The sequence below is a fragment of the Neofelis nebulosa genome, chromosome 12, assembly GCF_028018385.1.
Source record: "Neofelis nebulosa isolate mNeoNeb1 chromosome 12, mNeoNeb1.pri, whole genome shotgun sequence".
In the NCBI taxonomy this organism is placed as follows: domain Eukaryota; kingdom Metazoa; phylum Chordata; class Mammalia; order Carnivora; family Felidae; genus Neofelis; species Neofelis nebulosa.
In genome coordinates, this window is record NC_080793.1 from 93,499,539 (window position 1) to 93,643,717 (window position 144,179).

The 144,179-nt window shown below is 41.7% G+C and overlaps 4 protein-coding genes, 2 long non-coding RNA genes and 1 pseudogene across 17 annotated transcripts in view; 1 reads left to right on the forward strand and 6 right to left on the reverse strand.

Moving 5' to 3' along the window:
* The window catches only part of LOC131492198 (NUT family member 2G-like), a 7,794-nt gene extending 1,496 nt beyond the window's left edge, over nucleotides 1-6,298 (reverse strand). Inside the window, exons 1-5 of the mRNA XM_058695908.1 lie at nucleotides 5,695-6,298; nucleotides 3,035-3,752; nucleotides 2,421-2,549; nucleotides 1,939-2,078; nucleotides 1,194-1,480 (exon numbers count right to left, since the gene is read on the reverse strand). Coding sequence (XP_058551891.1) covers nucleotides 1,194-1,480; nucleotides 1,939-2,078; nucleotides 2,421-2,549; nucleotides 3,035-3,752; nucleotides 5,695-5,710 — 1,290 coding nt within the window. The 5' untranslated portion in view covers nucleotides 5,711-6,298. The remainder of the gene's footprint in view (nucleotides 1-1,193; nucleotides 1,481-1,938; nucleotides 2,079-2,420; nucleotides 2,550-3,034; nucleotides 3,753-5,694) is intronic.
* A 3,953-nt stretch (nucleotides 6,299-10,251) lies between these two features.
* Nucleotides 10,252-12,767, reverse strand: LOC131490788 (putative uncharacterized protein ENSP00000383309). Its single transcript, XM_058693241.1, has 2 exons — nucleotides 12,468-12,767; nucleotides 10,252-11,688 (listed from the first exon to the last, which is right to left on the reverse strand). The coding sequence occupies exons 1-2, from the start codon at nucleotides 12,765-12,767 to the stop codon at nucleotides 10,252-10,254; spliced, it is 1,737 nt and encodes a 578-aa protein (XP_058549224.1).
* A 2,605-nt stretch (nucleotides 12,768-15,372) lies between these two features.
* On the forward strand, nucleotides 15,373-94,678 carry LOC131492202 (uncharacterized). The gene is made up of 3 exons (XR_009251930.1): nucleotides 15,373-17,883; nucleotides 25,178-25,299; nucleotides 94,481-94,678. It is a non-coding gene; the product is annotated as an uncharacterized LOC131492202 (long non-coding RNA).
* On the reverse strand, nucleotides 21,893-22,451 carry LOC131492201 (large ribosomal subunit protein eL21-like). The gene has a single exon (XM_058695923.1). The coding sequence runs from the start codon at nucleotides 22,427-22,429 to the stop codon at nucleotides 21,944-21,946; it is 486 nt and encodes a 161-aa protein (XP_058551906.1). The 5' UTR covers nucleotides 22,430-22,451; the 3' UTR covers nucleotides 21,893-21,943.
* On the reverse strand, nucleotides 49,265-104,865 carry ZNF169 (zinc finger protein 169). 12 transcript variants are annotated; one of them, XM_058695913.1, is made up of 6 exons: nucleotides 96,823-96,859; nucleotides 90,636-90,672; nucleotides 88,524-88,611; nucleotides 64,638-64,764; nucleotides 64,071-64,166; nucleotides 49,265-50,969 (listed from the first exon to the last, which is right to left on the reverse strand). In XM_058695913.1, exons 3-6 carry the CDS (start codon nucleotides 88,554-88,556, stop codon nucleotides 49,453-49,455), a joined length of 1,773 nt encoding a protein of 590 aa, XP_058551896.1. In that variant the 5' UTR covers nucleotides 88,557-88,611; nucleotides 90,636-90,672; nucleotides 96,823-96,859; the 3' UTR covers nucleotides 49,265-49,452. The 12 variants fall into 12 exon arrangements, with proteins under 12 accessions (XP_058551896.1, XP_058551898.1, XP_058551899.1 ...); XM_058695915.1 differs by lacking the exon at nucleotides 90,636-90,672 and adding an exon at nucleotides 77,025-77,169 and having other exon boundaries at nucleotides 96,823-96,842; XM_058695916.1 differs by lacking the exons at nucleotides 90,636-90,672; nucleotides 96,823-96,859 and adding exons at nucleotides 77,025-77,169; nucleotides 86,909-86,995.
* On the reverse strand, nucleotides 65,556-68,569 carry LOC131492199 (heat shock cognate 71 kDa protein-like; annotated as a pseudogene).
* A 21,899-nt stretch (nucleotides 104,866-126,764) lies between the features above and the next one.
* Nucleotides 126,765-127,824, reverse strand: LOC131492203 (uncharacterized). The gene is made up of 2 exons (XR_009251931.1): nucleotides 127,335-127,824; nucleotides 126,765-127,128 (listed from the first exon to the last, which is right to left on the reverse strand). It is a non-coding gene; the product is annotated as an uncharacterized LOC131492203 (long non-coding RNA).
* Between the last annotated feature and the right edge of the window lie 16,355 nt (nucleotides 127,825-144,179).

Genomic DNA, 144,179 nt, shown 5'->3' on the forward strand with positions numbered 1-144,179 from the left:
TGGCTGCACACCCACGCAGACAGGCGCACACGCAGACAACACAATTTCACACATGCATACACAGAGAGAAAGCCTATACATACATACATACACACATACAAAAGCCACACAAACGCATATGCACACACCCCCCCAACACATATGTGCCCACACAGAGACACAGAAGCATTCAAATGGTAGACCCCAACATATCCTCACAAACATATGCATGCACACACAGACATGCACGTACACATACACAGGCCACACACAGACACCCACACAGGCTCACCCACACCTGTATACACATATGCATACACACAAGTACCCACAAGCACACTACACGCAGGCACACACATGCACATAAGCACATTCACACAAGTACACATACAAACAAACCCTTGCATGTACGTACATGCACACAAGTACACACACGCACACTACACGCAGGCACACACATGCGCACGTAAGCACATTCACACAAGTACACGCACATGCACACACATACATGTATGCACATGCACACAAGAGCACACACACATGCACCCTATACGCAGGCACACACACACGCACGTAAGCACGTTCACACAAGTACACACACAAACACTTGCACGTATGTACATGCATTCAAGTACACGACCATGCACACACATAAATGGACGCATATGCACACAAGTATACACACATGCATGCACACAAGTACCCACACGCACATGCACATAAGCACATTCACTCAAATACACACACATACAAACCCTTGCATGTACGTACATGCACGCAAGTACACACACGCACACTACATGCAGGCACACACACACGCACGTAAGCACGTTCACACAAGTACACACACAAACACTTGCACGTGTGTACAGGCACTCAAGTACATGCCCATGCACACACATAAATGGACGCATATGCACACAAGTATACACACATGCATGCACACAAGTACCCACACGCACATGCACATAAGCACATTCACTCAAATACACACACATACAAACCCTTGCATGTACGTACATGCACACAAGTACACACATGCTCGTAAGCACATGCACCCAAGTACACACACGTGCACACACACGTGCCTGCACACACACAGCTCAGGAACGAGGAACAGTGCTTGGTCCCAAAGGCCTAGGCACAGCCCCACTCCGGGTGTCGGAGTGGCAATGCCTGGGATCTTCCAGACGCCAGGCTGTGGGCCAGCCCACCTTGGTGATGAAGTCTTCCAGGGAACACAGCTTGTCAATGTAGCTGAGAAGACCCGGGTCCAGGTAGATGGAGTCCTCGTCCTGCTGTGGCTCCTCTCCGTCCTGTCCCCATTCACCCGCTAGCGCCCCCGGGGCTGAGCAGGCAGGCCCCAGCAGCCCCTCCATGATGTCCACGTACTCTCTCACAGCCTCAGGGGGGATCTCCTTGGGTGCCTTGGGCTGCGGGGGTCTGTGTGGCTGAGGGCAGGGTGGCTGGGCCCTGGAGCCGGCCTTCCTGGGAATGCAGGCTGAGGCAGAGCGGGAACGAGGGAGGAGGTGAGAGGGGCTCCAGCTTGCTTGTGGAGAGGGCAGGGTTTGGGGGACACTGATGTCGGTGGGGGCTGGGTCGGGGCCACCTGAAGCCACAGGCACCCTGGGACGGGGGAGCTGAGGGGAGGAGCATCTAATAGGGTCTCCTGTGAGCAACAGAGGACCCACCGATTCTCCAAGGGTCTCCCCCCGCAGCCCGCTTTCCAGGCAGAGATTCGTTGGGTCCCTTGACAGGGAGGTGGGAGAGTAGTCACCAACTTGGCCAGGTCAATATCTCACGGTGACAAAGGGCAGCTACGACCCCAGGCTCTCTGCGGCTGGTTTGGTTGAAAGACCAAGGCCCACGTGAAGCAGGAGACAGGACGTGGGGACGGCGACCTTCCCTAGGCCCCACTGCCTTTGGCCGCCAGCTCCCTTGGGAATGTGGGTGCTGTACCTGGCTGCCGGCCCCCCTCCAGGGCTGGGGACCCCTGGGTTCCAGGCTTGGGTGGGGCTGGAGCAGATGGGCCCTGGGCCACCTTCACCCACTGCAGCTTCTGAATCTGTATCTCCTCCTCTGCCTCAAACTCCATGAACCTGGGGGTAAGGAGACCCAGGCCACACTGAGGAGGGGCCCTGCCATGGAGCCCAGCAAAGGCGGAGGCCGTGGGGGGGACCGGAAGAGGCAGTGCCCGGCAGCGGCAGCCATGGTTCTGGCCCCCCAGGAGACAGCAGGCTGGCCGATCCAGCCCGGCCCAGCCACAGCGGGGGTCCCACCTCCCCGGGGTCGCAGGTTCAGCCCCCATCCTGAGACCTTCACATGGAGGCAGGGGTGGGTGTCGATCAGGTTGGGGTTGAAGCCTGGGCAGGTAGGTGAGGAGGACCCTGTGCTCAGCCCGGCCTCACGCCCACCGGCCTGGGGCTGGGACCCTGACTCACTTTCCTGCCATCTCGTAGTAGATGACCCGGTCAAAGTTGCTTCTGCACTGCCACTCCTGCACGGCCCGCCACACTCCCTCCTCCAGCGTCATGGTGGGCTTCAGGCGGGCCAGGGACCGAAGCACCGGGCTGCAAGCCCTCGGGGTCAGGCGGTGGCTGTGGCCTGGTGGCCCCCACCCTGCCCCACTCCCGCCCTGTGCAGCACGTTTCCCCCGCCCAGCGTGACTCAGTGCTGGCAGGTGACAGGCGGTGTCTGGCCGTGCAAACCAGCCCCCTCCAGGCGACCACTGTCACTGCCTCACACTGGGCAGCCCCGGGCCCTGGGCTCCAGGCTGACCACCCACCCGCACCTGGATCAGGGAGCTCTTTGACCCCGGACCCTGCGTTCCATACTGACGATACTGAGCGTGCCGTGCCAGGCAGTGATCCGGTCCCCCGGTCCCCTGCGGGAAGTGCCATCACCCCGTGTCCGGGGGGGGACCCCAGAGGACCCGCGCCGCACTGCCTTCCCAGAGCGGCACTGGCTCACACCCTCCTCTCCTCACCCTGAGGCCCCCGCCCTGGGCACACCCCAGGGTCCTGGCTGAGGGCAGCGGGGGGCAGAAGGCGCTCACATGAGAAAGCAGGAGAGGGCTTCGGCGTCGGGGCTCTGCGGGAGGTGCCTGCGGGCCAGGACCTTGAAGCACTGCCAGCGCCTGAAGTTCTCGTACACACTCTTGGGGCTACAGGAGTCCGCGGGCGAGGCCTTGGAGGGGCCGCTGGCCAGGCTGCCCTCCCTGGCAGCTGCGGGGGGCTGCGGCCCTGCGGTCACCGGGGGCACCATGGGGGCCAGCCGGACAGCCAGGGGGGGAGCCTGAGGTCGAAGGCCTGGGGTGGAGCCTCCCTTGCCGGCCCAGGTGCCCCCGACGGTTGGGGCGGACACGCTGCTCTCCGCTGCCGACGTTGCCAGGAACAGGGGTGTGGGACACGCAGCACCCCCACAGAGGGCCCCGGGAGGACTCCAGCGAACGGGGGCCTGGGTGAGGACGACGGTCTGAGTCTGGGGGGCATCTGCGGGCCCCCACTCTGACCTGACCTGCACGATGACGTTACAGGCCCGGGTCCCACCTGGGCCATGGACGGCATCTCCTGCCACCAGCGGTGTCCTGCAGAAAGTGGGCAGCACCACGGGGCTGCCAGGCGTGAACGGCGGGGTCACGTGGGGCGGCGAGCGCTGCCCCCGGGGTGACCAGTGCGAGGCGCCAGCAGCAGGTGGGGGAAACGGCTGTGCCGTCAAAGAAGACACGGACGCCTCCGGGTCCATGGCCACATGCGGTCCCAGCACTGGAGATGCTGTGGACAGAAGGGAAGGGCCGGATCGAGTCGGAGAATCGCAGCCAGGACGCAGGATCCTGGGCCTCTTTGCTCACTAGGGAGCAGAGTGGGGAATCGCGACACGGGAGGGACACTTACAGGAAAAGGTGCGGTTTGCAAGTGTCCTGGAGTGACTTCCATGCTCTGGCCTCCAGACGACAATTACTGTCCCCACCCTTCTCAACAAGACAGCCTGCCTGCCTGGAAGAGGCAGCCTTGGCCAGCACTGACTCTGGGAACCTCCCCAGGACCCCAGACACCACCCTCCATCCTCACGGGCTGTCCTCCTGGACGAGGGGCTGGGTGGACATCTGCCCTGTGGGAAATGCCCTCGGCCGGCTCCCAGGCAGCTTGGGTTCTGCTCCCAGGCACGTCCGAGTCACCTGAAGGGCCTTTGTGAACGGGCAGCGTCTAAACCATTTGGGCCCCTCTCCTGCTCAGACCCCCAAAACCTGACGCTCAGTGTAACTCCCTCCCTTTCTTCCTGTCCTAACATAAGAAAACAAACGCTTGTAATATCTTTCTCCCTATAAACGCGGCCTCCAAGCCCCCACGTAACCCCGTCTTAGGAACCCCCACAGCCCACACGCCGCACGGGCCAGGTTCTGCCACCGCTCAGCAGCTCGGATCCTGGGAGAGTGTGAGGCAGGCGTCATGTTCCCTGGTTCCTGTCACTCGCAGCCCACGGTGGCTACAGAAGATTAGCAAAGGGCAATGCAGAGGGGGCAGCGGGGCTGTTGGGGTGGGGGGACTCTGGAGCTGGGTCACGTGGGACTGGTTGTGGGAATGCAGGCTTCTGTGGTCTTCCCCTTCCAGCTCCAACAGTGAAAGTGAAGACACACGAGGAGCCCAGCATGAGCCCTGTGCCAGAAGGAAAAGGGGCTGGATCCTGTGCCTGTTCATGAAGAACCCATGCAGGTCCTCGTTCGGGAGGGCAAGGGACACACCTGCACATCTAACTGATCAACAGGTGTCCCACGACATGTGATACAACCAGAGAAGATGGTCCTCCCGTCCAGGCTCCCCTCCTACCCCCTGTAAGGAGGACTCAGCTTTCACAGATGCTGCTTGGGACACCCAACCACACTACACTCTGTTCCCCATCCACGGCACAGGGACGAGGAATACAAGCAGACCCTTCACCTCAAAGGTGGCTCCCAGGGCTGAGGGTTGGCCAGGAAACACTGGACAAGATGAAGCAGGTGGAAGGACCGCACGTCCTCAAGAGGAAGAGGGACCCAGAACAGCTGAGGAACCCAAGGCCTACCTTGGTTGAGGCCCCCGGATGCCCTGTCCCTGCTGAATCTACGAAAAGGGTCACCTGGGCTGGGGAGAAGTCAGCTCTGGGCTGGAAGGAGTGGAAGTCCTGGGCCGGAGGTGTTAGAGGAACTTCCAGCCCCGCTCCCGGGGAGGACACTGGCCATAAGACCGCCCCACTGAACCACGTCCTGGCTCAGACCATCTCCCCCCACATCCCTATCAGGCACTATGGAGACCCAGAATCTGCAGTCAAGTCCCTTGGAGGGTATGGTGGGGGAGGTCCAGGTGTCTGAGGAATACCACACCCGGCTGTCCTTTCCCTGGGACCCTGCCTGTGCCACCACCACGACACGGTGCCACCTCTCCTACAAACTGTCAAAGTGGTGTGTGACTCAGAGACACGCAGTGTGCCTGCCTCCATCTGTTGTCCACACCCAGGGCGTTTCCCCTACGAGGTCTCGACCCGGCCTCCTCCCCAGGGTCCTTGCAGGTTTCCACGGGCTCCCAGCCTCCCAGATGAGCTGTCCTTGGCCCCCACCCTCTTTCCCTACTCAACACCCACCCCCGCCCCCATGTGCCCCTGTCCAAGTGTCACATTTGAATCCCACGGATTTGAGGGATGGCAGGCACGCAGACACACCTGCCCAACCCACAGGCTTACCTCCTTCTGAAGCCATCCCCGCAGGCTTGGGGCAGGGACCACTGCTACCCTACAGCCACCACAATGAGAAATGTCGAGGCCAGGTCCCGGACAGCGACCTGCTCCAGCAGATGCTCGAGACCCAATTAAGGGGGGGAAAGTTTGAACGTAAACAGGGACAGAATGTAGGGCTCCTGACATTCTGCAGCGGGGGAGGGGCCGAGGGCCAGGGCCCTGGGTGGGGGTGGGGAGACATTCCCTGAGGGCTCTGGCAGGTAGGCAAGGACCACAAGTCCCTCTCAAATGGCACAGGGGCAACACAATTGCTGTGTGCCTTTTGAGGCAATTTATACAAGTTGCTCAGATTCTGAGCACCGAGGTGTTACTCGGTGGTCCTTTGCTTCCGTTTTCATCCATGGGCCGAGTTTGTGTCCCTCAACCCACTCTGCTTCCCACCTGGCTCTTGACTCACTTCAACCGAGGCCGGACTTTCTGAACAAGATTCAGAACATGTATTCTGATGAACACATGGGTCCTGAAGGCCGCATGGAACTGAGGTTCCAAATTAGCATGGTCTCAGCAGATCCTGCGTGCGTGCCTGCACATGGGTCCTTCTGTCCTCGCCGCCCTCCGGCGCTGGAAGCTGCTCAGACTCAGGCAGGACGGGCCTTACTAATGCTCTCCTCTGCTGGAAAGCCCCAGCCTATCAGACAAAGGTCGTGCAGCCTACACATGCAGGACCAGAAATCACTACTTTTTGTTTCCCAGCATCCTGTGCTGTCATTCAACATTGACTGTTAACATTTGTCCTTCTTTTAGTGGAATATCTCAAAGAATCAATAGCTTTGTGTGGTTCAATGTCAAACATACAAAGGAATATGCAGTGATGACTCTTCCTCCCACCTCTTACTCCTGGGCACCAAGCCCCTTTCTCGCAGGAAACCAGTGTTATCTGTGACGTTCAAATCTTCAGAGAGACGGATTATGCAACTAAAAGTACATGTCAGCTATTTTCATTTTCAAAAGATGCTTGTATTTTTTTCTCTGGCTAAAAGTTGACACATATTCCAAAACATGTGTGACTGTGCCCAGTGATTGACTTTATGCTGATACTCTGGCTCCTGTCCTTATTTCTGGAGACTGGATTCTGGGAACATGTAGTTCTACAGTCCTTTACATTTCAAGGACCCTGTAGAATAGGGTGGCTGGATTTAGCATATGAAATAATGGATGCTCAGTTGAGTTAGAATTTCAGGTAATAGGGATCAGCTTTTAGAATAATTGTGTCCCATGCAATATTTTGGATATAACTTTTAATGGAAATTTGTTCCCAGTTTATTTGAATTTTGCATTTAGCTGGGGTTCTGTACTTTATATGGCATCTCTACCCAAACAGTGTAATATATTCAGCTAATATTAGTCACCCTGTGAGAAAGAGAACTTGGATTAGGAGACTCAAGAGTGCTACTTTGAAAAAAAAAGAGTGCTATCTTGGCTCACCCACAAAATCATTTGCCTGCGCACGCACGTGCACACACACACACACACACACACACACAGTGTCTATAGGCTCTTTGGGTGATATGGAATTTGGAGGGGCCAAATATATAGAATTGAGTATCTGGAATTAATGGGACTAAGGACAGAAGTAAGGGTTAGGAAACCTTCCCCTCCCTAATATCCTACAGTCCTGGTTTTCCTAGGGGTTAAAATCAATCCCCATGAAATGGATGTGCACCTGTAATCTATCCCTGACGTCCAACCCCCATTCACACAACCAGCTTCCTCTAAGTTCTTTTTTTTTTTTTTTTTTTTTAATTTTTTTTTTTTCAACGTTTATTTTATTTTTTGGGACAGAGAAAGACAGAGCATGAACGGGGGAGGGACAGAGAGAGAGGGAGACACAGAATCGGAAACAGGCTCCAGGCTCTGAGCCATCAGCCCAGAGCCTGACGCGGGGCTCGAACTCACAGACCGTGAGATCGTGACCTGGCTGAAGTCGGACGCTTAACCGACTGCGCCACCCAGGCGCCCCAGCTTCCTCTAAGTTCTAATTGGCCAATGCTAGCCTGGAAGCCCTGCTCACGGGGTTGTGTATTTCCTGTCTGCATGAGAGACCCTTGTTCTTTGGAATCCATGCTCATCAGTGCATGTGGCCCCATCTGCATGAGAATCGTGGGAGCAGCTCTTGAAAGTCTTGTTTGATTCTTCTTTTCAAATTGCACATCAACATCAGTTTACTGGGAAGGTTCAAAATGATATGAAAGAGCATTGGACTTTTGTGTTGTCAGAAGAGAGGACTGTCAGGAAATTGGCCAAGGGTGACGAGGGTTAAGAATCTCAGTGGTTGTCACCAATGTCTTGGGAGACCTGCGTCACTCCTGCTATCACAGCAGTGCAGCTCCTAGGATGGCAGGGTGTTGGGGAAGGAAAGGGAGGTTTAGAAGGATGGCTCCACACTGAACACACACTGAAAAAGACTCCTGGTTAAGGCACTGAAACAATTCCTTGCCCCCTTGAGGAAAGTTGACTCCAAAGGCCACCACTGTGTGGAAACTGAACAGTGGACACCCTGATGCGGAAAGGCACTGGACTTTGAGTTCAGGACCTGGAGTTCCTCCCCTCCCCCTGCTCCGTACTAGAGTCATGTAGAGAGTCATTTCCCAATTCCTTTCCAATCTCCACACAGTTTTAAGTTTTCTCCCAACTCCCACCCTGACAGGGCCCAGGGATTATTTGTATTAGCACTTCTGGAGTGTAGGACCAGCCACCCAAAGCAGGTGAGCTCCACGGTGCGGCCCTTCAGGACATTCCCCGGCCTCTCCCACTCTGCAGTGTGGAAGGGACTCTCCACAGGTACCCATCTTTGTGTTCTCTCTGGCAGCTGCTCTGAGCACGCTTCCTGGACGTGAGCTGGGGAGATGAGCTGAGAGCCATTCAAGCAAATCATAGTGAACTTTATTGCAAACATCCCAGCTGGGCATTGAAAAAGTGAACAACTTGGAGGCATTTCTCAAGACTTGAGCTTTTATCAGGGGAAGGCTGAAATGGGTTTCAAGCAACAGCTTTGTTTTAGAGAGTTTTGAGGCAAAATGCACTCAGGCACTCGTGAAAGCAGGGTCCTTCTTGTTTGCTCCCTTTGTCCAGTCAGTCAACCAATTATTGCTAAGATTCTCACTCATGGCTCAGAGGTAGGACTTGAGTGACCCTTCTCAGGGCCACTGATAAAAGATTACACTGCAGAAAAATTCTCTGGTCCCAATTCTGCAATCATTTTCGAACACTCTGAAATCTAGAGTCCAGAAGCAGATGGCATCAAATTAGCCCAAATGTAACTTGGGAAGACTGGTCCTAGGAGGGGGTAAGAGCATTCCTTTAGACCCTGATCTCTGGCCGTTCCTGCATTAACTTCTGAGACAAACCCATCTCTGGACACGGATCACAGGCCTCAGAAGAGGGGTGGCCTTCCACACAAGCAAGGACGTTAGCAGAGTGGGGGGTATCATGCTTGTGTCTCTTGGAGTCTGCAGCCCGTGGACTTGGGGGTGTGCCGTGCGAGGTTTCATCAGTTCTGCTGTGGCTGAGAAATAGCACGGAGGTGGCAACTGGCCACGAAGAGGTTGTGGAGGTTGCAGCTTCTCCCAAGAATACTACAAAATCTGGTCAAGAAGTTGAGTCTTTTTCAAAAAATCAGTTGAAATTCTTCGCTGTTTTGAAAAGGAGGGAGGGGAGGGCAAATCGTTCCCAGCCCACCTGTGTGACTGCATCTGTCCAGCAGGATCAAAGGCAGAGCACAAGCCTCTAAGGAGACGTCCGTGCATCACACGTACTGAGCAGCCCGTGTATCAGCAGCTACACTAAGGAACCTAACCTGGCACAGGCAGTGCGTTCGGGAAACTCTGGGAAAGGAGGCGGGGAGGGAGGGGGCCCTTGGAGTGTTCCCCAGGTCTGCATTCTCCGCCTGATCTGTTCCTTCATGGAACCTTCGGGCTCGGGCGTCCAAGGGGCGCAGCACTTGTGGAAAGGCGGGGACGAGAAGAGGGACGGGCGGTCCCGGCCGAGGGCGGCCGTGGCCCCAGCGGAGGCCGTGGGGCTGCAGGTGCACCTGGTCCCTGACTCGGTGGGAAGGCCGCGTCAGAGGGCGCGGAGCGCACGTGTGCGGTGTTACAATCGCCAGTGCTGGCTTCACAGGCGCCGGCTCCAAGGCTGGACGCCCATAAAGAGTCCGTCCCGCCTGAGCTCGAGCCGCCCGAGTGGCTTCCCAGCGCGAGAGGGTCCCCTGGTGTCCCACCCCGCAGGGACCTCCAGGCGCGTCCCTGCGTGTCCTTTGCCCGTCCGCGCACGCCCAGGGGGGCGGGGCTGCAGCGCTCTGGACCCGCCCCCCCCCCCCCCCCCCGGTGCCCGCCGCGTCCGTTGAGGGGGCGTGCCGGGGAGCGCGCGCGCGTACGTGGGGGCGGGGCTCAACGGCCCTGCCGGCTGGAGGCGGTGCCCTGCCTGGCGGCCTCGTGCCACCGTGACGCCAAGTCGAGGCCAGGGTCGCGCGCTGTTAGTCGCTCAGGCGTAGCCGCGGTCGCCGTGTTAAGGCCTTAACTTGTGTGCGCGCGTGTCACGTAGCAACCGGCCGCGTGGACGCTCGGCGACCGCCGCCGCGACGGTGAGCTGGCGCGCGAGTGTTTCGGGCGGTGTGCGGGTGTGGACCGTGCGGGGCTGAGACCGGTTCTTGGGAGTCGGCGTCGGCAGCGGGGTCCCGGGCGGCGGCGGCGGGTCTGGGGTCTTCGCCTCGGCGTCTCGACCCAGTGGTTCTGCGGCGGGTTCTTGGGAGTCGGCGTCGGCAGCGGGGTCCCGGGCGGCTGTACGTCTGGGGTCTCCGCCTCGGCGTCTCGACTCGGTGGTTTTGAAGCGGGTTCTTGGGCGTGTCGGCGTCGGCAACTTGGTCCTGGGCGGCCGGTGGGTCTGGGGTCTGCGCCCCGGCGTCTTGACCCAGTGGTTCTGAAGCGGGTTCTTGGGCGTGTCGGCGTCGGCAGTGTGGTCCCGGGCGGCTGTACGTCTGGGGTCTTCCCCTGGCATCTTGACCCGGCCGTTCTGAAGCGGGTTCTTGGGCGTGTCGGCCTCGGCAAATTGGTCCCGGGCGGCGGGTCTGGGTTCTGCGCCCCGGCGTCTCGACCCAGTGGTTCTGAGGCGGGTTCGCGGGCGTGTCGGCGTCGGCAGCGGGGTCCCGGGCGGCTGTACGTCTGGGGTCTCCGCCTCAGCGTCTCGACCCAGTGGTTCTGAAGCGGGTTCTTGGGCGTGTCGGCGTCGGCAGCGGGGTCCCGGGCAGCAGCGGCGGGTCTGGGGTCTGCGCCCCGGCGTCTCGACCCGGCGGTTCTGAGGCGGGTTCGCGGGCGTGTCGGCGTCGGCAGCGGGGTCCCGGGCGGCGGCGTGTCTGGGGTCTGCGCCCCGGCGTCTCGACCCGGCGGTTCTGAGGCGGGTTTGCGGGCGTGTCGGCGTCGGCAGCGGGATCACGGGCGGCGGCGGGTCTGGGGTCTGCGCCCCGGCGTCTCGACCCCGCGGTTCTGAGGCGGGTTCTCGGGCGTGTCGGCGTCGGCAGCGGGGTCCCGGGCGGCCGCGCGTCTGGATGTGCGTCCCGGCGGTCGGGCTTCGGGGGCCTGGAGGGTGCGGTGGGCGGGTGGCGAGGGGCCGTCGTGGTTCCCCTCCGAGGGCGCGGGGCCGCCAGGCGAGCGGAGCACAGGTGGGGCCGCGGGAGCTTGTCCGCTGGGAGTGTGGCACGTGTGTTCGCACGCGTGGGGTAGTGCGGTCTCTGGGCGTTTGTGAGGGAGGGGCCAAGCGCGTGTGTGAGCGTGGGCGGAGAGTCGTGTGTGGACTCTGAGTGCCCAGCTCCTCGGGGAGCTGGCGGTTAGCTGTCGCTACTGTGGGGAATGTGCGACTGTTTCCCCCTCTGACTCGGGGTCCGGTGCGAGTCGCGGCGGATTTGGAAGGATTAGGCGCACGTGCGTAGGGGCAGGGTTTGGACGGCGCCTGCGTGTGTTAGTTTCGGTAGGTGGCGTGCTGTGTGTTACTCGGCCGGTGTCGCAGGACCACGTGGTTTAGGGTTCAGTTTCTTTTCCTGATTGTCGGCAGCTGTGTATCTATCCCTCACCAGCTACAGGAATTATCCAAGTTGTTCGCAAGGTGTGAAGGTTTTAGGAGCATTCCAAGGGTATTTCTTTGGATAGTGGAGCTGTGTGTGTGTGTTGGTGTGTAGAGGGCAAGTCCGTGACTCTTTCATGGCGTCGGGGGTGGGGGCGGGGGTTGATGTGCCCTCGTGATGTGGGCTTGTGTGAAGCGTTGGGGTGTGCTGGAAGTGACTTGTGCCGGCTCGGGATGGTGAGTGGTGCGCATCTGTTCCTAGTTCCGTGTTTAGTGTCAGCAGGCGGGTCGCTTGAAGGAGTCAAGCTGCGAATGCTAGGTAAAAGCCACAAAGGAAGCCTTTCCCTCCTTTCTCCGGGAGCATTTTCTTGAGCATTTACGAGCACACCACCGGTCTGTGTGGGTGGATGGATGGATGGATGGATGAGCGAAGCAAGCATGTTCAGGCATCGTTGGGTGTTGGGGGGGGGGGTGACTCTGTGAATTGTGAGTGGAGCTTCCGGAGCTGTGGGCCCTTGTATGTGTGCACCGAGCCTGGTCATTCTGAACCGTTGCGTCACTCCTAATCAGGTTGGCCCACTGGTTAGGGCCAAAGCATCCCTGTAAACATTGGTGATGTGCAGATAGGTTGGGGGTGTCTGTTAGGTGGGTGGAGACTCCTTCAGCACCTGCGGTCCTGGCATCTGGGTCCCAAGTGGGATGGCCTGGTGGGCATCGATGGCTGTCGGTGCAGAACCTTCACCAGTGTGTTGTCGGTGTGATGGGGATTCCTGGACGGGAGGTCGGAAGGTCTGCTCTCGCGGGCACCCCCCGCAAGTCACCCGGGAAGCTACGGGCACTGCTGTCTCCTCTGGGGTATGGCTGGTAGGCAAGGACACCCTCCACGTGGGTTCCAGGTGGTGACGGTCTGTAGAAACACGTATCTGCGAGAGCAGCTGCCCCAGGTGGTGGGGGATTTGGGCGATCATGCTGGTCAGCCATGTCACTAGTTCTCAACCAGCTCATCTCAGTGGAAGCCTGAGTCCTCGGTGCTCGGCAGGACCTCTGGGGGCGGGGTGGGGGGGGGGGTCAGTGAACTGACAAGCCTGGAGTTGGGAGGCTTTGTCCCTGCAGAAGGGCTGGGGGCTGAGACCCGGGGAGACTGGGATGTTCTGGTCTGGGTAGGTATGGCTGTGATGTTCCAGAACCCTGTAGGGTATGCTCTCTTTTCTTTTCGAAGGTTCAGGATGCTCCTAGTCCTGGGAAGCTTATCTCAGCTTCATGTTTCTCTGATGGGATGACCTGATGCTCTTTCTCTCCGTCCACATGGACCTGCAGACCCACCAGAGGGTTCAGTCAGTATGGCCACCAGCTGACCACATACACAGCTGCCTCCTGCCTCCCCCTCCCTTGGACCCACCCAAGCCTTTCTGGGCCTTCCTTATGGGGAGTCTCCCACTGGCCTCTTCTCCCTCATGGTGGATCTCCCTCCAGCAAAAGGTGCCGACGTCACCTTCTTGAATGCCCCAATACCACCTCTCTTAGCACTAGCGGATTCCTAGGGCTCTCACTGCCTCCTTTGTAACGTATCCCCAATAAAGGGACAGTACGGTACGTTAATTGCATTGTGTTTTGTCGGCAAAATGGACCTTTGCCTGTTTTTTGTATTTTAAAACATTGTATGTTCTCAAAAGAACATGATGTGACACATGCAAGGTAGACGTTCTTGGGTTCCTTTAATTTGTTTTGTTTTTGATATGGGAAGATGTAGACCCTGAGCTTTAGGGGAGAAGAACAGGAGTGTCTCGATATCCCAAACCAGCACTGAAAACGCCCCACTCACGTGGAATGGATGGAAATGTCTGGAATGGCTGAGGCCGATCACAGCTGGTTGTTCTGGGGCCACTGGTGTTTTGGAGTGTACGTTGCGGCACGTACCCTGTGTTCCCCCATCTCTCCCTGGGCAGAAGGGATCCTCTGTTCCGCACGGAGCGGCCCCTTTGGCCAGGCCATTAGGAGCTCCCACCCCTTGTACTTCGCAGCAGTTGGTGGGGATAAAGGAGCTGAACGCTCTCATCCACACTGGGCTTTGGGGGCTCAGGAGCCCTGCAGCAATGCAGGAGTGGGTCTGAGGACACCCAAAAGGTGGCTGCAGAAAGGAGGCTGCTCTGATGTCTGCTGTAGGAGCTGCGCGTCCAAGGGCTTAGAGCCTGCAGAGACTAAGCAGAACGGGGTCAGTGGGACTAGGAACAGAGCAGGGAGAGGATGGGAATCAGGACGGGGCTGGAGGCAGGCTTTGACTCCGCTGGGAGAGGAGGAGGAGGGAGCAAGTCAGGGGATGAAGTCCGCCACCCTCATCCCTCCGCCAGGCCCTGCTCCTGTGGCTGCTCCTGGTTAGGGACCCTGAGAGAACGTTAGCTTGGAGGTCAGCGGTCTAGCTCCTTCCCGAGGCTCACTCACGCTTTAAACAACAAACGTGTCCATGGTGCACCCTGGTTAGAAATGCAGCGTTTAAGGAAGCTCAAGGCCTCTTCCTTGGGAGCGCCCCAGAAACAAAATTAGAAACAGTAACCGGTTTTTAATAAGTTGCATATCGGTGCTTGTAGCCTCTCCTCCTTCCATGCGCAGAGATCAGAGTTTTTGGTCAAAGTGCTGACTGGACATTGGCTGATGCTGTGCATGTGTGTGTGTGTGTGTGTGTGTGTCCGTGATGCAGCTCTGTGTTTAGTATCTGTTTTCTCCACTGGAAAGTAAGAGCCAGAAGAGGAGTCTTTACCGTGCTTGGTAAATACTTGTTGTAGCTTGGATTCTTCCGAAAACAGACCTGAACACAGAGTTTAGGGAACAGGATGTTTACTAAACAGCACCTGTGAGGGAAGAAACAGAAAGCAGGATTGGACCCATCGATCTCTCCCCCAGACTCCAGCACAGCCTGTGCTTCCCCCACTGAACTCTCTTTCAGAGCTGTCTGTCCTCAGTTGGAGGAGACCGGCCAGGCCGCCATCAACCCGTGGGACATATGCCTTCCTGGAAAGGGGATGCCCCGTGGTGAGGCCACTGTGTGTAGCTCGGCAGTCCCTGAAGGAGCCGGGAGTCGACACTGCCTCCCGAAGGCACCCTTGTCAGCGGGGGACACAGGGCCTTCCCTGGAAAGAGGGGCAGGTGATACTTGCCATTGTCACCAACTCATCCCCATCGCAGTTTCTGTATATAGATTCTGAGTGTGTGGGTGTCTTCAGGTGGTGGAAATTGTGTAAGTGCGCATCGGTGTTGTGAATATTGTGAATGTTTGTACGAGCATGGAGTTTTTGTGTGTGAAGTTGGGGAGCGTGTAGGTTTGCGCTTGTGTCTGGGGGGGGGGCATTGGATGGCCCTTGTATGTTGTGCTGAGGATTGTTGGGGGTCCCGAGCTGGTAGATCGTATTAAGAACCAGTCTTGGATTAAGACCTCCTTCAGCCGGTCATACCCACGCGGCCTCAGCAGGGAGCTCCCTCAGCACCTGAGCAACACCGTGGGGAAGTGAAAAGCACAGGGTGGTTTGATTGAACGCACAGTTTCAGCACACCCGCCTCCCTCAAAGGAAGGAGAGTCACAAGATTTACTTCCAGGTCCCTGTAACGGGCGTGCAGTGAGCAGGGGAAGGGCAGTTGTCCATCTTGGGTCACAGCCAGCAGACGTAGAGTGCAGGGTAGCAAGCACCTAGTACTGCCAGGTGGTTGGGTGGAGGTTGCTCGCTTTTCACGGGCTCAGCTCTGGAGGGTTACTTTCCAAGGTGCCCTAGGAAAAGCAGAGTGGGAGCTTGGGGTGGGAATTCTAAGCTCAGGCCCTTATCGAAATGTCCAGACTGGGTGTGAGCAGGCTGTCCTGCTGTAGTCACGCGGGCAGCACCTCATGAGGGCGGTTTTCTCACTGTGAGACTGGAGCTCTGTACGCGTGTGTGCCGGTGACGTGAGGGTGTGTATGCGCTGGGGTTGTGTGAATTCCTGTGAATATTCAGGGTGCTTGCAGGAAGTTTGTGTGGTGTGTTGAGTGTATATAGTACAGGCTGAGTTGTGTGTGTGAATTCAGTGTTTAGTGAGTCATCTTTTCCTTTAAAAACTTACTTAAATTCTGGCTAGTTAACATGCAGTGCAATATTGGTTTCAGGAGTAGAATTCAGTGATTCATCCCTTACGTCTAACACCCAGGGCTCATCCAAAGTGCCCTCCTTAATACTCATCACCCATTTACCCCACCCCCGTCAACCCTCAGTTTGGTTCTCTGTCTTTAAGAGTCTCTTATGGTTTGCCTCCCTGTGTATTTCCCCCCCTCCCATATGTTCATCTGTTTTGCTTCTTAAAACCACATATGAGTGAAATCATAGTGAGTAATCTAATATATACATTTGAGGATTGGGGGTTGCTTATGTATGTGTCTGGATGCATGTGCAGTTGGGACACGAAAGGTCGCGTATGTGTATGTTTCTATTTGTAAGGGGTCCATAGTGTGTGTGAGGAATTTCGAAGGGTTCCTGTGTATTTTGAGAGGTTTAAGGGATTAGTTCTATATATTCAGTACTTTTATTTTTCTGGAGGCCTCGGGTTGGGACAGCGGTTGGGGGGACTGTTGTATGTGTGTGTGTTTTGTGTTTGGAAGGAGGCTGGGGAGAAGCAATGTGAATCAGGACAAAGAAGGTTGTGGAATAGCTTGTGGGTATATGGGGGTATGAGATAGTTTGGGGTAATTTTAAGGATGTGTAGGGATTGTATATGTGTGATTTGGGGGGCAAGGAGAGCTGTGTGTATACAGGTGGTGTGGAATGGTGTGTGGGTGGGTGTGGGTGCGTGTGGTTTGGCTGGGTGGTGTGGCTGGTTGTGTGCATTTTGACACTATGGTGAATATGTGTATGTGCGTTTCAGAAGAGGTAGAGTTATGCATTTTAATGCTTCATGTGTTGGTTTTGTGTGTGTTTGCAATATCAGTGTTATACCTGTATTCATGCATCCTGTCAGGGTAAGAATTTAGGGAGTGGAGGGATTTGGGAGATTGGGGTTGTTAGTGTATTGGGGTGTTTTGAGTGGTGTGTGCATAATTGAGGGGTGTAGACATGGTATTTATAGGTTCTCAAGAGGGAGATGGGTGTACGTTTGTATCAGCATGGTAAGGTCATTGTTTTTTGGGGGGAGTGACCATTTAGGAGAAGGTAGGAAACCCTGTCTGTGTCTGTCTGAGGGTATTTATGTATTTGAGCTTTGAAAGCATGCCTATGTGGATGTTCACAGCTCTAGGGGACTGTGTGTGGTATATGTGGGATTAGAGGATTGTGTCTAACGTTAAGGAGTATGTGAGTTTGGTTTTAATGTATTCAGTTATTGTTGGAGGGTTTGTGTGCATTGCATTGGGGTTTTATGAGGTTGAGTGGATTTTTTGGGGATATGGGGATGGTTGGAAGTGCATTTTTTTAGTTAAAAATTTTTAAATGTATGTTTGTTTTGAGAGAGACAGAGGCAGAGTGTGAGCGGGAGAGGGACAGACAGAGAGGGAGACACAGAATCTGAGCAGCCTCCAGGCTCTGAGTTGTCAACAAAGAGTCCGACACAGGGCTTGATCCCATGGACTGCAGGATCATGACCTGAGCCGAAGTCGGATGCTTAACTGACTGAGCCACCCAGGTTCCCTGGGAGTGCATTATTTTATTGAAGACCATAGCTGTAATTTTATTGGGGCTGAGGGTTCATGTATATTTGGGGCATGAGGGTTCTGGGTACACAACCAGGCATCTGATAGGTAGAGGGTTTGTGTGTTTGAGGATGTGTGGAGCTCTGTGGGCCTGTTTGATGGTGGCACAGATGACTGTGACTGGGTGGAGTGTCTGTTGGCCTGGGAGTGGGATATGGGGCTGTATTGGTGGCTGTAAGTCTCCCCCATGTGTACTGACCCTTGTTTGTTCTGACCTTCTGTGACTTGCCGTCATCCTGTCTCTTCTCTAGGGCAGCCATTCCCCTGGAACTGTCCGCAGTCTTCTCATTTTCACCTGGGTTGGACTGGAAATATCACTTCTGCTGGTGGCTGGATGCAGAATGGGGCTGAGTCCCCCAGGAGTCCTGTCCTCAGTGGGGTGGCTGGTAGGTCAGGACTTGCCCTCCAGGAAGTCAGACATGACCAGTCCTCTCCAGAATGTGCTGGCAGGACTGACCTATTGGATGGACTCTGCTAGGAGTAAAGTAGACCCAGACCGTTCTGAGAGAGAAAGCTGTTTCCTCCCTTGGGTGGCTCCCACTGGAGCAGGCATGGCATAGAACTTCAATAGACTGGCTGTAAAATTATAAACGGTGACCTTTTTAGAATGCAACATGTTTCCCGTTATCCAAATATTGACAGCCAAAACTCTTGGTGTCCTAAACTGTTGAAGAAAGAGCAGAGCCAAACTGAGTGCCCAGCTGTGTTTATCAGGCTCCATTGAAAATGCAAATTTGCATCATCACTGCATCACTTGAGTTTCTAGTGTGTGCAAGGCACTGTGTGGAGTACTTTCACATGCATGTGTTCCAAATCCATAAAAACCCCACTAGGTGGAAACATTAATTGTTTCACTTTTGCAGGTGATGAAGTTGATGTTCAGAGGTGGGCAATCATGATGAAGCACCTTGTATGTGCCAGAGTATCAGTCATACTTGTTAACCCCTCCCAACAGACTAAACATAACCCTGATCAATGCATCCGGATGCCAGGCTTTGAAGACACAAAGTAGATCCCAGCAGCGGAATCTCTGTTTTTATCTAGTAGTTTCAGGTCTTAAGTCTTTTTTATCCATTTAGAGTTGATTTTTGTGATGGAAGTTGAATAAGGGACCAGTTTCGCTCTTAAGCATGTTTTCCCATCACCATTTATTTATTAGAGACTACCCTTTCCCCACTTTGTGAGTTCTTGGAATCCTTCTTGAAGATCACACTATAGATGGATTTATTTCTGGGCTCTTGGGTCCATTTACCTGTAGGTCTATATGGCAGTACTGTATTATTTTGATTATTGTGGCTTTGTAATATATTTTGAAATCAGGAAATGTGATGCCTCAGGCTTTGCTCTTGTTCAAAGTTGTTTTGGCTCTTCAGGATCTGTGGTTCCCTATAAAATTTTGGATTGTTTTTCTATTTCTGTAAAGATTCCATTGGAATTTTAATAGGGATTGCATGAAATCGATAGGGCACTTTAGGCAGTATGGGCATTGAAACAATATTTTTTTGGATTCTATATTTTTTATTTCTGCTCTGATCTTTATTTTTTCTCTTATTCTGCTGGCCTTGGGGTTTCTTTGTTGTTCTGCTTCTAGTTTGTTTAGGTGTGCTGTTAGATACTGTATTTGGGATTTTTCTTGTTTCTTGAGATAGGCCTGAATTGTAGTGTATTTTCCTCTTAGGACTTGAGGCATCACTTTTTATTGCATCCTCTTTCCCTTCTGATTTTCTTGTTTCAAGTCCTCTTTACTTAATTAATGTAGTTAAGGGTGTGTTGAATTTATCTTTTCAAGAATCACCACTTAGTTTTTAAAACTTTTTCTGCTGTTTTTTCTGTTCTTTACTTGATATAGTTCTGTTGTAATCTGTATTCTTTCCTTCCTTCTGCCAACTTGAGGATTATGTTTTTCTTTTTTTCCTTAGGTCCTTGAGGTGTAAAGGTAGGTTGTTGATTTGAGGTCCTTTTTATTTTATTGTTTTGATAGAGGCATTTCTGACTATAAACTTCCATCTTAGTACTTACTGCCTTTGCTGCATCCTGTGAGTTTGGGTGTGCTGTGTTTCTTTGAGTTTGTCTTGATACACTTTTTCAATTCCCTTCTGATTTCCTCTTTGAGCAAATGGTTGTTCAAGAGCGGGCTGTTTAGTTTCTACATTAGTGAATTTGTTTTGTTCGTTTGTTTGTTTTTGCTGCTAGTGATTTCTAGTTTCATTCCCTTGTGGTCAGAAAAGATCCTTTGAATAATTTTGATCTTCTTAATTTAAGATCTGTTTGTAGCTTAATGTATTATTTATCCTGGAAAGCGTTGCTTGTGTACTAGAAATGAATCTTTGCTGCTGTTGGATGGAATATGAGTTCTGTGTATGTCTATAAGGTCCATTTGATCTATAATATTGTTCAAGCCAACTGTTTCTTTACTGATTTTCTGTCTGGATATTCTGTGTTATTATAAGTGAGTTTTTGAAGTCCCCTAACATCATTATAGTGCAATATAATACGTCAGCATTTACTTTATATGTTTAGGTGCTTGGATATTGGGTGTACATATGGTTGTTATATCTTCCTGTTAAATGGACTCTTTAATCATCATATACAGACCTTTTATGGTCTACAGAAAGTTTTTGACTTAAAATCTATTTTGTATAAAACTCCTGGTTGTTTTTTGGTGTTGTTTTTTTTTTTTTTTTTTTTTTTGGTATAAAAACTCCTACTTTGTTTTGGTTACTATTTTTTTTTAATTTTTTTTTAATGTTTATTTCTTTTTGAGACAGAGAGAGACAGAGCATGAATGGGGAGGGTCAGAGAGAGAGGGAGACACAGAATCTGAAATAGGCTCCAGGCTCTGAGCTGTCAGCACAGAGCCGGACGCGGGGCTCAAACTCACGGATGGCGAGATCATGACCTGAGCCGAAGTCGGACGCTCAACCAACTGAGCCACCCAGGCGCCCCAAGTTTTGGTTACTATTTGAATGGGGTATTGTATCCTTTTCCATCCCTTAACTCTGAGTCTATATAGGTTTGAATATAAATGAATATCTTGTAAGTAGTGTATACGTGTCATCCTTGAACTGCATGAATTTGAACTACATGGGTCCATTTTTTCTCCACATTCTTGCCAACACCTGTTTCTTGTGTTGTTGATTTTAGCCATTCTGACAGGTGTGAGGTGATATTGTAATTTTCACTTCCCTGATGATGAGTGATGATGAGCATCTTTTCACGTTGGCTATTTGGATTTCTTTGGAGAAATGTCTGTTCATGTTTTGGGCCCATTTTTTAAATATTAAACTTATTTAAATTCAAGTTAGTTAACATACCGTGAAGTATTGGTTTCAGGAGTAGAACCCAGTATGATTTATCACTTACATATGACACTCAGTGCTCATCCCAACAAGTACCCTTCTTAATGCCCATCACCCATTTAGTCCATTCCCCCTCAGCTCCCCTCTGTTAACCCCCAGTTCTCTGCTATGGTTTGCCTCCCTCTATTGTTCCTTCCCTTCCCCTATGTGGATCTGTTATGTTTCTGAAATTCCACATAGGAGTGAAATCATATGATATTTGTCTTTCTCTGCCTGACGTTTACTTACCAAATACACTCTAGTTCCATCAGCGTTGTTGCAGGTGTCAAGATTTCATTCTTTTTCATCGCAGAGTAATACTCCATCGTGTGTATGTGTATATGCGCATCTTCCATATCCAGCAGTCAGTGGACGTTTGGGCTCTTTCCATAATTTGGCTGTTGTTGATAATGCAGCTATAAACATTGGGGTGCGTGTGCCCCTTTGAATCAGCATTTTTGTGTCCTTTGGATAAATACTTAGCAGTGCAGTTGCTGGGTTGTAGGGTAGTTCTGTTTTTAATTTTTTGAGGAGGCTCCATACTGTTTTGCAGTTTGCTTTCCCATCAACAGTGCAAAAGTGTTCTCCTCTTTCTGCATCCTCACCAACATCTGTTGTTTCCTGAGTTAATCTTAGCCGTTCTGACAGGTGTGAGGTGGTATCGTGGGTTATTTGCTTTTTGGGTGTTGAGTTTTATAAATTCTTTATAGGTGTTGGATGCTAATCCTGTATTGGATATGTCATTTGCAAATATCTTCTTTTTTTTCATATTTTAATGTTTATTTTTGAGACAGCACAAGCAGGGGAGGGCAGAGAGAGAGGGAGACACAGAATCCAAAGCAGGATCCGGGCTCTGAGCTGTCAGCACAGAGCCTGACGTGGGGCTCAAACTCATGGACCGCGAGATCATGACCTGAGCCGAAGTCGGATGCTTAACTGAGTCATCCAGGTGCCTCAAAACCCACAAAATTTGAATAAAGCCATCCCGCAGTGAATTCGGATGTAAAGTTTGCTTTAAATACTTCTTTGGGGAAGACAATACCATGCTGCTACTCAATTAAAAGAAACATTTTTACAGTCTTGACGTCTTTTATTGTTTTTACATTTATCACGCCATGAATTCATAGGGAATGGGTTCCAACAGCTCAGGCTCCTTTCCATTGGCTCTCTCAAAGTGTGCTTCTGTGGGTGGGGCAGGCTGGCGCTTCAGTTGAACCCAAGTACCTTTCTCCTGGGCTTCCTTCTTTTTCTGATCATTTTCCTTCACACACTTCAGGAAGCTGTCTCGGCTCTTTGAGTGCTTAATGTGCTCGATTCGTACATTAATTCTCTTAGCAAGAATCTTGCCCTTAACTTGTTTGTTTACAACAGTGCCAACAGCGTGGTGCTGGGTAACATTGTAGACTCTTCCAGTTTTGCCATGGTAACATTTGTGGGGCATTCCTTTTTGAACAGTGCCCATTCCCTTGATGTCCACAATATCACCTCTCTTGTAGATTCGCATGTATGTTGCCAAAGGAACACCTCCATGTTTTCTAAAAGGCCTAGAGAACATATAGCGAGTACCTCTCCTCTTTCCTTTTGTGTTGGTCATTTTGGCGCATTACTGGACGATGGCGGTTCTGGCCGAAAGGCAAGTATCTTCGAAAGGTTGTCTTTTAGTTTTGTTGGTTTTTTTCCTTCACTGTGCTGAAGATTTTCATTTTGATATAGTTCCAGTAGTTTACTTTTGCTTTTATTTCCCTTTCCTCAAGAGGTATATCTAGAAAGAAGCTGCTATGGCCTGTGTCAAAGAAAATACTGCCTGTATTCTAGGATTTTTAAGGTTTCAGGTCTCACATTTAGGTCTTTAATCCATTTTGAAATCGTTTTTATGTATGGTGTAAGAAGATGGTCCAGTTACGTTCTTTTGCATGTTGAGCCCAGTTTTCCCAACACTGTTGAAGAGATTGTGTTTTCCTATTGGATGTTCCTTCTTGCTTTGTCAAAGATTAATCGACCGTATAGTTGTGGGTTTATTTCTGGGTTTATGTGTCTCTTTTTATGCCAGTACCATACTGTTTTGATTACTGTAGCTTTTTGATAGAACTTAAAGTCCAGATTGGCCATGCCCTCCAGCTTTGCTTTTATTTTTCAAGATTGGTTTGACTGTTCAGGGTCTTTTGTGGTTCGATACAAATTTTAGGACTGTTTGTTCTAGTCCCGTAAAAAATGCTATTAGTATTTTGATAGGGACTGCATTAAACGTATAGATTGCTTTGAGTAGTATGGACATTTTAACAGTATTTGCAGATGACATGATGCTGCATACAGAAAATCCTAAAGACGCCACTGAAAAACTGCTACAGCTGATAAATGAGTTCAGTAAATTTGCAGGATACAAAATAAACGTACAAAAATCTGTTGCATGTCTATACACCAACTGTGGGAGATGCAGGAGAGAAGCATCGAAGGAAAAGACTTCAGAAGGGAAGGGCTGGAGAAGGTGCAAGGCCTTAGGACATGTTTACACAGCTGACCACGGCTGCGACTAGTAAGGAACGCCTAAAGCCATTAACACTGTCAGGGCCAGATCCTCCTTCACACCTGACCTTTCGTAGTGTTATAGAAACCAACTAACTCGAAATTCAACCTTGAAAAACTGAACCATTAGATGGATTAACACACTTGCTTAGCTGACTTTATGCACATAGTCTTTATCGATTATCCTAATGAAAAGAAGCTTCATTGTGGAGTCAGGGCCTCATTCCGACTTGAGTATGAGGACCTTCACTTAACTGCACTTTGTTTGCGACTCCGGCCATACTCCTTGCCACGACCAACAAGGAAGCATCAGAAAGAGAAATTAAGAAAACAGTCCCATTTGGCTACAGTTGTAGCCAAACTAGTGAGATACCTAGGAGTAAATCTTACCAAAGAGGTGAAAGACCTGTACTTTCACCTGTACTGTGAAAACTATAAAACACTGATGAAATAAATTGACGATGACACAAAAAATGCAAAGACATTCTGTGCTCATGGATTGGAAGAAAAATATTGTTAAAATGCACTGACTGATTTCTTAGGGACTCTTGGGTGGCTTAGTCGATTGGGCATCTGACTTCGGCTCAGGTCATGATCTCGCATCGCAGCTCATGAGTTCGAACCCTGCATTGGGCTCTGAGCTGGCGGTTTGGAGCCTGGAGCCTGCTTTGAATTCTGTGACTCCTCTCTCTGCCCCTACCCCACTCGTTCTGTCTCTCTTTCTTTCTCTCTCTCTCTCCTTCAGATTCTGTGACTCCGTCTCTCTCTGCCCCTGTCCCTCTCGTTCTCTCTTTCTCTCTCTCAAAAACAAATAAGCATTAAAATTTTTTTTAATGTCTTGACTAATTTTTTTACAGAAATACTTATTTTTTACTTCCTCTGTGTTTTCCTGACTCCATACTGTCATTTTTGTTGTTTGCTTTCTACGCAGAGTTCCCTTCAATATTTCTTGAAGGGCTGGTTTAGTGGTCATGAACTCCTTTAGTTTTTGTTTGGCTAGGAAACTCTATCTTTCCTTCTGTTCTGAATGATAGCCTTACTAGATAGAGTATTCTTGGCTACAATTTTTTCCCATTCACACGTTGAGTATATCATGCGACTCCCTTCTTGCTTGGAAAGTTTCTGTTGAAAAATCCCCTAATAGCCTTATGAGGGTTCTGTTGTTTGTTACTGTCTACTTTTGTCTTGCTGTTTTCAAAATATCTCTTTTTATCACTATATTTTGACAATTATATATCTTGGAGCGAATCTGCTTCTGTTGATTTTGTTGGGGGTTCCTTGTGCCTCCTGCATCTGGATATGTTTCCTTTCCCAGATTAGGGAAGTTTTCAGCTTTATTTCTTCAAATACATTTTCTGTCCCCTTACTTTCTTCTAGGATGCCTATAATGTGAATATTACTATGCTTGATGGAGTCACGGAGTTCCCTGAGTGCCTGCTTGTTTTGCATAATTCTTTTTTTCTCCCTTTTGTTCAGTTTGATTACTTTTTGTTACTCTGTCTTCTAGGTCATTATGTTCCCCTGCTTCTTCCAGCCTGCCATTCATTCTATTAAGTGTGTTTCTCATTTGTTTATCGAACAATTTATCTCTATGGTACTCCTTATCTCTGTGTTAAGGGTCTCACTCATGTCTTCCACTCTTTTCTCAAGCCCAGTAAGTATCCTTATGATCACTGCTTTAAATACTCCCATCAGGCATGTTACTTATATTTGTGTTGCTTAGGTCTTCAGCTGAGGCCTTGTCCTGTTGCTTCATTTGGGATAAATTCCTCTGTCTCCTCATTTTGCTTATGTCTCTGTGCCTGTTTCTGTTTGTTAGGCAAGTCAGCTGAGTCTCCTGTGCTTGAGGGTAATGGCCTTATGAAGAAGAGGTGCTGTAGTGCCCTGCAGTATAGTGTCACCTGTTCCCCAGGACCTGGTGCTTCCGGGAGTGACTCTAAGGTATGCTGTTTGCTATTTGCTATTGAGTACGGGCTGCTTTATTCTTTGGGCCAGTTACTTGCAGAGCTCTCTTTGCCTGCTGTGGGCAGTGTTTGGTTCCTGGCTTGAATGTGGCGAGTTTTAACTGGGTGCTCCCTGGTCTGCTTGTGGAATGAGACCTGTTGCCACTGCCATGGGAACCAAGACTCTGCAAACCTCCTGATTGGGAGATACATGTGAGCAGGGGTTTGGGCAGGTCTCCATGAGGAGGGGCCTGCCAAGCTGGGAATGAGGCTGTTGACTGGGAAGAGTGGTTCTATCAGAGGGTGTGGGGGTGGGACTTGGTGTAAACAAGTTAGGTTGTGAGTGCTGATACTGCACTGGTTCCTACAGTTTGCCCTGTGCTTTTGTTAAGGGGTAGAGGAGGGAAATGGCTCTGGCCAGTTCCTTTGTTCCCAGAATGTTCCATGAATGCTGCCTCTCTGAGATGTGCTCTAAAATGAGCACATAACCTCCCCACTGTGTGCCCCAGGCACTCTTCAGATTCCTATTTTTTTTTCTTTTTCTCTTTCATTTATTTAAATTCAAGTATTGGCATACAATGTAGGCTTGGTATCAGGAATAGAATCCAGTGATTCCTCACTTAGGTATGACACCCAGTGATCATCACAAACAAGTGCCTTCCTTAATACCCATCGCCCGTTTAGCTCATCCTCCACCTCCCCTTCAACAACCCTCGGTCTGTTCTCTGTACTTAGAGTCTCTTATGGTTTGTCTCCCCCCCGCCGCCCCGTTTTTATCTTATTTTTCCTTCCCTTCCCTTATGTTCATCTGTTGTGTTTCTTAAAGTCCACCTAGGAGTGAAATCATAGATATTTGTCTTTCTCTGCCTGACTTATTTTGCTTAGCATAATACACTCTAGTTCCATCCACATTATTGGAAATGGAAGGCTTCATTCTCTTTGATTGCCAAGTAGTATTCCATTGTGTGTATATATGTATGTATGTGTATGTATATGTATGTAGGTATGTATGTATACATACATATACACCACATCTTCCTTATCCATTCATCAGTTGATAGACATTGGGGCTCTTCCCATAACTTGGCTACGATAGTGCTGTTATAAACATTGCGGGTGCATGTGCCCCTTTGAATCAGCATTTTTGTACCCTTTGGGTAAATACCTAATACTGCAATTTCTGGATTGTAGGATAGTTCTATTTTTAATTTTTTGAGAAACCTCCATACTGTTTTCCGGAGTGGCTGCACCGGTTTGCATTCTTACCAACAGGGAATAGTGTTCCCCTTTTTCTGTGTCCTCACCGATATCGGTGGTTTCCTGAGTTGTTAATTTTAGCCATCTGACAGGTGTGTGGTGGTATCTCATTGTGGTTTTGATTTGTATTTCCCCAATTATGAGTGATGTTGAGCATCTTTTCATGTGTCTGTTAGCAATCTGGATGTCTTCTTTGGAAAAGTGTTCGTGTCTTCTGCCCATTTCTTCACTGCATTATTTGTTTTTTGGGTGTTGAGTTCTTTATAAATTCTTTATAAATTTTGAAAACGAACCCTTTATCTGAGATGCAATTTGCATATATCTTCTCCCATTCCATAGCTGCCTTTTAGTTTTGTTGATTGTTTGCTGTGCAGAAGCCTTTTATCTTGATGAGGTCCCAATTGTTCATTTTTGCTTTTGCTTCCCTTGCCTCTGGAGACATGTCTAGTAAGAATTTCCTGCGGCCGTAATCGAAGAGGATGCTGTCTATTTTCTCCTATAGGATTTTGATTGTTTCCGGTCTCACATTTAGGTTTTTCATCCATTTTGAATTTATCTCTGTGTATAGTGTAAGAAAGTGCTCCAGTTTCAGTTGTCTGCGTGTTGCTGTCCAGTTTTCCCAGCACGATTTGTTGAAGAGAGTGTCTTTTTCCCATTGGATCTTCTTTCTTGCTTTGTTGAGGATTAGTTGGCCATATGTCTGTGGGTCCATTTCTGGGTTTTCTGTTCCATTGATCTGTGTGTTTTTGTGTCCATACCATACTGTCTTGATGATTATAGATTTGTAATACAGCTAGAAGTCTGGAATTGTGATGCCTCCAGCTTTGGTTTTCATTTTCAACATAACTTTGGCTATTTGGGGTCTTTTCTGGTCCCATACAAGTTTTAGGACTGTTCTAGCTCTGTGAAGAATGCTGGTGGTATTTTGATAGGGGTTGTGCCGAATGTGTAGATTGCTTTGGATAGTATCGACATTTTAACAGTATTTGTTCTTCCATTCCATGAGTATGGAATGTTTTTCCATTTCTTTGTGTCTTCAGTTTCTTTCATAAGCTTACTATAGTTTTCAGTATACAGACCTTTTACCTCTTTGATTAGGTTTACTCCTAGGTATCTTACGGGTTTTGGTGCAATTGTAGATGGGATTGATTCCTCAATTTCTCTTTCTATTGCTTCATTGTTGATGTATAGAAATACAACTGCTTTCTGTATGTTGATTTTATATTTTGTGACTTTGCCGAATTCACATATCATTTCTACCAGTTTTTTGGTGGAATCTTTTGGGTTTTCCATAGTGTCACGTCATCTGAAAAGAGCGAGAGTTTGACTTACTCCTTGCCAGTTTGGATGACTTTTATTTATTTTTGTTTGATTGCTGAGACTAGGACTTTCAGTATGATACTGACAACAGTGGTGGGAGTGGCCATCCCTGTTGTGTTCCTGATTTTAGGGGGAAGGCTCTCAGTTTTTCCGCATTGAGGATGATATTAGCTGTGGGCCTTTCATATGTGGCTTTTATGATCTTAAGGTATGTTCTTTCTATCCCTATATTCTTGAGGCTTTTTATCAAGAAAGGATGATGGGGGTGCCTGGGTGGCTCAGTCTGTTAAGCGTCTGACTTTGGCTCAGGTCATGATATCACAGTTCATGAGTTCGAGCCCCGCGTTGGGCTCTGTGCTGACAGCACAGAGCTTAGAGCCTACTTTAGATTCTGTGTCTCCCTCTCTCTCTACCCCTCCCTCACTCACACTCTGTCTCTCTCTCTCTCTCTCTAAGATAAATAAACATTAAAAAAATAAAAATAAAAATTTTTTAAAAAGATGATGACAAAGAGGTCGGAAGAAATTTATTTTTTAATTTACATCCACGTCAGTTAGCATATAGTGCAACAATGATTTCAGGAGTAGATTCCTTAATGCCCCTAATGCATTTATCCCATCCCCTCCCACACCCCCTCCAGTAACTGTTCTCCATATTTAAGAGTCTCTTATGTTTTTGTCCCCCTCCCTGTTTTTATATTATTTTTGCTGCCCTTCCCTTATGTTCATCTGTTTTGTATCTTAAAGTCCTCATATGAGTGAAGTCATATGATATTTGTCTTTCTCTGAGTAATTGCACTTAGCACAATACCGTCTAGCTCTGTCCACATAGTTGCGAATGGCAAGATTTCATTCTTTTTGATTGCTGAATGATACTCCATTTTTTATATATATATATACGTATATGTATATGTATATATATATACGTATATATATATACACCAGATCTTCTTTATCCATTCATCCATTGTTCGACATTGGGCTCTTTCCATACTTTGGCTCTTGTTGATAGTGCTGCTATAAACATGGGGGTGCAGGTGCCCCTTCAAAACAGCATACCTGTACCTGTTGGATAAATACCAAGTAGTGCAATTGCTGGGCCGTAGGGTAGTTCTATTTTTAATTTTTTGAGACACCTCCATACTATTTTCCAGAGTGGGTACACCAGTTTGCATTCCCACCAGCAGTGCCGAAGAGATCCTCTTTCTTTGCATCCTTGCCAACATCTGTTGTTGCCTGAGTTGTTAATGTTAGCCATTCTGACAGGTGTGAGGGGGTATCTCATTGTGGTTTTGATTTGTGTTTCCCTGATGATGAGTGATGCTGAGCATTTTTTCATGTATAGGTTGGCCATCTGGATGTCTTCTTTGGAGAAGTGTGTGTTCATGTCTTCTGCACATTTCTTCACTGGATTATTTGTTTTTTGGGTGTTGGGTTTGATAAGTTCTTTATAGATTTTGGATATAACCCTTTATCTGATATGTCGTTTGCAAATATCTTCTCCCATTTCGTTGGTTGCCTTTTAGTTTTGCTGATCGTTTCCTTTGCTGTGCAGAAGCTTTTTATTTTGATGAGGTCCCAGTAGTTCATTTTTGCTTTTGTTTCCCTCGCCTCCAGAGATGTGTTGAGTAAGAAGTTGCTGCGGCCAAGGTCAAAGAGATTTTTGACTGCTTTCTCCTCAAGGGTTTTGATGGCTTCCTGTCTTACCTTTAGGTCGTCATTTATTTTGTTTTTTTTGTGTGTGTGTGTATGGTGTAAGAAAGACGTCCAGGTTCATTTTTCTGCATGTCACTGTCCAGTTTTCTCAGCACCACTTGCTGAAGAGACTGTCTTTATTCCATTGGATGTTCTTTCCTGCTTTGTCAAAGATTGGTTGGCCATATGTTTGTGGGTCCATTTCTGGGTTCTGTCTTCTGTTCCATTGATCTGAGTGTCTGTTCTTGTGCCAGTACCATACTGCCTTGGTGATTACAGCTTTGTAATACAGCATGAAGTCCGTTTATTGTCATTGTCTTGAACTCTCTGTTGGGTAAGTCACTTATCTCCCATTTCATTAAGTCAGTTTCTAGAGATTTATCTCATTCCTTTGGAACATATTCCCATTTCTTCACTTGACTGTCGGTGTGTGTTTTGTCTCACAGTTGAGTGATTGGCCTTGTGTTAGGAGAAGCTCATCAGTCATCCTGGCCTGAGCCCCTCTGGTCTCTTAAACCTTTGTGATTGTTCCAGTTCCTGTCTTTGTTCTTGGTGGCTCCCTGTGGTTGAGGGTATGCCAAGAGCCATCAATTTCCCAAAGACATGGGAAATGGGCACTTGCCTGTCAGGTTCCCAATAAACTATTAGTTGCCTACCCCTTCCAGCTCCCTTAGGCTAGTTCGAAGGCCAGTCATCAAGCAGCAAATGGGAAAGTCAGAACATTGAATATACGATCTAGCCTCTGTTGGGGAGAAACCAGGAGATGGATTTTTTGCTTACATACTCTGTACTGAAACAAGGGAAATTATGCATTGCTGTGAATACTTTTGCACCCAAATACAACCTCCACCTTTTTTTCATTTGTCCCAGGGACTACCACATTTCATCATTACATAGAGATGGTGATTTGGGCTCCAGTCCCTGGAATGGCAGCTGAAAGAGTTGTGATGCTAGATATGTGGACAAGCTCCTTTCAGGAAAAAAACTGCAGACTTGATTTTACTGTTTAAAGTGTCCCCTCCCTGTGCTTTATCAGGGTATCAGGAGGATCCCAGTCAGCTACCACATGTAGGCTAATTAGAAGCCAGAACCTTAGGCAGCATCTAGGCAGATATGCACTCCTATTTCTTCCAGGTAGTAACTGGGAAATGGGCATTTTTACCTACACCCACTGTGCTGAATCTGGGTGCACAGATACAGGAAATTCTTGTAAGCCCATTTAAAAAATGCTTGTTTGCTATAGACCCATGAGACTCATCAGTGCATGCCCTATTGGCTTTCAGAGATAGTTGCTTTGATCTTTCACCCCTCAAGTGGAAGCTATAAAATTTGGGCTATTAGGTGGGTAGGCAAGCTGCTTTCAAGGATATGCAGGTGACTTAGTTATATTGTTTCAGCAAGCTGGAAAAAGAGGGCAGGAGAAGAGCCCCCTGGCTCTTCTGGGCTCCAGAGAAGATCACAGTCAGCTCTAAAATTCAAGCTGATTAGAAGCTGAATATTCAGGCAGCAACTAGGAATGTATGCAGGGCAGTCTTCTTCAGTGAAAACTTGGGAGATAGAGATTTTTGTCTGCTTTCTCTGTGCTGAGCCCAAAGGGATAGCTAGGGGGAGTGTTCATGTACCTGGCAACAGCTGCTTCCCTGTTTGCTATACTTCAGTGGAACTTGTGAATCCAAGACCCACCGGCTCTCAGTGCTAGGTAATTTAGATAGATCTATGTCCCTCAGGTGGCATTCTCAAAAGTTGGGGCACTAGACGTGTGGTCTAAACCCTTGTCTCCTCAGGGAGAAATAGGAGTTGGGGGTTCCCTACTGATTAAAAAGCAATAGGCCAAGGTAGGGTTATGGTAAGAGTGTGTCACAGCCTTTCCTATCCAATTTGATGTGGGTATTTTCTTTGTCACCTAGTATGTAGGAGTTACTCAACTAATTTATGGGTTTCTCTTTGAAGGAATTAACCTTTGTGTAGTTGTATATTCAGTTCATCTATAGAAGATTCAGGAGCTTCTTATGTCACCATCTTGGTGATATATACCTGTTGATTTTTTGAAAAAGGCAACTCTTGGTTTCATTGTCTGCTTTTCTGTTCTTTGTATCTGTGCATATTCTTTATCTGTGTTTATTATTGTCATATACTAGTTTTGAGTTTAGTTTATTCTACTTTCTTAAGGTGAAATATCAGTTTGATCATAATGTGTCTCAACGTGTGTCTCTTTGACTTTATCTTATTTGGGCTTTGTTTAACTTGTATTTTTATATCTATGTATTTACAAAACTAGGGAAGTTTTTGTTTTTGTCAGATAAGCTCTCTAGCTCTTTCTCTCACTCTTTTTATTCTTTCTGGACTCACATAATACATATATTAGTTTGTAAGATGGATAACCATAATTCCCTTAGATTCTGTTTACATTTCTCTATTCTTTTTTCCTTTTTACTCTGAGAATTGATCACTTCACATCACTGTCTTCAAGTTTGTTGATGCTTTCCTCTGCCTGTTCAAATCTGTGTTTTAACCCCTTTTATGAAATTTTCAATTTAGTTACAATTTTTAGTTCTAGGCTTCTGGTTAGTTCTTTTTCATAAAGTCTTTTTGTTGATATTCACATTTCCTCATATATTATCTTACTGGTTTTATTTAGTTCATTATTTGTGTTCTCCTGTTCCTTGAGCATATTTAAGATAGTTGTTTTAAAGTGTTCCTCTAGTCAGTCCAAAGCCTGTATTCCTTTAGGAATGAGATTTATTGTGTTTATTTGGGCTTCATTTTCTTCTTTCTTTCTATGTTTTGTGAGCACTGTCAAAACCTGGATATTTGAAAACCAGCCACCTCACCTAGTTTTTACAGACTAGATAGATACATATACAGAGGAAAACCTTCACTATCATCTAGCGTAAAGACTTGAGTTCTTCTCAGATTCCTTCCGAGGATGTGTCTTCCCTCAGCCTGTGTATATTCTTTCCTTCTCAATTATTCTGCATTCACAGCTGGTTCTAAAAGTCTTAATTTCCGTAAGAATCTCTGCTGGCTTCTTGAGCCCTAGATGTTGTATCTATCACTAATCTCTGACCTCCAGGTGTGTGCAAATATTAAGTTATCATAGTTTTCACATGCCATGGCACCCATCACTGCTTTCACAGCCACTAATCTGCTAAAATATCATTTCTATCTCAGCTCCAAGTCATGTGAGACACAAATTAGTGTCTCAGACAGCCTCTGACAAGTCAAACATTGCAGTCAAGCAGCACTCTTTTCTGCCAAGGGTGAAACAGTATTGGTTGGCATCACCCTACTGCACCATATCTCACCGGAATGAGCTAGGACAAGAGTGAACAAAAATAATGTGAAATTTCCTGTCCTCTTGAGTGTGGCTCTCTCTTGAATGGGTGTTCACTTGGTTGCTGCAGATCATTGCCTGATCGCTGGAGCTCCCACAAAGCTGTTTTACTCAGTCATTATCTACTTGATGTTTTCTGTGAGAACAAGGGCCTGGAGATTCCTTGTTTGTCATCTTGCTTATGTCACTCCTTTCCATTAAAAAATATTAGCTTTACATATACAGTTTGATTCATTTGGACCTGCAAACATGGTATCATCACTTGAGTCAAAGTAATAGCCCTATACAATAGCTCCTAAAGTATACTTGTGTGTCTGTTTGGTGTTAAGAACACTTAACATGAGATCTAGCCTCTAAAATTTTTTGAAGTTCATAATACATACTGTTAACTGTATACATCATGTTGTGTAGGAAATCTGTAGAGCTTATTCATGTATTGTAACAAAAACTTTATTTCCACTATTGTATGGTCTGTTTCTCTGAATTTAACTTATTTTAGTTAAATATCTTATGTAAGTGGAATCACACAGTATTCCTGTGTGACTGGCATATTTCGTTTATCATAATGTCCTCCAGTTTCATCCATGTTGCCACAAATGGCAAAATTTCCTCCTCTTTTAAGGATGAATAATATTCCACTGTGTATATACCACATTTTGTTTACTGTTGAGAGATACATGGGTGTTCATTTGGTTCACTTGATTGCTGCACATCTCTGAATCGTTTCTAGGGCTCCCACAAAGCTGTTTTTACTGTGTCCTTTAGTAACTTGATGTTTGCATGGGGATACAAGGCCTAGAACTTCATACTGTTGTTTTCTGAATGCTTTCTAAAATTTGTATTTTTAAAATTTTCAGACAACATTTAAGATTCAAACCTTTGACAAAAGTGTATTGAACACCTGGTCACCCTGAATTTTGCTTTCTATAAGTATTTCACTAAGAATATCCAGTGGTGATATTTTGAATATACGTATTTCCACATCATGCCACAGACTGCTAGTGCCTTTTCATTCATTTGTTCATTTATGTATTTATAGCATGAGCAGGGGAGGGGCAGAGAGACTGGGAGAGAAAATCCCAAGCAGGCTGCATGGTCAGTGCAGAGCCCAACATGGGGCTTGATCCCATAACCCTGGGATCACAACTGAAGCCAAAACCGAGTTGGACACTCAACCGACTGAGCTCCACAGGTGCCCTGTTTGTGCCTTTTTAAAATGACTAAAAACAGAATAGTTGAGTCCATTCATGTTAGGTTATCAATTCCAGAACCCCAGAAACCAGTTCAGATTGACCTTTTGTTAAACTGGAAAATAAAATGAAATTTAGTGGTTGCTCTGGTGCTGGAGAAAGGGAAGGAAATAAAACCATGAAGTCAGAGCTTTAAATTCCCAGTTAAAACTACACATAAGTGGGGAGCCTGGGTGGCGCAGTCGGTTAAGCGTCCGACTTCAGCCAGGTCACGATCTCGCGGTCTGTGAGTTCGAGCCCCGCGTCAGGCTCTGGGCTGATGGCTCGGAGCCTGGAGCCTGTTTCCGATTCTGTGTCTCCCTCTCTCTCTGCCCCTCCCCCGTTCATGCTCTGTCTCTCTCTGTCCCAAAAATAAATTAAAAATGTTAAAAAAAAAAAAAACTACACATAAGTGACCTGAAATTATCTATCTCTGCCCTAAAAGAAATATTTATCTCCTGTAGCCAAAGAGCTGACATTTCTGAAAACAAAACCCAGAGTCTCATTCTGAATTACTGTGCAGGGTGAGTTTCTCACTTTGTATGGTGTGTTCTGTTAAAATGTGGACACTTATTGAGGAGGAATGGATCCCTGAAAATTGGAGTGAAAACATACAGAAAGATTCTGATGAAGCTAGAGGCATCGAACCCCTACATTACACTGACTCTTTTCTGCTAGTAGAAATAGCCATTCTGTCACCATCTGAGATTAATCCTGCTTTGCATGAATAAACTGTAATGTCTTTCTCTAAGGAAGTTATGTCACAAGATACTGCTGATTTTTTTCACAATTCACCCCCACCACTGTCCTTGTTTATAGACTTGAATTAGACTTCAGTTTCAGCAGGCCACAGGGTGAGGTCAAAAATGTGACTCGGAGGAGGGGGATACTACACTCCAAAAAACTGTATGGGTGTTTCAGTATATACAGACATAAGTTTAGGAGTATGTTGGAAATTTTATTAATGGTGTAGGATAATGGTAGAAGGAACATAACATTGTATCAGGCCTAATGTATTGGTAAAGGCCCACTAAGAGATTTTAAACTCAGTTATTGAATGGATAGACAGGGCTCTAACAATTTGGTTGGTTGGTTGGTTGGTTGGTTGGTTGGCTGGCTGGCTGCAACATGGAACAAAATATGGCCTGTGCTAAATGAGGTTGAAATGCCAGAGCTTTCTCGATATACTGTAAAGTATTCATAGATTTAGGGAGATTGTTTAGGGAGGATGTCAGGATTTACCATGGTCTCACCCCAGGAGGGACCAGAGGGCCCAACTTTCACTACAGCTGTTAAGAAAGAAATCTGTGAGCACGTCCCAAGAATCCTTGGAGAGCATCATGGTCATTCTTCTCTGTAGGTCAGAAATTACAGTGGGAACTGTAGCCACTGAATTGGGATCCTTTAACTTTAGTTTAAATTGTGGTAAGGGCACATGATATAAACTCTATCCAGTTAGTCTATTTCTAAATATACAGTACAATATTCTTAACTAAAAGTACAATTTGTACATATTTTTAGGACTTTTTCATCTTGCATAACTAAAACATTATGCTTGTTGAGCAGTAACAATATGTCTGTATATGTCTTCCTACCTCCAGACTCAATCAAAGAACATTCTACTTCCTTCATCTGTAAGCCTCACTGGTTTGTGTACTTCATGTAAGTAGAATTGTAAAGTATTTGTCCTGTAACTGACTTATTTTGTCATATTTTTGCATATGGCAGGATTTGCTTATTTTTTAAGCTGAATGGTATTCCATTGTATATGTACTTTTTCTTCATTTATTCATCAATGGATGTTTAGATTGCTTCCACATTTAGGCTATTGTGAATAATGCTGCAATGAACATAGAAGTGCAAATATCACTTTGCTGTCTTGATTTTAATTCTTTTGGATAAATACGTGCAAGTAGGATTGCTGGATCATATGATAGTTCCATTTTTAATTTTTTGAGCGGCTTCCATGCTGTTTTCTGTATTGGCAGAATCACTTTACATTTTCACCAACAGTGCACAGGTGTTCCAGTTTGTCCACATTCAAGTCAAGACTTGTCTTTGAACTTTTTAAAAAATAATGGCCATCCTAACAGGGATGAAATGATCCTATTGTGGTTTTGATTTGCAGTTTCCTGTTGATTAGTGATGTTGCACCACAGTTTCATATACCTCTTAGCCATTTGTATGTCTTCTTTGGAGAAATATCTATTAAAATCCTTTGCGTGTTTCTAAATTGGGGTATTTGACTTTTTGCTATTGAGAGTTGTGGTAGTTTCTTCTATATTTTGGATATTAATCCCTTACCAGATAGACTATTTGCAAATATTTTCTCCCAGTCTGTCAGTTTGCCTTTTCATTATGTTGTTTCTTTTGCTGTGCAGAATCTTTTTTTATTTTGATGTAATCACATTTGTCTATTTTTGCTTTTGTTACTCTGCTTTAGGTTTCATATTCAGGAACTCACTGCCAAGACTGATGTTATGAAACTTTCCTTGTGTTTTCTTCTAGTAGTTTTACAGTTTCAGATCTTAATGTTTTTCAAGTCTTTAGTCCATTTAGAGTTGATTTTTGTGTATGTGTAAAATAAGGGTTCAACTTTGTTCTTTTGTACGTGAATATACAGTTTTTCCAACACCGTTTATTAAGGAGACTGTGCCTTTCCAATTGTATGTTCTTGGCACCTTTGTTAAAGATCTGTTTATTGTATATGCATGGGTTTCTTTCTGGGTTCTCTATTCTGTTACATTGGCCTATGTCTGTCTTTTAGCCAGTACTATATGTTTTAATTGCTGTAGCATTGTAATATATTTTGAAATCAGGGATTTTGATGTCTTGTGCTTTATTTTTCTAAAGATTGTGTTCGCCCTTTGGGGTCCTTTGTGGTTCCATATGAATTTTAGGATCATATGTTTTACTTCTGTAAAAAAAAAAAAAAAAAAAATGTTCGTATTTTGGTAAGGTTGCATTGAATCTGTAAATTGCCCTGGCTAGTGTGGACATCTTAACAATATTAAGTCCTGTTGTCCAGGAAAACAGCATGTATTTCCATGTATCAGTGTTGTCTTTAATTCCTTTCATTAGATTTTTTTATACTTTCTAGTTTATAAAGCTTTCACCTCTTTGGTTAAATTTAACCTTAAGTACTTTTTTGTTCTTTTTGATGCTGTTGTAAATGGGATTCTTTTCTTAATTTTCCTTTCCTATATTTCATTGTTAGTGTATGGAAACATAATTGATTTTTGTATGTTGATTTTGTGTCCTTCAACTTTATTGTTCCTAAGAGTTTGTGGACTCTACAAACAGATAATTTCACTTCTTCCTGATTTGGGTGCTTTTTATTTTAATTTATCTGGCCGAGACTTCCAGAATCATGTTGAATAAAAGTGGCAAGAGTGGGCATTTTGCCTTCTTCCTGATCTTAAAGATTACAAAGCTTTTAGTTTTTCACCACTGAGTATGGTTAGCTGTGGGCTTTTCATATATGGCCTTTATTATATTGAATTAATTTTCTTCTATTTCTGTCTTGTTGACAGTTCTTGTCATGGAAGGATGTTGAATTTTTTAAAGTCCTTTTTCTGCATCTGTTGAGACAATTGTGTTTTTTTCTTTCATTCTGTTAATGTGGTGTGTGTATCACACTGATTGATTTATATATGTTGAACTATCCTTGCATCCCTGGGATAAACTCCACTTAGTCATGGCATATAGTCCTTTCAACAACCATTTAATGTGCAGCTTGCTAGTGTTTCATTGAGGTTTTTTTTATATCTGTGTACATTAGGGGTATTGGCCTGTAAATTTTTTTCTTGTGTCTTTGTCTACTTTTGATATCAATGTCATGCTAGCCTCATAAAATTAGTTTGGAAGACTTCCCTGCGTTTAATATTTTGCAGGAGTTTGCTATGGTCTACATGTGTTCCCTGCCACACCCCATTCACATATTGAAAACTTAATGGCCAATCTGATGGCATTAGTAGGTGGGGCCTTAAAATGCTTGGGTTATGAGGGCAGAGCCATCATGAATGGGATTAGTGCCTTTAGAGAAAAAAAGACTCCAGACATATCTGTAGCTCCTTTAATGTGAGAACACAATGAAAAGGAACTAGCTTTGAACCAGAGAGAGGGCCCTCATTCAACTATGCTGACACCATGATCTCAGATGTTCAGCCTCCAGAACTTTGAGCAATAAATTTCCTTCATTTATAAGTGACTCAGTCAGTGCTATTTTGTTATAGCAGCGCAAATGGCCTAAGAGAGCTTGAAAAGGATTGTTGTTAATTCTTCTTCAATTGTTTGGTAGAATTCATCTATGAAGCCATCTGGTCCTGGGATTTTCTTTGTTGAGATTATTTTGATTACTAATTCAATCTCTTTATTTATTATAGGTCTGCTGACGTTTCCTATTTTTTATTTAGTGTTTGTAGGTTGTATGTTTCTAGGAATTTATCTGTTCCTTCTAGATTATCCAGTTTCTTGGCATATTGGCATATAATTGTTCATAACAGTCCCTTATAAGCCTTTTTATTTCTGTGGAATCTGTTTTAATGTCTACTCTTTCATTCCTATTTGATTTATTGGAGTCTTAGTGTTTCTCAGCTTTTTGGCTAAGATCAAGTGATTTATTGGAGTGTTTTCACTCGCACTTGCAAGCTGTTTTCTGTCTAGATGTTCTATCCATTGTTGAGAGTATTGAAGTCCCTTACTATTGCTATGTTGCTGTTGTCTCCCTTCTGTTACATCATAATTGCTTTGTGCATTTATGTACTCTGATGTTAGGTGAAGTTAGGTTTATAATTGGTTATATGTTCCTGGAGAATTGATTCATTTATGGTTATACAATGTCTTTTTTTGTCATTTGTGACAGTTTTTGACTTAAATTCTATTTTGTCTGATTTAAGTATTCCTACCCTGCTTATCTTTTGGTTGCCTTCATCATGGAATACTTTTTCCATCTCTTCACTTTGAGCCTGAGTGTGCCTCTTAAATCTAAAGTGAATTTATTGTAGACAGCATGTAATTGGGTCTTGTGTTTTGTCTTATCCATTCAGCTGCTCTTTTGACTTGAGACTTCAAATCCATTTACATTTTAGTTAATTATTGGTTAGGAAGAACTTAGGATTGCTGTTTTGCTAATTGTTTTTCTGTCTTGTAACTCCTTTGTCCCTCTTTTCCTCTCTTGCTGTCTTCCTTTGTGTTTCACTTTTTGTAGTCAACATGCTTTGATTCCTTTTCTTTAAGCTGATAACAGAACTTCAGTTGTATGCAAAATCTGTATACATTTACTTCTCTTCCTACACAGTGTTATTGACATCAAAGTTTACACCTTTTATATTGTGAATCTCTTAACATATTTATATATTTTATATGTCTATTACTTCTATACTAGAATTAAGTGATTTTTTTCATCATTATTACAGTATTTCAGTAGTCCATATTTTTCTACATATTTACCTTGACCAGTGAGTACAATACTTTTATTTGCTCTCCTGTTGCTGTTTAGCATGCTTTCATTTCACCTTAAAGAATTCCCTTTAGCATATCTTGTAAGGAAGGCTAATGGTGATGAACAACTTCAGCTTCTGTTTATCTGGGAAAATCCTGATCTCTCCTTTGCTTTTAAAGGATAGTTTTGCGGGGCGCCTGGGTGGCTCAGTCGGTTGAGCGTGCGACTTCAGCTCAGGTCATGATCTCGCAGTTTGTGAGTTCGAGCCCTGTGTTGGGCTATGTGCTGACAGCTCTGAGCCTGGAGCCTGCTTCCGATTCGGTGTCTCCTCCTCTCTCTGCCTCTCCCCTGCTCATGCTCTGTCTTTATCTCTCAATAATAAGTAAAAATGTTAAAAAAAATAAATAAATAAAGGATAATTTTGCTACATACAGTGTTCTTAGTTGGCAGTTTTTTTCTTTTAGTGCTTTGACTATATTGTCCCACTACCTTCTGGACTGCAAGGTTTCTACTGAGAAATCTCAAATTTTATGGGAGGTCCTGTACATGAAAGGTTGCTTTCTTCTTGTTGCTTTTGAAATTCTTTGGTTTTGGCTTTTGACAATTTGATTATAATGCTTCTTGCTGTGGACTTCTTTGGATTCCTCTTACTTGAGTCTGTTAAGTTTCCTGGGAATGGATGTCCATTTCCTTCCCTAGATTTGGGGAAATTGGGGCCATAAGTTTTTTTTATTAAATTCAACATTCTGTGCTACCTTGACATTTGAAGCCATCAGGACCTCATATAGTATACTGGCAAGGTCTCCTCTCCACTCTTGTCCTGTCAAACAACCTTCCTTATCATAAAGACTAGGCATAGTGCCTTATTCATGAGAAGTAGGTTTCAGTTCCTTGACAGTCCATAGAATTACTCAAATAAAACAATAACATAGTCCTGTAGAAACCAGAACACTGTACAGTTTGTCTCCCATCATGGAAGGATCAGTGCTTTGTTCCTAGTGGAATAGACACTTAGTCTATTAGATGTGGTTTTGCATTCCCTGCATGCACTGCTTTTGCCAAAACTATCATCTGTGGATTTACAGAATGTTTTATCTACCATCATGGTATTCCATACAGCATTGCTTCTGGTCAGGGAACTCACTTCACAGCAAATGAAGAGTGAATGGGCTAACACATGGAATTCACTGGTCTTACCATTTCCCCACCATCCTGAAGCAGTTGCCTTGATAAAACAATTAATTGGCCTCTTAAAAACTCATTTATAGTGCCAGGCTAGATGGCAATACTTTGCAGGGTCAGTACAGTGTACTCCCAGAAGCTATATATGCTGTAAATCTGCCTTCAGTACATAGTGATGTTTCTCCCACAGCCAGGATTCACTGGTCCAGGAATCAAGGGGTGGAAGTGAAAGTAGTTCTGCTCACTATTAGCCATAGAGATCTGTCAAAAATTTTGCTTCTACTAGGAGACAGCAGTAAATCTACTGACCTGGCAATTGCTACTTTCAGATCCTCATGCCTCTCAATAGGCAAAAAAGGAGGACACCATACTGGGTGGGGTGAGTGATCCTGATTATTAAGGAGAAATTGGGCTGCTACTACACAATAGAGTTAAGGAAGAAAGGGTCCAGAACAGAGGAGATACCCTAAGACATAAAGGTGTGATTCAAGACATAAAGATGTCATTCATCCTGTGATTAAAGTCCATGGAAAATTATAATTCAGCTAGAACTAATGGCCCATTCAAAAATGAAAGTTTGGGTCACTTCATTTGGCAAAGAAAATACGGAATGGGTAGGGGAATAAGGTAGGTGTAAATACCAGATTCAGCCACATGACCAGTGAACTCCATATAACCAAAAAGGAACTACCACTTCCCTGCAAAGGAGTTGTATCATGTTAGGCAGAAGTATGACTTTGTTGTTGTTTTTATTTGGAGATTAAGTATGGTTTAAGGAGATGTATATAGGTGTTGAGTTGACAAGGGGTGGGCTGTGATAGATAGTTCTATGTGTTAACTTGGCTACACTGTAGTACCTAGTTATTTAATCAAACACAAATCTAGGTATTTGTGTGAAGGCGTTTTGTGGATGGTAATTAACATCTACCATCAGTTGACTTTAAGTAGAGATTACTCTTTGAAAGTGTGGCTGAGCCTCATCCAGTGATTTCAAGGCCATAACAGCAAAAACCAAGGTTTCCCAGGTAAGTTATGTCCTAAGCATCATTTTTGTTTGTTTTTGCCTGTGTTCCCGTCTGGGAATCATGAGTTTGTTTTCTATATCTGAGTCTATCTCTGTTTCTGTTGTTGTTGTTCATTTCTGCCCCCAAGCATACCTCTCACTGGGTTTTCAGCCTCCTGTCTTGTCCTACAGATTCAGAACTGCTACCCGTGAATCTTATGAGCCAATTCCTTAAAAAACACACATAAATCTATTGGGTCCGTTACTCTGGAGCATCCTAATACACTGAAGTTTTTTTTTGTTTTCTGTTTCATTTAGTTTCTACTATTATCTTTCATGTTTTCTATGTTCTTTTTCCTTGAGCATTTACCTGTTATTTTTCTGACTTTCTGAGGGAAATGCTCATTTCCTCCTAATATTAATGTCTAATGATGTCATCTTGGCTATTGATATCCCTTTAACATTTTAGTTCTCTATGATATATATTGGGTTTAGTGTTATTCAGTTACAAACATTATTAGATTTACACTATGATTTCATTTCTGATGTGTTAATAGAATTTTGTTTTCTAAGAGGTTTTTTATTATTTGTAATTTTATCGTATTTTGGTCTAAGAAAATGTTGTAAGGTCAGCTCCAATGTTTTGATTTTGGATTTTTGTTCATGCTTTATTTGATGATTTCCATTTTTCAACATAAGTTTTGTATCAAAACTGTATGATTTTCTAGAATTTCTGTGTTGGGGAGTGGGTATATACGTTAGCACAGTGTGTCCTATTCCAGGGAACCTGATGTTTTATGAAAGGGGAAAAACCCCTAAAGTTTTTACTTTACAATTTGTTATAGAAGAGCTAAAGTTAGCAATGGGAGGTTTCTAATATTTGTTGATTTCCCTCTATACCTTGAACATTCTACATGTTGTCTCACTTATTTCTTAAACAAAAAACCTAAATGGTAGATGTTATTATGACCAGTTTCAAGGGTGACAAATAATTGTCCCGTGGACAGAATAAATGTGAGTCGTGTGCTTGGCCTCCAATATCTTGGAGTCCTGTGACCGTTTGTGCCACCTTTTCTCTATCTGGACCATTTCTTCTGAGAGTTCTCAGCACACTTCAGTCTGATTCCTTCTGGAATGGAGCCAGGGACCCAGAGAGGGGGCAGTGCTGATTGCAAACTCTATCCCATCAGGAGACCCAAGAGTGAATAAATAGTGGCTTGCGAAGGAAACCAGAATCTTCCTACAAAAGACCCTCCATTTTGTGCTCAGCTGGGCCAACCATAGGCCAGGCCTTCAGAGCCTCCAAAAGATTTGGGGGATTTAATAGAAGAAAAAATTGTTTCCCATCTTTCCACCATTTTAAAAAAGGTGATTGGACTTTTTTGGTTCCCAAATGGAATAGAAGCAGCACCACAGTTGCTTGGAATTGGGAAGATCCACGTTCTCTGTTCTGAACCTCCAAAAACACACCACTGCACAAACTTCCCTTGTGGTGTTCAGCTCTGCCCTGGTTGATATAGCTAAGGCCAGTGGACTTTATTAGAAATGTGGTGCTTATGGGGCCCTACACATTGTTTTTTTTCTCCTTTGTAAAGTTTTGAGTTTATTTACAATTACTGAAGTGCTTATTGGTCTGAAAAGTTACTCAGCACAAGAGCAGTTGTAGATCTTAAAAGTTCCTGAAAAAGAAACCAGGCCTAGATGGTTTCATTGGAGTATTTTACCCAGCATTTGGATTGGATGGATGGATGAATACCAATGCTGTGCAATCTCTTCCAGAAAAGAGGAAGGAATATTTCCTAACTTATTTCATGAGGCCAGTTCTACCCTGATACCCAACGCAGACAATGTTAAAGTATAAAACGATAGACCAATATCTCATGAAGATGAATGCAAAAATCCTCAAAAACATTAGCAAATAGAACCCAACCATGTATAAAAAGAATACTATGAATTTAGTTTTCTTAGTGGTTATGTAAATACTCAGATTCTATCTATTTGATTTAGAGTTTTCAGATGTGTTTTTTGAGGAATTTGTCCACTTCAAAGATACATAGTTCATGACCGTAGTAAAAATTGTTCATAGCACTCCCTTGTTACCCTGTTGATGGCTATAGGATCTGTAGTAACAGATATCCTACTTTATTCCTGACTTCGATGATTTGTATTTATGCTCTAATTTTTGTCATTCGTACAAAAGGTTAGTCAAGTTTATTTTACTTTTTGGAGAACCAGCATTTTGTTCCCTCCATTCTTCTATGTGAACTACACTGGTTTTTGTTTTTATTATTTCTGTCCATCTGTTTTCTTTGGGTTTACTTTGCTCCACTTTTTAAGCTCTTTAGTATAAAGTTCTGTCACTGATTTGAATCATTTTTGTATGTATAATGTGAACATTTAGTGCTATCAGTTTTCTTCTCACGGTGTTAGCTGCATCCCACAATTTGCTATGTTGTATTTCATTTTCATTCAGTGCAGTATATTTGTTAATTATTTCCTATGAAACATCTTCCTGTTTGACCATGGTTTAGTACTATGTTATTAAATTTCAGAGTCTTTGTAAGTTTTCCTTTTGTCTCTGTTATTGATGTCTAGTTTGACTCCATTGTAGCTAAAGAATATACTCCTTATGGGGAGCCTGGGCAGGTCAGTCATTTAAGCATCTGACTTTTGGTTTTGGCTCAGGTCATGATCTCATGGTTTTGTGAGTTTGAGCCCCACACTGGGCTCCATGCTGACAATGTGGAGCCTGCTTGGGATCTCTGTCTCCCTCGTTCTCTGCCCCTCTCCCACTCACGCTGTGTCTCTCTCAAAGTAAATAATAAATTAAAAAAAAAAACTAAAAAGAAAAATACACTCCTTATGATTTCAATTATTTTAAATTTGTTTAGGTGTGTTTTATGAGTCAGGATATGTATGGACTGTCTTGGTGAATGGTGTTTGAAAAACATTCTGTTGTTTTTGGATGGAATGATCTATATGTCAGATCCTAGTTCTTGATTATGGTGTTCAGGTTTACTGCATCCTTGCTGATATTTGTTCTGTAGTCCTCAGCTCCTGAGAGAGCAGTGTTGAAGTCCTCAATGATAATGATGAATTTTCTCAGTTTCTGTTTCAGCTCTATCAGTTTTTGCTTCATGCATTTTGTTATTTGGTTCATTCACATTTAGGATTGTTATATCTTCCTGGTGGATTGATTCCTTTATTACTATATAACATCCCTCTTAGTCTCTAGTCAGTTTCTGTGCTATGAAGTCTATTATATTTGATGTTAATATGGGAACTTAATGCCTTTTAAAATTCATGGTCGCGTGGTTTTGTTTTTTCTTTTGAATCCGCCTTCACAATCTTTGTCTTTTGATTAGCGTAATTAGAACCAATGTTTAGATAATAAAGTAATTGCTGCTATGTTAGGGCTTAAGTTGGCCATTTTATTACTGAATTAAAATTTGTTTTCTGTAGGTCTCATTTTTCTGTATCTCTTTTATTGTTTTTCTGTGGGTTATTTGTTGTTTAAGATTCCATTTAGATCCATTCCTCATGTTTTTTAGTGTATCTCTTTGTATAATTTTCTAAGTGGTTCCTGTGGGTATTACAATACACATATGTGCCTTATCACAGTCTATCAGTATATTATCACTTGGAGTGAAGTGTGAAAATGTTACTTTTGTTTAGGCCCCTTTATTACTGTCCCCACTTTTAAGTCATTGTCTAGAGTATCAAGTGATATTACAACTTATCACATTTGATTTTAAAAACCTGTGGGTGGAAGGATGCCAATTTATATAGTTCTATTTGTGCTCTTTCCATGATTTTTTTCTTCCTTCCTGATGTGCCAGTGTTTCTTTTATCATTTTCTCTATTTGAAGAATTTCCTTTTAGCCATTTTTCAAGGTCAGGTCCGCTAGCAGCAAATTCTTAGTTTTCTTTCCCTGGGAATGTGCTTAATTCTACCTTCATTTTTGAAGGATAATTTTGGTAGATATTCACTCTGCAGTCAACAGTCTTCTTTTAGGACTTCGAAGAAAAATGTTGTGCCACCTTCCTGTGACCTCCGTGATTTCCTGAGAAATCTGCTCTCATTTTGTACCCCTGTGGGTAGTAAGTCATTTCTCTGGGGTTGCTTTCAAGATTTTTTTTTTCCTTTAGATTTCAAAATTTTAATTAGGATGTCTTAGTGTAGATTTCTTAGGATTTGTTTTATTTAGTATTCATTTGGCTTCTTGACTGTATATTTATGTTTCTTGCCAAATATGGGATATTTCTGGGCATTTCTTAAAAATAGTTCTTCAAATATTTTCTCAATTCCATTTCTTTTCTTACTTTCTAGGACTTTGATGACACGTTAGCTTTTTTTGTTTTTCTCCCAAAGATTCTGGCTCTTTTTCTCAGTCTTTTTTCTCCATTGTTCAGATGTGCTGAATTCAATTGATCTGCCCTCAAATTCTCCCCAATTCCATTTTCTGCCATAACTCTACCCTTAAGCCCGTCCAAATAGTTTTTAAATTTGTTGTCTAGTTTTTTTTTTTATTTTAACGTTTATTTATTTTTGAGACAGAGAGAGACAGAGCATGAATGGGGGAGGGTCAGAGAGAGAGGGAGACACAGAATCCGAAACAGGCTCCAGGCTCTGAGCGGTCAGCACAGAGCCCGACGCGGGGCTCGAACTCATGGACTGCAAGATCATGACCTGAGCTGAAGTCGGACGCTTAACCGACTGAGTCACCCAGGTGCCCGTTGTCTAGTTTTTAACAATTTCCCCTTCAGCTTTGGTGTAACTTCTATTTTTTGTTGTTGCTGAGATACTGTACTTTTTTCATTTGTTTCAAGAGAACTTGTGATTGCTTAAAGCATTTCTATGATGGCTGCTTTGATATCCCTGTCAGACAGTTCCATTGTCATGCTTATCTCAGTGTTGGTGTCATTTGATTGTCTTTTCTCATTTAAGTTGTGTTTTCCTGGTTCTTAGAATTATGAGTAACTTTTTATTGCATTCTGTACATTTAGCTGCTAAGAAACTCCGGGTCCTCTCTAAACCTTTCATTTAAACAGGGTGACCAGGCAGGCAGTCACCCTGCTTTAAAGGGTACCTCCCCAATTGCAGCCTACTTTTGTGGGCTCTGTTTGATCCAATGACAGTGTCGCTTTCAGAGTTCTTGCAATGCTATTTAGGTCTACTTGACTTATTTGGTATCACTATTCCTCCCACTTTTCACTGCTGGTATTAGAGTGTGGAAGGAATTTCCCTAAAACAGGCTACTTGGTGTCTCCAGATAGAAGGGATGCTCTGGCCCCAAAGAAGAAAAAGCTTCACAGGTTGAGCTGCTCATGCGTCAGGATCCCCATGGTGTCTGTCAGTAAGGGAGATGGGTCTCCAGGTGTGGAGGAAGGCTTAGAAAGCAGCCATGTCCAGCTCCCCTCTCTCCTCAGCCATTGAAAGGACCAGTATATGCTTCTTGCATTCCACTTGAGGAAAGTGCAGCAATGCCCATTGCTTCCTGCTGGCTTCACACTCATGGGAAAGGAAAGGTCATGACCATTAATGGCAGGGGTTGAGGGCCAGGTAGGAATTTGGGGGAGTCCAGAGAGCAGAGTGCTATGAACTGAATTTTCCCCAAAAGCCCTTGATGAAGTCTTTTCCCTAATGTGACAGTGTTTGGGTACAGGACCTAAGGAAGTAATGAAAGTTAAATGATGTAAGGATGAAGCCCTCATCTGCTAGGCCTGGCATCCTTATAAGAGTAAGAAACACCAGAGCTCACTCGCTTTCTGGCACACGTACAGGGGAGGGAAATACCATGTGAGGAGAACACACCATCTGCCAGCCAGGAGGTGAGGCTTCAGTAGGTCAGGGTGATCTTGGACTTCCTGTTTCTGGTTTTGTTACGGTAGCCCTGACAAAAGAATACAGTTTTGGTACTGAGAGTGGTGTGCTATCATAGTATATGTGAAAAACTATGGATGTGTTTTTAGAGCTGGGTGATGGGTAGGGGGTAGAAGAGCTTTGAGGTGCTTGGTAGAGAACGCTGGGGTTGCCTGAAAGAGACTATGGTAGGAATAGGGGATTTAGAAGTGATTCTGCCCCAGCCTCAGACATAAATGTGGAACATTACTGGAAACTGAAGGAAAGGCATTCCTTGTTATTTATTTACATATATATGGCAGCAAAGAATGTGGCCAAGTTGTGTCCCAGTGTTTGGTGCAGGGTAGAAATCTTAAGTAACAGAAGTGACAAATTCTTAGCAAAGTGATGGAAGGTGTAACCTGTTTCTTCTCATAGAAAAATGTGACAAGGGAGGTGAATCGAAGGAAGTGTTCGGCAAAAAGAAGCCAGAACTTGAAGATTTAGAGAATTCTCAGCCTGTCCATATTGCAAAATGAGAAAGCATGTTCTGGAGAAAATACCAGTAGTGTTGCTGGACAGTCATTTGATAGAGATTAGTTTGGAACCAGTCAACCCTCAGTGGAAACTGTGTGGCTCAACTAAGGATATGTAGATGGGACACAATGAAGGTCAGGTGTCGGACCTCTGTGGTGTTATCCACCAAGAGGAGGAAACAGTGACCCTCATGGTGAAACATATCAGGTCTGCCATCCCCACAGTGGGCTCAGAGGGTGAATGCCTCCATGGTCTCACAGGGGCTGCATGCTGCTACAACAGCAGGACCAGAGGGCAGAGCATCCAACCAGAGATTTTTCTCAAGCCATAAAACGTAACAGAATTTGCTTGCTAGGTCATAAGATGTGCTTGGGACCCATCAATTTTTTCTTCTTTCGCCCTGTGGAAAGGAATGCAAATTCTACATCTGTGGTAACTTGTCTGGTTCACAGATTCACAGCTGGAGAGGAACTTTGCCTCAAAATGAAATATACCCCTAAACTCACCCACACTTGATTTACATGAGATTTTGGATAGAGTCAGTGCTGGAATGGGTCAGCACTTTGGGAGCTTTTAAGAATATGGATGTGAGGGGCGCCTGGGTGGCTCAGTGGGTTGGGCATCTGACGTCGGCTCAGGTCATGATCTCGCGGTCTGTGAGTTTGAGCCCTGCATAGGGCTCTGTGCTGACAGCTCAGAGCCTGCAGCCTGTTTCAGATTCTGTGTCTCCCTCCCTCTCTGACCTTCCCCCATTCATGCTCTCTCTCTGTCTCAAAAATGAATAAACGTTAAAAAAAATTATTCTATGGATGTGAGAACATGAATTTTGGGGGTTTGGAGGACTGAGTATTATGGACTGAATTACTCCAAATTCATACATTGAAGCCAGAACCCCCCAATGCAACCTTATTTGGTCATAGATTGGGGGCTCTAACCTAGTAAGTCTGGTATCCTTAGAAGAGCGGCAGACACCAGGAAAGAGCATGCACAAAGGCCATGTGAGGACACAGTAAGAATGCAGGCATCTGCCAGCTGAGGAGAGAGGCTTCAGTAGAAACCAAAGTACACACATCGATCCTGGACTTCAGTCCCAAAAACTGTGTGAAAACTGTTCTTCAGCCATCAAGTTTGTGGCGTTTTTTTAATGGCAGCTTTAGCAAATCAAAACCATCGCTAGTACAGAAAATAAACCATAAATTAATGATCTTACAATCATTGAAAACACATTTTTTTCCCTCCACTGCATCTGAAGAAAGTGGAACATTTCCTAGTGCTTTCTGCCATCTTCACAACCGTGAGGAAAGGAAAGGTCAGGAGAGCAGCTCTTGAGGTGGGAGGCGATGGCCAGACTTGGTCCTCCTATGTCTGTGGAGGTGAGACTTCTGGCTGAAGCCTCGGCCACACTCCCTGCACACATACGGCTTCTCTCCTGAGTGGGTGCGCTGGTGTCTGATGAGGGCCGACCTGAAGCCGAAGCCACGCCCACACTCACTGCACACGCACGGCTTCTCCCCTGAGTGTGTCCTCTGGTCAGAGGTGAAGTGAGACTTCTGGCCCAGTCCTTGCTCACACACTCTGTACACATCAGTCGCCTCCCCTGAGTGTGTCCTCTGGTGTCTGGTGAGAAGCGACTTGAAGCCAAAGGTACGTCCACACTCCGGGCACAGGTAAGGCTTCTCCCCTGTATGTGTCCTCTGGTGTCTGATGAGGGTAACCTTCTGGCCAAAGCCACGCCCACACTCAGGGCACAGGTAAGGCCTCTCCCCTGTATGTGTCCTCTGGTGTCCCATGAGGGAGACCTTCTGGCTAAAGCCGCGGCCACACTCAGGGCACAGGTAAGGCTTCTCCCCTGTGTGTGTCCTCTGGTGTCTGACAAGGGTGACCTTCTGGCGAAAGCCATGCCCACATTCAGCACAGATATAAGGCTTCTCCCCTGAGTGTGTGCCTTGGTGACTGAGGAGCAGTGCCTGCTGCCTGAAACCACGCCCACACTCAAGGCACAAGAAGGGTCTTTCACTCGAATGTGAGCTTCGGTGTTGGAGGAGCGATGCCTTCTGGCAAAAGCCTCTCCCACACTCAGGACACACAAAGGGCTTCTCCTCCAAGTGTGTCCTCTGGTGCAGGATCAGGGCGATCTTTTGGCGAAAGCCCCGCCCACATTCCTGACATTCGAAGGGCCTCTCCCCAGAGTGTATCCTCTTGTGGTTGGTAAGTGAGGACGTGTACCTGAAGTGGCGGCCACATTCCCGACACACATAAGGCTTCTCCCCTGAGTGTTTCCTCTGGTGGATGGTGAGGGAGGACTTGCGGCCAAAGCCTCGCCCGCACTCCCTACAGCTGTAAGGCTTTTCTCCTGAGTGTGTCCTTTGGTGCTTGGTGAGGTCTGACCTCTGGCAGAAGCCTCTGCCACATTCAGGACATACGTGATGTTTCTGGAGGCTTAAGAGACTGGATTTGGGACCAAGTCCCAGTCTGTATTTCCCACACATGGCTGCTCCAGATGCTGAAAGGTCTGCTTCTTCAGGACACATCCCCTGGTCTACTCCCCCAGCTCTTTTGCCTTCTACCCAGTCTACTGGCTGACCCTGAGAGGATCTGAAGAGCACCCGGGAAACCCCACTCAGCTCAAGTCTCCTTTCTATCTCTTCCTCATCTCCTTGTTCACTTGAGCAGCTTGGAGCTTCCGTTGAGATGGGGCTTCCTGCATATGAGCTTGGGAAGATCTGAGGAAGGTGACCGCACAGCACGTACTGTTGAAGGAACTGTGGACTGGAAAAGGCCACCGGGCAGGAATGGACACATGGCTGGAATTCTGTTCCTGGTTCTGCTGGAGAGAAAATGTTGGTCAGAATCACTACAGGCACCTTGTGAAAGGTTGGTTTGTACCTGCCCAGCAGTCATTGCTCCGATGTTCTCACAACCAAGACTTCCTTTACAGACCTACTTTCCATCCTTTGCTGACACATTATTGCATATCTTACTACAACACAGAAGATACACATGATGAGGCAGCTCTAAACACCAGCCCAGCCCTATAAACTGCTGCCATTAGAGTTACACATTTCCACCAATACAGTTCACTTGCAAGACATAATCAATGCTAATGCAAACGTTAATCCACAAATGTATATATGCTTCCACTAAGAAACAATGTGACTCATGGGGGCAGGGAGCGCAAGATGGCGGAGTAGGAGGACCTCAGCTCACCCCATCCCATGTTTACAACTAGGTGTCACTCACATCCACATCAGTAAACTGGAGAGTGATCTGGCAGAACAGACTCCACAACTAAACAGAGAGCAGCCACATCTGAGAGATTATGAAGGACAGAAACGGTCGTCAGGAGCTGCCCAGAAGGAGCAGTGAGGAGCTGTGGTCACGGGGATGGGAAGCCCACACAGAAAAAGGAAATCCCCATAGCATCCTACCCTGAAAACCAGAGGAGCTGAATTCTGTGAGTTTGTATACCCAGTGGGATTTGGAGCTAGAGCTTTAAAAGTCAACCACTTCAGCACTGGGTGAGTGATAACCAGGGCCTGCCCCTAAAGTGCAGCCCAACGAGAGTCAACACAGAAACGACAGCTTGCACAACAGGAGGGAGATCTGTTTATGCTGATTTTGGAGTGTGCTGAGGAGACTTCTCTGGGAACAAAGGAACTGGCAGGTGACATTTTCCTTCCCCCACTCCCCCAGCATAAACACAGGGCCACCTGTGGGAAGTGGGGCTGCACAGACACTTGCTAGCAGTGTGCCATGTCCATGTATTCTCCTGAGGACTTGCTCATCCTGCTGGCCTTGGCCCTGGGCTTATCACAAATTCTTTTAATACCCTGTGTGCCATGCCCCTCTGGCCTGCATTTCTTTGGGGGATCTGGTTTAGGATTAGCAGCTCAGTGCAAATTTTGCTAATGTAGTGTACATGCCCTGCCCAGTTCCTGCAGAACCCCAGGTCACAGCCACTCCTGTGCTCTGCACCCCTGGCTGTTGCCTTGCTTTGGGGGATCAGCCTAGGACACATGGCTCAATGCAAATTTTGTTAACATCATACATGCCATGACCGACTATCACACGTCAACTGCCATGTGCCCGTTGTTGCCACCTCAGCTGCTTGCGTTACCCCTCGCCACTGCCAATGTGCACCACGCTCCTAGCCACCGCCGTGCTTTATGGCATCTATAGCCTAGGACTAGTGGCTCAGTGCAAATTTTGCTAATACTGCCATCCCACTCTTGAGCCCTCGTATGGTCACTCCACTTTCAGAGCCAGCCTGATTCAGTCTCCCTAACACCACAGAGCAGGCACAGCCCGTAACAGGCAGAATGAGTGAAGTCTGGACTGAAAAGAAAAGCTACTCAGACACAATAGTAGGATGCAAGCAACACACATAGGAGACACCCCTGAAGCGCCAGGTCCTGGTGAACAGGGGACACTACAGGACCTCTTCTTCATAGAACCACTGCTTTCAAGAGCAAGAGACATTGCAGACTTTCCTAACACAGAAACAGACAAGATGAGACAGAGGAATATGTCCCAAATGAAAGACCATGATAAAAACACAGTAGGAGAGCTAAGAGAATTTAAATTAATGACCATAATGATACTCACTGGACTTGAGCAAAGAATGGAGGACATCAGTGAGATTCTTAACACAGAGATGTATCTGTGTATAACATATCAGAGATGAAGAACTCCATAAATGAAACCAGAAATACAACAGATAGAATAGGCAACAGGAAGGAAAGGAATGTATCAGCGACCTGGAAGATAGAGTAATGAAAAGCAATCAAGCTGAGCAAAAGAGAGACAAATACTCCATAATGAGGATAGAGTTAGGGAAGTCAGTGACACCATCAAGCATAGTAACATTCACATTATAGGGATCCCAGAAGAAAGGCGGGGGGGGGGGGGGGGGATAGAAAATGTATATGAAGAAATAATAGATGAAAATTTCCTAAATTGGGAGGGAAACAAATCCAGATTCAGGAGGCACAGAGATCCCTCAACAAAATCAACCCAAGGAGGTCTGCACCAAGACACATAGCAATTAAAACGGCAAGAAACAGTGGTAAAGAATTTAGATATTGCAAGACAAAAGAGGACAGGTACATGGGGAAACTCCATAAGGCTGTTAGATTTTTTAGCAGAAACTTGCTGGCCAGAAGGGGTTGGCATGATGTACTCAAAATGCTAAAAGGGAAATATCTGCAGCCAAGAATACTCTATCCAGCAAGGCCATCATTCAGAATAGAAGAAGAGGAACAAGAATTTCCCAGACAAAAGCTATAGGAGTTTGTGACCACTAAACCAGACCTGCAAGAAATGTTAAAGGGAATTCTTTCAGTGGAAAGTTGATAAGTGAGAGTGTGAAAAGTAAACACAAAAATAGTAAGAATAAGTATTTCTGTAAAAAATCAGTCAAGACATTCATAAAAGGATATAAAATGGGACACCATATATCTAAAACATGGAGGGAAGGAGTAAAGAATGAGTTTAACATTGAGCAGCCCTCAGCTTAACACAGACTGCTACAGATGCAGGAAATGTTAGATATAAACTGAATGGTAACCACAAAAAAAAAAAGTAATAGATAAGCAAAACATAAAAAAATCTAAATATATCACTAAAGAAAACCAACAAACCACAAAAGAATCAGAAAACTACAAATATAACCGCAAAACAAGTAACAAAATGGCAATACATAACTTTCAATAATTACTTTCAATGTAAATGGAATAAATGCTCCAATCAAAAGAATGACAGAAGGGTGCCAGGATACGTTAAAAAAAAAAAAAACAAAAACCCATCTATATGCTGCCTACAAAAGGCTCATTTCAGACCTGGAGACACATGAAGATTCAAAGTGAAGGGATAGAGAATATCACGCAAATGGATGTCAAACGAAAGCTTGGGGTAGCAATACTTATATCAGACAAAATAGACTATAAAACAAAGTCTGTAAAAAAAGACAAGTACACTATATAATAATAAAAGGGACAATCCAACAAGATCTAGCACTTGTAAATAGTTATGCACCCAATATGGCAACACCCAACTATGTAAAACAGTTAAAAACAAACATAAAGGAACTATGTTATAGTAATACAATAACAGTAGGGGACTTTAACATCCCACTTACATCAATGGACAGATCATCCAAACAAAGAAAAGCAACAAGGAAAACAGTGGCTTTGAATGACACATGGGAACAGATGGATTTAACATATGTTCAGAACATTCTACCCTAAAACAAGATAGAATACACATTCTTTTCAAGTGCACATAGAATGTTCTCCAAAATAGATCACATATTATGCCACAAAACAAGTATCAACAAATTTAAAAAGATTGATGTCATACCATGCATTTTTCTCAACCACAACCCTATGAAACTAAAAATCAACCATAAGAAAAAATCTGGAAAGACCACGAATACATGAGGGTTAAATACTATGCTACTAAACAATAAGTGGGTCAACCAAGAAATCAAAGAATAAATCAAAGAGTACATGGAAACAAATGAAAGTGAAAACACAATGGTCTAAAAACTTTAGGAATGCAGCAAGAGTTGTTCTAAGAGGGAAGTTTATAATACATCAAGAAGCAAGAAAAGTCTCAAACAACCTAATCTTACACCTGAAGGAGCTAAAAAAAGAACAACAAAAACCCAAAACCAGCAGAGGGAAGGAAAGAATAAAAATTAGAGCAGAAATAAACGATACAGAAACTAAAAAAATAGAACAGTGAAACCAGGAGCTGGTTCTTTGAAAACATCAAGAAAACTGAAAAGGTTCTAGTCAAACTCATCAAAAAAAAATAATAATAAAATAAAAAAAAATCAAAATCACAAGTTGGAGAAATAGTAACCAACAATAATACAAACTAAGAGAATGTTATGAAAAACTACATGCCAACAAGTTAGACAACCTAGAAGAAACAGATAAATTCCTAGAAACATATAACCTACCAAAACTGAAGCAGGAAGAAATAGAAAATCTGAAGAGACCAATTATCAGCAAGGAGATTGAAATCAATAATCAAAAACTTCCAACAAACAGAAGTCCAGGACCAGATGGCTTCACAGGCAAATTCTACCAAACACTTAAAGGGTTAACCTATTCTCGAATTCATTTTGGGAGGCCAGTATACCCGATAGCAAAACTAGATAAAGACACCACCAAAGAAAAGAACTACAGGCCAATATCTCTGATGAACATAGATGCAAAAATCCTTCACAAAGTACTAGCAAAGAGAATCCAACAATACATTAAAAAAATCATTCACCAAGATCAAGTGATTTATTCCCAGGATTCACAGGTGATTCAATATTTGCAAATCAATCAATTTGATATATCACATCAATAAGAGAAAGTATAAAAATCATATTTCAGTAGACACAGAAAAATAATCTGTAAAAGTAAAGCATCCATCCATAATAAAAACCCTCAACAAAGTAGGTTTAGAGGGAATATAACATAATAAAGGCCATATATAAAAAACCAACAGTAAACATCATCCTTAATGGGGTAAAAACTGTTTTCCCCCTAAGGTCAGGAACAAGACAAGGGTGTCCACTCTCACCACTTTTATTCAACAAAACATTGGAAGTACTAGCCACAGTAATTAGACAACATACAGAAAAGGAATTCAAATTGGTAAGGAAGAAATAAAGCTTTTACTACTTACCAATTTGAATTCCTTTTCTGTATGTTGTCTAATAACATAGGTGACAGGAGAGTATACATAGAAAACCCTAAGGACTCCACCAAAAAGCTACTAGAACTGATAAAGGAATTCAGTGAAGTTGCAGGATACAAAAGCAATGTGCAGAAATCTGTTGCATTTCTATACACCAATAATGAAACAGCAGAAAGAGAAATTAAGAAAACCATCCTATCTACAATTGCACCAAAAGGAGTAAAATACCTAGGAATAAACTTGAGAGGTGCCTGAAAACTATAAAGCTAATATAAGAATTTTATATTATAAAATTCTATAAACTATAAAAAACTATAAAAAAAACTATAAAAAACTATAAACTATAAAACTAATATAAGAAATTAAAGACAACATAAGGAAATGAAAAAAACATTCCATGCTCATAGATTGGAAGAACAAATACTGTCAAAATGTCTATACTACCCAAAGCAATCTACACATTTAATGCAATACCTATCAAATACCAACAGCAACAATCCTAAAATTTATATGGAACCACAAAAGACCCCAAATTTTATGAGAAACTGATCTTAAAATTTAAGTGGAAATGCAGAGGACCTACACTGCCCAAAGCAGTCTTTAAAAAGAAAAATTAGGGGTACCTGGGTGGCTCCATTGGTTGAGCATCTGACTCTTGATTTTGGCTTGGATTTTGGCCCAGGGTCATGGGATCAAGCCCCATGTCGGGGGGTGGGGGAGGAGGGGGTTGAGCATGGACCCTGCTTGGAATCTCACTCTCTCTAAAATAAAAGAAAAACTTCTACCTGACTTACAGAGAGAGGGAGAGTACTTCCACTACCTGACTTCAAGACTTCTGATGGTCCTACAGTAATACAGTGTGGTTTAAGGATAGGGCTATTCTATTGAAGAAATAGAACTGAAAGTGTAAAACAGACCCACACTTAGCCATTGGATTTTCAACAAAGCAATTCAATGAGGGGAAGGCAAGTCTTTTCAGCAGTTTATGCTAGAGCCACTGGGTATCCATATGAAAGAGTAAAATCTTGATTCCTGCCTGACACCATATACAAAAGTTACTTCAAGGTGGATCATGGACTTAAAAGCTAAAACTATATAGCATTTAGAAAATATAAATTATCTTCATGACAATAAAAATTTTAAAGGAGAAAAATTAGACTTCCTCAAAATTAAACATCTGCTTATCAAAAGTAACTTTAAAAAATGAACAGAAAGGTTTCAGACTAAGAAAATGTTTGCAAAATGTACATACGACAAATTGGTATCCAGGATTAATAATTCATAGAACTCAACAATTTTAAAATGCAATAAACTGGAAGAAGATTTAATAAATACTTCACAAAGTAAGATATACAATAAAGCACAAAGAAAGTGCTCAACACTTAACCATCAGGGAAATGGAAATTAAAGATCCCATGAGAAACCACTACATATCCATCACAGATAAGGTGAAAACTGTGGGGGAAGTTGTGAGACAAATGTCACTCTCTTCTTGTGTGTTCATGGAAGTGAAATATGGTACAGCCAGTTTGGAAAATAGTCATTTCTCATAATATTGCATATACTGTAACCCTGTGACCCAGTGTATCAAATTGAATGGTATCCCACCAAAATTCATTTCTACCTATAGGACTTCTTTTGAAATCAGGTTTTTGCAGATGGGATCAAGTTAAGATGGGTCATACCAAATTAGGGTGAGCCTTAATCCAATGACTGGTGTCCTTACAAGGAGAGAGACTTAGATACAGAGATGCATAGAAGGAAGGCTGTGTGGTCACAAGGCATGGATTGGACTGGCAAAGCAACAAGCCAAGGAATGATTGCCAGCAACCACCAGAAGCCAGGAGAGGTGAGGAACAGATTCTCCCTCCAAACCTCCAAAAAGAACCAACCCTGCCAGCAGGTTGATTTTGGACTTCTAACTTCTGAACTGTGAGAATAGATTTCTTTTGTTTTAGCCTTTCAGTTTGTGGTAAATTGTTACAGCAACCCTAGGAAACTAATACACCTGGCGTTACTCTAGGTCTTTATCCAAAGGAAATGAAAACATAGGCTTACCAAAACAAAAAACCTAGCATAAGATTACTAATAACAGCTTTTTCACAATAACTAAGGACTAGAAACCATCAAGGTGTCTGCCAAGGAGAAAGGATAAATAGTTGTATATTCACATGATGGGAAGCCACGCAGCATTAAAAAGGAACAGGTTACTAATGTATGCAACAACATGGATGAAGTTCAAAAACTTTGTACTGGGTGAAGAAGCCTACACAAAAGAATACGTATCATTCCACTCATGCAAAATTGTATAGTGGGCAAAATTAATCCATGATGAAATAAAATCAAGACCAGAGGTACCTCTGAGGGTTAGGGTGGGAGTTTACTGGAATGGGCCATAAGGAACTATCTGGAATGCTAGTAATCTGTATTTTGATAAAGTTTGGATTGTAGAGATCGACACATTGTTTGAACTCTAGCAAACTTAAGAATTTGCATTTCCTGTAAGTAAATTCTACCTGAAAAGAAGAAATACACTAGGTAATGATACACATCTACCCATTGCTCCTGTGGTCAACCACCTTACATGACTCTGCTTAGCTGAGAAGAACTACCAGGGATTACCCTCTTAAAATGTGTCTGAAGATGCTTAGCTGGACACCCTAGACCTAAGTCCGTGGGCCCCTGCCTGCCAACTACTCACATGAGCCAACCTAGGAAGAGATTGTCTCTTTCCCCTCACTTGTTAGACCATCTTTGCCAGGTCCATTCAGTGGTCAGATCAGATCTTACACACACACACACACACACACACACAACCTGCCAACCACTTTTGGATAGAGATCGTCTGGGAAGAATGAACAGAGATGCAAGGACATGCCACAAAGACCTTGCAAAATGACAGCAATAGCCACCCATAACCAGAGGCTTCATAAGCTTTTTACCCATAGGGAGAACACCAGTCTCTTTTCCAAGGAAACTAAATCCTTTATACAGTGCACAGACTCAGATATGCCCAGCTCTCCATGAGAGGAACTGCTTGCACTAAACCCCTCACTCTTACTAACCAAGGAGATATTGCTAGAAATCTGTCAGAATGGCCAAAATAAAAAATAGGGCTAATACCAGATACTGGCAAGAATGTGGAGAAACAATCATGCAGACGTTGCTAGTGGGAAGATAAAATGGTGCAACCATTCTAGACATGGCTATGGCTCTTTTTTACAAAACTAAACATTTATTTAGTATATGACTCAGCACCTGCACTCTTCAGCATTTATCCCAGAAATAAGGCCTTAGGTTCACACAAAAACCCGTATAGAAATGTTGAAAGCACCTTCATCTATAAAAGCCCCAAACTGTAAACAACTGGAATATCCTTCAGTGGGTGAATGGTTTAACAAACTGTGGTACATTCATACTATGGAATACTAGTCAGCAATAAAAGGAATGAAGTATTGGTACATGCTACAGTTTGGATGGATCACAAGAGAATTATGCTGAATGAAAAAAGGCCATCCCAAAATGTTAACATACTATATGATTTCTTTTATATAACATTCTTGAAATGAAAATTCATAGAGAAAGAGAACAGATTAGTAGTTGCCAGACAGGACAGGGGAGGAGGGAGAGAGTTGGCTGTGGCTATAAAAGAGCAGCACAAGGGATCCCTGTGATGGAACTATTCTGTATCTTTGGATATACTGGCAGTTACAGGAATGTACATGGGATAAAATTTCATAGATCTAAACAAACATACACCCACACATACAAAAGAGTGAAGGTAAAACTGGTGAAACCTGAATAAGGTCAGTGCATTATGTTAACAGAAATACAAGCCTGATTTAACAAGGGGAAAAAAACTCCATTCACCTCATATGTGGAATTTAATACACAAAACAGATGAACATAGGGGAAGGAAGAAAAAAAAAAAAAGAGGGAGGCAAACCATCAGAGACTATTAACTTTAGGAAACAAACTGAGAGTTACCAGAGGGGAGGTAGGTGGGAGATGGGCTAAATGGGTGATGGATATTGAGGGCACTTGTAATGAGCACTGTGTATTAGATATAAGTGATGTATCACTAAATTCTCCTGAAACCAATATTACCCTATATGTTAACTAACTAGAATTTAAACTTGAAACATAAAAAGAAAAAAAGGACTGCACTTGTCAAGAATGACACATGGAATTGTTTTGAATCACTCTATTGTACACCTGAAACTAATGTAACACTGTATGTTAACTAAAATTAAAATAAAAACTTTATAAAAGACTAAAAAAAAAAAATAGATCATAAATGATCACCTCAAAAGATGCCCAGAAAACATTTAACAAAATCCAACATCTATTCCCAATAAAAACTTTTAGCAAAGAAGGAACAGAAGTTTGTTGTGCTCATAAAGGGCAGCTATAAAACTTAAACTTAGGAGAAAGCATTCCCCCATAAGATCAGGAACAAGGAAAGGATGTCCACTCTCACCATTTAAATTGATCATTGCACTGGATGTTCTCGCCTGTGCAGTGGCAAGAAAAATAAAGACATACTGAATGTAAAGAAGTAAAACTATACTTATTCACAAATAACATAATCATTTATTAGAAAATCCTATAGAATTTGACAAAAGCTACTAGAACTAAAAAGTAAGTATGCAAGTTTACCAGATACAAGATGATTATGCATAAGTTAATTGTGTTTCTCTGTACTTTCAACAATTGAAAACAATGTGAAAATAGCTTCAATAGTATAAAAAATATGAAATATAGAGGGATAAATCTGAGTAGAAATGCATAAGACCTCTGTACTAAAAATTATAAAACAAGGCTGACAAAAATTAAAAGAACTCCCATAAAAATGGATATACTGTGTTCACATATTGGGTGATACAGTGTTATTTCCATGTAAATTCTCTCCAGAATGAGGTAGATTTAATTCATTCCAAATCAGAATCCCAAGTAGGGTGTGTGTGTGTGTGTGTGTGTGTGTGTGTGTGTGTGTGTGTGAAAATTGCTATTCTAAATCCATATGGAAATTCAAAGAACCTAGAATAATTAAAGCAACTTGAAAAAGGAAAAAACGTTGGAGATTTATACTGTCTGAACTCCAAACTTATAAGGCTACAGTAATCAAGACCGTGTGGTATTGGCATCAAGGTAGAAAAAGGAGTTAAAAAAAAAAAAAAAAAAAAAAAGAATCCAAATATAGACCTGTACACATTTGGTCAATTCATTTACCACAAAGGTAAATAGGCAATTCAATAAACAACAGGTTGCCTTTTCAATAAATGGTGCTGGAAAATTTAGGTATTTGTATGCAAAAACAAATGTACTTAAATCCAGAGGTGGTACCAAGTATAAAAATTTATTCACAATAGATTATAGAGCTGAATATAAAATAAAAATTGTAACACTTCTAAAAGGAAAAAAATATGAAAATCTCTTTCACCTTAAGTCAGGCAAATATTTCTTAAACACACTACCAAAAGTGAAATTCGTGAGACAAAAACTTGGACTTCATCAAAATTAGGAATTTCTCTTTGAAAGACTATTAAAAGATTGAAAAGGTGGGGCAGGGCACCTGGGTGGTTCAGTCGGTTAAGTGTCCAACTCTTGATTTCAGCTCAGGTCATGAGCTCACAGTTCATGAGATTCAGCCCCATGTCCAGCTCTGTGCTGACAGCACAGAACCTGCTTGGGATTCTCTCTCCCCCTCCCCTTGCACACTCTCTCTCTCTCAAAATAAAGAAAAGAAAAGGAAGCCATAGGGAAAATATTTGTAAATCAAACATCTGACAATGATCTTCTATACAGAATATATGAAGAACTTTCAGAACTCAGTAACAAAAATATAAGAAAACAATTTTTTTTAATGGGCAAAAGATTCAAAGAGACATTTTACCAAAGGTGTACGGATGGCAAATAAGCATATGAAAACATCATCAGCCATTAGGAAACTGTCAGGCAAAACCAGATGCCACTACAGAGCTATGCAAATGTCTAAAATGAAAACAATACCAGGGTGTCTGAGTGGCTCAGTCGGTTGGGTGTCCAACTTTTGATTTCAGCTCAGATCATGATCCCAGGGTGGTGGGATTGAGCCCTGCATCCACACTGAGCATGGAGCCTGCTTAAGATTCTCTCTCCCTCTGCCCTTCTCCCCCCCTTCGCATGTGCTCACTCTCTCCCTCTTTCTCACAAAAATAAGAAACTTTTTATTTCTTTGCCAAGTTTCGGCAAAGATGTGGAGCATCTGGAACCCTCACACCTTGCTGGTGGGAATGTGAATAGCATAGCCACTTTGGAAAACAGCTTTTGAATTCTGTAAAAAGTTAAATATACACTATATCCTATAACCCAGCCATTCCCAGTTCCGGGTATTTATCCAAGAGAAATAAAAGACTTGTCATGAACATCCATGCTGATTTTACTTGTATTAATCAAAATTGGAGACTACTCAAATGTCTTTCAGTAGGTAAATGGTTAAATGAATTGTGCTATCTATGTAATGGAATACTATCCAGCAGTAAAAAAAGAAATGAACTATGATACAAACAGCATTATGGATGAAATTAAAAATAATTATGTTGAGTGAAAGAATCTGGTATACATTCTATATATTTAACTTACATTAATTCTGGAAAATGTGAGCAAATCTATGATAGAAAGCAGAGCAGTGGGTACCTGAGTCTGCGGAGGAGGGAAAGACGAAAGGATCGGAGATAGGGACTATAATGAGGCACAAGGAAACTTTGAGGTGACAGTTATGCTTGGTATTTGGATTGTAGCAGTGATTCCATAGCGGTAGCCAAATTTTACACTTTAAATACATGTAGTTTTTTATATTATTTATCCCTAAACTATTATACCATAATATACCATAATACATTTTATATTATACCATTATTATAGCTTATATAATAGTTTCTCTTTAAAAAAAAAAGACAAAAGCACTGATTTTGCTGTAAAGTACAAGTCCAGATATATGGTTGTATTTAGAAACAAAATGCCAGGAATGTTGAAAACAAAAGAATAAAAAAAATAAATCAGGAAAAAATTTATTCTTACCTCCAGTCATTCACATAAAATTAATTCCCACTGGATTAAAGACCTACATGTTCTCAGAATTTATATGGAATTTCTACAAATCAATAACAGAAACAGCCCAAATGAAAAGGAGGGAAACCCCATGAACAGACAAATCACAGAAGACGTAAATGACCAAACAACAGAGGAAGAGATATCATGCTCCCTGAAAAGCAAAGCTCCTCTGAGATTCACCACAAAGGGAAGAAGTCTGACAATACTTGGTATTGGTGAGGATGTGTGGGACAAGAACCTCTGAGATTCACTGCAAAGGGAAGAAATCTGACAATACCCAGTATTGGTGAGGATGTGGGACAAGAACCTCTAGGCTGGAAAAATTCTTGCCCGTTTCTATGGAAGTAACAGGAATATGTAGATAGCATTATTTAATAGCCAAAATTGGAAATAAGTGTCCAAAAGAAGGGAACTGGTAACGTGTTTTAACAGGATACTCACACAAAGTCAGTGAAAAAGCATGTTCCAGAAGGATGGGTACAGCACAATACTATGTGCAGAGTTTACAAACATGCAAAACAACAGTATATGGTTGAAGGACCATCGAATGGGGAAAAAGAAAAAGGGCACATGAGAATGCTAATGCACAAACTGGATTCTTGGCTGGGGTGGAAGAGCAGGACACAACAGGGAAGGTGTGGGGGCTGTTAACTGGTGTTCTGACATCTATTTCTTAGGCTGCAGGGAAGGCACACAGGCACTCATATAATTCTACACACCCTGTTGTAATCTTAAATAATCCATCATAAAAGAAGCAAGCTTATGGGAATTTATGGAGTAAAACCAATGCACTAAGAAATTCACATGTTATGAACAAAAACTAGATAGTGTCTCCCAGAGACAGCAGACTTAGTCTCAGAAGGCAAGTGCTATGCAGAATATCAGGCCAACCAACAAAAGCCCAAGAACAAGGAGATCCTAGAACTGGAAAAGGTGCTGGAAAAGAGACACCACATGAACAGAATGAGCCTGCGTAGGGGAGGGGAGGACGGCCAGGGAAGCCCTTTCTGGGTAAGCAGGATATCATGGAAAGGGGGCCCAAAGAAGAGCCCTCCCCAGGAGTTCATAAGCACTCCTTCCTCATCTGCTAAGCACCTCACTGCTTGGTCTCCTCTCCGGCCCACTGCTTCCCACTCACCTGGACAAAGGTCCAGAAGACATTCGCTCTCCTCTTTCCAGGGCTCATCCCCTTGCTCCAGCTGGGTGATGAGTTTGGGTTTGGAAAAGGCAATTCCTACTCACAGGGAAAGAAACCAAGGTGACCCTGGGTTAGTGGTTTAAGAGGCTATGGCAGAACTCAGAGTCAGCAGGGGAATGCAATAACCCAGAAAGCGGGTGGAGGGGGGGCGGTGGCAGTGCGCAAAGGCTCTCTGAGTGCTGAGAAAGGATGACTAAGGGGAGGGGGAGTCCCGGATCTAAAGTCTCCCCTGTGGTTAACTGGATACCAGTATTCCCAAATTTGAGGCAAGATCACTTTGGAGGAAGGGCCCAACCTTGGAAGAGTCCTGGCAATTCAGTGTCACATAGCTTCACCCCCACCCCGCCACACACACACCTTCACTATTTCAGCTCTACAGAATCCAAACACTCTCTAGGGATATAGGGAAAATACTGTTTTTCTTTTTGAGCCAAAAGTATCATGGCTACTACATAAAATCTTAAGATGTTCACAGGCAGTCTGAGACCTGAGACAAGACATCCTTACCCAGCGACACCAAGTGGCTGTAGTTCTCCAGCATTACATCCCGATACAGGGTCCTCTGAGCAGGACTCAGTAGCCTCCACTCCTTCTGGGTGAAGGCCACAGCCACATCCCTGAAGGCCATTAATGCCTGTAACACAAACACATTCCTGCTCACCCAGAAGCAAACCACATGCACTAGTCAACCTAAGCTAAGCCACTAACTAGGGCCAAGGCAGGAAGAAAGGCTGGTGTGGGGCCCCAGGTGAGATTCAAAGTCCCTGCTTTTAACCCAAAATCTAGTGCCGTGTGTTCAAGGCTATTAATCCCCTTCTCACATTGCTCATGGGTCTAGTTAGGGGGTCCTCTCTTTTCTTCTCTTGATCTTATGTCTATGAAGCTGCTATATAGTAGGTCTTGAAATCAGGCAGATCACCTTATTCGTCTTTTTACTCTGTTGACTGTTCAAGTCCACAAATGTGGTATGTCTCTCCATTTATTGTCTTCTGATTTCTTCCATCAGCATTTTGTGATTTTCAGCATACAAATCCATATGTTTTGTTAGATTGACACCTTAGAATCTCTTTAAATGATTTTAATGGTATTTTTAATTTCTGTGACACTATGTTCATTGCTAGGATACAAAAATACAATTGTTTCTATCTTTATCTTAAATCCTACAGCCTGGCTGAACTCACTTAGTTCTAGGATTTTTTTTCCTCCTAGATTCCTTTAGATTTTCTACATAGACAAGCATGGCATCTGCATATAGGGACAGAATTATTTCTTCCTTTATAACCTATAATCTATATGCATTTTATTTCCTCTATTTTTTTGGTGCCAATTTTAAATACAGTTTTAAGACATTGTATTTTCTACTTAACAATACAGTGCTTATAAAGTGTAATGTTGTATTTCCTTTCCTGGTGCACATATTCCATATTCAAGTATCAAGAATGCCCAGTTTATTAACTATAGCAGCTCAACTTCACTGCCATGGAATTTGCTACAAATTTGGGTCCTTCAAATGTTTTGTGTGAAACAATGCTAAACCTATTCTCAGATTGGCTTAATCAACCTCTTCAATGGTGGGCCCAGAGGAGGCACCACCAGAGGGGGGAGCCCCACCACCAGGGAAGCCTCCAGGCATTCCTTCAGGCATGCCTCCTGCACTCTGGTACACCTTTGTAATGATGGGATTGCAGACCTTCTCCAGCTCTTTCTGCTGATGTTCAAATTCTTCCTTTTCTGCAGTCTGGTTCTTATCCAGCCAGGTGATGATTTCATTACACTTATCCAGAATCTTCTGTTTGTCCTCATTATTGATTTTACCCTGAAGCTTTTCATCTTCAACGGTTGCTTTCATGTTGAATGCGTAAGATTCAAGTGAATTCTTGGAGGACAACTTGTCTCGCTGCTTCTCATCTTCAGCTTTGTACTTCTCAGCTTCCTGGACCATGAGCTCAATGTCCTCCTTGCTCAAGCGACCCTTGTTGTTTGTGATGGTGATCTTATTCTCTTTTCCTGTACTCTTATCCACAGCAGAGACATTGAGAATGCCATTAGCATCAATATCAAAGGTAACCTCAATCTGAGGAACGCCATGGGGGGCAGGACGTATGCCTGTGAGTTCAAACTTGCCAAGTAGGTTGTTATCCTTGGTCATGGCACGCTCACCTTCATAAACCTGAATGAGCACACCAGGCTGGTTGTCAGAGTAGGTAGTGAAGGTTTGGGTCTGTTTAGTAGGAATGGTAGAATTGTGCTTGATGAGAACAGTCATGACTCCACCAGCAGTTTCAATGCCAAGAGAAAGGGGAGTGACCTCCAACAGCAGCAAATCTTGAACATTTTCAGATTTGTCTCCAGGAAGGATGGCTGCCTGGACAGCTGCACCATAAGCGACAGCTTCATCAGGGTTGATGCTCTTATTCAGTTCCTTCCCATTGAAAAAGTCTTGTAGAAGTTTCTGAATCTTGGGGATACGTGTAGAACCACCCACCAAGACAATATCGTGGATCTGAGACTTGTCTAGCTTGGCATCCTGAAGAGCTTTCTCTACAGGGCCCAGGGTGCCACAGAACAGGTCAGTATTTAATTCTTCAAACCAGGCACGAGTAATAGAGGTATAGAAGTTGATTCCTTCATATAGAGAACCAATCTCAATACTGGCCTAGGTGCTGGAAGAAAGTGTATGCTTGGCACGCTTGCAAGAGGTACAGAGGCAAGAGACTGCCTTCTTGTTCTCACTGATGTCCTTCTTATGTTTGCGCTTGAACTCTGCAATAAAATGGTTCACCATTCGGTTGTCAAAGTCTTCTCCACCTAAGTGGGTGTCTCCAGCAGTAGATTTGACCTCAAAGATCCCATCTTCAATAGTGAGGATTGACACATCAAAAGTGCCACCTCCCAAGTCAAAGATCAGCACATTCCTTTCGGCTCCAACCTTTTTCTCTAAGCCATAAGCAATAGCAGCAGCAGTTGGCTACTGTACTTTGATGATTCAAAGTACATTAAGACCAGCAATAGTTCCAGCATCTTTGGTAGCCTGACGCTGAGCATTGTTAAAATAGGCAGGTACTGTGACTACAGCATTGGTAACAGTCTTCCCAAGGTAACCCTCTGCGATTTCCTTTATCTTTGTCAAAACCATAGAAGACACCTCCTCTGGATAGAAACTTTTGGTCTCTCCCTTGTATTCTACTTGGACCTTGGGCCTGCCAGCATCATTCACCACCATGAGGGGCCAGTGCTTCATATCAGATTGGACAACAGCATCGTCGAATCCACGCCCAATCAGGCGTTTGGCATCAAAAAAACTGTGTTGGTGGGGTTCGTTGCAACTTGATTCTTTGCAGCATCACCGATCAATCGTTCAGTGTCAGTAAAGGCTACATAACTTGGGGTGGTTCAGTTTCCCTGATCATTGGCAATTATTTCCACTTTCCTGTGCTAGAAGGCACCCACACAAGAGTAGGTGGTGCCAAGACCAATGCCACCTGCAGGTCCCTTAGACATAGTTGCTTCATTATGGGCCCAGCCTTGCTTGCGAAGGAAACAGCTACCTGGAGAGCAGTCAATGATCTGTTTCCTCTTGCTTTATTGCAGAACTTGTAGCACAAGGAGAGTGGTGAGAGCAGACATCTTTGCCTTATTCTTAACATGAGGAGAAAAGCATTATGTCTCACAGCGTTAAGATAAGATGCCACGCCATACCCTCTATGATGGCTACTACCAAAGAAAAGGGAGAGAACAAGTTCTGGCAGTGTGGAGACATTTATGCATTTCTGATGGGAAATGTAAAATGGTGTGATTTTTGTGGAAGAGTCCAGCAGTTCCTCAAAATGTTAAACATACCACTGACCCTGTGATTCAGCAACTCCACTCCTAGCTATCTACCCCTGTATACTTGTACAGCAAAGTCCCTAACATAATGGCATTATTCACAATAGCTCAAATGGCCATCAACATAAAATGTGGTGTATGCATACAATGGCATATGTTGAGCCTTAGAAACAAAGGAAATTCTGATACATTCAACACCAAGGATTAACGTTGAAAACGTTAAGTGAAATATGCCAGTCTAAGAAGGACAAAAAGTGTTTGATTCCACTTACAGCAGGTAACCGAGAATGGGCAAGTCCATAAAGTAAAACAGAGGTTACCAAGAGCTGGGAGGAGTGGGGAATGAGGAAGGAGTCCATGTTTAATGGACACAGTTTTAGCTTGGGAAGATGAAACCGTGCTGGAGATGGAGAATGGGAACGGTTTCACAACAGTGTGCATGTACTTAACTCCACTGAACCGTGCATTTAAAAATGGTTAAGGGGCACCTGGATGGCTTGGTTGAATGTCTGACTCTTGATTTCAGCTCAGGTCATGATCCCAGGGTCATGGGATAAAAGCCCATGTTGGGCTCCACACTGAGCGTGGAGCCTGCTTAATGCTCTCTCTCTTTCTCCCTCTGCCCCCGTCTCTAAAATAAATTTGTGAAATGGTTAAAACAGTAAATTGTTATATATATATAGTTATATATTATTACAAATAAATATACATACAGCAGTAGACATGTATGTTTATATATATATAAGCAATAAAAAATGTTAGATATAGATATTTTTGTAGATGTTCCTACTCAAGTAGAGGAGTTCCCCTGCATTCCTTTTGTTCTAAGACTTTTTTTCCCCCACAGTGGTTATTGAATTCTGACAAATAATTGATTTTACTGCATCAACTGATATAATCATGTGGTTTTTCTTTTTTAGTCTGTTAAAATGGTGGATTACACTAAGTTTCAAATATGGAACTAGTCTTGCATGCCTAAAGTAAATTGTACTTGGTAATAGTGTATAATTATTTTGGTATTAACATACCTGCTTCACAGAGTGAATTGGGAAGGGTTTGTTTCTTCCTCTTCTATTTTCTGGAAGAAATCATGCAGCACTGGCACTAAGTCTTTAAAGATTTGGCAGAATTCCACAGTGAAAACATGTGGGCCTATACATTTCATTTGTAGGAATTTTTAGATTGCAAATTGAACTTCCGTAATAGTTACAGAGCTGTTCAAATTATTCCATATTGGGAAATTTTCAGTAGTTTGTGTTTTTCAAGGAAGTAGTTCATTTCATGTAAGTTGTGAAATTTGTAGGCTGGTATTCTTTTGATGGCTTCAGAGTATGTAGAGATATCCTTTTTTCATTCTTGATGTAGTAATTTGTGTCTACTCTCGTTTTTCTTAGTCTTGCTAGAGGTTGTTTCAATGTTATTTTCAAAAGAACAGCTCTTTCTCTGTTTTTTTCAATTTTACTGATTTCTGCCTTTATCACTATTATTTCCTTCTATGTGTTTCTTGAGTTTATTTAGCTTTTATTTTTCTAGGTTCCTGAGATAGAAGCTTATTGATGAGAGACTTTTCCTCTTTTGTAACATACACATCCACTGCTACAGGTTTTCCTCTCAGGACTGCTTTAGTTGTACTCCACATACTTTGATACATTGTATCTTCCTCTCCATTCTCTTTTCATGGAGAATGTTTTATTTCCCCTTAAAACTTCATTTTTGATGCATGGATTACTTGGAAGTGTGTAGTTTAAATATTTTCTAAGTGTTTAGAGACTTCTCTGTCAACTTTGTCTTACTGACTTCAGGTTTGATTCCATTATGATCAGAGAACATACCTTGTGTGGTATCAATTCTTTCCATTTGTTAAGGTAAACAAATTTCTTATGTTTTATGGCCCAGGATATGCTTATCTTGGTATATGTTTTTGTGAGCATTTGAAAAGAATATGTATTCTGCTATTTGGGGGTGAAATGTTCTGTAAAGATTAGATTCTATTGGTTGATGGTGTTGACAAGCTCTTCCTGATTTGGGGTTTAGATTTTCCACCATTGAGAGAAGGGTGTTGAAGTCTCCACTTGTTGATTTGTCTATTTCTTCTTTGGGTTTCCTCTTCACATGTTGTGAAACTGTACGTGAGACACACATATTCAGGATCACTGTCTTCCTGTAATTGATCACCCTCTGTGTCCGGTAACTTTCCTTGCTCAGAAGTCTACCTTATTGATTTAGTATAGCCACTCCTTTCCTTTGATTAATGTTTGCATGTTTCTTTTTATCCTTTTAACTTGCCTAAGCTATAATATTTGAAGTTTCATTTAGGCAGCACATTGGGTTTACTGTGGCTTCTTTCTTTCTTACTCTGTTATGCCAATTTCTCTTTTGGTTGGTGTATTTAGACCTTTTTGTTTGTTCTTTTTGCTTGGTTTTCTTTTTACTGACTTCCTTTAGGTTATTTGGACCTTTTTCTTTTTTCTTTTTAGAGTTCTATTTTGAAATATCCAGCACTTTCTGTGTATCTCTTTGTATATAGCATTTTTAGTGGTTACTCTGGGAGCTCCATTACATATGCATAACTAATCAGTCTACTGGTATCTTCATTTTACGAGTTTGAATGAAGTATAGAAGCTTTATCTCCCATTACATCCTTTTGCCCTTACTGTAATTTTAAGTGTTTCCTCTCTATATATTTAGAATCATAGCAGAATGTGTAATAATTTTTGCTTCAACCATCAAAATTAGTTCAGAAAATTCATGTGTAAGAGGAGTGCCTACTATATTTACCCATATTTTTCCTGTGTTTTCTTTCTTCCTGATTGTGTCAGGGGTTCCCAAGACCACCCCCAGGTTTGATGTTCACTAGGACTCACAAGACTCACATGGTTGCACACTTGGCTATAATTATAACAAAGGGATACAAAGCAAAATCAGCAAAGGGAAACCATACAAGAGACAAAGTCCAAAGGAAACCAGGAACAAGCTTCCAAAAATCCTCTCCCAGTGGAGTCACACATGACCCACTTAAATCCTCCACCAATGACTGTGACAACATGTGTTAAATGTTATCTAATGAGGAAGCTCATTAAAGGCTCAGTGCCCAGCTTTTTTAGTGGGGGCTAGTCACACAGGCACATTCAACATAACCCTACAGTTTGCATAGTTTTAGGCACAGTGAGCCATTCTTATCAGTTCTGGGAATGGTGCCAACCCTCTAGAAATGCAAGATCCCAATGCCAGCCAAAGGATAATCTTGCAAGCAGGATTTCCTAACAATAGCAGTCTCAGGCCTATTATGTTAACTCCTTACTGCACACAGATGTTCCAAGGTTCCCTCTTTTATTGTTTCCTTTTTGCTTATAAAATTGCCTCTATCCGCTCTCCTAGGGACAAATTCTCAGTTTCCCTCCATTTGAGAATGTCCTGCGTTTCCCTTCAATTCCTGAAAGATATTGTCATTTGGTACAGGATTTGGGGTTGACAGTTTCTTTCAGCACCTGAAGAACATCACACCCCTTCCGTCTAACCTCTGTGGTTTCTGGTAAGACATCCACTACCATTCCAATAGTTTTCCCTATAAGAAAATGTGTTGTTTTTCATTGGCCACTTTCAAGATGTTTTCTTCATTTTTAGGTTATGGAGATAAATCGTAATGTGATTTGACATGGATTTCAGTGGGCTTATCGTGTTTGACATACATTCAAGCTCTTTGAATCTTTAGGTTTCCATCTCTTGCCAAATTTGGGAAGTTTTAAGCCATTAGCTCTTCTAATACTGCCTACCTTTACTACTTCCAGAACTACAGTGACACAAATGGTATTTTGTTATACTCCCATAGTTTTTGAGGCTCTCTTCGTAACTTTTTTCCCAGTATAATTTCTATTGTTCTGTGTTCCAGTTCAGTGATTTGTTACCTCTAATGTGCTAGTAAGCCATCTACTAACCATTTTCTTTCAGGTATGTATTTTTCAGTTCTGAAATCTCCACATATGTATTCATTATATCTACTTCTTCAGAGACTTTCTAATTTTTCATTTATCTTGTGTTCTTTTAGCATAGGTATCCAGTTGTCCAAGCACCATTTGTACAGACTGTCCTTTTCCAATTGTATGGACTTGGTACCCTTGTCAAAAATCAATTGACCATATATGTGAGGGTTTTTCCTCAGGCTTAGTTCTGTTCCATTGATCTATATGTTTATCCTTGTGTCAGTAGCAAACCGATTTTGCCACTGTTTGTAGCTTGGTACGGAGTACTGAAATCAGACAGTGTGGTTCTTCCATACTTTTTGTTTTGCAAGACTCAAGGGTCTTGTGATGTTCCAAATGAATTTTAGGATAGTTTTTTCTATTTCTGTAAAAATAACCATACACACAAATGGAATTTTGAGGGGGATTGCTTTGAATCTATAGATCACTTTGGGTAGTACTGTCATCTTAGCAATATTAAGTCTCCCAGTCCATAAGTATGGGAAGTCTTTTCATATACTTTGGTTTTCTTTAATTTCAGCCATATTCTTTGGGTGTCAGTGAACAAGTCTTTTGCCTCCTTGGTTAAATTTATTGCCGAGTACTTTATTCTTTTGGATTCTGCTATAAATTGGAATTTTATTAGAATGTATTCTTTGGAATTTTATTTTATTGGAACTTAAAAAATATATACTTCCTGTTCGGATAGTTCATTGAAAGCATATGGAAATAAAACTGACTTTTTGCATGTTGATTTTGTATCCTGCAACTTTGCTAAATTCATTTATTAGCTCTGACATTTTTTTCACGTGTATGGATTCTAATGTTTTATGGATATGAGAGAGTGGCTCCAGTGAAGGTATCATTGTACTTCTTTTACAATTCCTTTTCTTTTTTCTGTGTAATCATTCAGGCTAGAACTGTCAGTACTGTGTTGAACAGAAGTGGCAAAAGCTGGCATCCTTATCTCATTCATGTTCTTCAGAAAAAAAGGCATCCAGTCTTTCGTCACTAAATATGATGTCAGTGTGAATTTTTAATATGTGGCCTTAATCATGTTGAGGAAGTTCCCTTCTATTCCTAGTTTACTGAATGGTTTTTTTTCGTGAAAGTATGTTCAGTTTTGTCATTCGCTTTTTGTGCCTCAGTTGAGATCATGTGGCTTTTATCATACATTCTCTTAATGTGATGTATTTAATGTTTACTTATTTTCGAGACAGAGAGAGACAGAGCACGAACGAGGGAGGGTCAGAGAGAGAAGGAGACACAGAATCCGAAGCAGGCTCCAGGCTCTGAGCTTTCAGCACAGAGCCCAATGCGGGGCTCGAACTCACAGACTGTGAGATCATGACCTGAGCCGAAGTCGGACGCTCAACCGACTGAGCCACCCAGGCGCCCCTACAGAGTTGATTTTAACAGGTTGAAACATTCTTGCATTCTGGGAGTAAACCTCACTTGCTCAAGAGGTACAATACTTTTTTTTTATTAAATTTTTTTTTAACGTTTATTCATTTTTGAGACAGAGAGAGAGCATGAATGGGGGGAGGTCAGAGAGAGAGGGAGACACAGAATCTGAAACAGGCTCCAGGCTCTGAGCTGTCAGCACAGAGCCTGATGCAGGGCTCGAACTCACAGACCAGCCGAAGTCAGACGCCCAACCGACTGAGCCACCCAGGCGCCCCAGAGGTACAATACTTTTAATACGCTGCTGAATTAGTTTTGTGCATATTTTGGCGAGGATTTTTGCAATTGCTCATAAGAGATATTAGCCTGTAGTTTTCTTTTCTCATAGTGTCTTTGTCTAAGACTTCTGGTATCAGAGTAATGTTGTCCTCATAGAATGAGTTAGGAAGTGTCCTCTTCCATATTTTGAAATAATTGGAGAAAGATTTTGTTAATTCTTCTTTATATGTTTGGTAGAGTTAACGAGTAAAGCCATCTTTACTTGGTTGCGAGCTTTTCTCTGTTGGGAGGTTTTTTATTATTATTGATTTAATATCTTCACTATTTCTAGGTCTTTTCAGAATTTCTATTCTCTCCTGAGGTTTGGATAGATGGTGCATTTCTAGAAATGTATCCATTTCACCTTGGGTAGCCAATTTATTGGCATACAGCTGTCCCCTTGTGTAAGTATTTACTTGTAACACTTCTTAAAAAAATTAACAGTAATGTCTCCAATTTCATTTCTGATTTTAGTAACTTGGGGGGTTTGGTTAGTCTAGATAAAGGTTTGTCAATTTTATCTTTTTCAGGAACCAGCTTTAAGTTTTGTTGCTTTCTCTATCATTTTTTCTGTTCTCTATTTTATCTCACCTTTCCTCTTTTATTATTTGCTTCCTTCTTCTAGTTTGGGTTTAGTTTGCTCTTCTTTTTTTTTTTTTTTTTTTTTTTTTTTAATTTTTTTTTTTCAACATTTTTTATTTATTTTTGGGACAGAGAGAGACAGAGCATGAACGGGGGAGGGGCAGAGAGAGAGGGAGACACAGAATCGGAAACAGGCTCCAGGCTCCGAGCCATCAGCCCAGAGCCCGACGCGGGGCTCAAACTCACGGACCGCGAGATCGTGACCTGGCTGAAGTCGGACGCTTAACCGACTGCGCCACCCAGGCGCCCCTAGTTTGCTCTTCTTAAATTGTATTATTAGGTTGCAGATTTGAGATCTACTGTTTACATGATGCATCTACAGCTATAAAATTCCCTCTATGCATTGCTTTTTCTGCATTCCTTAAGTTTTAGTAGGTCAAGTTTTCACTTCCATTGCCTCAGTGTATTTTCTACTTTCTCTTGTGATTTTTCTTCTTTGATACAAAGGTTTGAGTGTGCTATTCAATTTCCACATATCTGTGAATTTTCCAGAGTTCTTTCTGCTGTTCATTTCTAGTTTCATTCCACTGTGATCAGAAGTTACTTTGCATGATTTCAGTAATTTCAAATTCATTAAGACTTACCTTGTGGCCTAATGACCTATCCTTTCAGGTACAATTAAGTGAAATATATATTTTGCTGTTGTTGGATAGATGGTGTGTGTGTGTGTGTGTGTGTGTGTGTGTGTGTGTGTGTGTGTGTATTAGTGCAGTTCAAGTTGTATATTGCCTTTGATCTCCTGTCTGGCTGCTCTGTTATAGAAAGTTGGTTACTGAACTACACCCATTATTGTAGAACTAGTTTTCTCTTCAATTCTGCCCATTTTTACTCCGTATATTTTGGGACTGTACTATTAGGTAGTTATATAATTGTTATATCCTCTCTTCATAGTGAACCTTTTATCAACATATGATATCCTTCTTAATCTTTTGTAACTTTCTTTTTAAATTGAAGTATAATTGACATACAATTTCCCGTTAGTTTCTGGTGTATATCATAGTGTTTCCCTCTGCTATACATTGTATCCTCATGAATTATTTATAATTAGAAATTTCTTAATCCCCTTCTCCTTTTTGGCCTACTCTCAATCCCTCCCCACTCTGGTGACCAATAGTTTTGTCTGTGAGCCTGTTTCCATTCTGGTGTATTTTTTAGACTCCACATATAAGTGAGATTGTACAGTATTAGTCTTTCTCTAACTTATTTCACTTGGCATAATACCTCTAGGTCCATTCATGTTGCCACAGATAGCAAGCTCATTCTTCTTTTATGGCTAAATGATATTCCCGAATGTATGCGTAAACAACTTCTTTATCCACTCATCTGTTGCTGGGCACTTAAGTTGCTTCTGTATCTTAGCTTTTATAAATAATGGTAATGCATATATCCCTTTGAATGGGTGTTTTTGTTTTATATGGATAAATACCTAGAAGTGGAATTCATGGATCATACAGTAGTTCTGTTTTTACATTTCTGAGGAGTCTCCATACTGTTTTCCACAGTGGCTGCACCAGTTTTTATTCCCACCAACAGTGCATGAGGGTTCCCTTTTCTCCACATCCTTACCAACATTTGTTATTGTCTTTTTGATAAAAGCCAGTTAGACTGGTGTGAGGTAGTATCTCCTTATGGTTTTGATTTGCATTTCCATGATGATTACAGATGCTGAACATGTTTCCAGATGTCTATTGACCATCGGTATGTCTTCTTTAAAAAAATGTCTATTCAAGTCCTCTGCCCATTTTGAATCAGGCTGTTTGTTTTTTGTTTCCTGGGTTGTTTTGTTTTGGTTTTTTTTTTTGTTTGTTTGTTTGTTTGTTTGTTTTGAGAGCGAGCACGCAAGCAAGGGAGAGGGGCAGAAGGAGAGAGACCGAGAATCTTAAGCAGGCTCCACACTTAGCATGGAGCCTGATGCAGGGCTCAATCCTGGAATCATGACCTGACCCAAAATCAAGAGTCAGACATCTGAGCCACCCAGGTACCCATTTGTTTTTTGAGTACTAAGGTGTGTACACTCTTTATATTTTTTGGTTATTAACCACTTCTAGGATGTAGGATTTGTAAATATCTTCTCCCATTCAGTAGATTGCTTTTTCGTTTTGTTGATGGTCTCCTTTGCTGTGCAGAAGCTTTTCAGTTTGTCATAATCCCATCTTTTAATTTTAGCTGTTGCTGCCCTTGCCTGAGGAGAATGGTTCAAAAAAATATTGCGAAAACCAATGTCAAAAAGCTTACTGCTCACATTTCCTTTCTTATGTTTTATGGTTTTGGGTCTTACATTCAAGTCCTTAATTCATTTTGACTTGGTTTTTGTATATAGTGTAAGATAGCAGTCCAGTTTCATTTCTACGCATGTAGCTGCCCAGTGTTTTCAACACTATTTACTGAAGAGACTTTTTCACACTGTATAATCTTGCCTCCTTTATCACAGATTGACTGTATATGCATGGGTTTATTTCTGGGCTCTCTATTCCATTGATCCAGGAGTCTGTTTTCATTAACCTTCTTTTGATTTAAAATCTAGTTTGTCTCATAATACAGCCTTTTTTTTTTGTATGGAATACAAAATCTTTTGCAATATTTTTTTTCCATCCTTTTACTTTCAACCTCATTCTTTATAGTAACTCTCTTGTAGGAAGCATATACATAGATCTTGGTTTCTTAATCCAGTCTACTAATCTGGACCTTTTAATTGGGAAGTTTATTCCATTTGTATTTAATATGAATACTGAAAAGTACTTACTTATACCATTTAGTTGTTTGTTGTCTGTGTCTTTTGTTCCTCCATTCTTGCCTTTTTTTATATTTACTGATTTTTTTTGTAGTGTCACACTTTTATTTCTTTCTTCTCTTTTCAGTTTTTCTTTTAGTATTTTCTTAGTGTTTACCTTGTGGATTAAAATTAACATAGTAAACTTGTAAAAATCCACTTAGTTTCAGTAGTATATAGTCTGTTTCTATACTTTTTAATCCCTCTCCTACTTTTGTAATTGTCACAGATTGCATTGTTATACACTATAACCATTGACATAGATTTATAATTTTCTTGTCTGTTTGCCTTAAATCATACAGGAAAAGCAGAAGTTATAAACCAATAAAAAGTACAATATTGGCTTTTTTAATGTTTATTTTTTAGAGAGAGTGTGTGCACAAGCGGGGAGGGGCAGAAAGAGGGGGACAAAGGATCTGAAGCAGGCTCCACACTGACAGCAGAGAACCTGATGCAAGGCTCAAATTCATGAACTGTGAGATCATGACTTGAGCCAAAGGTTGGATACTTATTAACTCACTGACCCACCCAGGCGCCTGCAATAGTGCCTTTTACATTTGCCTATGACGTTACCTTTTCTAGCGTTCACTTTTCTTTCTTATGGTTTAGAACTACTGCCGTGTCCTTTCATTTCAGCCTGAAGCATTTTTTGTTTTTATTTTTTTTTTAATACTTGTTTATTTTTGAGAGAGACAAATACAGAAGGCTAGTGGGTTAGGGTCAGAGAGAGAAGAGGCACAGAATCCGAAGCAGGCTCCAGGTTCTGAGCTGTCAGCAGAGCCTGATGCGGGCCTTGAACCCACAAGCTGTGAGATCATGACCTGAGCCAAAGTTGGAAGCTCAACTGGCTGAGCCACCCAGGTGCCCCCTGAAGCATTTTTTGTAGAGCAGGTCTACTGTTAATGAGCTCTCTCAGGTTTTTTTTGTTTTCGTTTTTTTAAGTCTGCAAACCTCCTAATTTCTCCCTCATTCTTGAAGGATATTTTGCTGGATATAGAAATCTTAGCTGGGACGCCTGGGTGGCTCAGTCAGTTAAGCGTCCAACTTCAGCTCAGGTCATGATCTCACGGTTCGTGGGTTCGAGCCCCGCGTCGGGCTCTGTGCTGACAGCTTGGAGCCTGGAGCCTGCTTCGGATTCTGTGTCTCCCTCCCTCTCTGACCCTCCCCCATTCGCTCTCTGTCTCTCAATAATGAATAAATGTTAAAAAAAATTTTTTTTTAAATCTTAGCTGACAGTCTTTCTTCCAAGACCTTAAATATGTCATCCCACTTACTGGTGGTCTCCATGGTTTCTGATGAGAAATCAGATCTTATTGAGGATCCCTTGTAGGTAACAAATAACTTCTTGCTGCTTTCAAAATTCTGTGTGTATGGGTTTTGAGAATTTGACTATAATGTGTCTGGGTATGGATTTTTTGGAGTTTATCGTGCTTGGAGTTTACTAAGCTTCTTGGATGTATATATTTATGGATTTTTTTTTTAATCAAATTTGGGGAATTTCTGGACATGATTCCTGAAAACTTTCCCTGTCCTTTCCCTCTGCAAGCGTATGCAAGTACATCTGTCTCACAGGTCTCTCAAGTTCTGTGCATTTTTCATTATTTTCTTTCTGCTCCTTGGAGTACATAATCTCAGTTGAACTATTTGCAAGTCAGTGTCTCTATTTTGCCTATTTAAATAAGCTGTTAAACCCCCTAACAAATTTTTCACTTCAGTTTTTGTACTTTGCAGCTCCAAAAGTTCTGTATGGCGTTTTATAATTTCTCTATCTGTTCAAACATTGTTCACCTAGTTCTTTTAGTTCAGTGTTCATGGTTTCCTTTAGCTTTTTGTGTATATTTAAACAGTGCAGGTAGTTTAAAATGCTGTAGCACTCTCCTGCCATAAATTAAGAGCTGCTTCACCAAATTTTCCACTTTTGACTAGGTTCCAAAGTTCGACAAAAGTTAATTCTGGCAGATTTTAGCAGCTCATTAGTTGTTTTGGGGCAGGCACAGAACCTTGTACTTCCCTTACTCTGACATTTTGATGTCACAGTGTTTCTAACTGTATGATCCCATTTATACAAAGTATCCACAACAGTTAAATCCATAGAGACACAAAGCAGGTTAGTGGTTGTCAGTATCTGGAGAGGAGCAAAGGAAGAGTAATTGCTTAATGACTCCTTGGTTGCACAACACTGTGAATGTCCTAAATGCCACTGAATTGTACATTTAACGAAATTTTTTTATTTTTATTTTCTAGAGAGTGCACATGTAAGTTGGGGAGAGAAGCAGAGGGAGAGAGAAAAGGTGAGGTGGGGGGAGAATCCCAAGCAGCCTCCATGCCCAGTATGGAGTCTGACATAGGGCTTGATCCCACAACCCCGGGATAATGACCCAAACCAAAATTAACAATCAGATGCTCAACCGAGCCACCCAGGCACCCCTGAACATTTTTAAATTGTTAATTTTATGTTATGTGAATTGCACATCAATAAAATTTTTTAAAGTCACTTTCAAGGAGGAGATCTGTTTCGAAGGGCACTTTCCATATCCTAGTAGATGGCTCAGAAGAGTAGTTTCAACAAACTGGAACAGAGACTGCTTACATGATTCTCACCATCCTATATACAATCACTGAGTTTCCTCAGAATCTCCCTTACACTTGCTGGTGTCAACACTCTCATGTGGAATTAAGCCCTGTGTGGGCTTAGCACATAAAAGCTTCCTCCATGTCACTTGTAGCTATGGGCTTTCTCCCTCTATCCATTCTGACATTGAACAAATCCAGAGAGTCACATTGACTGTATTTACAGGGTTCTCTTCACCCCTCTGTATTTTCACTTATGGACTGTCTATTGTTAAGTCATAAATTTTTACTAAAGGCTTTTCCACATTCATGACATTTATCGGGTGCTATGGAGTGAACTATGTCCTTCTAAAATTGATATGTTGAAGCCTTAATCCCTAATGGAGACAATAGCCTCCAAGGAAGTAAGGTTACATGAAGTCATAAAGGTAGGACTCTGGTACAGTCGGGCTGGCACATAAGAGACCACAGCTCCCTGTCTCTCTGTCTTTCCAAGAAGACAGCCGTCTGCAAGCCAGGAAGAGAGACCTCACAAGGACCTTGATTTTAGACTTCCCAGCCTCAAAAACTGTGGATAATAAATTTGTTATTTAAGCCGCCCAGTCTATAGTACTTGTTAAGGCACACTTCTCAAACTAATACAGATTTTGGTATTGAGAGCAAGGAGCCGCTGTTAACACATACCTAAAACTGTGGAAGCAGCTTTGGAACAGTGTGATAGAGGCTGGAAGACTATTGAGCCACATAGTAAAAGAACACAAGATTGACATGAAGGGACTGCTAATAGAAATAACAGGAGTTAAAGGTGATTCTGATGAGAGCTCAGAAAGAAAAGAGCTGGAGAGAACACTTCCGTTTTAGAGAATACACAAATAATCATGAAAATAATACTGGCAAAAATATAGACATTAAAGGCCATTCTGATGTCTCAGATGGAAATGAGGTACAGGTTACTGGAAACCATAGGAAATATGATTTTTGTTATAAGGCAGTAAAGAACTTCACTGAACTATGTTCTAGTGTTTTGTATAAGGTAGACCTTGTGATTAATGAGACTGGATATTTTAGCTGAAGAGATTTCAGAGCCAAGTGTTGAAGAAATGACTTGGTTTCTCCTGACTGCTTACAGTAAAATGTAAGAGACATAAGATGAGCTGAAGAAAAAAATTGTTAAGCAAAAAGGAACCCAAGCTGAAGATGTGGAAAATTCCATTTATCAACATTGCAAAAAGGAGAGAGAGGGAAGGGGACAGAAAACTTGTTCTGAAGAGAACACTGAAGGTGTGTCTGAAAAATAATTTGATACAGAGATTAGTATCGATGTAAACCATGAATTTCATCAGCCACCTAGAAGCCAGGAATTGAGATGGAATTATACCAGCAGAAACACTGCCAGCTGGGATTAAACAGAGGAAACAAGACAGAATGAGGAAGGCTGCAGACACGCGTTATCTTTCAAAAAGGGGAAAGAACGACCCTGAAGGCAATTCAGAGGTTGTCAGAGCTGCCAATCCCACAGCAGGCCCAGGGGCAAGGATGCCCACCACTCCTCAGTTTGGCAGGGCCTTCTCAGAAAGCCACAGAGGTGGGGGTCACCCATCTGACCTAAAGGGACACTCAACCCAGTGGGTCTGGAGGGTAGAACATCAAACCACACAGGATTATTCATCAACATTAAGATTTAATACATTCTCCCTTGGTAGGTTTTAGACTTGGTGGGACCCATCACATTTCTCCATTTTGGAATGGGAGTATGTATCCTATGTCTGTCTACCATTTTATTTTGGAAGTATATAACTTATCTAGTTTCACAAGCTCACAAGAAGAGAGAGATTTTGCTGTAGGATGAATGATACCTAGATTCATGCCTGATCTATATCTGACTTAGATGACATTTAGATGAAACTTTGGACTTTAAATCTGATGCTGGGTAAGTTAAGGCTTTGGAGGCTGCTAGCAAGAAATAATGTATTTCTGGGGCACCTGGGTGGCTCAGTCGGTTCAGTGCCCAACTCTTGATTTCAGCTCAGGTCATGATCCCAATCAAGCCCCACATTGGGCTCCACACTGAGCATGAAGCCTGCTTAAGATTCTCTCCCGCCCCCGTCTCCCTCCCACCCCTTCAGATAAATTTTAAAAATAATTCATTTTCATGTGAGAAGGACATTGAATTGGGGGTGGGGGGGTTCCAGGGGTGGAATGTTACAGCCTGAATTATATACTGCAATTTCATATACTGAAGCACTGACTCCAATATCAGTGTTTGTAAGGAAGTAACAAAGGGTAAGGGTGGGGCCCTGATCAAACAGGAATGGTACCTCATAAGAGGAAGAGATACTCCAGCTCTCTGTCTCTACCATGTGGGCAAACAGTGAAAAAAGCAGCCATCTACAAACGAGGAAAAGTCCTCACTAGGAACTAAACTGGCCAGCACCTTGATCTTGGACTTTACAGCCTACACAACTGTGAGAAAATAAGATTTCTGTTGCTTAAGCCACCTCCTGTGTGGTATTCTTTTATGGCAGCCCTAGCAGACTAATGCGTGGGGTTTCTCTCCAGTGTAAACTTTCTGATGCTGAATAAGGTTTGCATTTCGACACATTTATCACATCCGTAGGGCTTCCCACCCGTGTGGATTCTGTCATGAAGACAGTGAAAGCTCAGGCTGAAGCGCTCCCCACAGATGCTGCATTGTTTCAAGTTCTGTGACAAATTGTGGAAACCCCTCCCACATTTATCACATCTGTTGGGCTTCTCTCTGAAGTATTCTTTGTTGTTGGGCCAGATGTGAGCTACAGATAAAGTACCTCCACGCTCCATACACTCATAGGCTTCCCCCTAGGAGTCTGTGAGAACAAGGCATGAGCTCTAACTAAAGGCTTCCTCACCCTTCCAGAATTTCCAGGGTTTCTCGGGGGGGTGCACTGATTCGGAAAGAGATTTAAGCTGGATTTGAATCCTTTCTTTTCCTACATTTGTCGCATCCATAGGGTTCCTCTCCAGTATGAGATTTCTAACACTGAAGATTCGAATTCTGACTGAAGCTTTTTAAACATTTGGTACGCTTGTAAAATTTCTCACCAGTGTGAATCCTCTGATCCTAAGTTTTGAACTTTGAATGAAGAACTTACTGTCACACACAAAAGGTTTCTCTCCAGAATAGATGTCCTCATGCTGCCTAAGCTCAAAAGTGCGTAGGAAGCTTCTGCCACAACGAGACACTGTGAGTTCTTCTTTCTGAAGTCTCACTCTGTAGGAAGGTCTGCATTTAGACTGACATTGTTTACGCGCTCATCACCTCCCCGGGCTCTTGCTCACATGGAATTTCTCTTGTGGAATATAGGTGCTTGCCAGGAACACAAGAGTCCCTTGGGGAGAGACTTGCAGAAATCTAACCTGAGCCAGTGTCACAAGCTGTCTCCACACCAGGTTCCTGAGGACCGTTCCTCAATGCCAAGAAGAAACCATCATCTGAGATTTCTTCTTTCACAAAACAAGATTGTGTGTCTCCGTCTTTATTGTACAGCTGCCTGTTTTGATTTAGGTTGTGTACATGAATCTTCTACTTGAACATGAGTCCACTGAAGGCAGAGCCTGTGAAGTTTCTGTCCTGAAGTTCTCATTTGCATTAGGCAAAGGATGCCCTGCCTTCTGGCCAAAGTGTCTAAGACCTAAGAAATGCAGATCCAAAGGGGCTCATCAGCCAAACTGGCAATCTAGCACTGTGGCCACACAGTTACCTCTCTCCATGTCTGAGAAAGCAAGCAGGTGTTGGCTCTAGTCACTTTCCAACTGCTAACCCCCCTTTTCATCCTCGGTGCTGACCCTTATAACCTCACCATCAGTCACAGACCCTAAGCTTCAACATGAAGAAGCAGAAAGTCAGATGGAGGGAGAACATGGAAGCCCAATAAAGCAATAGGCTGTCCTCTCTTGATCCCTCTGGCGATATCCAGGATGCCAGGGTTGAGGCTAGCACAGAGATCCTATCCCAGGGGTGGTAGAGGGCACTGCCAGAGTGCTGCTGGGGCAGGGCCACCCAGATTGGCCTCCCACAGATTTAATGATCTATTTCTATCATTCTATTTGAGATATTCTCTTAATTTTGCAGTTTCTCCTTTGATGTAAGGATTAGTGAAGAATGTGTCGTTCAGTTTCTAAATATTTGAGATTTACTTAGATATCTTACGGGTCTCTAATATAATTCAACTGGAGTTACAGAATATACACTGTATTCTTTAAATCCCTTCAAATTCACTAAGTCTGTCTTGCTGAGCATACCAAATGTACTTGAAAAAGTATATTCTGCAATTGTAGGGTACAGTGTTCTATAATTTTTGATCAAGATGATGCATTTGCTAGTTTTCTTTAAATCCTGTCTTTACTGACTTTTCACCTAGTTGTCCTATCAGTTGCTCAGAGGGGTTAAATCTCTTTTTAAAGGTATAATTGCCTTTTTCTGCCTTTAATTCTGTCAAGTATTTTAAAGCTTTGTTATTAGACACATACATATATAATTGTCATGTCTTCCTGAAGCTACTCTTTTATTATCATTCTGAAATGGTCTTCTTTCCCTTTGTCATGAAGTGGATTTTATTGATATTACTACATTTTCCTTTTCCACACTGAGCACAGTTAAAATAGAGACTTTGAAGTCTATCTGATTATTTCATCCACAGGATGAATTCTAGGCTGTGAATTATATCTCTAAAAAATTAAAATTTGAAAGATGGGTAAGATTCAGAATAATCAAGAAAAGAGTAGAGGGCTGAGAATCTAAAATGAAGCATGTTCCTAGGAAAGTAAGGAACACAGATATCATGAGAAGAGGAAGAGAGGGAAAAAGCCCATGGTGTGAGTGAGAAGCACCTGGCAGGAGGAAAAGGTAGCTAGTGGTAGAATAGAAAGCAGAGGTGTTCCAGTATCCTACAGATGGTTTTGAAAGCCAACAAAAAAAGAACACAGACACTCTTTTACAGAGTTGTAGCTCATAAAACTTAAAATACTCGTGTCATCTTACTTGGTCATTTGTGTTGAGAATAACTGACTGTAATCCTAAAATTCATTTCATGAACAAAATTACCCACAGAAACAGGTTCTCAGACATTAAGAACAAGTTAAATTTGCAATGACTGAGAAATAGTGGGATGGGATGGTGAAAATCTGAATGTTTTTAACCTGTAACGAGTCATAGATTTGAATGTGAATGTAAGTGGTTTCTTCATCTTTAAAGATCTGACACTGGGGTAGTCACTAGTTTTAATACAATTTTATCATTAAAATCTATCAAAAATGTCCACAGACCAAAGATATTAAGTTCCAGTGACAGGACATGTCTATCAACTGATGAATAAAAAACAAAATGTCATATATCCATACAATAGAATGTTATCTGACCATGAAGAGGAATGAAATATTACTGACTCGGGCTACAACATGGATGAACCCTGAAAATATGCTAAGTGAAAGAAAACAGATACAAAGACTACATATTATATGAGTCCATTTATATGAAATAACCAGAATAATCAAATCTATAGAGATAGAAAATAGATTAGCACTTGCCAGAGGTCAGGGAAGGGGAGAAGAGTGACTCCTAATGGGTGTGCGATTTCTTTGGGGGTTATGAAAATATTATGGAATTAGATAGTAAGGGTTGCACTACTGAACTATACACTTTAAAATGGCAAAATTTATCAGATGTGAATTATACCTCAGTAGAAAGAAACTTTTAAATGTTTAATTCCATTTGAAGAATGATGACTAATTTATAATTTCTTAAAAATATCATGTATAGAATTAATACCTTGCTTTTATCATATAAATTCTAATTTGTATGTAGCACAGTAGGGATTATGAGGAAAAGCACTGCCATTCTGCATTGTATAGTGATGTGCTATCTTGTGGGAAGAGGTCTATTGTGCATTGTTTTATTAGAGATTTAATGGTCAGGAGGAATTTTCTCATTTAGGTTTTCACCACTGAAAGACTAAAAGTGCAGTCTGTCTTCAAAAAAAAAAAAAAAAGTTTAATTCCAATGATAGGTAAACCCCTAAATTAGATGGGAGTCTTATAAGAATGGAGGCTGTGGGGCACCTGGTGGCTTAGTCAGTTAAGCATCTGACTTTGGCTCAGGTCATGACCTCACAGTTTGTCAGCGCAAAGCCCACTTCAGATCCTCTGTCCCCCTCTCTTTTCCCATGCTCCATGTGCACACGTGTGCTCTCTCTCAAAAATAAACACACACACAAAAAAAGAATGGAGGCTGTGCTATAGGTATCACTATTTTTTGACCAAAGACTCCTTCACACAGCAGACATTCAAAACAAATTTTAAGATTCAGTAAAATAGTGCTAATTTCATACCAGCTAAGAGCTTTTAGGGCCAGCCCCAATCTATGCCACAATCCTAAAGCATATTACAATTTCTCCTATTAAGCCAAACCCTTTAGACATGCGTAAATATCATGTGTGTGTATGTAGTCAACAATATATTCAATTAGAACATAGATCAGAATATTCTGTATAATTCAGATCAGCCACATACCTAAGTATCTGGAAATGTAATTTAAGGAATCCTAAAATATGTAATTTCTATGCCTCAAATAACAAACTTAAACCCCTCTGTTCTTTCATTCTTTCAAAATAAGTTAAAATTATGGTCCCTTTATGAAACAAGCCAGTGCCATGTTCCATTTTGGCCAAGAATGCTTCTCTATTAACATCATAAATGGTAAAGTGAAATATAAAAAAGTTTTCTCTCTTACCTTAAGGAACACTCTGAACTGCATGCACTACATAAACATGTTCTCTTAAAGGTATACAAGATTTGGGGCGCCTGGGTGGCGCAGTCGGTTAAGCGTCCGACTTCAGCCAGGTCACGATCTCGCGGTCTGTGAGTTCGAGCCCCCGTCAGGCTCTGGGCTGATGGCTCAGAGCCTGGAGCCTGCTTCCGATTCTGTGTCTCCCTCTCTCTCTGCCCCTCCCCCGTTCATGCTCTGTCTCTCTCTGTCCCAAAAATAAATAAAAAAACGTTGAAAAAAAAAATTAAAAAAAAAAAAGGTATACAAGATTTGACAAAGGAGAGACACACAGTTCTCAATGGTTCTGATGACGTCAGTCATTTTTAATTTGTACATTAACAGGCAAATGTCCACTATATGAGCCCAGTATTAAGATCAAGTTGAGATTTTCTGCAAAGAAATTCTACACTTGATATGACAGGCACTGAAAAACTGAATGACACTATTTTGTGTAATTGATATAATAAGCACAAAAGTGTCTTACCTGGTATCTATTTAGGTGGTTAGTAAATGTTAACTTTATCCAATTATGTCAAGTTCACATGCTGCCTAGTCTTAAGGATGAGAAAATCTGTCCGAAAGGACATATATTCACTCAGTTACAGTTAACAGTTGAACAACACAGGGGGATAGGGGTGCCAACCCACCATACAGTCAGAAACCTGCATATAACTTTTGACTCCCCAAAAACTTAATAGCCTATGATTAACCAGAAGCCTTACTGGCAACATAAACAGTCAATGAACACCTATTTTATATGTTATGTATACTATATACTATATTCACACAATAAACTAAAGAAAGTATTAAGAAATTTGTTTAAAAAAAGAAATTCTTGGGGCGCCTGGGTGGCGCAGTCGGTTAAGCGTCCAACTTCAGCCAGGTCACGATCTCGCGGTCCGTGAGTTTGAGCCCCGCGTCAGGCTCTGGGCTGATGGCTCAGAGCCTGGAGCCTGTTTCCGCTTCTGCGTCTCCCTCTCTCTCTGCCCCTCCCCCGTTCATGCTCTGTCTCTCTCTGTCCCAAAAATAAATAAAAAACGTTGAAAAAAAAATTCTTTTTTAAAATAAAAAAAGAAATTCTTAAGGAAGAATAAATATGTTTATAGCACTGTCCTGTATTTACTGAAAAAAATCCACATATAAGTGGACCCACATAGTTCAAGTCCATGTTGTTCAGGGATCAACTATACCGCTTACTTCCAAATCCTTGATTTCAACATGGCAAACTCCTTCAAAATCCAGCTTGCTCCAAGTTCAAGCCCCCACTCCTCAGCCTACCTTTGTAGATTCTGGCTGAATCTGGCTCAGAGCAGGTGAAGGCAAAACCTTCACAGGCCAGGAAAATGAGTGAGGCAGACTCTTCAGCCATGGTCAGGGGGTGAAGGCATGACTGCACTGTGGAGACACTGTTTGGCTTCAGCTACTTGTCATCCACCAAAAGGGTGGACTCTGGAGAGTGGTAGGCAATCTTTTCTCAAAGAGGTTGGCAATCCAGACCTTCAGATATAATCTTCCAATTTTTAGGTGTGGAAAACTCATTTAAATATAAAGCATGGGGCTGGCCAAACTAAATGTATCCGTGAGTCCCAAGCAGACAGCAGGTCTGCATCCTCACCTCTACACAGAGAAAACTGATGACCAAAGGCCACTGGCTGCTCCAAGCTTTCCAAACAGTGAGGGACGGCCTGCCCAGTCACCCAGTCTCTGATGTGTACTAGACTTGCTGTCACACTCCCACTGGAAGACTTTCTCTCAGTTCTTCAACTTGCCAAGTCCATCAGAGGCAGCTCAGGCAACTCTGAAAAGAGCTTTCTCCTGAAAGCCTTCCTTCAATTTTTCAGGCCTTGGGAATCACTGGGCACATAAGCATGAATGTCCTATATTTGTATGTTAATTGTACTAATTATAGTCACACTTTACTACTTGGTGAATGCCTGAGTCATGAATGGAGCAGAGTCTGAGAAAGGGCTCCAGGTTAAGATGGGCCACATCTCCAAAATCGGGGCTAAATATGACCTAACACCAACAGGGGAGCTCCAAGGACAAGGAAAGGCAAGGAGTCCATCCTGCAAGAGCTAGGAAGAAATTTCAGGACTCACCTCATCCCTGGTTGTCAGGGGCCCTGGGGCCATATTCCTGGTCAGCTGAGTGCTCTTTCTAGAGAAGAGTCAAGTTGCAGAGGTAGAGCTGGGGAAAGAGAAGAAAGTGAGGGGGCGCTTGGGAGGAGTACCCTTCTATTAGCCTCCCAGTTCAGGGGAGATAAGGCAGGTTGCAGAGGGCATCAGAACAGCCTATTCTTAACCAGTGTCCTGTTAAAAAGGCCCCCCAGAACTAGGCCAGCAGCAGGCTCAGCCCCAATCTCCAGTTGGGAATGGAAGCCTCCAGCCTCCTACAGCTAGGTGAGACTTTTATCACTGTGGGGTTTCTATTAAGCAGGAAAGGGCCTCAGAATACCCACAGGAGAACACTCACGTTGAGAGCCAAAGTGACCTACCATGGGGAAAACAGAAACTCTCCATCCATATCTGCCCTAAAGCTAAAGGACAAGTCCTAGGAAATCCAAACAGAAAGAGTGTTACAAGTCTCCACAGAATTTGAGGGGAATGTGAAGCAGGGTGGACACCATTATCTGGTTGCCCCCTCATTTCTATATCCAAGATTGAGTTCCCAAGATTTGAAATGAGACTTGAAATTTAAGAGGCAGTCAGCAAACGGCCCAGGTCTTCAGCACGACAATATCATGAAGAAATAGGAGAGGGAAACCTGTCCTTAGGCAAAGATATTTACAAGATAACCATTCTTCAGATGTCCTTATATGCTTTGACTAGGTCCTATTTTGCACAGATGAACTGGAAAGCATTTTGGGGATTACAAAGGACACTTCAAGAGGAAGTGGGTGTCAGATGGTGTTAATTATCATGAACATGGTTAGCTGTGATCATGATATTCTGCACGTGGGGAAAATAAATTGTTATTAAGTGGTGCTGAAGTACTGAAGAGTGAATTAACATATGTTTAATCTTTTTAAAATGTGAAGCTTTCAACAAGTTAACAGCATAAAAAGAAAGAGAGCTCTTGTAGAAATAAAAAAAAGACTTTAGATACACAGCAACCAGATGCAACACATGGACACTGTTTTGGCAGTTTTGAGCAATCCAGGAAATATGAACACTGAATGTCAGAGAACAGTAAAGGAGTGACATTAATTTTGTCAGGTTCACAGGTTAAAAACAGGCTGTGCTGACAGCCTCTGCAAATAACTGTGGTCGTGCTTAAAGAAAGGATGGAAAAGCCACCAATCACAGTACTGCTTAGTGCTGAGAAAACAGATGCTGTCCCTGAAGAACAGGAACAAGGCAAGGATGTCCCCTCTCATCTCTCCTATGAACATCACATTGGAAGTCCTACCTAACCTAAGAAGACAAAAAAAAGAAATAACGGTACACAGATTGAAAAGGAAAAAACAATACTATCTTTGTCTGCAGATGACCTGATTGACTATATAGAAAATACCAAAAAGTTAAGACATTTCTGGCACTAAGAAGTGATTATATGGAGGCTGCAGTATACAAGGTTAGTAATATGAAAAAATCAACTATTTGCCTATATACCAGCCACGAACAAATGGAATTTTAAATTAAAAACACCACAACACTTATATTAACACCCAGAAAAACGAAATACTTAGGTATAAATCTAAAACAAATTTGCATAAAATCTGTGTGAGAAAAATTATAAAACTTCTTTAAAAAATCAAAGAATATCTAAATAAATGGAGAGATATCAGTCAGTTAAGCATCTGACTCTTGATTTTGGCTCAGGTAATGATCTCATGGTAATGGGATCAAGCCCCAAGTTGGACTCTGTGCTGACAGCATGGAGCCTTCTTGGGATTCTCTCTCTCTCTCTCTCTCTCTGCCCCTTCCCCTCTTGTGCACACGCATGCTCTCTCTCTCTCTAATAAATGTGCACAGCAGGGTACAACAGAACCTATTCTTCATAAGGCCATGACTTTCAAGACCAGGAGTTGTATGTAGCTGACTTTCCTAACACAGAGAAAATGCACAGAGACTTAGACAAAATGAAGAGAGGAGTATGTCCCAAATGAAAGAACAGGACAAAATCACAGCAAGAGAGCTAAATGAAACGATGATAAGTAATATGCCTGATAGAGAATCTAAAGTAAGTTTTATAAAAATTCAAATACTCACTGGACTTGAGAAAAGATTGGAGAACTTCAGTGAGACCCTCGACAAAGAGATAGAAAACATAAAAGAACCAATCAGAGATGAACTTAACTGAAATTAAAAATACACTAGAGAGAATAAGCCCTAGACTAGAGGAAGCAGAAGAACGGATCAGTGACCTGGAGGACAAAAGTAATGGAAAGCAATCAAGCTGAACAGGAGAAAAAATAATAATAAATGAAAACAAAAAACTCAGCGACACCATCGAGAGTAATAATATATGCATTATAGGGATCCAAAAAGAAGAAAAGAGAGAAAAGGGAACAGAAAATTTATTTGAAAAAATAATGGCTAAAAATTTCCCATATCTGGGGAAAGGAACAGAATTCCAGATCCAAGAGACACAGAGAGTCCCCCACAAAATAAATTCAAGACACATAGTTATTAAAACGGCAGAAAATACTGATAACAAGAGAATTTTAAAAGCATCAAGAGAAAAAAGTTACCCACAACAAAACCCCATAAGGCTATCAGCTGATTTTTCAGAAGAAGCTTTGCAAGCCAGAGGAAGTGGCATGATATATTCAAAGTGCTAAAAGGAAAAAACCTGCAACTAAGAATCTGGCTAGGCTAGGGGCACCTGGGTGGCTAAGTTGGTTAAGCGTCTGACTTTGGCTCAGGTCACTATCTCACAGTTTGTGGGTTCGAGCCCCGCATCGGGCTCTGTGCTGACAGCTCGGAGCCTGGAGCCTGCTTTGGATTCTCTGTCTCCTTCTCTCTCTGCCCCTCCCCCACTTGTGCTCTGTCTCTCTCTATCAAAAATAAATAAATGTAAAAAAAATTTTAAGAATCTGGCAAGGCTATCATTCAGAATGAAAGGATAAATAGCTTCGCAGACAAACAAAAGGTTAAAGAAATTCATGACCACTAAACCAACCCTGTAAGAAATGTTAAAGGAAACTTCATGAGTGGAAAGAAAAGGCCATAACTATGAGTGGAAAGAAAAGGACAGAACTAGGAGTAAGAAAAGTAGGAAGCATAAAAGCAGTAAAATTAAGTACACCTATAAAAATCAGTCAAGGGATTCACAAAATAAAAGGATATAAAGTATGACACCATATAACTAAAACATGGGAGAGGAATAAAGAACGGGTTCAAACTCCTACAGCCATCAATTCATTATAAACTGCTGTATGCATAAGATGTCATCTATAAACCTAATGGTAATCACAAATCAAAAGCCAATAATAGATATGCAAAAAAAAAAAAGGAAGTAATCCAAATATATCACTAAAAAAAGCCAGCAAACTGTGAGAAGAGACCAAGAGAAAAAAGGAACAGAAAAGAACTACAAAAAAAAATCATAAAACAAGTAACAAAATGGTAGTAAGTACATACCTAACAATAATCATCTTGAATGTAAATGGACTAAATGCTACAATCAGAAGACACAGGGTGGCAGAACGGATTAAAAAGAAACAAACAACAACAAAAAAAAAAAAACACCAAGATCCATCTATATGCTGCCCAAAAGAGCCAGACACACGCAGATTAAAAGTTAAGGGATGGAAAGGCATTTATCATGCAAGTGGTAGTGATAAGAGAGCCAAGGCACAGTGTCAGAGAAAGTATGCCAAGCCTGTTTTTAACCTGTGAACCTGACACTGTGCCTTGGCTCTGACACTGGCCATAGCAACATTTTTCTAGATATGTCTCCTGAGGCAAGGAAAACAAAAGTAAAAATAAACCATTGGAATTACATCAAAATAAAAAGCTTCTGCACAGCAAAGGAAATAATCAAAAAAACTAAAAGACCTACTGTATGGGAATATATATACTGGCAAGGTACGTATGCAATAAAGGGGTTAGTATCCAAAATATATAAAGAATACAAAATATATAAAGAACTAATACAACTCAACACCAAAAAACAAAACAAAAACTAGTCCAATGACAAATGGGCAGAGACAAGAACAAACATTTCTCCAGAGAAGACAGATGGCCAACAGACACATGAAACGATGCTCAATATCACTCATCAGGGAAATGCAAATCAAAAGCCACCTTACACCTGTCAGAATGGCTAAAATAAAAAATACAGGAAACAACAAGTGTTGGCAAGGATGTGGAGAGAAGAAAACTTTGTGCTTTATTGATGGGAATGCAAACAAGTGCAGCCACTGTGGGAACAGTATGGAGGTCCCTCAAAAAATTAAAAATAGAACTACCATATGATTAAGTCATTTCACTACTGGGTATTTACCCAAAGAATATGAAAACAGTAACACAAACAGATATATGTACCCCTATGTTTGCTGTAGCATTATTTACAAGAGCAAAAATATGGAAGCAACCTAATTGTCTATTGATGGATGGATAAAGAAGATGTGATACACACACGCGCGCACACGCACACATAGTGGAATTAATCAGCCATAAAAAAAGAATGAAATCTTGTCATTTACAAGAATGGATCTAGAAGGTACAATGCTAAGTGAAACAAACCAGTCAACAAAAGACAAATACCATATGGTTTCATTCATATGTGGAATTTAAGAAACAAAACAAAGGAAAAAAAGAGACCAAAAAAGACTTTTAACTATAGAGAACAAAATGATAGTTACCAGAGAACAGGTGGGGGGTGGGGGGGGATGGGTGAAACAGGTGAAAGGGATTAAGAATACACTTATCCCGATGAGTACTGAGTAATGTATACAATTATTGAATCACTGTATTGTACACCTGGAACTAATACAACAGTGTATGTTAACTATACTGGAATTTTTAAGAGAGAAACCCCTCAAAATGGGTTTCTCACCTAAATGTGAGAACTGAAACCATAAAATTCCTAAAAGAAAACAGAGGCAGTAACTTCTTTGACATCAGCCATCACAGCATTTTCCTAAATATGTCTCCTCAGTCAAGAAAAACAAAAGCAAGAATAAACTATTCAGACTACATCAAAATAAAAAGGGTTTTCACAGTAAAGGAAACCATCAGCAAAACAAAAAGGCAACCTACTGAATGGAAGGAGATATTTGCAAACGATATATCCAATAAGTGTTTAATATCCAAAATACATAAAGAACTTCTACAGTACCACAAAAAATAATTTTCTTAATTGTCAAAGGACCTGAATGACATTTTTCCAAAGAAGACATACAGATGGCCAACAGACACATGAAAAGATGCTCAACATCACCTATCATCAGGGAAGTGCAAATCAAAACTACAATGAAATATCACCTCACACCATTCAGAAAGGCTAGTATTAAAAAGACAAATAACAAGTGTTGGTAAGGATATGATGAAAAAAGAACTCTTACATACACACTGTTGGTAGGAATGTAAATTGGTACAACCACTGTGTACAACAGTATGGAGTTTCCTCAGAAATTTAAAAATAGAATACCATACGATCTAGTAATTTCACTATTATTTACCCAAAGAAAAAGAAAATGCTAATCTAAAAAGATACATGCACCCCTATGTTTATGACAGCATTATCTAAAATAGCCCAGATACGGAAACAATGTGTGCCTGTTGATAGATAAATGGATAAAGAACAAAAACACATGAACCAGTAAAAAACAGACTCACAGAGAACAAAATGGTGGTTGTCAGAGGGGAGGTGGTGGAGGTATAGGCAAAATAGATAAAGGGGATTAAGAAAAACTTCCAGTTATAAAATAAGTTATGGAGATGAGAAGGAGTATAACATTGTATGGTGACAGATGGTGACATTTGTTGTGGTAAGCACTGAATAATGTATAGAATTAAGTCAATATGTTGTACACCAACTGATATAATAATGTACGGTAATTATATTTCAATAAAATTTAATAAAAAATTTTTTAAATTCCTAACAGACGCATACTGAAGTATTCACTGGTAAAATGATATCTGGGATTTGCTGCAAAATACTTCAGCAGAGAAAACCAAAAAGGAAGAGAGGAAGAGCAGAATGTTGACAATTGCTGAAGCCGATGCACAGATGCTCTTTGAAAATTCTCGCTATCTTTGTATTTGTAAAATTTTCATAATAAATTTTAAATTTAATAATCCCATTTCCCTCCACACCCTCAAAACTAAGAAAAGTAGAAGAAACCTTAAAGGTAGTGTCATTAATGTCACCAACAGAAGTTCATGTCATTAGGGGCTGAGACCAAGGATCAGGAGAAAATTTGGGGGTGTGGGGAGCCTGGTGGCTCAGTTGGTTAAGTGTCCAACTTTGGCTCAGGTCATGATCTCATGGTTTGTGGGTTCAAGCTCCACATCTGCCTCTGTGCTGACAGCTCAGTCTGGAGCCTGTTTCAGATTCTCTCTCTCTCTCTCTCTCTCTCTGCCCCTCCCCTGCTTGCGCTCTCTCTCAAAAATAAACATTAAAAAAATTTATGAAAATGAATTTAATTAGCATTAGATGTATGAGACAGTCTAAAAATAGAGCACCTCTCTTTTTAAATTTTCATTAACTTTGAAAGTTAAAGAACAGCTAGCTCCGTGGTAAAAGTTATTTAATCCTCTACTGTACCATTTACCTACTACAAAATGAATATTCTACCACATAATGTGCAAGATGCTGAGGAAATAAAAATATGGCCAACACAAGACTACTGTTCTCAAAACAGCACTTCTCACCATCTTTGTTTTGGCAACACCACAAGGCCCTGAGAATACAGCAGAGTGAACGTATGGAGATGCTGAAAAGCTCCTGAATGAAGGCAGAGGATGTGCCCAAGGAGGACACCCTGTGCAGGAATGTGTCCTTTCAAGAACAAGCCTGGCTTCCTGGGAATCCACCTGCAGCTCTGACCCCACAGGGCATACTACACACACACTAAAGTCGACACCACAAGTACAGGAGGAGGTGGTGCCCATCCACAACAGGCTACCAGGCCCCTAGGAGTCCTCCCCTCCCTAACAGGCAGTTAGTTCCCTCTGAATCGAGGGGGAGTAGGGAGGGGAGACTGCTTCAGGGCCCACCTGGGCACACCAGAAGTAGTTCCCCCCCCTTAGGAGTCTCTCCTGGCCCAGAGAGCAGGCTGGAAACCTCCAAGTATGCAACTGGGTTCCACTCCACTGAAGTACTGGAAGCAGGCAGGGAAGGTCAGGACAATCCCAGGAACAGTCAGGGTGTGGGTTTGAGAGCAAACCTGCTCTGAACGCATGCTGACGCCCAGGAGATTAATCCTCTATGTGCGGGGGAGGGGGGGGGAACGGCTTAGTAAAAACACACGTGAATGTTTTCGAGCACTTAGCATGGGTCAGACACAGGTTTTAACTCTTTCCACACTCCACTCCAGGAGGTTCGGTACCTTGCCCAGGATGAGTCAGTGAGAAAAGGGCAGGTCTGGATTTGAACTCTCCCTACAAGGAAGGGGGGTCGGGGGCTCCGACAGCAAGCCTGGCATAGGCCTGTGGGCTGACACAGTGCCCAAAGAGATGTACACTTGGGGGTTGCAGGCTGGGGGAGAAAAGCTAGGGTTCTCGTTGATAACTGGTGGATCAGACTGATGAACCCATAGAACTTCACGGCTACTCCTGGGTACGCTCGAGTTTCATTTTCACAAAAGAAAGTTTAAGGCCGGAGTTCTTACTATTCATTCCCTCTCCCACCTCCGGAGACTAGGGGATCTAGGGAAAGTGCTCTGCCCGGTAGGGTCCACTCCAATGGCACCACCCCATGCTCCTGGAAGGGCCCCAGGAGGGGGCTGACACAAGCGGAAAGCGCCGAAGGGGGCCCAAGGGCTCCCCACGCAGCCCGGGGATGTCTGACCCCGCCGGGCCCTTCCAACGCCCCGAGGAGCCCACGGTCCCGAGGCAGCTGACCCGAGTCTCTGCCCCCACCATCGAGGCGAGGTTGGGTATCTGCCCCAGGCCAATCTTCCTCCAAAACCTGGGGGCAGGTGGCCAAGCGGCACCCGCATCACCAGAGCCGGCTTCGCCGAGCAGCGCCGCCCCACCGCCCGTGTGCCCCAAGTCACCCAGGCCAGCCCGGCTCCTCCAGGACGGGACGCTGGGCCCCCAGCCCCGCCTGACGGCGCTTCCCCCAGACTCCCGCCCACAGCCCCTCCCAGGTGGGCCGCCCCAACCCCGCCGGGAAACCCAAACCTCCAGCAACCCGCGGCGACAGCGAACCGACCCCGTCCGCTCTCGCCCGACTCTCCCCACCGAAGTGCCCCGGAACGGCGGCAGCGGCGGAATCACTCACCACAAGCGCGCAAGGACGGTCACCAGCCACCAGCGACGCCGGCGGGCGCAGGACAGCACTACCCACAGTGCCCCGGGGTGCGCTACCCACAGTGCCCCGGGACGCGGGACTGCGCTACCCACAGTGCCCTGGGAGAGGGTCTTCAATACCCACAATGCCTCAGACCACAGCGCGCTGCGCCGCCCCCTCCCGGACAGGGCGGGGTCTAGGGCGACCTCATCTGGTCCTTGCCCCTGAGCTCCATGGGATGCCTCAACGGAAGGGATTGGGTTACAGTCCGTTCGTTGGGCTCTTGAAGAGATTGTGAAAAGTCAGGTGAGCAAAATCAAACCGACTTTCAGGTGCAAGAGAAGGGTGGTTTAGGTGAGCAGAAGGTCGTCTTAATTTATAGAGCCTTGTAATTTTCGTTTAATAATAATAATAAAGTCAGTTACCTGGATGTGTGTGCTTGTCCTCCATCCTGAAGATTCACCCCTGTGAATCTTAATTTGAATAACAGTATGAAATAAACGAACTTCTTTAAAAATGCCAAAGGTACTGGCATTTTTCTTTGTTAAAGAAGGTCATGAAGTTTAAAAAAAACAAACAAACAAACATAGGGGTGCGTGGGTGGCTCAGTTGGTTGAGCTTCCAGCTCTCGGCCTCGGCTCAAGTCATGATCCCAGGATCATGAGACTGAGGCCCCCCACCCACCCTGCGTCCGGCTCACCTGGCCCTGAGGAACGAGGATGGTATGCACCGTGAAAATGTGAAACTGGCCAAACAGCACGGATTTGTCAAACCACCTGACTGGTAAAAGGGGTTCACAGGTGAATTCTCCCAAACATTTAAAGAAGAGTTAATACCTATTCACCATAATCAAGTGGGATTTTTTTCGGGAATGCAAGGAATAGTCACAAATACTTACTATTCACAAATCAATGTGATTTGCCACATCAAGAGAAAGGATTAAAATCATATGATCATCTCTATATATGCAGAAAAAGCATTTGACAAAGTACATCCATTCATGATAAAAATTCTCAACAAAGTGGGTTTAGAGGGAAGATACCGCAACTTAATAAAGGCCACATATGAAAAACCTGCAGCTAGCATCATATACAATGGTAAAAAGCTGAGAGCTCTTCCTCTAAGGTCAGGAACGAGACAAGGATGGCCACTCTTGCCACTTTTATTCAACATAGTACCAAAAGTCCTGGACACAGCAATCAGACAAGAAAAATAATAGGCGTTCATATTGGCAAAGAAGAAGTTAAACTGTCACTATTTGCAGATGACATAATAGTATACATAGAAAATCCTACAAGACTCCACCAAAAAAACTAGAATAAGTCAGTAAAGTTGCAGGATACAAAATTAATTCCCAGAAATTGGTAGCATTTCTATTCCCTAATAATGAAGTAGCAGAAAGAGAAATAAAGAAAACAGTCCCATTTACAATTGTACCAAAAAAGAATAAAATACCTAGGAATAAACTTAAAGAGGTGAAAGACCTGTACTCTGAAAACTATAAAACATTGATGAAAGAAATTGAAGATGACACAAATGAAAAGATATTCCATGCTCATGAATTGGAAGAATGAATTGGAGGAATAAACATTGTTAAAATGTCCATAATACTCAAAGCAATCTACAGATTTAATGCAATCCCTATCAAAATACCAATAGCATTTGTCACCAAACTAGAAGAAATAATACCAAAATTTGTGTGGATCCACAAAAGACCCAGAATAGCCAAAGCAATCTTGAGAAAGAAAAACAAAGCTAGAGGTATCACAATTCCAGATTTCAAAATATACTACAAAGCTGTAGTAATCAAATAGGTATGGTACTGGCACAAAAGCAGACACATTGATCAATGGATCATAATAAAGCACCCAGAAATAAGCCCACTATTATACAGTCAATTAATCTACAACAAAGGAGGCAAGAGTATACAGTGGGGGAAAAGATATTCTCTTTAATAAATAATACTGAGGGGCAACTGCGTGTCTCAGTTGGTTGGGCACCCAACTTCAGCTCAGGTAATGGTCTCGCAGTTCGTGGGTTTGGGCCCCGCGTCTAGCTCTGTGCTAACAGCTGTTAGCCTGGAGCCTGCTTCCGATTCTGTGTCTCCCTCTCTCTCTGCTCCTCCCCCTCTCTTTCTCTCTCCCTCTCTCTCTCTTTCTCAAAAATAAACATTAAATTTTTTTTAATTTTAAAAAATAAATAATACTGAGAAAACTGGACAGCCACATGTAAAAGAATGAAACTGGACCACCATGCAAAAAAATAAACTCAAAATGAATTAAAGGCATAAATGTGAGACCTGAAACCACTAAAAATCCTGAAAAAAACAGAGGCAGCAATTTCTCTAACATGGGGACATTTTTCTAGTTATGCATTCCAAGAGAAGGAAAACAAAAACCAAAATTATTGGGACTATACCAAAATAAAAAGGGTTTGCATAGCAAAGTAAACCACCAACAAAACAAAAAGGCAACCTATTGAATTAGAGAAGGTATTTGCAAATGATACATCTAATAATGGGTTAATATCCAAAATACAGAGAGCTTATATAACCAAACACCAAAAAAAAAATCCAATTTAATAAATGAGCAGAAATTCTGAATAGACATTTTTCCAAAGAAGACATATGTATGGCTAAGAGACACATGAAAAGATGCTCAACATCACTGATCATTAGTAAAATGCCAATGAACACCACAATGAGATATCACCTCACATCTGTCAGAATGTCTAAAATCAAAGAGATAAGAAACAAGTGTTGACAAGAATATGGAGAAAAAGGAAACTTCATACACTGTTGATGGGAATGTAAACTTTTATAGCCACTGTGGAAAACAGTATAGAGGTTCTGCAAAAGTTAAAAATAGAAATGCTATATGATCCGATAATTGTACTACTGAGTACCCAACAAAAACTAAAATACTAACGTGAAAAGATACATGCACTCCTATGTTTATGGCAGCATTTATCTATAAGAGCCAAGTTATGGAAGCAACCTAAGTGTCCATCAATAGACAAATTGATGAGGAAGATGTGGTATGTATACACATACACACACACACACACACACACACACACACACACACTGGAATATTATACAACCATTAAAAAAGATGAAATCACGCCATTCATAAAAACATGGATGAACCTAAAGAATATCATGCTAAGTGAAATAAGTCAGACTGAGAAAGACAAATAACATGATTTCACTGTGTGGAATCTTAAAAAAAATGAATAAACAAATAAGCAGAATCAGAACTTTAAATACAGAGAAGAAATTGATGGTTGCCAGAGAAGAGGAGAGTGAGGGCATAGGAAAAATGGGTGAAGGGGAGTGGGACATACAGGCTACCAGTTAGGGAATGAATAAATCATGGGAATAAAAGGTGCAGTGTAAGGAATACAGTCAATAATATGATAGTGATGTATGGTGACAGATAGTAGCCACACTTACGGGGAATATAGCAGAATGTATAAACTTTTCAAATCACTATGCTGTACACCTGAAACTATTATAATAGAGTGTGTCGATTACACTGAAATAAATAAAATAAATTACTTTTGGTTAAATCAGTGCACATGAGGAAGGACCATAGTCGTGTGTGTGTGTGTGTGTGTGTGTGTGTGTGTGTGTGTGTGAGAGAGAGAGAGAGAGACAGAGACAGAGACAGACAGAGAGTGTGTGCACATGAGCAGGGGAGGGACAATGAGAGAGGGAGACAGAGAATCTTAAACAGGCTCCACACTCAGCATGGAGCCCACCACAGGGCTTGATCTCACAACCCTGGGATCATGACCTGAGCCAAAATCAAGAGTTCACACTCAACCAACTGAGCCACCCAGGCACCCCCGACCATAGTCTTTTTAAACATAAAACTAGCTGGAGTACCAGTGTGTGTTGGGGGGGAGTATTCTCAAAGTATTTTGATGATGGGGATCCCATTTCTTAGAGATTTTTCTCTACAGCAAAGAGAAAAATCCTGAAAAAAACACAATTTCAGCAGGAATAGTCTGGGTCCAGAAGGAATCAGACCAAAGCTAGCATGGTTCCAGTAGGAACGGGCAATTCCAAAAAGAAGTTGGATTGAAGGCTAAATAAGTACTCTCAGAAAAAATAAAGCCTTAAAACAGATCCTGAATAAAGCCTAGAGAGCTGGAACACAAAGAGAGAAGAGCTCAAAATCCAGGAGAAAATCTACCCTCAAACTAAAGAGCCAGCAGGACCCAATGAGCCTGGTTTGCTCTGAGGAGACCAGCACCCATTTGCTTCCTAGTCTTGGAGTGGTTTAGGGTCTTTGCTGGATCTCACTTCTGATTAGCAAGTAACGTTAACCTTAGGAATAAGACAGCCAGTTATTTAACCAGCGAAAGCTGGGTTTATTTGGGAACAGCATAGGATTGCAGTCTGGGACAAGCAAGCTCCAGCAAATGGTAGGCGAGCCCAGAAATTAAAAGAATGAAAAGTTCTTTTATAGAGGAAAGGGGGATTTGGGAGGAGATGTTGTAAACTACAAGTCCATTGGTGTAAACATGGAGCTGAAAGTGCAGTGGCTTCTCATTGGCTGAACTGTGACACTCTCTCATTGGCTGGGAAGTTGCTAGGGAGGAAGACATCTTACTTTCTCCTGCTGGGTTAGTAAATTAGTAGCTACAGTAGTGTCTACTTGCAAAGTGCACCTTTTCCTGTTGGGTCTGCAGTTGACCATGAGTGGTAATTCGGGAGGGTGTGACAGTTCTCCCTGCTGTCCTCCTGACTCAATGCTAAACCAGATTTCCTTTTATTAGTTTTTGCAAAGTAAATGTGAAAACACTTAAATCTATAGTAATTGAAACTAAAACTATTTGACTAATACCAAAAAATCACTGATTTGATGTAATAGAACAGAGAGCTCAGAAACATCAAGGTCTTTATAAAGAGACACACCTCTTTTTCTAGGAATTTAACAAGTGTTTTCAAGTTACTTCCTGTTAGCTTCTGCTCAAAATGAAGTAACAGGAACCAGATTTAACCTCCTAAAATAACTTTTAAAAGGACAAAATATACCGGAAAGTAGGTTTGAAGACATTGGATATAAGACAATGAAGAGCAGAGAACCTTGGGAGGTCAGTAATAAACCAGGTGAGCCCTTGAACTTTCTGGATGGAGAGAAAGTTCAGGTCACAGTCCAGAGAAGGGAAACCCAAGTGGGGATGCTCCTCAAGTGTCAGCTGAGTGCTGACCAACACATGTGTGTGCAACCCCAAGCAAGGAACCACTGGATGGGATTAGAAAGAAATACTGTGAGCTCACATAGGCCAGAAACCGCCCCTGTTCCCACCAGATAGAATGAAAAATCTTCATAATTCACATGGCCTGGAATAAAGTACTCAAAAGGTTTTGTCTCAATAGTGGGGCAAAATTAGACCTGAATGCTTGATAGATAATTCTTATATTAAATTTGGGGGAGAAAACATATGTCTTAGGAATCTTAGAAGTCACTTTCATTTTTACATGAATTATGTATTCAGAATCACACATATTCTTATATAAATAAAATTTTAAAGAAGACTGAATTCGTGGTCTCCATAAAGTGAGCTGTACACTTAATATGATCCAATCAAATACCATTTGCATACTTTTCAACACCACAAAGCAATTATCTGGATGACTATATTCTCAATACAATGGTGACAAACAATAGAGCTTAATTTTCTGTATCATTAGCATTTTAATACAAAACTATAATAATCAGTGTGATGATGGTCTGAGTCAGCTGAATGGAACTAAAGGGAACTAGGAAGGAGACGGAGAAAGAGAGAGGAAAAGTGAGACAGTTTCAATTCAGTTTGAAGTGGTTGAGAAAATAGTTATTTGCGGGAAGTTAAGTTGGTTCACAAAAGAAATGTAAAAAGAGAAATCAGAGACATAACATGATGAAATATAAATGATTTTGCAAACCACTCTGTTCCATCTGGTGGTACGGAAGGGCTTTGCATGAATTATAACAAAGCAGAGACACGAAGAGAAAGCCTCAAGACAGCGGCACCAGGACAAATGTGCTCATGCTCGTACACAGAGATCTCTCTCATCTCACTGGGCTGAAGTTCAGTGGAAGTGACTGAGTCTGCTATGGAGAAAGAGAAGGTACATTTCTGGAACTTCGTTACTGGTGGCTTAAGTTTTGAAACCACAGAAGAAAGTTTGAGGAACCACTACAAACCATGGGGAAAATTTACAGACTGTGAGGTAACAAGGAATCCTGCAAGCAAGAGCTCAAGAGTATTGGGTTTTGTAAGTTCTTCATACATGGCAGAGATTGGTGCTATCATGGCTGCAAGATCTCATTCAAAGGATAGGACAGCGGTTAAGTCCAAATGTGCTGTAGCAAGAGAAATCCAGAAAACCTGGAGCTCATGTAACTATGAAGAAGCTGCTTGTGATGGAATTAAAGACAATACTAAAGAATATCAACCTAGAGATTATGCAAGGAATATAGAAAGCTTTATACCATTTGAGATCATTACTGATAGGCAGACTGGAAAGAAAAGAGGCATTGGTTTTATTACTTTTGATGACCATGATCCTGTGGATAAAATTGTACTGCAGAAATACCATACCATCAGTGGACTTTGTGCAGACAAGAAACACAGGAGGTAAAAAGTTCTAGGAATGGCAGAGAAAGGTATTTTGCTTTGAAGGATTAATGCAGGGGCAATGGATCAGGAGGCAAGTTTAGAGGAGGTTCTTGCGGATAAGGAAGAAGATATGGCTTTAGGGATAGCTATAATGGGTATAGAAGAGGATTTCGGTGGCAGTTTTGGAGGCAGTACTGGTTATGCGGGACAAAAATGAAGATATAGTGATGGAGGACCTGGATGTGGGAACCGGGGTGGGGGCTACATAGGTGTTTTTGACAACTATGTAGAAGAAATTATGGAAGGGGAAAATACAGTGACTTTGGATATTACAACTAGCAACCTTATGACTATGGTCTAGTGAAGAATGGACATTTTGGTGGCAGCAGGAACACAGGGAGAGCATATTGTGAAGGAAACTATGGTATAGGAAGGAGTGGAAGAAGTGAAGGTTGTGCAGGAAGAACCCAGTACTGACTTTCTTCCTATTTTCCATGGGCTTCACTGTAGCCACTGAGCCGAGAAGTAATAAAACAGCTTTGAGCTTTCAAAATAACAATATTTAGAAAACTTATATCACAGACATGCATAAATATGGAATGATATGGTCATACTTCCCCCTAACATGTAATTATCCTGCATACAAATGAAGACACTAACCCTTTTTCCAAAAGACAATGCAAAGAACTTAAATGATGTTTACTGTTCTCCTTTGATATCACATAACTTAAATACTATAATGTAAAATTAACAATATTTAAAGACTATAATATAAAGTCAATGCAGCTTACATTACATGATAAGGGGATAAGAGAACAACAAAAACAAAGATACTGTATTATGTACACACACACACACACACACACACACACACACACAACCACAACCACAAACATGTTCATAACAAAATAAGGAAGAAACATTCATGCCAATTACAGTTCTCATTTCTGTAACTGAGCACATGGTTGCAGCTGATATTGATAACTACCTTTATCACTGCCCATTCCATATTCTCTTAGCCCTCAGCTAATATCTCAGCTGCTCATGGTTATTTACCTGGTGGGGTGACCCAAACCTTCATTCCTGAAGTTTTTGGGCCAGTAGCCAACCTGCCTAGATTGCATTGTTGTACTTTTCCATTGACTTTAACCACAGATAATGGCAATACTAAGATATCCTAAGGAATCTCCTCTGTTCCATATATACTCTTCCTTACCTCTATTGTGGAGTTGTTCAGCTTCTCTGGGTAGTCCAAATCAATCAGCCCAGCCAGCATAGCAACTCCTTTCTCTCCCTGTTGATTCAGAGGCATGAGGAGTCCAAAATGGCCAGATGGCAGTCTTAATTCCCAGTTTGATAAGATCATTGTTGTATCTCCTGGTGGAAGTATTCCTGCCTTTGGAACTAAGACTTCTAGGCCAGCAGAGCATAAGACTGTGGGTATAGGAGGCAAAAATATTGTTAGCAGGTTTTTAGGGGTAGTTGTGAGTGATGCCACTCCCAATTCCATCCCTAGATTCCTGGACCTGTGAATCCTGGCTACGGGAGTAACAGCACCATATATTGAGTGGTGATTCAGAGTATATTTAGCCTTCTAAAGAATCTTGTCTCATTCCTACAATGTATTGCCACCTGACCGGAAATGTGGTGTGCATCACCACCCCTGCATCTTCCCAGTCCTTGATGGTAGCACTAATCTCAGAAATCCCTCCAGGAATTCAGTTCTACTTTTACTTTACTATTTTTCTAAGTAGAGACAGTTCTAGTGGCTTCCACTTGGCCTTTCCCACCATGGTAGCTCTTAATCCACAGGTCAGGGAATCCATGTGAGAATTCCTCAGTTACTGAGTCTATTTTAATGATGCATTCTAGAACTGGGGAAATAACCACAGGATGGTTTGGGGACCCACTTGGCCCAGTGTGAGAGGAATATGAGCCAAAACTCCATTTATCACGTAACATGCAAAATCCCTGATTTTAACTGGTGGACACCAGTGACATTTGAGTCTCTTGGAATTGGTGTCAGTTCAGAGCCCCCAAAAGTCTATTATTATTATTCCCTTTTCCCCAGTACAGAGTTGGCCTGGTAGAGGCTATAGGTTCCTTTGGGAAAGGCTGGGAAAACAACTAAAATAAATTTTAGCAGTATACCAGTATACCAGCAGTATACCCGTGTCCTTCCTCAAGGGAACCCATTCTTCATTCAAGAATTTCTGGATCTAACTCAAGTCTGGTAATCTACTCAGGGGCTGTGACTCCCTATCTTTATTATTCAGGTACAACTTTTGTTCACTTGACCTAGAACTTTCCTCCTTATACAGACCAAGTAAAAATGTAGTAGGCTTCCAGTCTACTTCACTTCTAAGGACACCACAATCAACTAGCCAAAGTCATAGGTCTGGAAGCAGAAAAGGGTGGTAGGGGTGGATTCTGAAGAGAATCAGCATTGTCTTGCAAGGCAACTGCCTCAAGGGAGGCCATCAACAGTTTCCTGAGACAACACAGTTAGTCTCCTCAGACTGGGTGAAGAGGTTGCTACTACTGGCAAACAAGGCTTATCAGAATTTAGGTGCTCGATGTCCCCAGATTCATCCAGGTCTTTCCACACATCCCCGTGCCAACTTTCAGAATCTCATTTCTTCCTAATCAAGAGACATCCTGCAAAGCTGGGAATTCAAAATGCGCTGTAAGTCATCCACTTGCAAAATGCAATTCTGGGTTTGATTTTCAGCAATCTTAATCCTGTGGCTATAGGAGATAAGAGCCTCTTTCAGGAAAGACATAGACACTTTCAGGTCATTTATCTGGCACTTGAGCCAGAAATTTAAATCCCTGAACTCATCTGTTTCTTTCTCCACTTTGTTCAGTGATATTAGGAGCAACCAGCAAAGTTCATTATACTCATTAGTTTGACAAAAGTGTTTGAAAATATATACATTGCCACTTAGATTCTTAGTTCTTATAAGTGTTTTATTAGAAGTATCCAATGATGTGGTTTCATTCATATGTGGAATTTAAGAAACAAAATGAAGAAAAAAAAAGAAACCAAAAAACAGACTCTTAGCTATAGAGAACAAACCAATGGTTACTGGAGAAGTGGGTAGGGGGTGGGTGAAGGGGATTAAGAGAACTAAGTGAAGGGGACTAAGAGTACATGTATCATGAAGAGCACTGAGTAATGTATACAATTGTTGAATCACCATAATGTAGACCTGAAACTACTATAACAATGTATGTTAACTATACTGGAATTTTATTTTTATTTATTATTTTTTTAAGTTGGCTTCACACACAGCACAGAGCCCAACATGGGACTTGAACTCACAGCTCTGAGATCAAGACCTGAGCTGAGATCAAGAGTCAGATACTCAACTGATTAAGAGATATGGGTGCCCCAACTATACTGGAATTTTAAAAAATAAAATAAGTATCCAATGATGATATTTTATATATCTCTATTGCCAAATCACATCATGGCTCTCTTTATTAACAGAAATAGAATAATTAGTGTCTTTAAGTCTTATCAGGTTAGAGAGCCAATTTTATTTTATTTATTTTATTTTATTTTTTAACGCTTATTTATTTTTGAGACAGAGAGAGACAGAGCATGAATGGGGGAGGGGCAGAGAGAGAGGGAGACACAGAATCGGAAGCAGGCTCCAGGCTCTGAGCCATTAGCCCGGAGCCTGATGCGGGGCTCGAACTCACCGACCGCGAGATCGTGACCTGAGCTGAAGTCGGAGGCTTAACCGACTGCGCCACCCAGGCGCCCCGAGAGCCAATTTTAGAAACCCTAGAAGCAGTTCAGAAATTTCATCCTTAAGATTCTATTCCTAGATGATTCTGGGAAGATGGTGAAGTAGGAAGCACCAGGAATCTGTCTCCTCATCCAAACAATTACACTGGAAGAATCTATCTAATGTAATTATTTGGAACGCTGGAGTCTGTTGAAGGATCACAAGTTCCAGGGGAAGACTGGACAGTAAATTGTGGCCACGTTCATTCAACTCCAGCTCTTAGCACAGTAACAAATATCCCACATACCAGGAAGCTGTACTCATGTTCCTGTAGCAGCTTGCACAGAGCTTGTGAAAGTTGAGGTAGGCAAAAAGAACTCTGTCCCTCAAGTATTGGAGTTCTGTGCTCTGATTGCTGCTTCTGAGTTCAGAGGTGCAAAGAGGTGGGCAGCCATTGTTGCTGCACTGCCCCCTGTTGTTGCAAGCCCCTCCCCACTCTGGCTCAAGTGACTTCCAGGAGATTTAAAAGTCTAGAACTCATTATTTTTCCTTCATTTTTTGCTTTTCTCCCTTGGGAATGAGATATTAATGAGTAGGACATTCAAAAACAACTGCATATATGGAGAACATTACAAAGTGACAGTGTATGCCCAAGGAAAAGCTCAGAAAAGACATAAGAAGACATTAGGTTTATACCTCAGGTAGACTTTTGGCACGGAGAGGCTATAAAAATTTTAAAAACCCAATAACAATAACAGAGCAGCAAACCCTAGGGAAGGGGAGGGATTCAATTTCCAGATTTACCACATTATTAAATTCAAATGTCTAGTGTTCAACAGAAAATCACAGACACACAAAGAAACAGGAAAGTATGGCCCATTCAAAGGGAGAAAGAAATAACAGAATCTGCCCCTGAAAAAGACTTACTGGAAGATATATGAGACAAAGAATTTGAAACAGTGGCCTTAAAGATGCTCAAAGAACTAAAAGAAGCTGTGGAGAAAATCATGAAAACAAGGTGTTAACTAAATGGAATTATAAAGAAATATAAAAAAGAAATAAAGAAATAGAAAACCTAAATTTAAAGAAAGAAATTCTAGGTTTTTTGGCTAAAGATGGCGGCGTAGGAGGACGCTGGGCTCACCGCGCGTCCTGCTGATCACTTAGATTCCACCTACACCTGCCTAAAGAACCCAGAAAACCGCCAGAGGATTAGCAGAACGGAGTCTCCGGAGCCAAGCGCAGACGAGAGGCCCACGGAAGAGGGTAGGAAGGGCGGCGAGGCGGTGCGCGCTCCACGGACTGGCGGGAGGGAGCCGGGGCGGAGGGGCGGCTCGCCGGCCAAGCGGAGCCCCCGAGTCGGGCTGGCAAAAGCGGAGGGGCCGGACGGACTGTGTTCCGACAGCAAGCGCGACTTAGCGTCTGGGAGGTCATAAGTGAACAGCTCTGCTCGGAAAGCGGGAAGGCTGGAGGACAAAGGGAGGGAGAGCTGCTGAGCCCCCGGACGGCAGAGCTCAGCTTGGCGGGGAACAAAGGCGCTCGCCAGCGCCATCTCCCCCGCCCATCCCCCAGCCAAAATCCCAAAGAGAAGCAGTTCCTGCCAGGGAACTTGCTCGCTCCGCGCAAACACCCAACTCTGTGCTTCTGCGGAGCCAAACCTCCGGCAGTGGATCTGACTCCCTCCCGCTGCCACAGGGCCCCTCCTGAAGTGGATCACCTAAGGAGAAGCGAGCTAAGCCTGCCCCTCCCGCCCCCGTGCACCTTGCCTACCCACCCCAGCTAATACGCCAGCTCCCCAGCACCACAAGCCTGGCAGTGTGCAAGTAGACCAGACGGGCCACGCCACCCCACAGTGAATCCCGCCCCTAGGAGAGGGGAAGAGAAGGCACACACCAGTCTAACTGTGGCCCCAGTGGTGGGCTGGGGGCAGACATCAGGTCGGACTGCGGCCCCGCCCACCAACTCCAGTTATACACCACAGCACGGGGGAAGTGCCCTGCAGGTCCTCACCGCTCCAGGGACTATCCAAAATGACCAAACGGAAGAATTCCCCTCAGAAGAATCTCCAGGAAATAACAACAGCTAATGAACTGATCAAAAAGGATTTAAATAATATAACAGAAAGTGAATTTAGAATAATAGTCATAAAATTAATCGCTGGGCTTGAAAACAGTATACAGGACAGCAGAGAATCTCTTGCTACAGAGATCAAGGGACTAAGGAACAGTCACGAGGAGCTGAAAAACGCTTTAAACGAAATGCAAAACAAAATGGAAACCACGACGGCTCAGATTGAAGAGGCAGAGGAGAGAATAGGTGAACTAGAAGATAAAGTTATGGAGAAAGAGGAAGCTGAAAGAAAGAGAGATAAAAAAAATCCAGGAGTATGAGGGGAAAATTAGAGAACTAAGTGATACACTAAAAAGAAATAATATACGCATAATTGGTATCCCAGAGGAGGAAGAGAGAGGGAAAGGTGCTGAAGGGGTACTTGAAGAAATTATAGCTGAGAACTTCCCTGAACTGGGGAAGGAAAAAGGCATTGAAATCCAAGAGGCACAGAGAACTCCCTTCAGACGTAACTTGAATCGATCTTCTGCACGACATATCATAGTGAAACTGGCAAAATACAAGGATAAAGAGAAAATTCTGAAAGCAGCAAGGGATAAACGTGCCCTCACATATAAAGGGAGACCTATAAGACTCGTGACTGATCTCTCCTTTGAAACTTGGCAGGCCAGAAAGGCTTGGCACGATATCTTCAGTGTGCTAAACAGAAAAAATATGCAGCCGAGAATCCTTTATCCAGCAAGTCTGTCATTTAGAATAGAAGGAGAGATAAAGGTCTTCCCAAACAAACAAAAACTGAAGGAATTTGTCACCACGAAACCAGCCCTACAAGAGATCCTAAGGGGGATCCTGTGAGACAAAGTACCAGAGACATCACTACAAGCATAAAACATACAGACATCACAATGACTCTAAACCCGTATCTTTCTATAATAACACTGAATGTAAATGGATTAAATGCGCCAACCAAAAGACATAGGGTATCAGAATGGATAAAAAAACAAGACCCATCTATTTGCTGTCTACAAGAGACTCATTTGAGATCTGAGGACACCTTTAGATTGAGAGTGAGGGGATGGAGAACTATTTATCATGCTACTGGAAGCCAAAAGAAAGCTGGAGTAGCCATACTTATATCAGACAAACTAGACTTTAAATTAAAGGCTGTAACAAGAGATGAAGAAGGGCATTATATAATAATTACAGGGTCTATCCATCAGGAAGAGCTAACAATTATAAATGTCTATGCGCCAAATACCGGAGCCCCTAGATATATAAAACAGTTACTCATAAACATAAGCAACCTTATTGATAAGAATGTGGTCATTGCAGGGGACTTTAACACCCCACTTACAGAAATGGATAGATCATCTAGACACACAGTCAATAAAGAAACAAGGGCCCTGAATGATACATTGGATCAGATGGACTTGACAGATATATTTAGAACTCTGCATCCCAAAGCAACAGAATATACTTTCTTCTCGAGTGCACATGGAACATTCTCCAAGATAGATCATATACTGGGTCACAAAACAGCCCTTCATAAGTTTACAAGAATTGAAATTATACCATGCATACTTTCAGACCACAATGCTATGAAGCTTGAAATCAACCACAGGAAAAAGTCTGGAAAACCTCCAAAAGCATGGAGGTTAAAGAACACCCTACTAACGAATGAGTGGGTCAACCAGGCAATTAGAGAAGAAATTAAAAAATATATGGAAACAAACGAAAATGAAAATACAACAATCCAAACGCTTTGGGACGCAGCGAAGGCAGTCCTGAGAGGAAAATACATTGCAATCCAGGCCTATCTCAAGAAACAAGAAAAATCCCAAATACAAAATCTAACAGCACACCTAAAGGAAATAGAAGCAGAACAACAAAGGCAGCCCAAACCCAGCAGAAGAAGAGAAATCATAAAGATCAGAGCAGAAATAAACAATATAGAATCTAAAAAAACTGTAGAGCAGATCAACGAAACCAAGAGTTGGTTTTTTGAAAAAATAAACAAAATTGACAAACCTCTAGCCAGGTTTCTCAAAAAGAAAAGGGAGATGACCCAAATAGATAAAATCATGAATGAAAATGGAATTATTACAACCAATCCCTCAGAGATACAAACAATTATCAGGGAATACTATGAAAAATTATATGCCAACAAATTGGACAACCTTGAAGAAATGGACAAATTCCTAAACACCCACACTCTTCCAAAACTCAATCAGGAGGAAATAGAAAGCTTGAACAGACCCATAACCAGCGAAGAAATTGAATCGGTTATCAAAAATCTCCCAACAAATAAGAGTCCAGGACCAGATGGCTTCCCAGGGGAGTTCTAGCAGACGTTTAAAGCAGAGATAATACCTATCCTTCTCAAGCTATTCCAAGAAATAGAAAGGGAAGGAAAACTTCCAGACTCATTCTATGAAGCCAGTATTACTTTGATTCCTAAACCAGACAGAGACCCAGTAAAAAAAGAGAACTACAGGCCAATATCTCTGATGAATATGGATGCAAAAATTCTCAATAAGATACTAGCAAATCGAATTCAACAGCATATAAAAAGAATTATTCACTATGATCAAGTGGGATTCATTCCTGGGATGCAGGGCTGGTTCAACATCCGCAAATCGATCAACGTGATACATCACATTAACAAAAAAAAAAGAGAAGAACCACATGATCCTGTCAATCGATGCAGAAAAGGCCTTTGACAAAATCCAGCACCCTTTCTTAATAAAAACCCTTGAGAAAGTCGGGATAGAAGGAACATACTTAAAGATCATAAAAGCCATTTATGAAAAGCCCACAGCTAACATCATCCTCAATGGGGAAAAACTGAGAGCTTTTTCCCTGAGATCAGGAACACGACAGGGATGCCCACTCTCATCGCTGTTGTTTAATATAGTGCTGGAAGTTCTAGCATCAGCAATCAGACAACAAAAGGAAATCAAAGGCATCCAAATTGGCAAAGATGAAGTCAAGCTTTCGCTTTTTGCAGATGACATGATATTATACATGGAAAATCCGATAGACTCCACCAAAAGTCTGCTAGAACTGATACATGAATTCAGCAAAGTTGCAGGATACAAAATCAATGTACAGAAATCAGTTGCATTCTTATACACTAACAATGAAGCAACAGAAAGACAAATAAAGAAACTGATCCCATTCACAATTGCACCAAGAAGCATAAAATACCTAGGAATAAATCTAACCAAAGATGTAAAAGATCTGTATGCTGAAAACTATAGAAAGCTTATGCAGGTAATTGAAGAAGATATAAAGAAATGGAAAGACATTCCCTGCTCATGGATTGGAAGAATAAATATTGTCAAAATGTCAATACTACCCAAAGCTATCTACACATTCAATGCAATCCCAATCAAAATTGCACCAGCATTCTTCTTGAAACTAGAACAAGCATTCTTAAAATTCATATGGAACCACAAAAGGCCCCGAATAGCCAAAGTAATTTTGAAGAAGAAGACCAAAGCAGGAGGCATCACAATCCCAGACTTTAGCCTCTACTACAAAGCTGTCATCATCAAGACAGCATGGTATTGGCATAAAAACAGACACATAGACCAATGGAATCGAATAGAAACCCCAGAACTAGACCCACAAACGTATGGCCAACTAATCTTTGACAAAGCAGGAAAGAACATCCAATGGAAAAAAGACAGTCTCTTTAACAAATGGTGCTGGGAGAACTGGACAGCAACATGCAGAAGGTTGAAACTAGACCACTTTCTCACACCATTCACAAAAATAAACTCAAAATGGATAAAGGACCTGAATGTGAGACAGGAAACCATCAAAACCTTAGAGGAGAAAGCGGGAAAAGACCTCTCTGACCTCAGCCGTAGCAATCTCTTACTCGGCATATCCCCAAAGGCAAGGGAATTAAAAGCAAAAGTGAATTACTGGGACCTTATGAAGATAAAAAGCTTCTGCACAGCAAAGGAAACAACCAACAAAACTAAAAGGCAACCAACGGAATGGGAAAAGATATTTGCAAATGACACATCGGACAAAGGGCTAGTATCCAAAATCTATAAAGAGCTCATCAAACTCCACACCCGAAAAACAAATAACCCAGTGAAGAAATGGGCAGAAAACATGAATAGACACTTCTCTAAAGAAGACATCCGGATGGCCAACAGGCACATGAAAAGATGTTCAACGTCGCTCCTCATCAGGGAAATACAAATCAAAACCACACTCAGATACCACCTCACGCCAGTCAGAGTGGCCAAAATGAAGAAATCAGGAGACTATAGATGCTGGAGAGGATGTGGAGAGATGGGAACCCTCTTGCACTGTTGGTGGGAATGCAAATTGGTGCAGCCGCTCTGGAAAGCAGTGTGGAGGTTCCTCAGAAAATTAAAAATAGACCTACCCTATGACCCAGCAATAGCACTGCTAGGAATTTATCCAAGGGATACAGGAGTACTGATGCATAGGGGCACTTGTACCCCAATGTTTATAGCAGCACTCTCAACAATAGCCAAATTATGGAAAGAGCCTAAATGTCCATCAACTGATGAATGGATAAAGAAATTGTGGTTTATATACACAATGGAATACTACGTGGCAATGAGAAAAAATGAAATATGGCGTTTTGTAGCAGCGTGGATGAAACTGGAGAGTGTGATGCTAAGTGAAATAAGCCATACAGAGAAAGACAGATACCGTATGGTTTCACTCTTATGTGGATCCTAAGAAACGTAACAGAAACCCATGGGGGAGGGGAAGGGAAAAAAAAAAAAAAAGAGGTTAGAGTGGGAGAGAGCCAAAGCATAAGAGACTGTTAAAAACTGAGAACAAACTGAGGGTTGATGGGGGGTGGGAGGGAGGGCAGGGTGGGTGATGGGTATTGAGGAGGGCACCTTTTGGGATGAGCACTGGGTGTTGTATGGAAACCAATTTGACAGTAAATTTCATATATTAAAAAATAAAAATAAAAAAAAATAAAAAATAAAAAAAAAAAGAAAGAAATTCTAGAGCTAAAAATACAGTAACTGATATGAAAATTTTATTGTAAGGATTCAAATGCAGATTTGAGCAGGCAGGAGAAAGAATCAGTGAACTTAAAGACAGAACATTGGAAATTATCAAGGTTGAGGGGCATAAAGAAAAAAGTTTAACAAAACCTAAGCACCACCAAAAGTACCAACATTCTCATTGTGGGAGAGGAAAGAAAGAGGAGAGAGAGAAAGGGACAGAAAGAATATCTGAAAAAATAAAAGCTGAAAATTGCCCACATTTGAATAAAGACATGAATATGAACACCTAAAAAGCTTCACAGACTCGACATAAGATGAACCCAAAGAGACCTACACTGTGACACATTATAATCAAACTTTCAAAAGACAAAGAATAAATCTTGAAAACAGCAAAAGGGAAGTGAATCATTACATACAAGGGATATTCAGTAAGAAAATCTGCAGACTTCTCATCAGAAACTTTGGAGGCCAGAAGATAGTAGGTCAATATATCCAGAGTGCTAAAAAAAAAAAAAAAAAAAAAAAAAAAACCCACTATCAACCAAGAATTCTACATCCTGAGGGAGAAATGAAGACATTCCTGGATAAATAAAAGCTAAGGGAGTTTATGACACTAGACCTGCCCTGCAAGTAGTACTCAAGGGAGTCCTGAAAGGTGAAACAAAAGGATACTAGACTAACTCAAAGCCATATAGAGAAATAAAGGTCTCCATAAAGGTAAATACATGTACAATTATATAAGCTAGTATTATTGTAACAATGGTTTATAACTATACTTTTTGTTTTCTTCATGATTTGATACTAATACAATTAAAGAAACAATGAATATTAATGTAAGCTGCCATTATAACTTTAGTTTGTAACTCCAAATCTTGTTTTCTACATAATTTGGGAGACTAATTCACTTAAAGGAATTAGTAGTTTAGGTTTTCAGACACACGATGTATAAGATGTAATTTTGTGACATCAACAACTGAAAGGGGTGGGGTCAGAGTTGTAAAGGAACATAGTTTCTGTGTTATTGAAGTTAAATTGCCATATATTCAAATTAGAATGTTATAACTTAAGAATGTTGAATGTAATCCCCATAGTAACCACAACTAGAATAGCAAAATATACACAAAAGGAAATTAAGAAGGAATTTAAATGGTTCACAACAAACAAATCAACTAAACACAAAAGAAGACATGGATGTAGGAAATGAGAAACAACAACAACAACAAAAAAACCTATATGGCATATAGAAAACAATACAATGACAGAATAAATTCCTTCCCTATCAGTAATTATTTTAAATATGAACAAATTAAACTCTCATATCAAAAGCCAGAGATTGGCAAAATGGATAAAACCACATATGCTGTCTATAAGAGACTAACCTGAGATCAACAAACAAGTTGAAAGTGAAAGGCTGGGAAAAGATATTTCATGTAAAAAATAACCAAAAGAAATAAGGAGTGGCTATATTAATATCAGACAAAACAGACTTTGAATTAAAAAGTTTACAAGAGACAAAGAAGGACACTATATATTAATAAAAGGTTCAATGCAATAAGAAGATATAATAATTATAAACATTTACACACCCACTTATAGACCATTAAAATGTATGAAGCAAAAACTGACAGAATTGAAGGGAGATATGGACAGTTCTTCAATAATAATTAGAATTGTCAATACTCCACTTATAATAATGGACACAAAAACTAGACAGAAGAAAATAGAGGACTTAAACAACACAGTATACCAAATAGACACATACAGAATACTCAACCCAACAATAGTATACACATTCTTCTCAAATACACATGGAACATTCAGGATAGACCATATATTAGGCCACAATTTAGTCTCAAAAGATTTCAAAAGATACATATCACACAAAGTATCTTTTCTGACCACAAGAGGATAAATTAGAAATCAATAACATAAAGAAAACTTCACAAAATTGTAGAGACAAAACCACACACTTTGAAACAACCAATGGATCAAAGAGATATCACAAAGGAAATTAGAAAATAGAGATGAGTAAAAACAAAAATACAACACACCAAAATTTATGGGACACAGCAAAAGCCTGTTAAAGGAGAAATTTATAGCTATAAATGCTTCCATCAAAAAACAAGAAAGATCTTAAATCAACAATCTAACATTACAACTTAAGGAATTGGAAAATAACAAACCAAACCCCAAGCTAGCAGAAGGGAGGAAATAATAATGCAGAGATAAATGAAATAGAGAATAGAAAAAAAATAGAGATCATCAATGAAACCAATATATCATTCTTTGAAAGGATCAACAAAACTGACAATACCAGCAGCATTTTTCACAGAACTAGAACAAACAACCCTAAAATTTATATGGAACCACAAAAGGCTCCAAATAGCTAAAGAAAATTTGAAAAAGAAAAGCAAAGCTAGAGGTATCACTATTCCAGCCTTCAAGTTATATTGCCAAGGTGTAGTAATCAAAACAGTATGGCACTGGCACAAAAATAGACACATAGATCAGTGGAACAGGATAGAAAACCCAGAAATGGGGGTGCCTGGGTGACTCAGTCGATTGAGCATGACTCTTGAGTTCGGCTCAGGTCATGATCCCAGGGTCGTGAGATCAAGCCCTGCATTAGGCTCCTTGCTGAATGTGGAACCTGCTTATGCTTCTCTCTCTCTCTCTCTCTCTCTCTCTCTCTCTCTCTCTCTCTCTCTCTCTCTCTCTCTTTCCTTTTGCCCCTCTCCACCACTCACGCTCTCACTCTCCCTCCCTGAAATAAAAAATAAAATAAAGTAAAATAAAATGGAAACGAAAAGAAAACCCATAAACAAACCCACAACTATATGGTCAATTAATCTCTGATAAAGCACGAAAGAATATCCAATGGTAAAAAGACAGTCTCTTCAACAATGGTGTTGGGGAAACTGAATAGTAACGTGCAAAAAAATGAAACTGGGCCACTTTCTTGTATTATACACAAAAATAATTTCAAAATGGATTAAACACTTAAATGTGAGACCTGAAACCATAAAAATCTTAGAAGAGAGCACAGGCAGTAAGGTCTCTGACATGAGCTGCAGCAACATTTTTCTAGATATGTCTCCTGAAGCAAGGGAAATAAAAGCAAAAATAAACTATTGGGACTACATCAAAATAAAAAGCTGCACAGCAAAGGAAAAAATCAACAAAACTAAAAGGCAACCTATGGAATGGGAGAAGACATTTGCAAGTGACATATCGGACAAAGGATTAGTATCCAAAACATAGAAAGAACTTATACAAATAACCCCAAAAACAAAGAATCCAATTTAAAAATGGGCAGAAGACATGAGCAGACATTACTCCAAAGACATCAGATGGCCAACAGACACATGAAAAGATGTTCAACATCACTCATCATCAGAGAAATGCAAATCAAAACTATTATGAGATATCACCTCACACCTGTCAGAATGACTAAAATCAATCCCATTTCCAAAGTGGCTGCAACATTTCACATTTCCACCAGCAGTATATGCAGGTCTCCATGTCATCACCTATAAATATTATTGTCTTTTTTATTATCACATCCTAGTGGGTGTGAAGTGGTATCTCATTGTGGTTTTGATTTACATTTGACTACTAGTTTATGATGCTGAGCATCTGTGTGCTTATTGTACATTTGTATATCTTCTTTAGAGAAATGTCTATTCAAATCCTTGCCCATTTTTTAACTGGACAATCTTTTTATTATTGAGTTGTAAGAATTCTTTACCTACTTTAGTTAAGTCCTTTACCAGACATGTGATATACAGAATTTTCTCTTAGCCTGTGGATTGTCTTTTCACTTTCTGATGATGTACTTTAAAGCAAAAATATTTTAATGAGTGAGGTTCAATGTATCTATTTTATTGTTGGTTGCTTATGCTTTGGTGTCATATATAAGAAACCATTGCCTAATCTAAGGTCACAGAAATTTATGCCTATGTTTATCCTAAGAGTATTGTAATTTTAACTCCTATATGTACATCTTCAATCCATTGTGAGTTAATTTTTGGGTATGGTGTAAGAGGAAGTTCAATTTTTTTCTATTCCATGTAGGCATCCAATTCTCTTGGCACCATTTATTGAAAAGAATTGTTACCCCCACTGAATTATCTTGGATGTTTGTCAGAAATCAGTGAATCACATACATTCAGGTTTATCTGTGGACTTTCAATTTTATCCCATTGATCTACTGTCTACTTTATGTCAGTAACACCTTGTCTTGATACAGTAGCTTTCTGGTCAGTTTTAAAATAGAGAAGTGTGAATCTTGCAAGTTTGTTCTTCTTAAGATTTTTTTGAAATCTAGGCTTCTTGAATTTCTATATGCATTTTAGGATCAGCTTATCAATCTCTGCAAAGGAGCCAGCTGGGATTTTAATAGAGGTTGCTTTGAATCTGTAGATAAATTTGAGTAGGACTGCCATCTTAAAATAAATCTTCCAATCCATGAATATGGATTGTTGTCCCAACTCTTTAGATCTTCCCTAATTTATTTCAACAATTTTTGTTGTTTTAAGCATATAAGGTTTACATTTCTTCCATTAAATTATTCCTAAGAATTTTATTCTTCTGATGCTCTTATAAAATGAAATTGTTTCTTGGTTTTATTTTTAGATTGCTAATTATAAATTTATGGAAATAAAACTGATTTTTATATCTTGATCTTTTATCTTAACCTTACTGAACTCACTTATCAGTTAACTTTTTAGCAGATACCTTAAAATTTTCTATATACAAAGGTCATCTACAAATAGAGAAAGTGTTATTTTTTCCTTTCTTATATGGGCCTCTTTTATTTCATTCTTTTTTATGTTTATTTATTTATTTTTGAGAGAGAGAGAGAGAATGCATATGTGAGTTGGGGAGGGGAAGAGAGAGAGGGAGAGAGAGAGAATCCCAAGCAGGCTCCATGCTGTCAGCACAGAGTCCAACGCAGAGCTCAATCCCACAACCCTGGGATCATTGACCTCAGCCGAAATCAAGAGTTGGCCAGACTCTCCATTTCATTTTCTTAACCTAATTCCCCTAGCTAAAATCATTAGGGAAATGTGAATAAAAGTGGCAAGAGAGAGCATCCTTGTTCTGTTCTTGATCATAGGAAGAAAAAACATTCAGTGTCTGAACATTTAGTATGATACTAGATGTTGATTTTTCATATATGCCCTTTACTAGGTTGATAAATTTACCTTCTCCTCAAATTTGTTCAATGTTTTTATATTGAAAGTGTGTTAAGTGCTGTCAAATACTTTTTCTAAGGCTATTAAAATGATCATGTAAATTTTGTCCTTTGTTCTATTGATATGATATACAATGTTCATTAATTTTCAGACATTACATCAAAGTTTTGATGCCTTTCTGAGAATAAATCCCACCTGGATGAGGTACATAATACTTTTTATGTGTTGTTGGATTCAGTTTGGTGGGTTTTTATTGAGGAATTTGCATCTATATTCCTAAGAGGTATTGGTCCATAGTTTTCTTTTCTTAAGATTTATTTATTTTGAGAGAGAGAGAGCACAAATCAGGGAGGGGCTGAAAGAGAGGGAGACAGAGAATCCCAAGGAGGCTCCATGTTGTCAGCACAGAGCCCGATTCAGGGCTTGAACCCATGAAACCATGAGATCATGACCTGAGCCAAAACCAAGAGTTGAATGCTTAACCTACTGAACCATCCAGGTGCCCCCATAGTTTTCTTTTCTTGTGATGGCTTTGGTTTCATATCAGGGTAATGTTGGAGTAGAATGAGTTGAGAATGTTTTCTCCTCTTATTTTGGGCAAGAGTTGATGAAGAATTGCTATGCATTCATCCTTAAATTGGTAGAAATCATCAGCAAAGGCATCCGGGCCTCAACTTTTCCTTTGTGGTCAGTATTTTGATTACAGATTCAACATATTTTCTTATTATAGGCTTATTCACATTTTCTCTTTCTTCTTGAATCAGATTCAGTAGTTTGTATCATTCTAAGAATTTGTTGACTTCATCTAAGTTGTATGATTTATTGGCAAACAGTGGTTCATAGTAGTTCCTTATGATCATTTTTCATTTCCATAAGGTCAGTAGCAATATCCTCTCTCTCTTCATGTTAGTTATTTCAATATTCTCTATTTTTTCCTTGATCAATGTAGCTAACCATTTGTCAATTTTGTTAATCTTTTCAAAGATCCAACTTTTGGGTTTTGTTTTTATTTTCTTTCCCATCCCCCCAAATTCACATGTTGACATCTAATCACCAATATGATTGTATTAAGAAGTCATTAGGTCATGATAGTGGAGCCCTCATGAATTTGATATAGTGTTCTTGTAAAAGAGACTCCAGAGAACTCCTTCACCCCTTCTACCCAGTGAGGACACAGTGAGAAGACAGCTATCTATGAATGAGAAAGTGGGTCCTCACCAGACACCACATTTTCCTGCACCTTGATCTTAGATTTCCCACCCTCCAGAACTGAGAAAGAAATGTTTAAGCCGCTCCCCTCAATCCAACTTTTGGTTTCATCCAACTTGTCGGCTGTATTATTACTATTTACCATTTCACTGAGTTTCACTCTCCTTTCATTATTTCCTTTCTGCTTGTTTTGAATTTAATTTGCTCTTATTTTTCCAGTGTCTTAAAATGGAAGCTTATTAATTTAATATCTTTCTTCAGTTTTTTTTAATGTTTATTTTTGATAGAGACAGAATGTGAGTAGGGGAGGGGCAGAAAGAGACAGCGACACAGAATCCGAAGCAGGCTCCAGGCTCTGAGCTATCAGCACAGAGCCCCACGCGGGGCTGGAACTCACAAACCATGAGATCATGACCTAAGCCCAAGTGGGATGCTTAACTGACTGAGCCACCCAGGCACCCCTCTTTCTTCAGTTTTAATATGGGTGTGTATAGTTATCAATGTTCATCTAAGTACTGCTTTAGCTGCATCTTTTAAGTTTTGGTGTATTGCGGCCTTATTTTAATTCATCTCAAAGTACAGTGCTTTCTAACTCCCATTGTGGTTTTTCTGACTTATTGGTTATTTAATCAACTGAGCCACTCAGGCGCCCCCCGACTTATTGGTTATTTAAAAGTCTGTTTAATTTCTACATATTTGTGAATTTCCAAACTCTCAGTCTGTTATTAATATCTAATTTTACTCCATTGTGGTCAGAGACATATTTTGTATTATTTAATCCTTTAAATTTATTGAGGCTTGTTTGAAGACTTTGTGCATTTATCCTAGTTCTTGAGAAGAATGTGTATTCTATTGTTGGGTCTGGAGTGTTCTATAGATGTCTGTTAGGACTATGTGGTTTATAATCTTGTTTCAGTCATCTATTTACTTATCAATATTCTGACTAGTTGTTATATCCATTATTAAAAGTGGCATATTAAATTCTTTAACTAGTATTGTTGAATTGTCTATTTCTCACTTCAGTTCTGTGAGTTTTTGCTTCATGTGTCCTGAGTTTTGATACTAGATGCATCTATATTTATAATCATTATAAATTCCTGATGGATTGGTCCTCCTGACATTATAACATATATCTCTTTTTATCTATTAAAAGTTTATGTTTAAAAGTCTATTTTGTCTGAGATTAGTGTAGCCACTCCAGGTGTCTATGGTTGCTGTTCAATAGGATATATCTTTTTCCACTCTTTTGCTTCCAAATATTTGTATTTTTAATCTGAGGTCTGTATTCTGTAGACAGCATATTTTTGGATCTTTTGTATCCAGCCTGACAATGCCTTTTGATTGGAATGTTTAATCCATTCACATTTAACATAATTATTTTGTTCCATATGTATCTATTTTATTTTCTACATAACTCATGTGGTTTTTATTCCTTTTTCCTCCTTTACTATTTTCTTTTGCATTAAATATTTTCTAGTATAATATTTAATGACTTACTATGTTTTAAAAATTCCTTTCTTAGTGGTATCCCTAGGACTTACCACATATATCGTATTAGAATCTACTTCAGATTTATACTAACTTAATTCCAATTAGATACAGAAATGTTACTTCCATGTAGCTCTATTCTGTTTTTTATGCTATGTCTTATACATATTGCTTTTATATATGTTTAAAAACCAACATACTACATCTAATTTTATGCCTATTATATAAGCTGAGAAAAGAAAGGAAATATAAATTTCCAGAGTTTTTAATATTAAAATTGTATATAACATTAATATTGTTAATATTGTTATATTAGCCTTTCTATTCACCATTTTTGGCTTTCTTAATTTGGTTCAACTTACCATTGGATGATTTCCTTACTCCAATACAGCTTTGCTCTGAGCTACTACCTTTGTGCTGTTGAATATATTACATTTCTATATGTTATATATTCAACAATATATTTTTTTATAATCAGTTAATAGGAGGAGAAGAAATGTGAATTTATACTCTTTTATAATTACATGATTACTTTTACTGTTGCTCTTTGTCTTTTTCATGTGGATTCCCATTACCATCTGTGATCAGCCTAAAAGTCTTCCTTTAATATTTCTTGTAAGTTGGGTATATTAGCAATGAATTCTCTCTGTTCTGAATTCAGTTCTTGTGAGTGTGTTTCTTCTTGTGGATGTATTCGCTTCTGGGAATGTGTTTATTTCCCCTTCATTTGAAAGATGATTTTCCTGGTTATAGAATTCTTGTTTCATAGTTTTTTTCTATTGACACTTTGAATGTGTTAATTTGTTCTGGCTTCCAAAGTCTCAGCACTTTAATGTTATCACTTTGAATATGTCAATATGTTCTGGCCTCCAATATTTCTGATAAGTCACCTAGTTAAGTCTTGTTGACGTTCCCTTACATGTCATGAGTTGGGAGGGTTGATGCTTTCAAATTTTTCTCTTTGTCATTCGAGATTTTTGCTATTACATACTTGGGTATGGATCTCCTACTAGGAGTTCATTAAGCCTCTTGGATATGTGAATACATGGTTTTCATCAAATTTGGAAAATTTTGCAGCCATTATTTCTTCTAATTATTTTCTGCTCCTTCCTCCTTCACCTCTTTGGTACTCCTATTATGCATATGTTGGTGCACTTAATGGCATTCAATGTTTCTCTGAGGTTTTGTTAATTTTTCCTCATCTTTTTTTCTCTATACTATTCAGATTGCATAACCTCTATAAGTGTATTTCTAAGTTTTCTTAGTCTTGTTATTTAAAATCTACTGTAATAATTTTCATTCTTGTAATAATTTTTATAATTTTTTAGAATAATTTCTTGTGATAATTTTCATTCTTCCTGTTGCACTTTTCAACTCCAGAATTTCTATACGGTTATTTTTAACAATTTCTTTTTTATTGGTATTTCCTATTTGGGCATTGTTATCATAGTTTCCTCTAAGCATAGTTTTTTCTTTAGTTCTTTGAACATATTTAAAACAGCTGCTTTAAAGTCTTTGCTAAATCTGACATCTGGGTTCTGTCACAGGCACTTTCTTTTGCTTGTTATTTTTTCTGTGTATGGATCACAGCTACATTTTTTTGCAAGTTTTATAATTTTTTGTTGAAAATTGAACATTTTAGGTAATATAGTGTAATAATTGAATGTTGATTATCCTACCCCCTCTATGGCTTGTTATCATTTGCTTGTTTACTTGTTTAGTGGTTTGGGCTAGACAAATTTAATGAATAGATGATTCTATTTCCTCTGAAGTTTGAAAACCCTGATGTAACTCCTCAGACAGTACAGCACTGGGTAATCACACAGGTACCCTGGAGTGACAAAAGTTTTAGCAAGGTAACTGCTGAAAAGGAAAGGCTTTCCTGATCTCCGTGTTACACTCTTTCCCTTGCCTTATATTACACCCATCTGTTAAGCTCCACTAATTGCTAGTTTATCACTCTATTGTTTACAACAAATTCCTGGGGCAAAAATTGCCCCACAGTCAGATATAATAAATTCAGGAAGAGTTTTTTTCATGATTATTTATTTTTGAGAGAGACAGAGTGTGAGCGGAGGAGGGGCAGAGAGAGAGGGAGACACAGAATCTGAAGCAGGCTCCAGGCTCTGAGCTGACAGCTCAGAGCTTGAACCCATGAACCGTGAGATAGTGACCTGAGTCAAAGTCAGACACTTAACCAACTGAGCCACCCAGGCGCCCCAGGAAGAGTTATTTTTTGAGACCAGTAGTTGAGGTTTGTTTTAACCCCTGGAAGTTTCTTCCTAGCTGTCTTTCCCTGGTTCTCTCTAGTAAACTAGCTGGTCTACAATTAGCTTGTTGCTTTCATTGTTTACCACCAAGGTTTTGTGTTACTGTCCCACAGAACTGAGGTCCTATTCATTCTTTATCATTTCTATTCTCACTTCATTTCTATTTTCTCTATGTTGTTCAGATTGTGTAATTTCTATTTATCTCATTGACTTCATTAATCCTTCCTTCTAACATCCAATCTATTGTTTTGCCCATCGATGGGTTGTTAATTTATTATATTTCAGTTCAATAAAATTAAAAAAAAATTTTAATGTTTATTCTTTAGTTTTTGAGAGAGACAGAGAGAGAGAGAGAGAGACAGACAGAGCAAGAGCCGGAGAGGGGCAGAGAGAGAGGGAGACACAGAATATGAAGCAGGCTCCAGGCTCCGAGCTGTCGGCACAGAGCCCAACACAGGTCTCAAACTCACAAACCATGAGATCATGACCTGAACTGAAGTCTGACACGTAACTGACTGAGCCACACAGGTGCCCCCAATAATTTTTAATGCTTATTTATTTATTTTGAGAGAACGTGATCAAGCACAAGCAGGAGAGAGGTAGAAAGAGGAAGAGAGAATCCCAAGCATTCTCTGTGCTGTCAGCGCAGAGCCCAACATGGGGTTCTAACCCACAAACCATGAGATCATGACCTGAGCTGATTATCAAGAGTCAGTCCCTTAACCCACTGAGTCACTTTGGCACCACTCTTTTTGTTTTTTTAAGATTATGTATTTTTCTACTGAGATTTTCTAAATTTTTTCATCTGTCTTGAGAATTTATAATTACTTAGTGAAGCATTTTTATGATTGCTGCTTTGAAATTCTTATCAGTGGTGTCAGTGTGACCAAGTAAGGAGCTAATATTTTATCCTTTGACTAGTGGAATCAGGAGGTACTATAATTCAAGTTACAGAAAATCAAAGATGAAGAAAAAATCCTTAAAGAGGCCAGAGGAAGAAAGCACCATGTATATATAGAAACAAAGACAAGAATTACGTCTGACTTCAGAAACCATGCAAGCAAGAAGAGAGTGAATTGAGTGTTGATAGAAATAAAATACCAACCTAAAATTCTGTACCTTGTAAAATTATCCTTCAAAAATAAAGGAGAGATAAGGAAATACGAGTGCCACCTCTTGCTACATAGAGTGGAATGTGGGTGTAAGATTAACTTCATGCTCAGCCCACTAACTCCATGGGGATAGTGGTAGTTCTAATGGTGTTTGGCTGCGGTAAGGTATATACTGTCAAAGTTTTTTTTTGCTATCTTCCCAAGCCATATTTTTCTCAGTCCTTTGGCTAGAAGAAAAGGATTTTCTTGTAGCAAACCCTAGGGAAGAAAGAGAGACTGATTCCAGAGTTGCCACATTATAAGATTCAAATGTCCAGTTTTTAACAACAACAATGAAAAACTACAAGGCACATGAAAAAAAAAAAAAACATGCCCATTTGAGAGAAAAAATTAATCCACAGCCAGTGGCCCTGAAGAAACACAGACATCAAACTCACTACCAAATACTTTTTAAAAATTGTTTTGAAGATACTCAAAGAGCTAAAAGAAAACATGGACACAAAGGCAAGAAAACAAGATTTTTGACAGCGGTGATTTTGCCAAGGTGCCAACATTTTTCAACGGAGAAAGAATGATATTTTTTCCAAATGGTGCTGGCAAAATTAAATATCCACATGCAAAAGAATAAAATTGGATCCTGACCTTATACCACATACAAATATTACCTCAAAAATAGATCAAAGATCTAAACATAACAACTAAAACGATATAACTTTTAGAAGAAAATGTTGGGGAAAGTCTATGTGACATTGGATTTAGCAACAATTTCATGGGTATGATCCCAAAAGCACCAGCAACAACAATAACAAAATTGGACTTCATCATAATTAAAAATTTTTGTGAAAATCAAAAGAGTGAAAAGGCAATCCACAGAATGGGAGAACATTTTTGCAAATCATATAACTGATACAAGATTAGATCTACAATATAAAGAACTCCTACAACTTAGTGACAAGAAAACAACCCCGTTCAAAAATAGGCAAGGACTTGAATAGACATATCTCCAAAGAAGACACACAAATGGCTAATGACCACATGAAAAGATGCTCAATGTCATTAGCTATTAGGGAAATACGAATCAAAACCACAATGAGATACCACTTCACACCTTCTAAGCTATAATCAAGAAAATTAAAAACAAGCATTGGCAAATATGTGCATTTATACCCCTGTGCATTGCTGGTGGGAATGTAACATAGTGCAGCTGCTGTGAAAAACAGTTTGATAAACAGTTTTATTTCTCAAAAAAGTAAGCAGAACCACCATATGCTACAACAATTCCATTCTTAGGTATATATCCAGAGAGTTGAGACCAGGGACTTGAACAGTTATCTGTACACCAGTGTTCATAGAAGCATTATGCACAATAGCCAAGTGTCCATCAACAGTTCAATGAATGAACAAAATGTGCTATATACACACAATGGAATATTCAACCATAAAAAGAAATGAAATTTTTATATGTGTTGCAACATAGATGGACCTTGAAAACATGGTGAATATATTTAGTGCCACCGAATTGTACACTTACAAATGGTTAAAATGATAAGTATTATGTTATGTATCTTTACCACAATAAAAAACTTGTTTTTTTTTTTTTTTCAACGTTTTTTATTTTTTTTTATTTATTTTTGGGACAGAGAGAGACAGAGCATGAACGGGGGAGGGGCAGAGAGAGAGGGAGACACAGAATCGGAAACAGGCTCCAGGCTCCGAGCCATCAGCCCAGAGCCGGACGCGGGGCTCGAACTCACGGACCGCGAGATCGTGACCTGGCTGAAGCAAAAACTTGTTTTTTTTTTAATCAGTACAGTGCTTGAACCATACCAGCGCTAGAGTCACTGACCCCTCACACACTCACAATTCCACATATAACTTTACTCCCAAAAAACTTACCCACTAATAGCCTGTTGGCCAGAAGCCTTACCAATAACATAAATAGTTAACACATATTTTGTATGTTATATGTATCATATGCTGTATTCTTAAATGTTTTTAATTTATTTTTTATTTTTTAATTTAGAGGGAGAGAGCTTGCACACACAAGCCGAGGAGAAGGGCAAAAAGAGAGAGAATCTTAAGCAGGCTCCATGCTGGGCTCCAACATGGGGCTCAATCCCACGACCCTAAGATCATATGCCATATTCTTACAATAAAGTAAGTTAGAGAAAAGAAAATATTGTTAAGAAAATCATAAGGGGGGCGCCTGGGTGGCTCAGTCGGTTAAGTGTCTGACTTCAGCTCAGGTCATGATCTCATGGTTCACGAGTTCGAGCCCCGCATCGGGCTCTGTGCTGACAGCTCGGAGTCTGGAGCCTGCTTCCGAGTCTGTGTCTCCCTCTCTCTCTGACCCTCCCCTGTTCATGCTCTGTCTCTCTCTGTCTCAAAAATAAATAAACGTTAAAAAAAAAAATCATAAGGAAGTGGAATGCCTGGGTGTCTTAGTCAGTTGAGTGTCTTGACTCTTGATTTAGGCTCAGGTCATGATCCCAGAATCGTGGCATTGAGTTCTACATTGGGCTCCACGCTGAGCATGGAGCCTTCTTAAGATTCTCTCAGATTCTCTCTCTCTCTGCCTTTTTCCATCTCTAAAATCATATATACATATATGATTTTATATATATATATATGAAAGAAAAATAAGGAGGATAAAATACATTTAAAGTACTATATTTATTGAAAATATTCCATGTATAAGTGGACCTGCACAGCCCAAAACCATGTTGTTGAAAGTTCACCTGTATATTGCTGGCCAAACAATGACAGGATCTCTAATTTTATTTTATTAAAAAAAAATTTTAATGTTTATTTATTTTTGAGAGAGAAAAAGAGAGCACAAGCAGGAAAGGGGCAGAGAGAGAGGAAGACACAGAATCTGAAGCAGGCTCTAAGCTCTGAGCTGTCAGCACAGAGCCCGACACAGGGCTCGAACTCATGGACTGTGAGATCATGACCTGAGCTGAAATCAGATGCTTAACCAACTGAGCCACCCAGGCATCCCTAGGATCTCTAATTTCAATTGGTTCTACAAAACTACCTCAGAGGTATATACTATTGTTAGTTTCATTTGTTTCTTTCCAGAACTGTTTAACAATTACAAACCATGTCACAATGAATATTCTTGAATATGCCTCATTTTGCACAGTAAAAACTGTTCTGTAAAATGCATTTCAAGAAGTGAAGTTTTTCGAGTCCTATGGTTTTTATGTAATTTTAAAATATTTTGGACACCAGCTTTCCAACATGGCTACAGGAATTTATATTACCACACATTTTACCATTTACATTTCCAATACACATTGGCCAAAACAGACATTATTCAACTTCTTTAAACTTTTTTTCTATCTTTATTCTCCCTAAGTTTTCATTTCCTTAATTATATTTCATCACTGAGATACAATGATGGTGTTGATCACATCTCCTCATGTTTATACTTCTGTGAATTGCCTGTTTATAAATTGTCCTATTTCTGTTTTTTTTCTTTAAATTTTTAAACATTTATTTGAGAGACAGAGCACAAGTGGGGTTGGGGCAGAGAGAGAAGGAGACACAGAATCCGAAGCAGGCTCCAGGCTCTGAACTGTCAGCACAGAGCCTAACACAGGGCTCAAACTCACGAACTGTGAGATCATGGCCTGAGCCGAAGTTGGATGCTTAACCAACTGAGCCACCCAGGTGCCCCTGTCATATTTTTCTTTGAACTTGTGTGCCATTAGGTCCTCCAGGAAACAGATACTGAGATAGAATTATGGGTAGAAAAGGGCTGATTAGGGAGTACTTTTCCTGTGAAAAGGAAAGAAAAATAGCAGGACCAGGCAAGGGGCTGTCAGGACAACACAGGCTGGGTGGAGATGGCCGGCCCACAGACCACGGCATTGCTGAGTCAGTGATGGGACCACCCCAAGAAAAGTGTGGCCTCAGCTCCAGAGTTTAAGTGAATCTGAAGGAGTCAGAAGCTGAGGCCATTTGCTAACCACACCCTAGAAGCTGCCTTTTTCTTAGTGGGTTGCTGAATTTCTTTATATATTATGATTTCGAATCTTCTGTTGTATAAGTGTTTTCTTTTGTGTCCTAGCTTTAGTGTCTTTATTAGATATGCCTTCCTCACACTGATATTATAAAATATATTATTGATATTATAAAAATATTCTCCCATATTTTCTTCTAATTCATTTAGACACTTAATCTACTTATAATGCATTGTATATGGTATGAATCATCCAGGTAGTAGAGGTGTGAATAGTTTCCAAAATAGCCATCCACTTAGCCTGATAGCCTCTGCCAAGTTCTGGGTCTTAACCACTTATTTGGTAGGCTGTCTTAATTTGATATTCCTGATCCCTGCACTTCAGTAATCAAAACTCCACAGGAGTGACATAATAGATAAAAATCAAGAAAAAAAGCACAGTTTATAAACTGTCCCATGACTCACAAAAGAAACTACTGAACCAAAACTACGATGTCTGTTGGCAACTCTGTACAACTCTTGTAACAACAGTTTGTTCTGACAGACCCAAATGCGTTCTGGGATAGAACCACAGATGAAGCCCAAGAGGAACCTGAAGAAACTTGTGCATTCTAAAAAATAGACCACTATTTGTTAAAGTCCCTAATTTATAAAGTTGGACTAATCCCTGCCAATGTCATCTTATGGCCAACTCCAGCCCCCAGACTTACTCTAGCAGCCCCCCCCCGCCCCATTCTGAGATGCCCCACACAGTTCCGTATGGTCTTTGTTCTCCCCGTTCTGCATAGTAACAAATGTGACTTTGACTACAGGTGTGTTCCTGATGGTCTTTGGGCAATGACTTTATCAATTTTTAAAATTTTAATACTAAACCTGAAAACAAAAAGAATACTATCCCTTGACCAAAAAAGATGACAACTCTTTGAAAGCAGAGGACTAGAACAAGAAGCAGTTAATGGAAGACATGGTCTCATACAACAGCTGCAGCCCAGAAGCAATGCTGGAGAATTCCACCCTAGACAGTGAGAACAGAACAATGGTTTTCTTGCCACATAGTGAAGAAGCCAAGAACAGGAGCAGCCTAAGGACAACAGATAGGAAAACTGGAGACATATTTCATCAAAGTTAAGAACATTTGTTCATCAGGGCACCTGGGTGGTTCAGTCGGGTAAGCATCTGACTTCGGCTCAAGTCATGATCTCACGGTTTGTGAGTTCAAGCCCTGCATCAGGCTCTCCACTCTCAACACAGAGCCTCCTTCAGGTCCTCTCTCTGCCCCTCTCTCTCTCAAAAATAAACATTTTTTAAAAAGTTTGTTCATCAAAAGACACTGATAAGATCATGAATAGACCACAGACCACAGATGTTTGCAAAGCATGTTTCTGACAAAGGATCTGTATCTAAGAACATACAATGATATCTTAGTACTCAATAAGATAAGCAGCTCCATTGAAAAATGGACAGAAGATTTGAAAGGCACTTCAGCTAAGAATGTATACAAATAGCAAAGCAACACACGGGCAGCATGCAGCATCAGTCAGATGTTAATTTAAACGTTGGTGAGATACCACTACATATCTACTAGAATCGCTAAAATTAAAAAGACTATCTGTACCAAGTGTTGGCAAGGGTGTGTTGCAACTGGAACTCTACTTGCTGGTGGCGATGCAAAATGGTGCAGTTACATTAGAAAAAAGTATGCCAGTTCCTCATACAAAGTTAAATATTCACTTAACGCATGACCCAGCAATTCCACTCCTATGCATTTACCTGGGAGAACTGAAAGATTAAAGACATATACTTGAATGTTCATACTAGCCCCAAACCAGAAATGAACCAAATGTGCATCCAGTGGATAAAGTTTCGTGTACCCACAGAATAGAACACAACTGAACAATAAGAAAGAGTTCTGTTTTGATACATGATTCATAAGAACATGGATGAATCATACAATCCATAGGCTAAGTGAAAGAATCCGGCCAGAAAAGGTTACACTTTATACCATTCCATTCGTGTGATATTCTGGAAGAGGCCACATCATAAGGGCAGAAAATAGATCAGTAATAGATCAGAGGCTGGAGGTGGTGGCGAGGGGATTTACTGCAAAGGGCCATGAGGGACTCTATGGGGGAGATGGAAATGTTGTGTGCCCTGATTATAGTTGTGGTTACACAACTGTATACATTCTTCAAAACTCATCGAATTGTACAATCCAAATCATGAATTTATTGGATGTAGATTATGTCTAAATAAAATTGATTATTTCTTTTTAAAAAGCTATTCCTGGGGCATCTGGGTGGCTCAGTTGGTTAAGCGTCCGACTTGGGTTCAAGGTCATGATCTCGTGGTCCATGAGTTCAAGCCCCGCATCGGGCTCTGTGCTGACAGCTCAGCTGCTGGCTTGCTTTGTATTCTTTGTCTTTCTCTCTCCCAGAAATAAACATAAAAAAAGCTACTCCTTAGGTATTAAAATTACAAATGCACATATCCTTGGGCCCAGTAATTCCATTTCCAGAAACATTCTACAGATACACTTGCACATGTGGAATAATTTGAACACGGGGTTATCACACCATTGTTTGTGATGCCTACTGAAGGGGAAACAGGGTAGTTAAGGGAGCAGATGGGAGGGAAACTCTTTCTTTGCTTTTGTATTTTTTGGATTTTAAATCACTGAATGTATTCATTACTTAGTTTAAAAAGAAACAGTATTCTTTTTTTTTTTTTTAAAGCAATTTCCATGGTCCAGGAGAGAGGTGTTAGTGTCCTGGTCAGAGGTCTCCTTCCCTCAGGGCAGATGTTTATTTATCATGTGGCTCCAAGCAGGCCATTCCCCTTCATCTCCACAACTGTGAAAGGACTCCTTGTTTCTAGAGCCCTCGCACATCTCTGGCTGAGTATCATCCTGGGTCTTTCAAAATCCCAGGGTACCTCTGCACGTTGGCTCTTTCTGCCCTCTTTTCTCTCACACTAGTTTAAGGGCACCCCAGAGCAGAAAGCAGGTAACTTTCTCTTCTTTGGTGCCAGCACAAAACCTGGCCAAGGGTGGGTACTTGGGCTGCTATGTGATGGCGTCACCACCAGATGGCAGCATGGCTCTGTTTCAGGAGGCCAGGTCTCAGCTGCTGAATCTATCCAATATGGTAGCCACTAGCCATGTAATGGTTATTGAGTGCTTGAAATGTGGCAAGCAAGTCCTAATTAAGATTGTTTTACATGTAAAATACTCATGGGCTTTTGAAGACTTAATATGAAAAAATAACAAAGTACTTCATTAATATTTTTTACATTTGTTACATATTGAAATAATATTTTAGATATGAGTTTAAATAAAATACATTAAAATTTACATCTTTTTTTCTTTTTACTCTTTTTAATGTGACTACCAGAAAATATGAACTTACATATGTGATTCACATTCCATTTCTACTGGACGGTGCTGTGCTAGACCCTCTATAGGACCGCCCAACGGGATCTGCACGGAACCAAAGACAGACTGCTACATGGCATGTGGATGTCACAGAACTCCTTCCCCATCCCAGAGCTCCAGGTCACAGCAAGGCCCTGGAGCAACAAGGGGACTCTGACCATCTTGCCGGCTCCTGCTCAGTCTGGTCTCATGGGGAGCCCGTGCAGGAGAAGGCCGCCCCACTAGGCGCTGGCAGGGCCAGCCATATGCAGCACTTTTCCTGGATTCTCTCCCTGGCCTCTCTCATCAGCCCAAGTTCAGGGTAGAAATAGGATCAGAGAAGTGGAGAGATCTTCCCAAGTTCCCCAGCAGTGACTCACAGAGCTGTCACAAGATGTCATCAGATGCAGACTGTGTCTTCCCCTGCATCACATCGCTCCTAGCAAACCCACCAAGGCCACCAAGGCTGCAAGCAGGGAAGGAACCTTCCTCAGACATGAGTGAGCTAGAAACCTGGGCCGCCAGTCATCTCAGCTCTGCTCTGCTCCCGGGTTGCCTGGGAGATCCTGGTGGCAGAAACGGTGCGGCTTACCTCTCAGGTGATGCCCACATAGTGAACGCGGGGAGAAGAGCTGGTTTGTGTCCTCAGACCGCACTGTCTGTGGGTGGGATATGCTGGAGGAAAGACTGGCTGACACAAGGCCTGAGCAGAAGGCCTTACCGGAGGCTGGCTTCATGCCGTACCCTGTGCTGTGTGTGCACTTCTCTTACATTATCTCACTCAATCCACATAGGACCCTTCCAAAGTAGGTGCTGTAAGCCCAATTCACAGTTGAGGAAACTGAGGCATACAGAGATCTGTGTGGACAAGCAGGATAAGCTGAGACCTTGTGGTCACAATCTGTGCCCTTCTCAGGTCTTCAGGCTGTGGTGTCTCAGCAGGGAGTATGCAGACATTACCTTTCTGATGGCAGGTGAGGCTCGGCCTCCCAGAGCCCATGAGGGGAACAAAGAGGGAGGGGAGCATCTAGAATCTACTCTGAGTGACCTCTGCGATGGTTGCAGCAAAACCAGGAGAAAGATGCCCTGCAGGGGACGCAGATGGCCATGTCTTTTCCCCCCAAACCACATGGGTGGACTCCTCTTCACCTGCCGAACAAGAGCCAGGCATCCTAGACCTGCACACACGGTCCAAACGGTCCAGCTGTGGATGACACTCTCACAGCACACATCTTCTGTGCACCCCAGGCAGCCTGCTTCCTGATTTCCATACACGTCATCTTGCTTACCTGTCCCCTGGCCTCTGCTCCCATTACTTTCCTCCTAGAGATGTTCACTGCCACACGACTTGTAGCAGCCCTCGGCCTGTCCTCAGCTCGCCCACCATTCAAGGCACAGCCAGAGCGCGCATGGGCTAAACATAGCAATGAGGCATGCCTGACAGGTAAGTTTGTGTGGGACTGTCAGGAGACTTGAATGCTGAGGTAATTAAACTTGAGAGAGCTCCTGGCAATGAAGAACAAGCAAAGGTTTGGGTGCAGGTGAGAGACCTTAAGAGCATTCTTTTTTGGAATATGTAACAAAGGTGAGGCAGAGAGCCCAGGAAGCTATTCAGAGACCACAGAACTCAGTGATTCCAAATGATGCCTTGGGCATCCCAGACGTGGGCTGCAGCCTAGTCCTGATGCAAACCATCCACATGGCCCTGGGCAGGTCACTTCCAGTGTGACAGGCAAACATCACAAACATAATGCTTAATTCTTACAATTACTCTGTGGGATTATATGCTATTTTTATCCCCGGTTTAAAATAAAGAAACCAAGGCTTTTGGGTGTTGTACTATCTAACACCACATATCTGCTAAGAGTTAGTTGCAGGAATCCATAGGCCACATCTGTAATAAGAATAGCAGTCATTTAAACGTCCAACTCCTGATTTCAGCTCAGGTCGTGATCTCACAGTTTGTGAGTTCAAGCCCCGTGTGGGGCTCTGTGCTGATAGTGCACAGACAGTGCTTGGGATTCTCTCCCTTCTTTTCTCTCTGCCCCTCCCCTGCTCACATGCATGCATATGCTCTCTTTCTCAAAATAAATAAACTAAAAAAAAAAAAAAAAAAGAATAGCCCAGATGCCTAAGTGACCATCAGGGCACCTATCATATACTAAGCTTCAAGTGAGAAATGCAGCCCTGAACCAAAGCGTGGATGTACTGATGGAGAGAAGCCCTAGGCTCCACAGATACTGAAGCTGCAGAAAAAAAGCACTTCATCATTAGCAAAGACATGTATGCAGACTGTACATTTTATCGAGCTCATTCACGTCTATTATTCCAGAAGAATCTCCCAACAGATTCATGAGCGGACAGAGCAGGGAATTTCGTCGCTGCTTTACAAGAAGACAAGCAGAGGCATTTCTGGTAAAGGCCGCTGCACAGAATTCCACGGTGCCTGCTGCTGTTAGGGCTCGGGGGCCGCCTCAACCTCAGCAAAAGGGGAGGATGGCAGGATGATGGGGTGGAAGTGCCCCCTCATAAACTGGGACTGGGACTCAGGAGACACTAGGAGCTTCCACTCCTGCTTAGGACACAGCAAGTCACGGGGAAATATCTCTCCTACCCTTAAGATCAACAAAAGCCAGATACCCTACAAAATCATGCGTTTTTAAACAATTTTTAATGTTTATTTTAGAGAGAGACAGTGACAGAGCACAAATAGGTGAAGGACAGAGAGAGAGAGGGAGACACAGAATCTGGAGCAGGCTCCAGGCTCTGAGCTGCAGCACAGAGCCTGATGTGGGGCTCGAACTCACAAACCACAAGATCATGACCTGAGGTGAAGTCAGACACTTAACTGACTGAGCCACCCAGGTGCCCCTAAAATCATAGGATTTTTTTCTTTGAAATGATGGTTTAGCCCATAAGAAAACTGAGGTCACCAAGAAATCTGCTAAGCTAAAATACGAAAAGTGACAGACTCCTCTTGAAAGAAAAGGCACCCCAGTTATTTTAGCATTGCAAGAGCAGCAAGAAGAAGAGGAGGGTGCCACAGACATGAGTAGGAAGACTTTCTGAAGGCCCAACTGGGGCTGGTTTGACAGTTTGGAATCTTCAGGAGCCCCAGACATAAAGGGAGCCTACAGCCACCACACAGGCTTTCACTGAACACTCTCCAGAAAGATGGGGGCAGAGCAACAGAGCTGAAAGAGACCCCCTTGAGGCACAGACACTCATAGACTGCTGGGAAAAAAAAATGGGGACAAAAAGCAAAACAGAGGAACTCCACAGGACCTCTGGGTGTTCCACTGGTATGGGGCTATGGTGGTCCACAGAGTGGGGACGGGCCAGGGGGCCGAGAGAACTGGCTGAGGGGGCAGGCAGTGTCTGCTGAAGTCTGGGGGACAGGAGGAGGGCGGAGGGGACTCTGAGACAGTGGCGTCTACAGCGGTCAGCTTCAAGACGGGAAAGATTCTGGATCCATGGAGGCTCCAGAAGTGGGGCAGAAAGACAGAAACTACAATACCTATGACAACTATTTCAAGGAATCCAGTGGAAAGAGAGGACAACATGAAAAATGGGAAATTCTAGCACACAGATGAAAACTACTTTTTTTCCCTTCAAAAAGAGCCAAAAGGAAATGCTAGAAGAGATACATCAGAGAAGAAAAAAATCTTTCAATGGACTTACCAGCACAACACAGCAGAGGAAAGAATCAATAAATTCAAGACAAGTCAAGAGAAAATATTCAAATTGAAACATAAAAAAGTAAACAATGAAAAAAAATAGTTGAGATTTTTAATTGAATAATAATACATCATAGTCAAGTGGGTTTATCCTAGAAATGCAAAGTTCACTTAACATTTGAAAGTCCATGTAACACCCCATATTAATAAGCTGAAAGAGGAAAAAATTTTAAACAGACACAGAAAAAGTAATTGACAAAATCCAATCCATATGTAATTTTAAAAGCTCTCAGCAAACTATGAGCAGAAGGAAACTGTCTCAACCTGTGAACCCATACTTGATATCATACTGAATGAAAGGTTTTTGCTCTAATAACAAAAAGAAGAAAACAATGTCCACTCTCACCACTTCTATTCAACACTGAATTGGAGGCCAGTGGAATAACTGTAAAACAATAAATAAAAGGCATCCAAAATGGAAAGGAAAAAGTAAAAATGTCTTTGTTCACAAATGGCATGACCATCTATGTAGAAAATCCAATGATTAGTTTCAATGAAACTACTAAGTTTAGCAACTTGCAAAAAATATTTTTAAAAGTGTGTTTTCTTTTTTTTTTCTTTTTTTTTTAAATTTTTTTTTTTTAACATTTATTTATTTTTGAGACAGAGAGAGACACAGCGTGAACGGGGGAGGGTCAGAGAGAGGGAGACACAGAATCTGAAACAGGCTCCAGGCTCTGAGCCGTCAGCACAGAGCCTGACGCGGGGCTTGAACTCACGAACCGCGAGATCATGACCTGAGCTGAAGTCAGACACTTAACCGACTGAGCCACCCAGGCGCCCCTAAAAGTGTGTTTTCTAATGAACCCTTTTTATGAAGAATGATCAGAAATTAAAGATTTTATAATAATTACAATATCATCAAAAGTATAAAATTCTGACAGATAAATATGACAAAATATTTGTAAGATATAAAGCTACAAAACATTGTTTTTAAAAGACATTTTAAAGATACCCTGTTCATGCATAGGAAGACACAATGTTATTAAGATGTTAATTCTCGGGGCGCCTGGGTGGCTCAGTTGGTTAAGCGTCCGACTTCAGCTCAGGTCATGATCTCACACTCCGTGAGTTCCAGCCCCGCATCAGGCTCTGTGCTGACAGCTCAGAGCCTGCAGCCTGCTTCAGATTCTGTGTCTCCCTCTCTCTGACCCTCCCCTGTTCACGCTCTGTCTTTCTCTGTCTCAAAAATAAATAAACATTAAAAAAAATTTTTTTTAAAGATGTTAATTCTCCCTAAATTGACCTACTGATTCAATAAAACTCCAATCAAAATACCAGAAGATATTTTTGTAGGAACTGACAAGCTGATTCTAAAATTCATATGGAAATGCAAAAACCTATAAGAGTCTAAACAACTTTTAAAACACAGAACAAAGTGGTAATCTCAAGACTAAGAAAATCTAATTTCAACACTTACCAAAAAGCCACAGTAATCAAGACAGTGTGGTATTGACATCAAGATGGGCAGATAGTAAATGGAGCAGAATTGAGAGTCCAGAAATAGATCCACACACATACAGAAAACTGAATTTTGATAAAGATACAAAGGCAATTCAGTGGATAAAGGATAGTCTTTTCAACAAATAGAGCTGGAATAATTATATATCCATATGCAAAACAAAAAAAGGAACTTCAATCCATACCCTCTACCATATTAAAAATTAATTCAAAATAGGGGCGCCTGGGTGGTGCAGTCGGTTAAGCGTCCGACTTCAGCCAGGTCACGATCTCGCGGTCCGTGAGTTCGAGCCCCGCGTCAGGCTCTGGGCTGATGGCTCGGAGCCTGGAGCCTGTTTCCAATTCTGTGTCTCCCTCTCTCTCTGCCCCTCCAATTCTGTGTCTCCCTCTCTCTCTGCCCCTCCCCCGTTCATGCTCTGTCTCTCTCTGTCCCAAAAATAAAAAAAAAAAAAAAAACGTTGGAAAAAAAAAAAATTAATTCAAAATAGATTATAGACCTAATCAGAAAACCCAAAACTATAAAACTTATAGCAGAAATTCAGCACAGTTATAGGATACAAAATCAAATACAAAATGAACTGCATTTTTAAAAATGTTTGTTTTTTAGAGAGGGAGAGAGAGACAGAACATGAGAAGAGGAGGGGTAGAGACAGAGGGAGACACAGAATCTAAAGCAGGCTCCAGGCTCTGAGCTGTCAGCACAGAGCCCAACGTGGGGCTCAAACCCAAGAACCACAAGATCATGACCTGAGCCGAAGTTGGATGCTTAACCACCCAGGTGCCCCGAAATGCATTTCTATACACTGACAACAAACATTTGGAAACCAAAACTAAAACCACAATACCATTTATAATTTTTCCAAAGAAACTGAATTAGATATAAGTCTAATTAAACATTCACAGGATCGGGGGGGGGGGGGGCAGTTAAGATGGCAGCATAGTATGGGGACCCTGAGCTTGTCTTGTCCCTGAAACTCAGCTACAACAACATTGAACCACTTTTGAACACCTAGGAAATTGATCTGAGGATTAATGCAACAATCTGCATAATTTGAGTGAGAGATTTTGGCAGGTACGCAGTGTGGAGAGGTGAATTAGGGGAGAAAAAAGCCACAGAGCAGTAAAGGGTAGGAAGCTGATTTCAGAGAGAGAAAGAGAAAAGGGGAGATAATGAAGCGCGTTGGGATCATGCAAGAAAAGCACTCCCCCTGAAAGTAGCTGGAAAGAAGGAGAGAGAGAAAGAGTGAAAACACTCACAGAAGACTGGACAAGAAATCTATTCCCCAAAACCATTGTAAGTGAAAAAGGAGAGGATTTCAATACTATCAGTTTTTTTTTAAAACAGCAGAGCGCAGCATCTGCAGTTTTGGAGCTCAGTGCCAGGCGCTGCTCCGGTGAGGAAGTAGGGTGAATCCCCAACAGTGGCCAGCAGGTCTGAGGCACCCCTATGCCACTTAGAGAGAAGCAGTTTCCCTGCTTAGAGTGCAATTGGTAGAGGCCCTATGGCCTCTCCATGGGTAAAGTCCTGGAAGATGCTGGAGAGCTGCTCTGCTTACTGATACAGGAACAAAGATGTCAGCTGAAGACGGCAAACCCTGGTGCCAGCTGTGTATTGTGATTTGCCCTAAATTCTGAACCTCTGCCCCTACACAGTCGTGTGGATGTTTTCTGGGACAAGTCAGTACCCAGCCATTGCTCAGTGAGACCCTCCCACAGAAGTTCAGTGCAGGTCCAAGCGGCAGGGGTCTCTGAAGTATGGGGTTTTGAAACACAGCCCCATCTGAGATAAAACTCTGGAGAGAGGCACTGCCTAGCAGGTGGGCAGCTTGGACACAGACCGGATAGAGGCAGGGAGTTGATGGAAGCCTGAGACAAAGGAGGGGTGTGTCTGTGAGGGCATGAAATTCCTGCTCCAGAGACTAGAGAGCAGGGTAAAGCCATTTTCACTACTAGCACACCTGCACTGATCAACCCCAGAGAGCTAAGCAGTACCACTAAGTGGAGAATGGAGTCATTACACCAAGCACCACCCCCCACCCCACCCAACCTGCGCCCTCCAGGCACATTTCCAGTAGGGCAAGTAAGCCTGAGAACCAGAGCAGCAGGCTCCTCCCCCAGAGGATCAGCACAAATCCCTTCCCCCAGGCTTAGTCTACAGATCACAGTGTGCTGCCAAGTTTCAGATCTATGGGAAACTGGGTCTAGCTTCATTTCGGTTTCTTTTTGTTTGTTTGTTCATCTTCTTTGCTTCTGTTTTCGTTTATGTTGAGGTTTTTTCTTTCTTTTTCTTTCTTGGATACAGAAAGAGCAAATTTTTGTTGTATTTTCTTTCTTTATTTTATTCTATTTTATTGTTTAAAATTTTTTTGTTTTAATCTTTTTTTCTTTAAAATTTTATTTTTTTTTTCTCTTTTCTGTCACACTTCTCTTAACAAGCAGACAAAAACACACCTAGGATCTAGCTTCTTTATTTGATTATTTGGTTTTGTTTTTATTTTTTTAATTTTTAATTTTATTTTACTAATTTTTTTTCTTACTCCAAAATGACATGGTGAAAGAATTCACCCCAAAAGAAAGAACAGGAAGAAATGATAGCCAGGGATTTAATCAACACAGATACAAGTAAGATATCTGAACTAGAATTTAAAACCACAATTATAAGAATACTAGTTGGGGTTGAAAAGAGCATAGAAGACACCAGAAAATCCCTTTCTGCAGAGATGAAAGAACTAAAATCTAGTCAGGCCAAAATTTAAAATGGTATAACCCAGAAACAATGAGGAATGGATGCCATGATGGGGAGGATGGATAAAGCAGAGCAGCGAATCAGTGATATAGAAGATAAAGTCATGTTAAATAATGAAGCAGAAAAAAAAAAAAGAGGGAAACAAAGGCAAAAGATCGTGATACAAGACTTAGAGAACCTAGAAACCTATTAAAGAGGAATAACATTCATATCATAGGCATTCCAGAAGATGAGGAGAGACAAAAAGGGGTAGGTCTATATGAGCAAATTACAGGTGAAACCTTCCCTAATCTGGAGAAGGATTCAGACATCAAAATCAAAGATGCACAGAATTCCCATTGAATTCACCAAAAGCTGACCATCACCAAGGTATATCATAATCAAATTCACAAAATACACAGACAAGGAAAGAATCATGAAAGAAGCAAGGGAAAAAGTCCTTAACCAACAAGGGAAGACAGATCAGGTTTGCAGCAGATCTGCCCAGAGAAACTTGGCAGGCCAGAGGGAGGGGCAAGACATATTCAATGGGCTGAATGGGAAAAATATGCAGCCAAGAATTATTTATCCAGCAAGGCTGCCATTCAGAATAGAAGGAGAGATAAAGACTTTCCCAGACAAACAAAAACTAATGGAGCTCATGACCACCAAACCAGCCCTGTAAGAAATTTTAAGGGGGACTCTTTGAGTGGAGAAAAGACAAAACAAAGACCAAACACAAGAAAGACTAGAAAGGATCAGAGAACATCACCAGAAACACCAACTCTGTAGGGAAGACAATGGCACTACATACATATCTTTCAAAAATCACTCTGAATGTAAATGGACTAAATGTTCCAATCAAAAACAGAGGGTACCAGAATAGATTTAAAAAACAAACAAAAAAACCAAGATCCAATCATGTGCTGTCTACAGGAAACTCACTTTAGACCTAAAGACATGCTGCATGTTGAAAGTGCATGGAGGGGAGAGAGAAACGTCTATCATGCTAATGGACATTAAAAGAAAGCTGGAGTAGCCATACTTGTATCAGACAAACTAAATTTTAAAACAAAGACTGTCACAAGGGATGAAAGAAGGGCACTGTATCATAATTAAGGGGTCTATCCATCAAGAAGAGCTAACAATTATAAATATGTATGCCTCAAATATATAAATCAACTAATAACAAACATAAACTCATTGATAATAATAAAATAATAGTAGGGGACTCTAACACCCCACTTACAGAGATGGACAGATCACGTAAGCAGAAAATCAACAAGGAAACAATGGCTTTAAAGGACACACTGGACCGAATGGACTTAACAAATATATTCAGAATATTTCATGCTAAAGCAGCAGAATACACATTCTTTTCAAGTGCACATGTGGCATTCTCCAGAATAGATCACATACTGGGTCATATATCAGGCCTCAACAAATACAAAAAGATTGAGATCATACCACGCATATTTTCAGACCACAATGCTATGTAACCTGAAACCAACCACAAGAAAAAATTTGTAAAGACCATAAGTACTTGGAGGTTAAAGAACATCCTACTAAAAAATGAACAGGTTGACTGGGAAATTAAAGAGGAAATTAAAAAGTACATGGAAACCAATGAAAATGAAAACATGACAGTCCAAAACCACTGGGATGCATCAAAGGCAATCATAAGAGGGAATGATTTGGCAATCCAGGCCTTCCTAAAGAAGAAGCAATGTGGGGAGCCTGGGTGGCTCAGTTGGTTAAGCATCGGACTTGATTCCAGCTCAGGTCATGATCTTGCGGTTCATGGGTTCAAGCCCCACGTTGGGCTCTGCACTGGCAGGGCAGGGCCTGCTTGGGATTCTTTCTCCCTTTCTCTCTTCCCAAATAAATAAACTATTTAAAAAGGAAGAAATGTCTCAAAAACACAACCTCACCTTACACTTAAAGGAGCTGGAAAAAAACAGCAAATAATGTCCAAAGCCAGCAGAAGAAGGGAAATAAGAAAGATTGGAGCAGAAAGCAATGATATCAAAATCAAGGAAACAGAACAGATCAATGAAACTAGGAGCTGGTTCACTAAAAGAATTAACAAAACTGATAACCCCCTAGCCAGACTTACCAAAAAGAAAAAAGGAAGGACCCAAATAAAACAAATCACGAATGAAAGAGGAGAGATCACAAACAACACCACAGAAATACAAAGAATTACAAGAGAATATTATGAGCAATTATATGCCAACAAATTGGGCAAACTGGAAGAAATGGATGAATTCTAAAAACATAAAAAATACCAAAAATGAAACAGGAAAAAATGGAAAATTTGAACAGACCTATAACCAGCAAAGAAGTTGAATGGGTAAACAAAAATCTCCCAACAAATGACAGTACAGGGCTAGATGGCTTCCCAGAGAAATTCTACCAGATGCTTAAACAAGAATTAATACCTATTCTTTTGAAACTGTCTCAGAAAAACAGACATGGAAGGAAAACTTCCAAACTCATTCTATGAGGTCAGCATTACCTTGATTCCAAAACCAAAGACCCCACTAAAAAGGAGAATTACAGATGGATTTCCCTGATGAACATGGGTGCAAAAATTCTCAACAAGATACTAACAAATCAAAGTCAACAATACATTAAAGAATTATTCACCATGACCAGGTATGGAATTTACTCCTGGGTTGCAGGAGTGCTTCAATATCCACAAATCAATCAACATTATACATCACATTAATAAAAGAAAGTATAAGAACCACACGATCCTCTCAATAGAGGCAGAAAAATCATTTGACAAAATATAGCATCCTTTCTTGATAAAAACTCTCAAGAAAGGAGGTATAGAAGGAACATACCTCAACATTATAGAGGCCATATACGAAAGACCCACAGTTAATATCATCCTCAATGGGGAAAAACTAAAAGCTTTCCCCCTAAGGTCAGGAACATGACAAGGATGTCCACTCTCACCACTGTTGTTCAACATAGTAATGGAAGTCCTAGTCTCAGCAGTGACACAAGAAAAATAAAGGCACACAAATTGGCAAAGAAGAAGTCAAACTATCACTCTTCTCATATGACCTGATACTCTACATGGAAAACCCGAAAGTCTCCACCAAAACAAAACAAAACAAACAAAAAAACTGCTAGAACTGATACATTAATTTGGCAAAGTTGCAGGATAGAAAATAAACACGCAGAAATCTGTTGTATTTCTGTGCACCAATAAGGAAGCAGCAAAAAGAGAAATCAAGAAATCAATTCCATTTACAATTGCACCAAAAATCATAAAATTCCTAGGAATAAACCTAACCAAAGAGGTAAAAGATCTGTATGCTGAA

Excerpts from the sequence above, each read along its gene's own strand:
- LOC131492201 (XM_058695923.1), bottom strand. The coding sequence starts at position 22,429 with ATGACCAACACAAAAGGAAAGAGGAGAGGTACTCGCTATATGTTCTCT.
- LOC131490788 (XM_058693241.1), bottom strand. The coding sequence starts at position 12,767 with ATGATCGCCCAAATCCCCCACCACCTGGGGCAGCTGCTCTCGCAGATA. Across the intron at positions 11,689-12,467 it reads CCCAGATGCCAGGACCGCAG|GCGCCGTCCAAACCCTGCCC; the intron begins GTGCTGAAGGAG and ends TAACACACGCAG.
- ZNF169 (XM_058695912.1), bottom strand. The coding sequence starts at position 88,556 with ATGGCCCCAGGGCCCCTGACAACCAGGGATGAG. Across the intron at positions 64,765-88,523 it reads CCCTGACAACCAGGGATGAG|GCATTAATGGCCTTCAGGGA; the intron begins GTGAGTCCTGAA and ends TTTGTGTTACAG. Across the intron at positions 64,167-64,637 it reads CAGCCACTTGGTGTCGCTGG|GAATTGCCTTTTCCAAACCC; the intron begins GTAAGGATGTCT and ends CCCTGTGAGTAG.